The following is a 144,179-nucleotide window of genomic DNA, read 5'->3' as shown; positions in this document are numbered from 1 at the left end:
TTTCTCTACACACCACGCTGCCTTTCTCTGTGCCTGCGTTCTTGTGTTCACTGCCTGGACAGGGGTTTTCATAGCCTTGGTAAGTATGCAGCAAATCCTAAATGGAACCTCAGCACGTAAAACAAATAAAAACAGAGCCATTTTGGTTGAACTAGGCAAATGGATCTTGCATTCTATCTGTCCTCCCTCTAGCCTCCACTTTTACCTCCTGGGTGAAAAAGCCCTGGCTTGGCACTGGTTCCACAGGGAACACCAGAGTCAGCCGCTTGTCCAGAGGTGGAGACAAGCCAAATGGAAGGTATCTGCAGGACGCAGGGAGGATGGTGATTGCTACAGGGTGAGAAACACAGTCGAGTTTGAAAGGTTTCCCTGTTTGATTCTCTGCCACTCTTCCGTCCATTTCCACCTGCAGAATATCTGCCAGACTCTCGTGGAATGCTTCGAACCTATCTTCAGATGGAGTGCTAGTGGCACCTGGGAGAAGTGGGTGAGCACCAGGTGTGGCTGAAGCCTGCAGAGCTCCTGTGGGATCAGTGAGTGGAAGCACCTGTTCCCACGTATGCTGCATCCCTGCCACTTCCTCCTCCTGTCCTGTCCCACCTGGGGCATCCCTCCCCAGTCATCAGTGAGCAGGCGGATCACCTGGACATCAGTTAAAATGCAGATTCTTATTCTGTAGGTCTGAGTGGGGCCTCAGAGTCTGCATTTCTGTCAACCTCCCATGTAATACCTGCACTGCTGAACCACGCTTTAAGTAGCACTCCTGACTGGTGGATATAAAATGATAGTATCTCCATCATAAGGAGGTGATCAGGAGCAAGGAAGAAAGTCATTCTTACGTTGGTCCAGCAATTAAAGATTAGTAAGCTGAGTTCATAAGGGACAGATATAAATCAATCATTCACCTTACAACCAGATCTAATGAAACAGAAATCTCTGGTTCATCTGGATATGTACTCACATCTGGAGAAATAGCTCAGTAACAGTGTTAAAGCCATTCATATTTAAATACCACTTAGTGTGTGTCTGGTTATTTGCTAAGGAAGATAGAGCCTACATCATCTAAAGTTCAACTTTGGAAATTTGCGGGGGACAAAAGCAATACATTTAAAGGAAGTTCTTGCAGGGAAAGCTGTTATATTGGATTACATTTTGAAAAACAGCTTCAGCTAAAGCTACAAATGCTTGCTATTTTTCACACCTGCATTTCAAACATTTATAGGGAAAACTGGATAGTCTTTGGGTGGTAGTTCTTGTTCTTCTTTCAGAATAAAGACTTCATTTTAAAACGTGACCCAGATTTTTAAAAATTGAGGCAGCAGAAGTTCTGCAAGGCCCTGAGTATTTAATTAGTGCTGTTAGAAAGTCTCCAGGTGATTTTGAAGTTTTGTGGGAAGCCCTCAGGGAGCGGCGATGGATGGGATGTGGTGGCAGTAACTTGAGAGATTGCTGAACTTACCTCCTTTATCTCTTAGTTTCTCTGAAACTTAAAAATACATACATATTCCAACCAAGCTGACGCTCCATCTAGACTGGTTCCCCATATATGGAGACAGGAGGATGGAGATCCTCGGCTAGACTTTGTTTGGGGACCCTGAATTTAAACTTCCACCACAGGTGTTTACCTTCATCACTTCTTCCCTTGCTCTTTAAATAGATCCACCAAAGCAGTGACTTAGCAATCATCCTGGGCATCCTTAGCAATCATTCTGCGCAGAGAACCCACTTGGGCACTCTGCTTGTTCACTCAGTAAAATAACATTCCCAACAATAAGGAAAATTATGACATCTAGAAAGCCATTATTTTCCCATGTTTTGTTTTTGTCCAGTTGTGTATTTTTCCTTTCATCATATTCTTTTTTGCAGGTTAATGAAGCGTTTGCTCAAACATTAGTCTCTCTGCCACTGGATATTTTAGGTAAGAGGTATCTAATACTGTCCTATAATTATTCCCTTTTAGAAAGGAAAAGGAACTTTGAAAATATGTGCTCAGTTGTTTATATTTTTAATATTAAGTCTATTATTATTTATTTTATTTCTTTTTTATTGAAAGGTTTTCATTAGAAAGAGAAATGCTATATTATCAGAACAGGAAGGTAGATAATTTTGAGATGAGTCCCATAATTTCCTTCCTGCGATGCCTTAGTACACATAAACCTGCCACAGTTTTATAGGTTTGATATTAAATGATCCTGTGAATAGTGAGGACAGATAAAGATAGAGGGATTTTTGCAAAGCTTTTAGTGCTTCCCAGTATGGATTTAGTGCTTACACCTTTCAGTCTTAGTGTCTAATAGGATGCAGCACTTTGGGCTTTCTAATATTTCCTGCTCTCCAGAAATCTTGCCTTTTATCCTGCCTCTTGTGACTCTCTTCTCTTGTCTAATGGGAGATTGGTTATAAAAGCTGTGATGACCAAAACAACCCCATAAAAATAGCATGGGAAGTTGAGCAAGGTACCCCATCAGACATGAGAATTTGTCCAAACAAGCAACAGGAAGATCTCGCTGGAAGCAATAAGAAACTAACCATGCTTTTACCATATTGAGCATACATGGGCATATCTCCTAGGCTTATTGGGAGGGTTGTCTGATATCCTGGTGGCATCTATAAATACAAAGCTCACATCTGAAGGTAGGTTGGATCTTCTTGAATGGGGAGGTCATGCCCAGTATCAGTAACCCAGACGAAAGACGTGAATTTAGGAAACTAGAACTGAGGGAGCTCAGCTTCTGTTGGTCTCACAGGTCAACCATGGTAGTTACAGGCACCCCTGGCCAGTGGGTATAAATAATAGTCACCATCATGAGGAGGTAGACCAGAAACCAGGAAGAACCCATGTATTGGTTCAACAATTGAAGAGAAGTAAGTTGAGTTGTAAAGATCAATGAAATTGTCTCTTTCTCTTGTTCTTTTGTTTCCTCCTTTCATTTATCCAAGTCTTATATGAACATTCTAACTCTGATCAGTTGGTCTATGGAGAATCAACCCAAGAGTCCTGCATCTAGTATAAGAAAAAAAGAGAGAAACAGTGCCCCATTAGGCCAATGTGTCAATGGTAGTATCAGACATAGACCCCAAAGGAAGTGAGTCTTGGGTGAAAGCCAAGGCCATAAGGACCACCCAATGCCAACCCTGAGGTTCTGAACTTTATTTTTACTGAGAAAAGTGAAATTTCCTCACAGCAATAGGCAAAAATGGAAAGCTATCCTGGCACATAAGTATAGAATGCCACCAGAGACAAGCAGCTGGCAGAAAAAGCCAGGCCGCCAGCAACAGAGACAAAGAACTGTGAGCTTGAGAGGCTATGGCAGATGACGAGGGATGGACAGTGAGGGAGAAAGAGACTCAGATGCAACAGAGGCTTGGTGGCTAGTCTTGGGACCCAACCAGGGCTTATTGTAAAATAAGCACTTGGTAACTTTTTATATCTTTGCCTTGGCAACCAGGAAACTCAAAGTTAAATTTTATGCTTCATTTAGTTATGTTTTGCTGTTGCTGTTGTTGTTTGTAGAGACAGAGTCTTGCTCTGTCACCCAGGCTGGAGTGCAGTGGCATGATCTTGTCTCACTGCAACCTCTGGCTCCCAGGTTCAAACAATTCTCCTGCCTCAGCCTCCCGAGTAGCTGGGACTACAGGTGCATGCTGCCACCCCCGTCTAATTTCTTTTGTATTTTAGTAGAGACAGGGTTTCACCGTGTTGCCCAGGTTGGTCTCAAACTTCTGAGCTCAGGTAATCTGCCCGCCTCGGCCTCCCAAAATGTTAGGATTACAGGCATGAGCCACCGTACCTGGCCAGTTTTTATCATATATAAACTCCTACTCTCTTATTATTCATTTCATCTCATTTCTTGACTCTCATCTTTTACACTTATTTTAATGATTTGACTATTGTATTTGTATCTAATGTGAATGCTTTCTATAAATCGACTCATGTAAAGCTTGTTTAGGAAATAAGTGAAATTGAATTAAATACATATGTCTCACATGAATCTCTTAAGTTTCCCAGCAGATGAAAAAGATCTTCCTTATAACAACGCTTGTCATACCTGAAGAACATTATTTAGCCAGTTCTCAATCTTCTCTTCACCAGAATTGATTTTAACTCGTTTTTAGCTTTTGAAACAAGTTTACAGAAAAGTTGCATGTACACTACAAAGAATTTTATTTCCCCTGAATCGTTTGAGAGTAAATTGCTGACCTAATGCCCCATCAGCCCTGAACACTTAAGAGTTGAGTCCTACACACTATACAATATACCCATCAGAATCCAGAAATTAACACTGGTACACAACTACTATGTCATTATCAGACTCCGTTCAAGATTCGCCAAGTGTCCCAATCAAGTATTTTATAGCAAGATATTCAATACAGAATCTCACTTTTCATTGAGTTGTCCTGTCTCTGAGGTGTCCTGGAGCAGGGATCAGGTCTTCCCTCTCTCTCTTTGACATCCATGACTTTGACACTTTGGAAGATTTTGGCCACTTATCTTGTCCAATGTCTCCCATTTTGAGTTTGTCTATTGTTTTGTTGTGGTTAGATCAAGGTTATGCGTCTTTGTCAGAATATTACAAAAGTGACTCTGTGTTCCCCTCATGGCATCCTGCCAGGCAACACATGACTTTGACGTGTCACACTTGGTTAAGATGGCATCTACCAAGACTCTCCACAGTGAGGTGGTTTTTCTCCTTCTGTAGTTAATAAATATTCTGTGGGGAGATACTTTGAAACTACGTCAATATATTGTTCCTCATTAAACTTTCTGTTTATTTATTTAGTTTTATTATTATTATTATTACTTGAGACAGAGTCTTGCTCTGTTGCTCAGACTGGAGTGCAGTGGTGCAATCTCAGTTCACTGCAACTTCCACCTCCCAGATTCAAGCAATTCTCCTGCCTCAGCCTCCTGAGTAGCTGGGACTGTACAGGTGCCCGCCACCACACCCAGCTAATTTTTGTATTTTTAGCAGAGACAGGGTTTCACCATGTTGACCAGGATGGTCTCAATCTCATGACCTTGTGATCCACCCGCCTCGGTCTCCCAAAGTGCTGGGATTACAGGAGTGAGCCATCGCGCCGGCCTCTGTTTATTTTTTACAAAAGTGTGGGCTTATGGTTTCCTGTTTTATTCAATGGTTGATAATTTGTTGCTATTGTTATTTACTTAATACAATTAATTTTATGCTCCAATCCTAACAGCTGATTCCAGGACTAGGGCAGGGAAAGTAAAAACTGAACCTGAAATATTTAATTGCACCAGAACTCAAGGAAGTATTCACAGAATAATGGGGACATGTCAAAAGGCCACCGAGGTGGACGGAAGGGGCTCCCACTGGTCAAATCTGGTCATAAATTTTTGCTCTTTTTTCTAAGAACAGGGTTCCCATCATGTAATCATTTTTATGATTCTTCTTTGGACCTATTTTATTTTGCTGTATTTCTCCAAACTTAAACGTTTCTAAAAGGCCCCTAGAAAGCATCCTGAGATACCATCAGTAGGAGACTGCCTCCTGATCTTTGCTTTTTAAAGTCCTCACAGCATTCTATTTCTGGAATTCACTCTACTGTTGACCTGTGGCCCATTTTGCTTTCTCTCTGAAAGTCAACTTAGATGTGAAGCCAAAATATCACCAGAGCCCTCCCCACTTCTTCGTTCTCCTTAGTTGCAGAATCATAACAACTGTAGAGGGAACAGAATGTTCAGAGTCTACATGGTGGTCACATTCCCCTGCAGGCAGTTCTACACAGGAAACCAGACCAGAACCCGAAGTTTCCCTAACAAACATAGAATTCAAAAGGGAACATCAATAAACTGACTCCTTAGTGCAGTTATGCAAGCCAAACTCACATATCCGTCTTACTGTCAGCCGAGCTGGGAAATACCCAAATTTGGCAGGGGTTCCCAGCCCACTGCCAGCATTTACCTCTCTTTCTGTTTTTCTCCCAAGCTCACAAGACTTCACAAACTCCTCTTCTGCTTAATGTGTTAACATAGTCACTTTCTGACAGATACTTCTGAAAAATACTGTGCAATTTTTAACACGTATATGTCAAAACCAATTTCACTACAAGACAAATGGTAAAAGAGGAGTTGTCATACTCAGAAAATATTATAACCTGTATTATCCATGATAACACTAACATCATAGAATATATATACATGTGTGCATGTGTAAAATACTAACATCATAGAATATATTTACATGTGTGCATGTGTAAAATGCTAACATCATAGAATATATATACATGTGTGCATGTGTAAAATACTAACATCATAGGGTGAATGGCAGTGTGGAAAGACAAGGAGTTGAAGTATTTGTGGAATAAAGAGAAGAATGGAGAGTTTATAGGAAAAAGAAGAAAGTCTCATTCATTTAGATGACCATGTTGGAAATGGCAGTCATTTCCCCAATGCCAGCATCAGTTATTTAATATCAGCAACTTTGTCCAGACGGATCAAGTTATATAATTTTGAGGAACAAAACTTGCTGAGATTTTTGCAACTAATGAAAACTTTGACCAGGAGTAGCAAAATAAAGAAAGTTACTCAAAGGTAAGGATTAATTTCAAAATCATGTAAGAAGGTGAAAAATCACATAAAAGGGAAAATTGGGGTGACTTACTATTGTAAAAATGTGCCCCCAAATAGGACAAGAGATTAAAAAGAGAGCTGATCTTATCAAATGACAGCATCAAATGATACCTTTTCATAACATCAGTAGAGGTACCAAAAGATATCCTTGAAGAGCAGCTCAAAACAGCAGTTAACCTGATTGTTTGTACTGCAACTAATTAAAAGCACAAATTTGACAGATCTGGCCACTAACTACTATGTGATGATGATGTCTGTGAATATGTTCTAATTGGCAAAGGGCTTGAGAGTGGTAAAGAGAATGTCACATTTCATGACTTGTGAGCTTTGTGTTGAACATGGTGTTGATATATTAAATATGTGCAGTTCACATGCATGGCTGGAGCCAAGCACCAGACACAGAACTGCCTGAGCAGTGGCCTTCATTAAGACACTCCACCTCACAAATGCACCAGCTGAGGCTGCACGGTTCACCAAGAGATACCTAGCCCCAGAGAGTTTCCTTTTCCCTGTGCTAAATGACACAATGTTTCTCCATGCTGTAAAAACAATGGTTTGGATATCTGCCCATTTGTTATAAAATGGAAAAAGAACTGAGACTTTTTTGACTACATTAATGTTTGTTTGCCCAAAAAAAATGTGTTTCAGACTCAAGATTGAATTTTTAATCTTTTTTTTCACGGAGGAGGAAGTGGGGGTGGAGAGAAATGAGAGAGAGAGAGAGACAGAGAACGCAACCGTGCACATTGGCACATTGGAACAGACACACAAAGATACAAAACCCAGATAAAGTGAATGATTTCACATTTCGAAGAGTGGCTTTCAAAAGCAGGCTTATTAAAGCCAGTCGCAAAAGGATACATATAGGGTGATTCCACTTATCTGAGGCAGAATTTATAGAGACAGAAAGTAGAATAGTGGTTGATAGGAGCTAGGAGAGGGGAACGAGAAGTTAGTGTTTAATGGGGACAGCATTTCAGCTGGGGAAGATGAAAAAGTTCTGGAGATGGATGGTGGTGATGGTTGCACGACAGAGTAAATACACTTAATGGCACAAAGTGCTACACTTAAAAATGCTTAAAGTGTAATTTTATGTTACATATAAAATGCTTAAAGTAGTAATTTTATGTTATATATTATTATATATAAAATAGTAAGTTTGTGTTATATAAAGTAGTAATTTTGTTATACACGTTATAATAAAGTAGTAATTTTACATTACACATTATTATGTTATGTTGTAATTATTAATCACTGCTTTTTAAAAGAGGGCTTCTTTAGCAGGGTTTTTTCTTGCAAGGCACAGTTGTAAATGCTTTGATCTCAGATGGAAAGACTACTACAAAGGAAATGATACTTCAAAGTTGAGTGGAGAGAGTTGATCATAGGACCTCTATGTCTGTGTTATTGTTGAAATAAAGAACCACATCATGAATAAAAGTCCTTCACTGAAGGTTTTTTTTCTCCTTAGCTGAAAAATATTTTATTGGAACTTTCCAACAAAATCCTCCTGGATATATTGAAATATTACAGCTCTTCAGCAGGATCTGGACCTATCAACTCCGTGACTACCCAACATAGCTTATAAGACAATGCAGTTGTATCACAAGTATATGTGAGTCTGGGCTTTCAAAATGTCTCAGCAATAAGTCAAAGAGGAGGAATGGCCACCATCTGTGTGCTTGGTCTCATAAACAGTGTCATTTGAATTCATTTTAGCCTCACTTCCAGCAAAATACATCCTCATTGCCACAGCAACTAGCCCACCAACCAACAAGATGGTTTAAAAAAGAAAAGTATTTTGGGTTTTCTTTCTTTTCTCAACCATAGTCACTTAAAATGCTGCTCAATATTTTTGAAAACAAAGATATATTGTGGAGTAGAGTTTTTAAAATTTTTAGGCTTTTTAAAGTTAAAAGTATATCTTCCTTTGGTGAAATGAAGCAGATTATTCTCCTCATGGTGGGCTCATGTCCCCCTGCTCTAAGTACTTGGTGAAACATTGAGGAGCATAACATTCTACGTTTGTGGCATATTTTAACTCTTTGAAGCCAATTTAACTTACCTGATTTCCATATTCTTAGCTGAAGCTCCATTTCCAGTCCTACAATCTAACCACAGTCTATTCTGTCTTATCAGGGGCTCTAAAGTTCACATAGACTGAGAGAAGGGAGAAGGTGACATCTACCCTCATTGTGGTTTTAGAGCCGCCTGTTCTAAAGTTGAAATTGATGATATGACAGGCACTCACAAGGTAAGTGGCAAATACCATATCCCTGGTATGGTAAATTTTTAGTAAAAATGCTGAGGCATAGTTTTGGGGGTTTTTTTTTTGGGTTTTTTTTTTTTTTTTTTTTTTTTTTTTTGCCTATCACATAGGCAAATAATAAATAGTCATTTTGGTGTCAGCAAGCATGTAGAAAAATGAGTAGTATGTTACAGTGTTAGCCATAATTTAGTTCAGTGGTTTAACTTTTCTCGAAATATGTATTACACTTCACATTGTGCATACCATTTGAGTCAATAATGCTACTATTAGGCATTTTTCCTAATGCAACCTGAGCAGGGGGAAGAGGCAGAAAGGTGGTTGGGGAAAGCTTCTGGAGTAGAGATCTAGAAGACGAGTCATGCTCATAGAAAAAGGCAGGCGAGGTGGCAGATGGGGAGTTATTATACAGAGAAATAGCAACACCTACTCGCTGTGTCTGGGGAACATGGGGCCACCTTGTAGAAAGCACAAAGCAAGGGATTCTGGGAAATGAAGCCAGGAGTTAGTCAGGGACCACAGAGGCCATGTTCCCACCCACTGACACATTTGATATCTGTCTTTTAGGGGTGAGGATCCAATGGAGGGTTTTCAACAGAAGGAAGTCATGGTTGAGTCTGGAATTTAGATAGTTCAGTCTAGTGGCTGCATAGAGGATTGATTTGAGGAAAAGGCAGGACTAATGCAGAACTAGGAAGTGGGGAGACCCTTTGGGAGGGTGTTGCAATAATCTAAGCCAGAGAGGATGAGGACCTGAACTTAGGGAGTACTAGTAGGGATGGAAAGGAGGGGACAGATTCCAAACTTACTTCAGATGGAAAATTGATGGATTGATGGCACTTGCTGAGGGAATGGTGAGGAAGTAAAAAGGAAAGAGCAATGCTCATTTCTGCCTTGGGTAATTGGAATTGCATTTCACTCAGTTTTATTTTTCCAGAGCCTGGCCCAGTGCCTGACACATAATAGGTGCTCAGTAAACGGTTGTTGAATTAGTAAAATTTTAGCTTAATTTGTAGTGCTGTCAATATCATGCTATTGTCATAGTTGTATACCACAGATTTGCTTTTGCGTACCACTAGCATTTGTATGCCCCTTTGCAATTAGTAAAACCTTTTCCAGTATATTACCTCATTAATCTCCATAACAACTCCATGAGCTAGGTATTAATATTGATATGCCCATTTTACAGATGAGAAGACTGAGGCTCAGAGAGGTTAAATTCCCCAATCAAATTACAGTTAGTAAATGGTGTAGCAAAGACTCAAAAACAGACTCTAAATTCCATACTCTGTTCACTATGCCACAGTAGTTCCAGGTTTTTAAATAAGCCCCTTCAAATGACAAATCAGCATTTGGTTCATCCACATATACTAAGGCACAATAAAGATAAGTTACCACACTCTAGTCCATGTGTGATGAACTGTTCTTATTATTCTGTCATAGCCAGAGAGAAAGCCACACATCTTTTATTCTAATATCTTCTGGCAACAGACTTAGTTATTTGAAAAGCCCCTGGAAAACACATGACAGCTGTGCCTCAAAACAGGGGCACATAAGTCTGGACCTAAGCAAATGAAGCCTACTGGCAAGACAATGTCTTAATGGAAACTGGAACTTGACCCAAATTCCTTATAGTTCAAATCACTGCAGCATCCGTATACCGAGTACTGGTGACACCTTCTCCCAGGCTGTGAAGTCCAGCATGACATGGCCCCTGCTCCTGAGGTACTCTTGGTGAGAGCCTGCCACACCTGAGCAGTTAGAAATGTGCACTTTGCATGCATTAGACAGGCCTACATGTGTCAATCAGCCATGCCTTAGCTGGGCAACCTTAGGATAATAACATATGCCCCCTGAGCCTTCATTTCCTCAACTGTAGGGTGGGAGTTCATAGATATTGGGGACTGAAGCTTTAGGTGCACCAGACTCCAGGATGGGAAACAGGCAAAAGCAACCAAGAATTCAACTCTTCCAGGGAAACAGGGACTGAAATCCACACTCATCACAATGGAGAACAGAGCTTTATTCTCTGTGAGAAACAGGGACTGAGGCTGAGCTTTCCTGTTTGTATTAGTCCAGGCTCACACTGCTATACAGAACGACCTGAGACTGCGTAATTCATAAAGAAAAGAGGTTTAATTAGCTCACAGTTCTGCAGGCTGTACAGGAAGCATGGCTGGGGAGGCCTCAGAAAACTTACAATCATGGCTGAAGGCAGAGGAAGCAAGCATATCTTCACATGGTGGCAGAAGAGAGAAAGCAAAGAGGGAAGTGCCACACACTTTTAAACAACTAGATCTCAGGAGAACTCCCTCACTATCACAAAAACAGCAAGGAAGAAGTCTGCCCCCATGACCCAATCACCTCCCACCAGGACCATCCTTCAACACGTGGGGATTACAATTCAGCACGAGATTTGGGTGGGGACGCAGAGCCAAACCATCGCTGTTCATTCCTGACTCTGAGGAAAGCTACAATGGTTGTCAGGAAACCAGGAAATGGTCCAACCAAAAGCAATCTCCCCATGGGAAAAGAGGCCAGAGCTGCTGACAGAGGGTCTGATTCTAAACCAAGAAACCAGATGAGAGCAACCATAAAACCGATAAGGGATAGAGGAGAAAAAATAAAAGAAACTCTCCTCAGGATAAGCTTGTAGACTGAAATTTTAAAAGCATGCAAAAAAATAAAAAAGCCTAATGCTGTGAAATACAATAAATAAGATAATTTATTATCAAGGGATGAATAGAGCAAACTGAAATGATTTTAAGATAAATATGTGTAAGATCCTCAAAGAAATGTACCTATTTTTTAAAATGGGAGACTATGAAAAAGTTGGTGACTATGAATCAAGAATATGTACATGTGAAAAGAGCCAAATACCCTGATAATGAAAAACATTGTCATTAAACTTAAAATAACTTAAGACAACACCTAGCCAAAAACAGAATTTGTGAATTTAAAAATTATGTGCAAGAGTTCACTGAGAATACAGCCCAGAGAGATAAAAAGATTAAAAATATGAAATAGAAATTGGAGACATGAAGGACAAACCAAAATGCCCTGGCATGTCTAATGGGAGTTTCAGAAGCAGAAAATACAGGGAATAGCAGAAAGATACTGGCTGAGAATTTTCTAGAACTGAAAGAAATACAAAATTTAAAGTCTATAACAAGTGCTGAGGAGGATATATAAAAATAAATCAACATGTGGACACGTTAAGGTGACAGATAAAAGACAAAATATTAAAAAGCCACCAGTGTCAAAAGACAGATTACTAACAAAAGAATGACACTAGACCATTTTAACAATCCAGATGCCAGAAAACAATGGAGTAATGTATTCGAAAGGCTAAGATAAAATAACTGTCAACTTAGATTTCCATAATCTTTTGACATGGTTTGGCTGTGTCCCCACCCAAATCTCATCTTGAGTTGTAGTTCTCATAATCCCCACATGTCATGGGAGGACCCAGTGAGAGGTAATTGAATCCAGGGGTGGTTACCTCCATGCTGTTCTCATGATAATGAGTGAGTTTTCACAAGATCTGATGGTTTTGTAAGGGGCTTTTCCCACCCCCGCTTCACTCTGCACTTCTCCTTGCTGCCGCCACATGAAGAAGGACATACTTGCTCCCCTTCTGCCATAATTGTAAGTTTCCTCAGGCCTCCCCAGCCATGCTAAACTGTGAGTCAATTAAACCTTTTTCCTCTATAAATTACCAGTCTTGGATATGTCTTTATTAGCAGTGTGAGAATGGACTTTTCCAACGGGAATGAAAGAGCTTCTCAACCACAAATTTTCATGAAAAAAAAAAACAACAAATAAACTGGAAGGAAACAATGGGATATAAAAAGCAAAGCTCTAATGGGAAAAAAATTATTAAAACTTACCTTACATGGGTGTTTATGTGGATTCAATGAGATACTACATATAGTGTTAGCAATGTGTCTTACACAAAGTAAATACTCAATAAATGGTGCCTATTCATTAATCCTGAAGATAAAGACAACCTTGCCACATGTTTTCATTATAAAAGTTAGGTCTTCTAAAACTCTTCCATGTTATTACTTTAAAATGCCCATATTGAGAATTGTGGTATATTTACTCCAGTATTTTTCTACATAGCTTTACACATACATTCTCATCTATGAATATAATTTTATGACCTGCTTTTTTTCACTTGATATGCTGCTATCATACTTCATCTTCACAAGTGTTATTTTAAATGGCTGTACAATATTAAGGCTGATTAAGGTAAAAATTTGCAACTTAAACATTATGGGGAGATGAACTAGTATTCAATATTTATAAGCTTAAAAAATTCTGGTAGATTCCATATCAAGAATTCTGTAATAATTACTTAGTCAAAAACCTCTAATTTTTTATTTATTTTAAGAAACATTGTAACTGACAATATTTGGTATTTTTAAAGATTCTACAAGGAGTAGAACTTTTTAATGGTATTTTCTTTTCTTTTCTTTTCTTTTCTTTTCTTTATTTATTTATTTATTTTTGACAGAGTTTCACTCTTGTTGGCCAGGCTAGAGTGCAATGGTGTGATCTTGGTTCACTGCTACCTCTGCCTCCCGGGTTCAAGTGATTCTCCTGCCTCAGCCTCCCGAGTAGCCGGGATTATAGGCATGCATCGTCACCTCTGGCTAATTTTTGTATTTTTAGTAGAGACGGGGTTTCACCATGTTGGCCAGGCTGGTCTTGAACTCCTGACCTCAAGTGATCCACCCACCACAGCCTCCCAAAGTGCTGGGATTACAGGGATAAGCCACGGCACCTGGCCTTTAATGGTATTTTCTAATCATCATTTAAATGCCAGTAAAAGAAGATATCCTTATTGCTTATAAAATGGAGTATGCAATGTAGCTTTCAGCTTATTTTTAATTCACTACAGAACATCATCACGGATGCTTCTCTCAGTATAAATCCTGTTATGGACACAGGACAGGTATATGTACACCTTATTCTACTGTATCAGGAGTTAGAATCTGAATGTTTTATGAATCTGAGTGTCATGTAATACTTTACCTGTTCTAGATACAGGTTGGTAGAAGCAACTCTGTCTTCTGTTTTCTAAGTGATATTAAATAGTTTGTTCTATCAGCTAAAATTATTTCCTTGTCTTTCTTCTTCTTTATGCACCATAATGTGGAAGGAAAATTCTTGAATTCCATTTGTTCATCCAACAAACATTTATGGATTGCAGAGATGTAAGCTATGACAGACACAGAATCAAGTGGGGCCCAGGAATCTGTGTTTTCAATGAATTTTCCAGGTATGTGTGCCACTGACAGGTAATGGAAACCACTAACTGATGACCGAGGATCACTTAGGAACTCATTACAGATAGGCAAGAGATGTGAAAGGCATAAACTGGGACAGTGGGAAGAGGGAGGAAGAAGAAACAGATGTTCAGAAATGCTTAAGAGGTAAAATCAGCAATTGGCCAGGGTTGGTGGAGAGAGGTAGTACAAAAAAATAAAGAAAGAATAGATTCCAAATTTCCATCATGGATTTTCAAAGTTGTGGTAGTCCCAGGGACTGAAAATTCAAGTAAAGAGGTACACACTTTAAAGAGAGAAGTGTGAGTTCAGCTTGGCTCTGTTGACTTCAAGGTGCTTATGGGAGATCCAGGGGGAAGTGTCAAGAAGAAAGCTGGATATCCAAGTCCAAAGTTCCGGACCAGAGCTGAAGATGTACATTTCAGAGTGATCCACTGAGAAGTGATAGCTCAAACCATGAGAATCCAGGATGATGACACACAGAGAGGGGAGGAGAGAGATTGAGAGAGAGGGTGGGTGAGAGAGAGAGAGAGAGAGAGAATGGGCCAAGGTTGAAAACTTGGGGCCCTTAACTCCACAGTGGAGATCACACAATTGCATTTGTTAGCATTTTTAATGTAACCCAAATGTTTTAGCACATCACAAATACTAACAAAAAAAAGTTTGAAAGTTTATTTCAGCATAGCATTCACAGTTTTTATATTAAATCTTCTTGAATCTCTTTTTTGTAGGGATAAATTCTATTTAAACAGCGATTGAATTAAAAATACAATCAGATAATGTCAGAATTTAGCCTTTGGAATGAGGGAAAGAAGGGGAGTGATGTTGGGATATGAGCCCACTGCTAAAGAATTTGGCTGGGAAATCCTTCCTTGAGAGAGAACAAATCCAAGCCCTTGCTCCTTGAGAGAGAACAAACCCAATATTTTAGCCATCATCCTCAGACTTTCTAAGACACCCTGATAACTGGAAAAGGGACTGAAGAGTTGTCCTTCCATGGGTCAGATGACTTTGGGATGAATAAACCTTGTTCCAGACACTGGGCCACAGGAAAATCGGTCATCTGTTCCTAAAATCACTACCATGCAACTGATTTATTGGACCATTGAAAGTTAAACATTACTTGTTTTTATAAGCAGGTCCAGGCATTTTTTCTGAAATCTACCCAGGAATATCAGAAAGTCATCTGCAAGTAGAATATGAAAAGCTAGAGAGACCTGGACTTTAGGAGGAATCAGTCATTTAAAGAGCAACATCTTTTATACTTGGAAATTCTTGACACAGCATGGAAAAGTGAGATTCATTTCTTTCTACGTCTCCGATTGAAGGGGCATTTACACAAGGTCGTAGAAGTACTAACACTAGAGGAACTGGAATATTCCCCTGAAGGGGTCCTATACACCTGTTATCCAAAGCGGTACAAAATTCCTTAAATTACTGAGATCCCGGAGGAGTTCCATGTGTTTCTGCTGACACCATCACAAAATTCAGCAGCAATCCACTCCTCCAAGGTAAGCACTGATGGTCAGTATGTTTGTTTAATGAATGAATAAATGAATGGATAGATGAATGAATGAACCAAACTCTATATCAGGACAAAAATGTCATATTGAGTGATTCACTAAGAATAAATCCAGAGAGATATAGAGATGAAAAACATGAGAGAGAACACAGAAGGGCAAACTGTATTCAGATTGTTCCAGGACATGAAAAGGGTGACCCACAGATGCCTTCTGCTACTGTTAGTCCTCAGAGGTATTTCTAGCACCCATTTCGGCGTCCAGAAGCCCTGGGGGTTTTCTGATAAAATACAGAAGCTCTATTGATACCCTTTGCAGAATCTTGGGGGGTTTTGTTGTCTTTGTGATGCTTGCCCATACCAGAGGACTCAGCCATGCACTTCTCAAGCTTGGCTCAGAGGGCTGCATTTGAGCCAAGGCTTAAATAATACAAAAAGAGAAATCAGATTCATTTCCCAGCCCCTCACAGTTCCATCTCCTTGTTCTTCCCATGACAATAGATGACCAAGAGGAGCCAGAATCAGCAGAGGCCAGCATAGAGGCCCTTCCAAAGCAGTCTGTGTCTCATTTGCTCTCTTATGGCTAACAACAGCCCACCCATAAGACCTGAACGGTTTCCAGATGGATTCCAGCTTTACTCAACCCCTTGGTCCTAAGGATATCAGACGAGTTCTTCCTCAAGTGTTTCAGACAAATACCAAAATTACCAAATTGGTATTACCAAGCACCAAAATGAAATAAATTCATGTGTCCACTAGAACACAGTACCAAAATGAAATAAATTCATGTGTCCACTAGAACACAGTACCAAAATTAAATAAATTTATGTGTCTGCTAGAACACAGTACCAAAATTCAATAAATTCTTGTGTCCACTAGAACACAGTACCAAAATTAAATAAAATCTTGTGTTCATCAAAGCATTCCAAGACAAGGAGGTCATGCTTTATCATTAGATGTCCTTATTTAATATTAGATTGAGATATATAAAATCGCTGACATAGTCGACCTTTTTTTTTTTTTTTTTTTGAGATAGAGTTTAACTTGTTGCCCAGGCTGGAGTGCAGTGGCGCTATCTTGGCGCACTGCAACCTCTGCCTCCCAGGTTCAAGTGATTCTCCTGTCTCAGCCTCCCAAGTAGCTGGGATTACAGGCGCCCACCACCATGCCTGGCTAATTTTTACATTTTTAGTAAAGATGGGTTTTCACCATGTTGGTCAGGCTGGTCTCGAACTCCTGATCTCAAGTGATCCACCCGCCTTGGCCTCCCAAAGTGCTGGATTACAAGCATGAGCCACTGCGCCCAGCTGTATTCAATCATTTTTTACCTATAAAGATGGTAATTTTATAAGGCTCAGCTTAATAGATGAGGAAATACTAGGAGAGCAAAGGCTAACTGTGCCTAATCCTAGAAATAGGGGAAAACATTAACGAAGGCAGATGTGCCTCTGAAATGCTGCTGAGGTAGAAAGTAGCCCTAGATGCTTATCAAAGACTTCTTAACATTCCCACGCACAATCTCATAGCACAAGTCCCCTTTTCTCCTTGAATGCTATCAAAAACCTCTTATGACGCATCCCTCAAAATTGCTCAAACTCAGTTATTTCAACAGCCTCCTCTGAGCTTTAGGGAGGTCAGCTGTGTTTCACAACTGGGAAAGATTATGTAACTAGAGCAGGCAGGCAGCTGTGAAGAGCAAGGGTGCAGCATGGGCTCCAGGTCTCCCTGGCCCTGACCTGGACTCCATGCAGCCTGGGAAGACACAGGCATTCATGTCCTTTCCTGAAACGGGGTCCAGGGTCTTGACATGTCTAGAAACCAAGCAACTCCTTCACCTAATCAGTATCTGTCTAAAAAGAAAAATGTCAAAAACAAAAAATACTCCCTTTACACATTCAAAGTCAATTCCAAAAATGATACAGACACACATACACACATTTAGAACTTCCCAAAGTCTTCCCAGTGGAACAAACTACCGAGTCCTTGAATTAATAAACAATACAGACATTGGTTTTAAGTGAATATTATCCGTTTTTTTCTTTTCTTTTTTTTTTTCTGGCAGTCTCTTTACTCAAGAACAAGGTTCTTTTCTAGAAAAATTTTAACTTATACACACAGAGAGAGAACTTTTCCATTTACAATTCTCAAGAACTCTTTGTCTCACAATTAAAAGGTGGACAAATAATTCTAGATAGCCATGACATGGTATCCTAAACTCCCCTAAGCTCCCTGACTTCCTGCCCTCAAAGTGTCAGGCATTGACCTACAAATCAGCTCACTTTTCCCTTGAAGTTTCAGCACCAAGCTCTCATGTGGAAGGTTGGGAGCTATGTTGGCATCCACATGGAGACCCCTTTGCATACGCTGGGGGCAAGAAGAAGAGTTTCTCCACAAAAGCTAGAGTTTAATCCCTACCCCCGCCTTCCAGGATGAGCACAGCACCCTTGTGGGCAATGCCCCAAGCCCTCTTTCCTTAGCTAAGTGGGAAGAAAAGTCAGAGGAGGACAAAGAGGAACTAAAGAGAAAGAGAGCACCAACCTCCTCCCAAGAGAGGAGATCTGGCCCTGCCTCTCCTCTCTCCCACCTCCTGTTCAGAGCAGCCTCAGCCTTCTCAAACCTCCATCCTGTGGACAGAAAAATCACTCAAGATGAAGACAAGAGAACATCTCAATGTGAGTTTGGCTCCCTCTGCTTGTCATGATGCAAGCTCTCCTCATTGAAATGTCCTCTCAGTGAAATCAGTAACCAATCGACTATCTTTAGTCTTTGACCTATTTTGGTAACAACACTCCTTCCTTTTGAAGGGGTGTGGGGATAAAGGGGACGGTGAATTTCCCTTAGCTTGTTAAGCACCTATCCCCTCTTTCTGAACCTTTGGCCATGATTTACCACAGCTTTCTGGAGTTGGCTTAGCTCTGCCCATGGTTATATAATACCTCCACAAAAACTTCAGAGCCCAAAGGATCCTGCCCTCCTCTTGGATCACATGGTACAGTAGCTCACCTAAACTGCTAAAACTCTCAAAATGAGACTCCAAGAACTTGTCTCATAGTCAGTTATATCCTGATGCACTCTGGAGCTCGCGGAATGTGTACACAGCAAGCCAGTTGGGGCTGCTTATCCTCTCTGGAAGGACAGGTGAACTAGCAGATGATGTTCTGTGAATTCCTTTAACCTTATTCAGCCTCTGAACCTTATTCAGCAGCGAGGAGAAGGCCTCATGGCAGGAGCATCTTCTACCCCTCAAACAGAGAGAGGCTGCACCCTGTAAAACCTGCCCCCACTGTTAACAGGGAGGAACTTTCTACACCACCACCTCTCCCACTCTACCCCTCAACCAAGAAGCAGGCTAAGCTCCACTCATAACACTGTAGCTGTTCCCAAGGACCTTCCCTTGTGAAGTCAGTGAGATGGTTGCCCCAATGTGCCAAAAAGTGAAACGGACACCTGGAGGGAGCACGGCCAGGACAGCCCTGCCAGGCAAGCTCAGGATACTGAAGCGGAAAGCTGGTCCTGTCTCTTTCACTTCTTCCTCCGATTCTACCCCAACCTCCACATGGTGCACAACCTCCACATTCTGCACAAGACCCCGTTTCAGGAAAGGACATGAATGCCTGTGTCTTCCCAGGCTGCATGGAGTCCAGCTCAGGGCCAGGGAGACCTGGAGCCCATGCTGCACCCTTGCTCTTCACAGCTGCCTGCATGCTCTAGTTACATAATCTTTCCCAGCTGTGAAACACAGCTGACCTCCCTAAAGCTCAGAGGAGGCTGTTGAAATAACTGAGTTTGAGCAAGGGAACCCCCTGCCCCTTCCTCAGCCCTTCCAATGCGCAGCCCTGGATCCCCTCTCAAGCCAAACTCAGAGATGTCACTATACATACATTTTGCCTGTTCTCTAATATGATCTATCCTTTCTGTGGGGGAATGATTTGGTTTGTCACCTCATCTGACTTTCCAGGACCCCCACACCACTTCCTCTTGTCTAAGGCCAACTATATTCCCATTTCCCAGGCACTTTTGTAGTGTTTGTTTTCCCTGTCAAAGGCAGCTGAGAGTTTTATACCATCACCTAAATGTCACACAAGAAGACTGAGACTTGAGATCCATTTTAATACGAGTGGAGTTTAGAGGCTTATAGTCCCTGGAGAACTTAATCTTCCATTTGATTTTTAATCTTTTTTAAGTTTTAATGATTGGCATGGTCAGATGGACATCCTTATCTCAATCTCAATTATGGTTCCAATATGTTGGCACCAGAAGGTTGGACTTAACGATGCCCTTTCAATAACAATACCATTCAATAATAACACCCTGTTGCCCTAAAGAACTGGTCATCATTCATGATGTTGCAACACAGTGACCCACACACAGAGATGAGATGTTGAAATGGGAAATATTAATAAGGTCTAAGGGAATGGTCAATTTCAACAGTCAGTTTCAAAAATTACTGCCTCTAGATAGCATTTCACTTAAACTGGTTTATATCTCAATTCTGCTATGCTTTGTTCTCACCTCACCAATAAAATCACTCTCCCCAAAGTCCCCAGTGCCCTCTGGGCTACTGGATACAATGGACTCTCTTTGATCCTTTAAATTTTGGTATTCTCGGACTCCATTCTGGACCTCTTGGGTTTTATTCTATAGGCATTCCCTAGATACTCTTATCCACTAGTAAATAACTGTAAGCATTTTGAGGACAAGGCTTATGCCACTCACCCTGTATCCTCAGCCCTAAAACAGTGCCTAAACATAGGGTACACCTAATAAATATTGGATAGGTTGAACTGATTTTTTTTTCTGTAGTCAAATCAAATCTATGGCTGACTCCCAGACCCACTCCATCAGCCCCTATATTTCCCTACAAAAAAGTGTAACATTCACTATACTGTACATCTTAAAGAAAGACAGGGATCATTCTTCCCTGTACCTTTCTCCTGTCCCTTGGGTAAAATTTCTCAGGTTAAACTCCTGAGTAGAGTTTTTCAACCTGTGGTTCACTGCCTGTTAAGGGTCGTAAAGTTAATTTACTATGTTACAAACACCTTTCTTTTTATTGTTTTTATTATTATACTTTCGGTTCTAGGGTACATGTGCACAACGTGCAGGTTTGTTACATATGTATACATGTGCCATGTTGGTGTGCTCTACCCATTAACTCATCATTTACATTAGGTATATCTCCTAATGCTATCCCTCCCTGCTCCCCCAACCCCACGACAGGCCCCGGTGTGTGATGTTCCCCACTCTGTGTCCAAGTGTTCTCATTGTTCAATTCCCACCTATGAGTGAGAACATGTGGTGTTTGGTTTTCTGTCCTTGCAATAGTTTGCTGAGAAGGATGATTTCCAGCTCCATCCATGTCGCTACAAAGGACATGAACTCATCCTTTGTTATGGCTGCATAGTATTCCATGGTGTATATGTGCCATATATTCTTAATCCAGCCTATAATTGATGGACATTTGGGTTGGTTCCAAGTCTTTGCTATTGTGAATAGTGCCGCAATAAATATACGTGTGTGCATGTGTCTTTATAGCAACATGATTTATAATCCTTTGGGTATATACCCAGTAATGGGATGGCTGGGTCAAATGGTATTTCTAGTTGTAGATCCTTGAGAAATTGCCACACTGTCTTCCACAATGGTTGAACTAGTTTACAGTCCCACCAACAGTGTAAAAGCTTTCCTATTTCTCCACATCCTCTCCAGCACCTGTGATTTCCTGACTTTTTAATGACCACCATTTTAACTGGTGTGAGATGGTATCTCATTGTGGTTTTGATTTGCATTTCTCTGATGGCCAGTGATGATGAGCATTTTTTCATATATCTGTTGGCTGCATAAATGTCTTCTTTTGATAAGTGTCTGTTCATATCCTTTGCCCACTTTTTGATGGGGTTGTTTGATTTTTTCTTGTAAATTTGTTTAAGTTATTTGTAGATTCTAGATATTAGCCCTTTGTCAGATAGGTAGATTGCAAAAATTTTCTCCCATTCTGTAGGTTGCCTGTTCACTCTGATGGTAGCAAACACCTTTTTTTGTTTGTTTGTTTGTTTGTTTGTTTGTTTTTGAGATGGAGTTTCACTCGTGTCACCCCGGTTTGAGTACAATGGCGCAATCTCAGCTCACTGCAACCTCTACCTCCTGGGTTCAAGCGATTCTCCTGCCTCAGCCTCCCAAGTAGCTGGGATTACAGGCATGCACCACCATGCCCAGCTAATTTTTGTATTTTTAGTAGAGACAGGGTTTCACCATGTTGGCCAGGCTGGTCTTGAACTCCTGACCTCAGTCAATCCACCCTCCTCAGCTTCCCAAAGTGCTGGGATTACAGGCGTGAGCCACCGTGCCCGGCCAACAAACACCATTTTTAATTAAGTCAAATAGGATATAATGACACACAAAATACCAAAATATTTTACACATAGTAAGGGAAAGTATTTATTTCTTAAGGATCTGTCTGTCTGCATATACACATGAGTGGACTGGTAAAAATGTAATATGTACATCTCACAGGGGAATATGGTTGAAAAAAGTTGGAGAAATACTGCTCTGAAGTACCCATTCCCTATATCCAGGTCAAATGTAACCCCAGTTATTACTTCTTCCTCCAATTCTACCCCAGCCTCCACCCCAACAACATAGAGTGATATATGTCCTCCTTTTCAGTCCTAACAAAACTTGCAAACTTAAATTCACTCCAGAGCGAGTTCAAAATAAGCCTTTTCATTTAAATAGTTTCATAAAAGGACAGGCTACTCAAAAATTGGGGGCTTGTGCTGTCACTTCAGTTTTTTCTTCTTTTAAACAAATTTCATCAAAATAAAAATCAATAGAACATGGTATATTTTTCCAAAATATATTTTTATAGCATCAAAATAACTAGATAATATCTATGAAATTCTACAAACAGGTGACAAGATTGGGCCACCGCAGATACTACTTAGGCCTGTGAAGGTGACCCACAGTGCTTGCACTCTGTCTCCTCCAGAGGGTTTACAAAGGTTACAGCTAGGCACCTACTCCAGATCCTAGAAATAAGGGTATTCATTGTAGTACACTCTCCTTTCCAATCGTTGTGGCTTTTTGAAATCCTGGGATAATATATCTGGCTGATAGTAACTTGGGAGAGTGTCACCTTCTCTCTTAATGGCCTGCCTTTTTTTTTCTTTTTCTTTTTTTTTGAAACAGATTCTCACTCTGTCACCCAGGTTGGAGTACATTGGCACAATTACAACTCACTGCAATCTCTGCCTCCCAGGTTCAAGCAATCCTCCCACCTCAGCTTCCTGAGTAGCTAGGACCACAGGGGTGTGCCACCAAGCCCAGTTAATTTTTTTATTTTTCATAGGACGGATTTTCACCATGTTGGCCAGGCTGGTCTCGAACTCCCAGACTCAAGCGATCCCCCCGACCTCAGCCTCCCAAAGTGCTGGGATTACAGGCATGAGCCACCACACCTGGCCAATGGCTTGCTTTTTTAATGTGTTCATTTTTCAACCAAGACATATATAGGTTACAGGAAGCCTCTTGACCCAGCACGACATATACCACTGTCCGAGACCTCATTGGAGAGCTGGGATTGTCCATTTGTCATGCAGCCATTGCCCTTCATCCTGGGAAGCATTTGTTCTTCTTTCTGGGAGTTCTCAGCACCTCTGAACTCTTCATCCTTACGTGCAGATAGACTGGGCTTCGTTACCTGCCTTCGGTGCTTCTCCCCTAGCCCAGCACTCAAAACAAAAACATGAATTGTATCATTGGTATATGCCATCCAGGGGAAAGGAGAAAAACCTTCTAAAGATTTAATAATATGGAAGCGCTAAGTAATAGGGACAGGTAAACACCTGTAATATTGCTCAATGCAGAGTGGCAGAAAATGAGACTGGAGAAACCATCCTGTAACCTGGATACCAGGAAAAATCAGATGTATCAGCAAACACAATCATCCTGCAGGAGAAAGTGACACACAGTCACAATAGTGCAGGGCTTAAGGTTCAGGAGTGTCACTGAATGAGTTCCGATCCCAGTTCTACCACTTACTAGTTGTGGGGTTTTGGGCAGGTACCTAACCACTCTGAGTCCCAGTTTCCTCACCTAAAATGGGGACAATGGCAGTGCCTGCCTCATAGAATTGTGAAGATTGAGGGATGCAACCCATGTACCTGCACGTGACCAACTGACCGTGTTAGCTGCTAATGTCGCTTATGCTCTTGTTATCACTAATAAGCAGACTCACTCTAGACAGGTGTTTACTCATTCACTTATTCATTCATTCAATATTTACATCAAGTACCTGTTACATGAACATTCAGCCTCAAACATGACAGACACACTCCAATTTTGGCCAAGGTGGTAGCACTGTTCATCAAGCTTCTCTATGGCTAAAGTAAAATATCACTTGTATATTTCTGCCCAATTTTAAGCCCACCAAAGGGCCTTTTGGTCACAGTTTGACTTTCCTGTAGATGTGCCTGCAGGAAGAGTGCACAGCACTGGCTGCAGTCTGGTTTCTCCCTGTACATTAATGCGGTGGGTCTGGTTTCCACAGCAGTCTCTGGGGAGTTTGAGGAGTCTTCTAGGGGCCAATCCAATCTAGAGCTCTGATACAGTCAGGAATTGACTGGGTGAAGAAACTGACTTTACCTCAAGCTATAATGAATGCCACCTTGCAAAGGCCTGGTTGACCATATGTCTCTTCCCTTAGTGCCGTTTCTCCAGGCCTTGAATCCCTGCCCAGTGGGCTGGCACCTGCATGCTCTCATCTGCACGCAGCTGAGGTATAGGGACAAGAGCGACAGGATGGGCCCTGCAGACCTCTCCCTGAGCCCACTCCTACCACAGGTAGCCACCTGACTCTGGGAGGACAGTTTGGAGTGCAAGGACCTCATTCTCCAGGGTTATTGACAGGATTCAGTAGTGTGGGAAAGATATAGGTGGTACCATCTGGAAATCAGGTGAAAGACAATCACAGTCATAGGATGTCTATCACGTGCCTCCAGCACTCAAGCCTGCCAGGAAGTGGGGGAGCAGGGAATTGCAGGGGAGTAGGGTGTGAACCTGTGTAGCTCCAGCGGCAGAGAAGAGCTGGCTTCTGGTGAGGACAGGGCTGTCTCTTGGTCACTGCTGTGGGACCCAACTGAGCAGTCTAGATGGACTAGTAAGCCACCTGCTGATGTCACCTGAAGCCTCCCTGGGTCCAATAAATTCCCCAACTGCCTGCTAATCGCCAGCATTAGGTATTGCTTAAGGGATGTCTTAGGTGTCTTATGTGAGTTAAGGCAGCAGTTAGCTACTGCTAATAAGAGCATATGAGTCGGGAGAAAGTTGTATAAATCAACAATAAAAACCCTTTGATGGCTTCTTTTGAGCTGATGATAAAACATAGTTCTTAACATGGCTATAAAACATATAGTTCTTAACGTGGCTTCCAAAGCCTTGCATGACCCTGCTGACCTTTCCTGAGGCTCCTTGTGCCACAATTACTGCATTCAGGCCACATGGCCTTCTTCAGCATCTTACATGGGCCCAGCTATTCCTTACTTTAAGGCCTTTCCACATGCCCCTTGGTTCAGTCAGGGTCCTCCAGAGAAACAGAACCAATAGGATATATGCACTCATATGTCTGTATGCATATCATCCATGCATCTATAATACATATGCATATATTACACATATACATTTGCATATATATGCACATAAAGAGATTTATTTGAAGGAATTGGCTTATGCAATTGTGATGACTGACAAGTCAAAATCTGTACGGCAGGCTAGCAGGCTGAAAACTCAGGCAGGGCTCCTATGTTGCAGCCTTGAAGCAGAATAATTCCTTCTTCTTTGGGAAACCTCAGTTTGGGCTTGGGCCTTCAACTGATTGGATGAGGCTCACCCACATTACCAAGAGTAATCTTTTCTTAAAGTCAAGTGATTGTCAATGTTAGTCACATCTACAAAATACCTTTACAGCAATATCTAGACTAGTGTTGAACCAAACAACTGGGTACCATAACCCAGCCATGTTGACACACAAAGTTAACCATCATGCCCTGCCTGTCTGCCTGGGATTTCCCCCACATCCTCACCTGACTGGGACCTTCTCACGCTTGGATACCAGCATAAAGGTCACATCTTCAGGAAGCCAGCTATGACCCCTCAGCTTATGTAGGTGCCCACAGTTGTTCCCCTGGTAGCACCTGATATTTTTCCTCGATTGCCCTCTCCCACTTCTAAGCACATCTCTGTGTGTCTGTGTATTTCCTCATTGTATCTCTTCTAGTTGAACCTAAACTCCATCAGGGCAGGGTCATGTAGGTTTTAGTCACCACCGCAAGGCTGCTGTAGCCCACAGAGTGTCTCTGGACACATTAGAGAAAGGGTCCCTTCCTGCAGGTGGATGTGCCCCTCATAGTTAGGGTCTGGTGAGCAGAATGTGGCCTGGATGTCATCCCACTGCCTCCAGCTCTTGTGCAGGAGTCAGACTGCACACCCAAGTGGAACAGTGGCAGATGGTAGGTGAGATAGTGCCTTCCATAGGAGATGGGATGAACGAGCATTCCCCTGACACAGCTGTGCAGGGCCCAGGTTCTGGGATGCTTGAACTTTGCCCCAGGGACATCTAACCCAGAGACCCCTGATGGCAGGCAGCCCTACTAAGAGGATACATCAGAATTGGCTGGAAGGGGCATGTGTACCTTGTAGAAGCTTTGACTCAGTTTAGCACTCTGTTTATAATTTGAGCAAAGCTTTTTAAAGCCTGTTATTTTTTAAATTCCGAATACAGAGGATAAACCCTTGGGTAAACCCTTGGGCACGGGCCCAACTAGGAGCATCAGCCAAAAATAAAGACGTTTCTAAACTCTACTAATCCTTTCAAAGCCCAATTCGTGCTGTGGTTAATACCTGAAACTCCAGCTGGCTTCACCACCCCACCCACACAGTCCCCTTGGCCATGTGCATGCCAGGCCTCAGCCAATCTCTCACTGTTTGGCAAGTTTGCCAGCTTCTGAATTGCTGTCTGGGCCTACCCTCTTCCAGGACAGGATGAGGCAGTTCCCTACACAGATAGAAACCAAGCTCTGCAGCAGAGCTCAGAGCTGCCCTAGAACTAGTCATGAGGGACATTTGAAAAGGCCATCATCTTCAAAAAAGAATGACCCCAGGTAGACATGATTCGGAAGAGGTGAGAAGCTGTCAGCCAGGACTAACATGTTTGTTCTACCAATGGTGGATTTAGTCAACAAATATTTGCTGAGCCCCTGCATAAATCTGGTGCTGGGCAAGGCCCAAGGATTCAACAGTGAACAAGATAGAGGTCCTACTCTGGCTTTCTCCAAGGCCTACCAGCCGGATGCTCCTGGGATGAAAGGGAGGGAACAGCTTCAGATGCTTTTCTAAATCAGCTCAGGCAAGGGGTCATCGTGCCCACTACCTCCCCAACTCCCCACAGGCTGGGTGTCCTCGAGTATGCTTATTAAAAATTCTGTTTTGGAATCTTGAAGATCATGGTGGATGGGAGGCAGCACTAGATTGCAGCTCCCACTCAGATGGACAGAGCAGTGGGTGGAGGCTCACATTGTAACTTTCACTCCAGAACGACTGCAGGAATAAATCAGGAAAGCTGAGAGAACCCACAGACCCTCTGAAGAAAGCAAATTGCTCCTGCGGGACCCAGGAGACACCCCAAATACTGTGAGGGCCCAAACTGTGGAAGTGGAAAAGGGGGAGTGTCCATCCCGAAACACACACCATCACTGGGGAACCTGACGATCTAGATCATGGGAGAAGATTCTGACTTTACCTGGAGCTGAGTCAATTTAGAGAGCCAAATGAAATACAGGGGTAGAGGAAGCAGCAGGAAAAGGCCTGTGGGCTTGCTGGGTCCCCTAGCAAGCCATTTCTGCCTTGCCTCACAGGGGTCCTTGAGGAGGGCTGCCAGAGGCACTGGGGAAAGGCCAAAGGAGAAGAAAACCTCCAGCTGAACTTAGTCACAATTTGAACCAATCCAGAAGTCTCCTGGCCAGAGCTTGGGGGAGGGTGTGAACAGGGTGTGCAGGCTCCACAGGTGGTGGAGGCATGAAAGCCCTAGTTGCTTTCACAGCTGGGAGGCGGGTAGCCTGGGGCAAGTTCTCAGCCCTGCTCACCCAGTGCCAGGAAACAGACTCGGCGCCATTAATGGGGCACAGTGGGAGTGAGACTGGCCCTTCGGGTTGCGTGGGAGCTGGGTGAGGCTGTGACTACTGGCTTTCCCCTACTTCCCTAACAGCCTGCACAACACGGTAGAGGTAGCCATAATCCTCCCGGGAACAAAACTCCATTGACCTGGGAACTATACCTCCATCCCTCACAGTACCTACAGCAAGACCCACCCAAGGAGTATCCAAGCTTAGACACGCCTAGCCCTGCCCCCACCTGATGGTCCTTCCCTACCCACCCTGGTAGCAGAAGACAAAGGGCATATACTCTTAGGAGTTCTCGGGCCCCCCCCCCACCACCTGTTCCTCCCCATACTACCATAGCTGATGCTCTCTTGAAAGCGTCACCTCCCAGCAGGAGGCCAACCAGCACAAAAATAGTGCATTAAACAACCACAGCTAAGGGCCCTCACAGAGTCCATTTAACCCCCCTGCCACTTTCACCAAAGCAGGTGCTGGTATCTACGGCTGAGAGACTTACAGACGGTTCACATCACAGGACTCTGTGCAGACAACTCTCAGTACCAGCCTGGAGCCTGGTAGTCTTGCTGGGTGGCTAGATTCAGAAGAGAGATAACAGTCACTACAGCTTGGCTCTCAGGAAGCCACATCCCTAGGAAAAGGAGGAGAGTACTACATCAAGGAAATATCCCATGGGACAAAAGAATCTGAACAACAGCCTTCGGCCCTAGACCTTCCCTCTGACAGAGCCTACACAAATAAGAATGAACCAGAAAACCAAATCTGGTAATATGACAAAACAAGGTTCTTTAACACCCCCAAAAAATTAGACTAGCTCACCAGCAATGGATCCAAACCAAGAAAAAATCCCTGATTTACCTGAAAAAAGAACTCAGATGGTTAGTTACTAAGCTAATCAGGGAGGCACCAGAGAAAGGTGAAGCCCAATATAAGGAAGTCAAAAAAATGATACAAGAAATGAGGGGAGAAATTTTCAATGAAATAAATAGCATAAATTAAAAACAGTAAAAACTTCAGGAAACAATGGATGCACTTACAGAAATGCAAAATGCTCTGGAAAGTCTCAGCAATAGAATTGAACAAGCAGAAGAAAGAACCACAGAACTCGAAGACAAGGTTTTCAACTTAACCTGAGAGAGGAGAGAAGGAGACCTCCATATTGTCGTATGTTGTTTTATACTCAGTACTTGTTTTAAGAAGAAACAAGGAAACAAAACCAAAGGCAGGCAGCCTGACGCCAGGCACCAGACCCAAAAACCAGGCCTGGGCCTGCCTGACCTTAGCCCGATAGTTAAAATTCAACCCATGACCTAGCAACCAATGTTACCCATAGATTCCAGACATTGTATGGGAAGACATTGTGAAACTGCTCGTTCTGTTCTGTTCCACTCTGATTACAGGTGCTTGCAGCCCCTGTCAGAGAACCCCCTAGATTGTTCAATCAATCACGACCCTTTCATGCAAAACTTTCAGCGTTGTGAGCCCTTAAAAGGGACAGAAATTGTGCACTCGACAAGCTCAGATTTTAAGACGCTAGTCTGCTGATGCTTCCAGCTGATTAAAGCCACTTCCTTCACTATCTCGGTGTCTGTGGGGTTTTGTCTGCGGCTCATCCTGCTACAAACCCAATCCAGCAAAGACAAAGAAAAAAGAATATGAAAATATGAACAAAGTCTCCAAGAAGTCAGGGATTATGTTATACGACCAAACCTAAGAATAATTGGTGTTCCCGAAGAAGATTAGAAAGTTTGGAAAGCATATTTGGGGGCATAATCAAGGAAAACTTTGGCAGCCTTGCTAGAGACCTAGACATCCAAATACAAGAAGCTCAAAGAGCACCTGGGAAATTAATCACAGAAAGATCATCACCTAGGCACATAGTCACCAGGTTATCTAAAGTTAAGATGAAGGAAAGAATCTTAAGAGCTGTGAGGCAAAAGCACCAGGTAAGCTATAAAGGAAAAACTCTCAGATTAACAGCAGATTTCTCAGCAGAAACCCTACAAGTTAGAAGAGCTTGGGGACTTATCTTCAGCCTCCTCAAACAAAACAATTATCAGCCAATAAATTTGTACCCAGTGAAGCTAAACATCATAAATGAAGGAAAGATACAGTCTTTTTCAGACAAACAAATGCTGAGAGAATTCACCATTACCAAGCCAGCACTACAAGAACTGCTAAAAGGAGCTCTAAATCTTGAAACAAATCCTGGAAACACATCAAAACAGAATCTCTTTAAAGCATAAATCTCACAGGACCTATAAAACAAAATACAATTAAAAAAAAAAAAAAAACAAGATAACAGGCAACAAATAGCACAATGAATGGAATGGTACCTCACATCTTAATAATAACATTGAATGTAAATGGCCTAAATGCTCTACTTAAAAGATACAGAAGCGCAGAATTCACTGACCATCTGCTGCCTTCAAGAAACTCGCCTAACACATAAGGACTCACATAGACTTAAGGTAAAGGGGTGGAAAAGACATGTCATGCAAATGGACACCAGAAGTGAGCAGGGGTAGCTATTCTTATATCAGACAAAACAAACTTCAAAGCAACAGCAGTTAAAGAAAGACAAAGAGGGCCATTATATAATGGTAAAAGGCCTTGTCCAACAGGAAAATATCACAATCATAAATATATACTCACCTAACACTGGAGCTCCCAAATTATAAAACGATTACTAATAGACTTAAGAAATGAGATAGACAGCAACACAGTAACAGTGGGGGACTTCAATACTCCACTGACAGCACTAGACAGGTCATCAAGACAGAAAGTCAACAAAGAAACAATGGATTTAAACTATACCTTGGAACAAATGGATTTAACAGATATTTACAGAACATTCTACCCAATAACCATAGACTATATATTCTGTTCTTCAGCACATGGAACTTTCTCCAAGATAGACCATATGTTAGGCCACAAAATGAACCTCAATAAATTTAAGAAAATTGAAATTATATCAAGCACTCTCTCAGACCACAGTGGAACAAAACTGGAAATCAACTCCAAAAGGAATCTTCAAAACCATGCAAATACATGGAAATTAATAACCTGCTCCTGAAAGATTATTGGGTCAAAAATGAAATCAAATGGAAATTTAAAAATTCTTCCAACTGAAGGACAATAGTAACACAACCCTATCAAAACCTCTGGGATACAGCAAAGGCTCTGCTAAGAGGACAGTTCATAACCCTAAACACCTGCATCAAAAAGTCTGAAAGAGCACAGACTATCTAAGGTCACACCACAAGGAACTGGAGAAACAAGAACAAACCAAACCCAAACCCAGCAGAAGAAAGGAAATAGCCAAGATCAGAGCAGAAGTAAATAAACTGAAACAAAAAAAATACAAAAGATGAATGAAATAAAAAGCTTGTTCTTTGAATGAAAAGATATATAAAACTGATAGGCCATTAGCAAGATTAACCAAGAAATGAAGAGAAAAAATTCAAATAAGCTCAATTAGAAACAAAACAGGAGATATTAAAACTGACACCCCAGAAACATAAAAGATCATTCAAGGCTACTGTGAATAACTTTATGCGCAAAAACTAGAAAACTTAGAGGAGATGGATAAATTCATGGAAAGATACAACCCTCCTAGCTTAAACCAGGAAGAATTAGCTACACCGAATGGATCAATAACAAGCAGCAAGATTGAAATGGTAATTTTAAAAATTACCAACCAAAAAAATTCCAGGACCAGATAGATTCACAGCCGAATTCTACCAGACATTCAAAGAAGAATTGGCACCAATCCTACTGATACTATTTCACAAGATAGAGACAGAATCCTCCCTAAATCATTCTATGAAGCCCGAATCACCCTAATACCAAAACCAGGAAAGGACATAACCAAAAATGAAACCTACAGACCAATATCTCTGATAAACATAGATGCTAAAATCCTTAGTAAAACACTAGCTAACTGAATCCAAAAACATATCAAAAACACAATCCACCATGATCAAGTGGGTTTCATATCAGAGATGCAGGGACAGTTTAACATAAGCAAGTCAATAAATGTGATACACTGCATAAACAGAATTAAAAACAAAAATCACATGATTATCTCAATAGATGCAGAAAAAGAGTCGACAAAATCCAGCAACGATTTATGTTTAAAACTCTTAGCAAAATTAGCATATAAGGGACATACCTCAATGTAATAGAAGCCATCTCTGACAAACCCATGGCAAACATAATACTGAATGCGGAAAAGTTGAAAGCATTCCCTCTGAGAACTGGAACAAGACAAGGATGCCCACTCTCACCACTTCTCTTCAGTGTCGTACTGGAAGGCCTAGCCAGAGCAATCAGACAAGAGAAAGAAATAAAGGGTCCAAACTGGTAAAGAGGAAGTCAAACTGTCACTGTTTGCTGATGATATGATTGTTTACCTAGAAAACCCCAAGGACTCCTCGAGAAAGTTCCTAGAACTGATAAAATAATTTGGTAAAGTTTCTGGATACAAAATTAATGTACACAAATCAGTAGCTCCTCTAAACACCAATAGCGACCAAGCTGAAAATCAAATCAAGAACTCAAACCCTTTTACAATAGCTACAAAGAAATAAAATAATTAAAAATATACCTAAACTAAGAAGTGAAAGACCTCTACAAGGAAAATTACAAAACACTGCTGAAAGAAATCATAGATGACACAAACAAATGGAAACACATCCCACGCTCATGGATGAGTAGAATCAATACTGTGAAAATGACTATACTGTCAAAAGCAATCTACCCATTCAATGCAATTCCTATCAAAATTCCACCATCATTCTTCACAGAACTAGAAAAAGACAATCCTAAAATTCATATGGAACCAAAAAAAGAGCCCACATAGCCAAAGCAGCACTAAGAAAAAAAAAATCCAAAGACATCACCTTACCTGATTTCAAACAATACTATAAGGCTATAGTTACAAAAACAGCGTGGTACTGGCATAAAAATAGGCATGCAGATCAGCAGAATGAAATGAAGAACCCAGAAATAAACCCAAATACTTATAGCCAACTGATCTTCGACAAAGCAAACAAAAACATACAGTGGGGAAAGGACACCCTATTTGACAAATGGTGCTGGGATAATTGGCTAGCCACATGTAGGAGAATGAAACTGGATCCTCATCTCTCACCTTATACAAAAATCAACTCAATATGGATCAAGGACTTAAATCTAAGATCTGAAACTATAAAAATTCTAGAAGATAACATTTAAAAAAAAACCCTTCAAGACATTGGCTTAGGCAAGGATTTCATGACCAAAAACCCAAAAGAAAATGCAATAAAAACAAAGATAAATAGCTGAGACTTAATTAAACTGAAGAGATTTTGCGCTCAAAGGGAACAGTCAGCAGAGTGGAAGAAAATCTTCACAATCTATACATCTGACAAAGGACTAATGTCCAGAATCTACAAAGAACTCAAACAAATTAGAAAAAAAAAAAATCCCATTGAAAAGTGCGTTAAGGACATGAATAGACAGTTCTCAAAAGAAGATATACAAATGGCCAACAAACACATGAAAAAAAATGCTCAATATCACTAATGATCAGGAAAATGCAAATCAAAACCACAATGCAATGCCACCTTTCTCCTGCAAGAATGGCCATAATCAAAAAATAAAAATAAAAAACAGTGTATTTTGGCATGGGTACAGTGAAAAGGGAACACTTCTGCACTGCTGGTGGGAATGTAAACTAGTACAACCACTATGGAAAACAGCATGTGGAGATACCTTAAAGAACTAAAAGTAGAACTATCATTTGATCCAGCAATTTCACTACTGGGTATCTACCCAGAGGAAAAGAAGTAGTTATTTGAAAAAGATACTTGCCCATGCATGTTTATAGCAGCACAATTCACAATTGCAAAAACGTGGAATCAACCCAAATGCCCATCAATTAATGAGTGGATAAAGAAACTGTGGTATGGCGAGGCGTGGTAGCTCGTGCCTGTAATCCCAGCATTTTGGGAGGCCAAGGCGGGCAGATCACCTGAGGTCAGGAGTTCAAGACTAGACTGAACAACATGGCAAGACCCTGTCTCTACCAAAAGTACAAAAATTAGCCAGGCATGGTGGCGGGTGCTGTAATCCCAGCTACTCAGGATGCTGAGGCAGGGGAATCGCTTGAACCCAGGAGACGGAGGTTGCAGTGAGCTGAGATCACACCACTGCCTTCAACCTGGGTGACAAGAGCAAGACTCTGTCTAAAAAAAAAGAAAAGAAACCATAGTGTATATATATATATATATATATATATATATATATATATATATATATATGTACATGATGGAATACTACTCAGCCATAAAAAGAAATGAATTAATGGCATTTGCAACAACCTGGATGAGATCAGAGACTATCATTTTAAGTGAGGTAACTCAGGAATGGAAAACCAAACATCATATACTCTCACTTGTGAGAGCTAAGCTATGATGATGCAAAGGCATAAGAATGACACAAAGGACTCTGGGGACTTAGGGTGAAAGGGTGGGAAGGGGGTGAGGGATAAAAGACTACAAATTGAGTGCAGTGTATACTGCTTGGGTGATGGGTGCAACAAAATCTTACAAATCACCACTTAAAGAACTTACTCATTTAACCAAACACCACCTGTTCCCCAATAACTTATGGAAATAAAAAATTTAAAAAATAAAATTTTTTTTAAAAACTGTGAAAAAAATGCTCTTTTGATTTTTCTCCTCCACCCCCAGGGTCTAGGAGAGTCAGGAATGTTTCCAGGGTCTTCTGTGTTCTTCGCCATAACTGAAGTTGTGGGCGCAGTTGGCAGGGAGAGGGGCCTGGTCCCAACTTTGCCAATAAACAGCCCAATCACACAGGAGCACATGTGAATGACCTGTGTGGATTGGTTTATGGACCTGGTATGAGGTCCCTCCACCTTGACTATGAATTCTCTGCTCCCCTCCTCAGTAATTCTCAATGCATATGGGGGCAGGGGACATATGTCAATTTAAAAGTCATTTCACGATCCCAACCAGTATAAGGCTTTCATTTAGAAAATAAAATTACTTTGAATTTTCAAACAGAAAGTTATAGGATTTTTCTGCTTATCAAAGGGGAATATGGATTTTAAAGGATTAAGAAATGGTCCTTCCCATCTGGGCCCTGAAAAGGTTGCCGGTAGTCCAACTACTGATTCTTCGAGCTGCACAGCAACCTTCAGCCAATCAGACATCTCCATTTGCCCCAGGTGTGCTATACCGTACCATCACTTCCCAAGAGTGGCATGACCTGGACGAGGTTAGGAAGCCCTGCTGTGGCTCCAACCATGTGCTGACCAAGTCATAGCCAGGAGCCATGTGGGGCTCGGGAGCCCTCTAAATAAGCCTAGTCCAGATTGAGATATGCTGCAAGTGAAAAGCACACACTGCATTTTGAAGATATGGTACCAAAGAATTCAAAAACACCTCAGTAATAATTTTATATCAATAAGATGTTGAAATGATATTTTGGATATACTGGGTTAAATATAAATCACTAAAATTAATTTTACGTTTTACAATTTTTACATAGCTACTAGAAAAATTTACGTTTTATACTTGACTTCCACCTGTGGCTTGCATGGTAGTTCTGTTGGACAGCGCTGCTGTGGACAATCCCTTTTGCATTGTGACATGAGGGAAAAGGCAGAGGCACCGTCAGGTGGAAGAGATTTAGTGGCTGTGGGGAACCAGGAAAGGAAATCAATCATTTGATTAAAACACCTTCACAAGGTGCAGCATGTAAAAGTGAATACCAAGAAAGAAAGAGGGGAGTGGATAGGAAAGAAGAGAAGAGAAAGAAGGGAAGAGAAGGGAAGGAAACAAAGAGGAAGAGAAGGGAAGAACAGCAAAGGAAAAGGCTCTAAACCTCATTCATTCCTCCGTTACCCCTCATTCCTGAGCCCCCCAATGTCCCCAGCACAACAGACAATCCCACTTCTGCTCTGCTATTATATTTGGCTTCTGGAAAACTCCGCTTGTCACTTTGGTTCAGTTCAACAAGTACATTCTATGCACCTTCTACATGCAAAGCATTGTGCTCAGCAAAGGAAGAACTGCAGTAAATGGCTCAAGTCCCTGCCCAAGGAGTCCAAAGTCTAGTGGAGAGCCAGCTGTTGAAAGAGGTGATAACTGCACAAACCACCCAATGCTGGGGACCGCATGCTGAGGCAGCACAAAGAACTGAAAGCTATTTATTCATCCAAAGGGTTCCCTGACTCTGCCCCAGCTGGGTGGCAAGTTTCTCTAAAGAAGGCATCATGTTATATTTTTTCTGCATCTGTCACCGAGCTTCTGCACTCAGAAAATCCTGATCAGTTGAAAAGGCTGGAGTGATGTGGTGGCTTTGAAATGAGATGCGGGCTTCAAATCCCAGCTCTGCCTCTTAATAGTTGTACGTATGACCTTAGGCAAGATTTTCACCTACCTGTACCTCAGCTTCCACAACTGTAAAAAAGCAAAAAGATCTACCTAGTCGTGTCTTTGTATTTAATGAGCTTAGCTCTGTAAGTGTTTACCACAGTGCCAGCACATACTAACAGCTAAATGTTAACAATGATTATTATAATGACTATTGTTATTATTCCCCAGCCAGTCCTTGGTGTTCCCAGCATCATGTTTGTTTTCTGTTTTTCTTAGCCTGCAACACCATCGTGGAGAAATGAGCGAAGAAAGACTTCCGATGGGGTCTGGCAAGGATATTACAAACAGTACTCCATTATTCCAACTTAATGTCAGCTGTAACTTCCCTTAGCCACAAGACCTGTGCCGGTCTCACGTGATTAAATATTAACACATTTTTAATGCATTTGAAAAGATTTAGTGCAGTTCTGTACTAAGGTACATAAGATATATGGCAACAAATTGTTAATTGTATGATGGTAGCTTTTTTGTGGTTGAAACTCTTAGACTCACTCCTTTTCAATAACAAAGACAAAAGAGGTAACAGAGAGCAGACTGAGATGCATAATCATTTATACGTTTATTCAACACATTTTAATAGAACATCTAAAAAGTTGTGGCCAAGCACTTAAGGAATGGTAAAAATAAATTAGGGATCCTACCTCACAGAGCTTATAACTTAGTTTAATTATGTATGGCCTTATAATGAAAGCAATGCAAGTAGGAAGTATTGTACCAGGCACAGCCCAAATGCACTCACTCCCATGGATGGTGATGAGGAGATGACATCCAGCTGATGGGTAGGATCTAGACAAGTGGACATAAAGAAAAAGAAACTCCAGGTGGAGGAAAACACAGAAGCAAAGGTTTGGGGGTCAGGAAGGAATCAGGTATGTCTCAGAATATAGACAATTTGATTTGGCTGGAGGGTAGGCTGTGAAGGGGAAAATCTGGAGATACAATTAGAAAACCAGCCTGGATCAGATTATAGATGGTGTATTAGTCTGTTCTTATGCTGCTAATAAAGACATATCCAAGACTGGGTAATTTATAAAGAGGTTTAATTGCCTCACAGTTCAGCATGACTGGGGAAGCCTCAGGAAACTTACAATCATGGCCTACAGGAAGCAAACATGTCCTTCTTCACACAGCAAGAAGTGTGAAGTGAAGCAGGATGGCAGGGGTGGGTGCGGTGGGCAGGGGAAGCCCCTTATAAAACCAACAGGTCTCATGAGACCTCACTATCAAAAAAACAGCATGAGGGTAACCGCTCCCATGATTCTATTACCTCCCACTGGGTCCCTCCCAGGACAGGTGGGGATTATGGGAACTACAAGATGAGATTTGTGTGGGGACAGAGCCAAAGCGTATCAGACAGTCTCAAACATAAGTGAAAGCCTTCTTTACATAAGTGAAACATCAGTTTAACTTTACATAAGTTAAAGACAGGTTTTACCCCGTCAACTGCACAGGTGTTTAGTTGTAATTTGATCAAGGAAACAATATAATCAGAAAGATTGATCTTGAAGACTGTGTAACATGAATCAGCATGACAGAGAATAGTTGGGAAGCTACTTTAATAATCAAGAGGTGACAAAGGCTTGAGGGAGGACATACTGGTAGTAACAGAAAGATTCAAGGGACAGGATCTCCCCCCCGCCCCCAGCTGGATGGGGTGGCCAGGGAAGGGATCAAAGATCAGTCTAAGGTTGTGCTCAGGAGAGTGGGAGGATAGGGGTGCCCTTAACAGAAGCAGGCACCACACGAGGAGGAGCTGGTTCAAAGCGAATATGGTGACCTGGAGTTTAGATTGTAGCCTGGCAGCCAGCCAAGGGATGTATCCAACAGGCAGTTAGTGCAGGTTGGCAAGAGGTCTGGTGCAGACAGATTTATGAGTCATGAATGCAAATTAGTAATTAGAGTCATGAGATTGGATCAAACTCACTGGAGGGTGAAACTGCAAAGAACGAAGAAAAGCAAATGCAGAAGGTGAGGAGAAAAATGCAAAAAGGAGGAGAAAAAAACAGAAGAGGAAGGACTGGGCCAGGGTGGCCTCCACGGGGAACATCAACCTAGAAGGCAGATCTCAGAGAGAGGAGTAGGAGTCAGGAAGCACTAAACACCTTGAAACAGGATGGGGTCCTGAGGCTCCTTGCACACTCCGAACATGCGCACACCTTCAGACAGAGCCAAACCCCTGCAAGGGGAAGTGGGTTACCCTTAGACAGCCAGATTTTAAAGACCCTAAAAATTCCCCCACTTTATGCCCCACCTCTGCCTCCCTATACACACCTACTGAAAACAAACTCTCCTCCACTGGCCTGAAACCCGCACCATCCTAACTCTGACATGGAAGAAGTCACCCCGAATTCCAGGAAGCCTCTGTTAATGTGTCTCCCGAATCTAGAAGTTCTTAGGGTCTGGGTAGAGACTGGAATCCCCTCCCCTGGCTCCCGGCCCTCCCCTTCTGGTTACCACACCCGCAAGAATCATGGACTCTTGTCTGCCGCTGGGCAGTGGCATGGATGGCACCGTCCTAAACATGCAGATGGGCGGGTCACTGTGCACGTCGCCCAGGCCGGTCCTCAAACGGAGGGAGCGCAGGCAGTATGTCCGGGATGGGAGGCGGAGGCCTTTCTTTAACGGGAGGAAGGGAACGAACGGCACAAGAAAGGAATAATGGACATCTTGGTGATATTTAGGAAAAAATGCGCAGACTCAAACCGCCTGCCTGCGAGGCCACCGCTCAGGAACCTGTTGAACCGCAGCTGACCCTGAACCGGTCCAAAGCTCCTGGCCATTTTGACCCAGGTTCTCCCAGTTCCCAGCGTCCACATCCCGCCAAGAAATCCGAGGCTGCAAAAGCGTTGGACGCGAAGCGCCTCGAGACCCACGCAGGATTACGGTTTGCCCTGGACGTTAGGCTCGGCTCAACGGACACCCCCCGCTTCCACGCGGGACGCAAATGCTTCGCGTTTTCAGATCAAGTCAGAGAGCCGGGCCGCCCGCCACGCCGCCCCCACCAGACAGAGCCCGGGAGAGACCGCCGGGCCGGGCGGGGCTCCTGGGCAGGTCTGCGCAGCCCGGCACGTGGAGGCCCTGTTGCGCCAACGTGCGCCCCGGGGACACGCAGGGACGCCGCGGCGGTTGGGCGCGGCCGCCACATTGACCCCCCTCCTCGGCCCCCCTCCCCCAGCGCCGCCACTTCTCAGTCCCCGGGGACGCAGGGGACCAGGGCTACGAAGCAAGGCCCAGCAGCAGCAACTCCACTTCTCCCTGCAGGAAATCCTTGTAAAGAGCACAGCAGACGTCTTGATGACGCAAAGCATGAGTGGTGGCATGAGTGACGGGGAGCGAGAGGGCGAGGCAAAGAGGAGAATTTAAGAAGAATATGCGTAGGCCGTTCTGATTGTTTATTCCAGGTGATGCATAATTTCTTGAAAAGCATCTGAGTAGGAAACAGATGGAAAGTTTTGAGTAATCCATACTGTAAGGAGAAGTACTCTAAATGGCTTCAAATAACTTGATGTTTCTTTCACCCGCATGTCAAACTTAAAAAAAAAAAGTCACAGTAATCTCATTATCCAATTCATCTGTGTTTTAACATAACGCAAGTACAAATGGATGTATACTCTGCTTTCAGGAAAGCAATTTCCTCATCCAGTGCCTGCTCTATGCCGGTAAAAGAGTTTAACTGAAGTGGACACCTGGCTTTCCAAGTGTAGGAAAGATAGGGTGTTGCCTTCTTGGAAACTGCGCAAGAACAAATACGTGCCAGTGTTCGTTTGAGGATTATATAACCAGTGGTCTGGCCTCACTGAGAGTACTGGACAAAGTATTTCACTATTGCAGAAGGGCTGTCCTCCTTTTCAGAGCATTGGTTTGCTATGCTCTGCAGAGAACAAGGCGTGGGGCTGGAGCGAGGAAATCGGTAAGAAGAACTTGGAATGAATAGCCTGAGGTGCAGAAAGGCGACCCAGGATGGTGAGTACACTGGTATGGACTGGTGGAGTCAATTTGACACATTGGTAGAATTATTTTTCCAGCACAAGACACTGAATGAGCTATTTGGCAGATTTATATGCTTACCACCTTGAAGAAGCAATAGTCAGATTACACTAACCCTCTTTCAATTGCAGCAGAAAATTACCTTGGAAAACTGGATCAAATCCTTCCTCTTGAAATCCTTCCTATCAAGGACAAGCGGTGTTGAACTCAGCAAAATTCTGATCTTTGTATGGCTGCTATAACTTTCTACATGTATATCACTAGAAAAGAAGACTGCCAATGATTGTTACTTACAAAATGCAGAAAACTGAGGATCTCTCAAGCTGAAACTTTATAAACTTGTTATGCTGGCTCCCAACCTAAGTCACAGAGAAAGGCTCTCTAAAAGAAAAGATATTGGTTTGGAAATATAGCATTACAATGGGAATATGCACGCTGTGGTAAACTATGTGCATATTCAGGGAGGTAAAGGAAGATGAGTTCTTAAAGGAAAATGTGAGAAGGATTATATAATTGTTTTGAAGTATACTTGGCTACAAAGATCAATAACAGGTGACACCAGTCCAAGATTGGACAGGCAGTTGTTGGGCAAATGTCCTTGTAGAAGTTTTTTGGGGTTTTTTTTTGTTTGATTTTTTGTTTTTGTGCAAGGTTTCAATGGCCTTTGTGCAAGCTTGTGGTTTTGGTAAAGTCTTTTGTGATAGTTTTTGTTATTAGTCATATAAGCATGAGGACCCTCTTTTCGTGGCCCTCTTTGTCTCTATTTGTCAGGGATTTCTTAACATTAGTGACTCTCTTTGGCTCTATTTGTCAGGGATTTCCTAACATTAGTGACTCCATTTGGATTCCGACAGCTTTTACACTGCTTTAAATTTAATGACCCTCCTGTACTAAGCCAAAATGACTAATAAAGGAATGGTCTGTGAATGATTATTCTTTATTATGCCTCTTTGCATATACAAAGAAATTATTTAAAGCCAAGAAAATCTTTTTAACTAATTATGCTATAAAAACATCTTGTGGCGTGACACAGTGGTTCACGCCTGTAATCCCAGCACTTTGGGAGGCCAAGGAGGGCGGATCACTTGAGCTCAAGCGAGGTATTGCTCCTCACAAGAGGGCATTAGCTGCAGGGGTCTGCCTGCAGACCCTGACCCAAACAACAGTTGAATAAAACGTACACTGACACACAGATATTCTGCTTTGCCAGTCCAGCTGAGTGTCCAACTGCCTGCACACCATCAGAGGTTTGTCACTGCGGGCCAGCCCTGAGCAGCTTGCACTCCAGGCATTTATTTAGTATAGAATTAACAACAGAAACTTTAAGTAGACACACTTGTGGATAATTAACATGGTTAAGAGAGTAGTTCTAGGAAAGATTAAAGCTCAGTTACGGCAGTCTAAAGTAAATACTATTAGGGAGCAATTTCCCTGGTGGACCTCCCCCCAGAGGGCCATCTGACTCAAAGGTTAGTTAATGGAGGTCGGGTAAACAGACTTAATGGGGAAGCCTCTGTTGTCCCTAGTATTTACCCTATGACCTAATGCTGTAAGGTAAGAACACTGCCTTCAATTATTACAAGCTATGTAACCTTTTGGCATTCCAAAAGATTTGTAACTATTCCCTATAACTTTCCCTAATATTTTCCTTTAATATTTCCGCCACCATCCTGAGTGAATCCCAACACTCAAGAGTTGGAGAGCAGCCTGGGCAACATGGTGAAACCCTGTCTCCACAAAAAAAAAAGAACAAAATTAGCCGGGTGCGGTGGTATGTGCCTGTAGTCCCAGCTACTTTGGAGGCTGAGGTGGGAGGATTGATTGAGCCCAGGAGGTTGAGGCTGCAGTGAGCCGAGATTGTACCACTTATCATCTTGTGCTTTGGTTTATCATGAACAGACAAGTACTGAAATAATTTGGGAAATTCTGTGTATTACATCCAAATTTACTTCTTAGGTAAATTTTGACACTACTGAATATTAGTGTATTTCACTTATCAATCTTTAAATTTCCTCTAATTTACATGAAAAATTGTTAAAGGAAAAAATTGATAGTCTAAATTCTATTTTATTTGGTGTGTTTAACTTTTTTTCTGTTATTATATACTGAACTCTACTTCAGTTTCCATATCTCTCCAGTGGGTGCTTATTTTTTAAAGATTACATGCTTTTTTTATTTTTTGAAACTAAAATGACCGCTTTTTAAAATTTGAGATAACATTATGCTATTTTTACTTTATTTTAGCTTTTCTTGACAACAAAAACCCACAAAAATAAAACTGAATTTTAAGCATTCAAACAAGCTCACATGGGAAGAAAAATCACTAGATTTTATAAAAACTATGCCTTTGTTCTACGTACCATTTTTTAAACAGGCTGTACAAATTTTCAAATAATCATTAAGCATAAATGTGATGAACCTGGAGTGCTTTCTCTACCCTTCATAATGTATTTCTTTCAATTTTGATAAAACTTTACTTCTCACTCAAACTCAAGAATTTTAGCTTTTGAACTGATTGTATGCTAGGATAGGACCTTATAGAAAATAGTACCAATGTCAAAGGATTTAAAATAGAAAATTAAACATAAAAAAAACTTTAAGTGTATTTTGCATGATTTGAACCTGTTGATTCCCTATGCTTTCTGCCATATTGAAAAAAGCAAAAACAAAAACTCTGCTTGGTTTATTGGCTAAAGTAAGTATTGTGTACATTTAGTCTCCAATATTCAAAGAATTAGGAATTCTTTTTTATTTATCCAGTAAATAATGAACATCTGTTTGGAAAGAGAGAAAAGCTTATACAAGTTAAATAATTTTGGAGGAATGAATAAATTTTTTAAAAAACTACTTTGCTGCTAATTAATTATAGTGAGTTATTTGAAATGTTTTTGTTTTTAAACCATATTCCTTGTCTTTTTCTGAATTTTCCTTTTAGATTCCACTAATGGACTCTAAATGCTGTAAGCCATGGTCCATCCCTGTTGCCTACTGTACAAAGTTCATGAACAGAAGTTGATTTTCTAATGGATTTAAAGACAGTCGGTCACTAGTACAAACATTCGTAACTAAAATGTTTAGAAAATTAGGGACAATTCTTAAATGTTATTTCATATTCACAAAATATCTTATACCTTCAAGTATACATAAGCAATTATGTTTCTAGAGCTTCAACAAAAATATAGTGTTTAATTCAGTATAATCAATATAGCATTTCTCAATTGTGTGCAGTACTTCTATGCTATTTTTATCAAGAAAATGAAAGCCTAGACCATAATGTTTCTATTATGAGAAACAATGAGTGAACAGAAAGGATTTTGTGGTTGTTTACTCAAGAAATTATGAAATTTTTTATTTAAGATGCTATGCCTAAAAATTATTCTTACTGAGTTTTCATCATTTGTCTGTATTAAATACTGAGGTATAACAAGTGATAATCCACAGTTACTATGAAATGAATATTCACTTTTTTTAATGCACAGGTCTGTAGGCAATTCACTGGACTTTCTAAGGCTCTCAGCTATCAAGGAATTGTTATTCACTCGATGAAATGTTGAATAAAGTAAAGTCACCTCCTAAGATGATTTATAGAAGAAGAATTTAAGGAAATTGTGGAAATAATTCCATAAAACGACGGAAATATTTGCCACCATAACACCAACAAAGCAATGTTTAGACGAATTCTATTCATTGATTTTTTTTCTTCCCTATGTTTATACTCAAAAGTGAAGATTGTTTGTTTTTGAGACAGGGTCTCGCTGTGTCACCCAGGCTGGAGTGCAGTGGCACCATCTCGGCTCACTGCAACCTCCACCTCCTGAGTTCAAACTATTCCCCTGCCTCAGCCTCCCGAGTAGCTGGGACTACAGTCATGTGCCATAACGCTTGGCTAATTTTTATATTTTTAGTAGAGATGGGGTTTCACCATATTGGCCAGGCTGGTATTGAACTCCTGGCCTCAAGTGATCCACCCACCTCGGCCTCCCAAAGTGCTGGGATTACAGGCGTGAGCCACCACGCCCAGCCAGATTGGTTGTATTTGATTACCCAAAATAGATCTACAGATGCTCCTGAATTTACCATGGGCTTATGTCCCAATAAACCTATTTAAATTGGAAATATCGTAAGTCGAAAATGCATTTAATATATGTAAACTACCAAACATCATTGCTTAGCCTAGCCTACCTTAAACACGCTCAGAACATTTGCATTAGCCTATAGCTGGGCAAAACCATTTAACACAAAGTATCTTTTATAAAAAAGTATTGAATATTTTGTAATTTTTTGACTGCCATACTCAAAGAGAAAAACAGGATGGTTTTATGGATACTCATTGCTATTGTACACAGCTGAAGGCATCATCATAAAGTCAAAAAATCGAACCATCATAAACTGGAGACCATCTATATTGTGTTAAGATGAGAATGGCCAAATGTCTGCAGTCAGTATACCTACCGGTTATGTTCAAAAGGCATAAATGGTCAATACTTTTCGCATTCGAATTATTTTCAAAATTGTTCAGTCCAGCATATTCTTTTTTTTTGAGACGGAGTTTCGCTCTGTTGCCCAGGCTGGAGTGCAGTGGCACGATCTCTGCTCACTGCAAGCTCCGCCTGCCGGGTTCACGCCATTCTCCTGCCTCAGCCTCCCGAGTAGCTGGGACTACAGGTGCCCGACACCACACCCGGCTAATTTTTTGTATTTTTTAGTGAGGCGGGGTTTCACCATGTTAGCCAGGATGGTCTTGATCTCCTGACCTCATGATCCGCCCACCTCAGTCTCAGTCTCCCAAAGTGCTGGGATTACAGGGGTGAGCCACCGCGCCCGGCCCAGTCCAGCATATTGTAACATAAATAATCAAAAGTTGAACAACAACAGGCTTCCTTTTGTCCAATTTTTATATATGCAAACTTTTTAGTGGCCCTGATTTTCAACAAGCTGATTTTGTACATGGCATCACCATAAGGCCACTTGACTTAATACATTTTTGAATTCCCACTCATTCCCTCTCGCCTTTTTCTTTTGAGGCTTTCCTCCGTTTGCATTCACCATTTTTAGTTCAGGAGCAGCTTGTGTGGGGTTCAAATGAATGACGTGAAAGGTGGCAGGCTAAACAGGAGTAGGAAATTAGGGAAGCAATTTATATTCTAGACAGTTTCGGGAGTTTTTATTGGAACTACAGCAATGAAAATACCAACACAATAATAACCAATATTTGCATGCCAGCTTCCAGTTTACAAAACATTTTCATGTCCTCCACTTCCCTGAGTCTCGTAGCAGCCCTGAAAGTTTGCCCCTGTGTATTTAATGTTGCTTTGTAACTTTTATTGGATCATTGTATGCAGTTGTCAATTTCTTGAGGGCAGAAACTATGTCTTGTAGTTCATGAACATGCACATATATATACACCACACAGAAACAAACATTATTAAACCGAGTGCCAAGTGGTTAAGAGATTCAAGTAGCAGATTTGCTGGGTCTAATAATGAAAGAACTATTCCCGCTGTCAAGGAGACCAATGACACCATCAGAGAGGACTGTAAGAAAATCCACCGAAGATGGGCCAACAGGAGGGGCCTGAACACAGGAAGACCAGGGAGAGAACACCTAGGAATCCCCCTAAGAGTGTGTAATCCTGAGCCCTTCACATCTTGTGCATGGAAATCATTATTTTTAATGACTAAATTGCTTTCCGTGGTATCTATATCTCCAATTTTTTTCCGTTGAAGTACTTTCATCCTATTACAAATTTTTGGTAGTATAAGCAATGCAAATGTATAAGCATCAAGTAAAACATAATGGTTATATCCTAGTACCTATTCCCAATTTTGTTTATTTGAATTTTCTCATTTTAGATTTGTTAGATATTGATATTATTAAACTTTCCAAGAAAAAATGTTAGTCATATTTATCAATTCTATTCTTTTCCCATTTTCTAAATATTTTTCTACTTTTATCTTTCTTATATACCTATTCCTCATTTCTCTTGATTGAGTTTTCTTTTTCTACCTTTTTTGTAGCAATGGGGGGGGGTCTCACTATATCGCCCAGGCTAGTCTCGAACTCCTGGCCTCAAGCAGTTTTCTCACCTCTGCCTCCCAAAGTGCTGGGATTACAGGCATGAGCCACCTTGCTGGGCCTTTTTCTACCTTTTTAAATTGAAAGTTTAGTTCTTTTCAATCATTCTAATTTAATAAAAACATCTAAAGCTATAAAATTTTCCCATGTATATGGCTTTAGTTGTATTTCATAGATTTTGATGTGCAATCTTGTCATCGTTATTTTTCTATAATCTATATTTTCTGTTTTTATTCCTTCTTTGAGCCTAAGTGTTTAGAATTTTATTTTAAAACTTACCTATGCTTACATGTTTTTGTCTTTTTGTCATTATTTTCCAGTTGGATTCCACTGTGATCACAAATGATTGTTTAAAGGGGAAAACAAGGAGAAAATTTGAGAAACCTGGAACAAAGTGGGAAAAAATGTAAGCATGAGACAGAGCATTAAAGAGTTAAGAAAATAGTGAAAACAAGGCATGAATGAGAAGAAGTGAAAGGACCCAAGGGGCTGGACAGAGCAAAGGACTGGGTTGGTCAGTATGGGCTCGACAGCAGGGTCGGATTGTTGAGTAGGACACATGATATGAGGCAGTGTTAGGAGTCCAGAAAGATGTGGGGAGGGAGGGACACAAGGATATTGAAAGAAATGAAAGAGAATCCTCAGGGAAAACCAGCAGCTCCTTGGTTGCGAGGGCCAAGAAATGTCTTTCTAGATCTACTCTTGATTCTACTCTAATGGCCCAAGTGTTAGACTTAATAACATCTTTTTCCTTTTCATTTATTGGGTGAATTTAATTATTTTGCTATTTTCTATTAAATAGGAGGAATGGATTTTAACATTGAAATGTGCCAGGAGCCCAGGAACTGTTCCACTCATACTATTTTCTTCATTCAACATTCATTTCTGACTTCCTATTATGAACACTGCTATGTCATATGATAAATACAAAGAGTCAACTTCCAAACATCTCACTTATTTACAGCCCATACATGTATGCCAGTTCCCTTGTTGCTGAGCAGAAAGCAGCTACTCCCACCTGAGAAAGAGTAAATAGCCAAGGTAGCAGTTACTTCTGAACCAGAAGAAAATTCCATAAACCCACCATCTACCTGCAATACCACACTTGCCAGGAGAGTAGGGGAGGAGATGCATATCCTGAGCCACTCATTAGCCCTTTCTTTCAATGGGGCGTTTAATTAATTAAGCTGCCCAGAAATGTCATGGCATTCACAAGTCTCCAGAGTGGTCCTGGCACATAGTACTTAGCAGCCAGGTCACTAGAGCCAGGCTGCCTGAGTTTGAATCCTGACTCTATGGCTAGAGTATGATCTTGGGCAAGTTTCTTATACTCCCCATGCGTCGGTTTTGTTTTGTTTTGTTTTTTGACCTCTAAGTGGGGGTTGTAATAGTACCTGCCTTGTTAGTTTTTGTTTTGTTTTGTTTTGTTTTGTTTTGTTTTGTTTTTGGAGAGTAAATGAACCCATGGTTTAGAAGAGTGCCTGGTACAAAGTAAGCACTCAATGTAACTCTTCTTCTTGTTATTCCAGAATGGAGGCGTCCTCACCAATGCCCAGTCACAGACAGTGCTGGCCCCACAGAGAGAATGCAGCTACCCGAGAGAACACAGATAGAGGTGCTCAAGTTGGAAAGAGCTGCAGCATCACTCAGTCATTTGCATCAGAAAGTAAAGCAGCTGTTCAAAAATTTGCAAAGCAAATTGGAGAGAAGCCAAGACTTTCATAGAAATTAGTTGATGGGGATTTCCTACATGGAGACTTTTTCTTCAGCAAGTGCATAAACTGCAGCACAGACCTGTTTGCGATGAGCATTAAGAGCCCTGAAATAAAGTATGGGGCTCAACAGGGACTCTGAACAATGTGGACCACCCAGAAGAGGGAGTCCAGGAAGAATGCAGACTGTTCTCTCAGCCACAATGCTGAGGTTTAAAACGTATTAGTTCTTTAATGAGGAAGAACAAGAAATTGAGGGCAAAACACTCCAAAATCTTTAGTTATAAAGGCTCCATTACAGTATGGCTTTAGTTATTCTTTTTAAAAAATCCTCGTGTTCTTTATAAAGTCATAGTGAAATCAGTCTGGTGCTTGACATTGAAGAAACAGTGACCCAGACTTGGACGGACCCTGCCCTCATGGAGTTTACGATCCAATAGGAGAGACTGACATTATACAAGTAATCACACAAATGTCATTGCGAGATTTGATAAGTGTGTAGAAGAAAAAGAAGGGGTCAGTAAGGATAATGTCAGAGGACTTTTGGATTTAGGAGTCAGAGACAACTTCTTTGAGAGAGCAACAGTAATGCCATGCCCTGAAGGATCAGGGGGTATTCACCAGGAGAAGAGCTGCAGTAGACAATACCTGGAACAGCATGCTGAGGCTTGGGGATGGGAACTGTGGGGTGTGGTCCAGAGACTGGGAGAGGCCTATACTTGGAGCATCCTCAGTGAGATGCAGAGCTGGGGTGGTGGGGACACTATGGGATATAAGGGAAGAGCTGGACCCCCAAGGATTGTGTGGGCAATGTTAGCATCTTCATTTTTTCCCAAACACAGGCTAAGTCATGGAAGGGATTTAGGCACACAAGCGACATATTCCAATTTATATTTTTAATGGATCATCCCAATTGCAGTGTGGAAAACGAGTCTGTGGGTCTAGAAAGGAAAAGAGAAGTCTATCAGGGAGGCTTTCAGCCTGACCATCAGAGTCACGGTCATGGCGAACACAACCAAATACAGAGACCCCTTTGCTAATACTAGATCCTGAAAAGGTCATGTCTGTCTTGGTGAGGGGGACTCCCCATTCTACAAAATGGCACCAAAACCACAGACGAGATCACTGAAGTAAAGTTCCTCAAGCAATAAAACATTTTTTGGATTACATTTTGTTTAATCAAAAACTATCAAGAATGCAATTTAGCCATTATGAAGTTTGTGAAAAGAATGAGTGGGTTTGACCCACTGAAATAAGTAGCTGAGAATGTGATGCTGGAGGCTGAGGGGCCCCCTGAATTCAGGACAGTGGAGCAATAGATAGAGGAATTAGGGAGACAGCAAATCACTGCAGCAATGTTATTGAAAGTAATATTGACGACTTTGACTTCTGCTGGCAAACAATGCTTCAAATATTTCACTGCTGAGTTCAGCTTTCCCTGACTGTAGTCAGCCCTGTTGCCCTCGGAGGCAGTGCAGGATCTGGCCCAATCAAAGGACAAGACAGAGGTAGAGTTGCGACCTTCTTGGGTCCTCAGCGCTTTTGACTTTGTGGGCCCCTTCCTCTATAAACACAATATTATGGATACTAAGTAGGTCTGCTAAAACACACAAATGTTACTACTGCATTGGTTTTATATATATATATATATATATTATATGTATAACCATATATATGATATACATTATATATATATCTCACCCAGGCTAGTTTATATTCATTGTTTTCTTCTGATTTTAGGAGAAAATCTAAATTTGTGGGCCCTGAAAGTTGATATGTCAGCCCTGCAGAGGGCAGACTCCAGGAATCCCAGGCAGGTGAGTCCCCAGGGAGGAGAGGGGGATTTAAACATGCCATTACTCTTAGAAGGTCTCTACCCATGGAAACATAGCTGGTTGTCCCTCTGAGTACACTAGCATCCCAATAAATGTTCTGGCCGTAGGTGACCAGATGCATGTACCAACAGATTCGTGTTCCCACAGATCCGTGTACCAAGCTGCACTAAGAGAATCAGTCTGGTAACCTAAAATAATGTGAATGTTTTCCAACTGATAAACACTTAAGCCGAATTAAATTTAAAGGAGTTTAATTGAGCAACGAATGACTGGGGGCAAATTGGGCAGCCCACAGAATCACAGCAGATTCACAGAGACTCCACGGGTGCCTCATGGTCAGAACAAATTTATAGACAAAAAAGGTAAAGTGACATACAGGAATTGGAAGTTTGATACAGAAACAGTGGGATTGGTTACAGCTCAGCATTTGCCTTATTTGAATGCGTTTTGAACATTCAGCAGTCTGTGAGTGGTTGAAGTATGGCCACTGGGATTGGCCAGCACTCAGCCATTGTTACAGGTGCATACTGTTTAGGATTTCAATTTTGTCTGACTGGTAAGCTAGATTACAGTTCACCCACAAGGATTCAAATATAGAAGTAAGGAGTCCTTCTTAGGCCATATTTAGTGTGTTTTAACACAACCTTTGTATCTCTTGAACCTTAATTGAAATCTAATGTATAACTTGTCACAATACTTCTAGAAAAGGATGTTTCCTCCTACTTCCCTCAAGCCCACAATGGCTTTCTCCAAAACCCTCCAAATTCTGACCCCAGTATCGCTTCTCTGACTGTCTTCCCCAGAATGTCTGTCTTCCTTTTGTTTCCTCTCTACCCATTCCCCAGCTTGCTCTCAACAAGACACAGAGAGCAGTCTAGAGAGGAAAACATACTTTCTCTGAGGGAGAGGGGAAGAGGGAAGGCTGAGAACACCTCTTGTCAGTTTCTGCCCTGTCACAACTGCAAAAGCTAAAAGCCCTTTAAAAAATAAGTCATTTTGTTACAATGCCAACACAGAATGTACTTCTAGAAAGGCCCTTTGCTGAGACCAGTTTGTCAGGAAGCTGCTAGGAGAGGCAGTGAACACAGGCGAGTGGGTGCAGTGCTAGAGGGGCTGGTGCTGTTTCTCAGTCTGACACATCATGGAGAACTGCTGCAGGGAGACCCCATTCCTGAATGAAAGGAGATCAAAGGGTAATGTCATCCAGCCCTCCACATGGAAGTTTCTTTCAGTTCCTGGGGTACAGAATTCTCCAGGCACTTAGTGGCAGAACAGAGGGTTCCTTTCTTGCAGATGAACCAGAATTGAGAAACACCAGAATTAAGTACAGACTGCAAAGTATGCAATCTGTAATACAAAGGCATGGAAAAGGCATGGAAATATTTGAGGAAGGCAGTACATTTTAGACAATATGTCTCAAGGAACCTTATTCAAATCTGGAGGATGTTCTATTTGTCATGCAGGGACAAGTGGTAAGTGCGTATTTAAACAGCTGGTGCTTTTAGACTCAACAGCATGGCCTTAGGATCAGGTCTCCAGCCCTGCAAGGGCATGAATCTCCCAACATGACCTGCGTTTCCAGGGAGGATGAGGCTTCCCCACTCAGACAATGAGAAGTCTGTAGTTTTACACCTTTGGGGAAACAGATCCAAGCCTGCTGATAATGCAGGAGCTCAAGAAATATCTAACTTGAAGGTATAGTTGCTGATTCTCACAGGCTAAGAGTGACAGGTCATCACTGTATCATTACAAGCTTGAACAAAGAGCTGCAGGGCTCCAGAGCAGTTGGTGTTCCATACATGCATATTTCTGTTCACCAGGGAGACACTGTAGCTCCATCTGCTTGAAAAAGACGTCAAAATAGCCTGGACTCAGAACTGTCAACACATCTCTGGAGGGTCGTGCTGGGTCTTCCTGTGAAGCATGTCCCATCAGTGGCAAAATGAAGCCAACACAGCTAGTGATGAAGGTATCTAGGGTCAGGCTCTACAATTTTTGAAAACTTGATGGATAAATTGCCCTAACATTTAAAAGCTGCAATAATTTCACACGCAGTGGAAACTATTACTCTCTTAGGGTAGACTATTCCAGCATTCCAGGAAAACAGAATTATTCGGTATCTCACCAGGTGGTTGAGGAAACAAGCAGTGTGATATTACAAATAGGACTTTCATAGGGCACAGACTCAGGTGTGCAAAACATGTGACTAAATCACTGGGTGCCTCTGATCCCTCATTTGTAAAGTAGGGATTGTATTCCTATCTCAAAGATTGTGATGAAGATTAAATAAACTAATGCAGGGAGACGTTTTGCCTGGCATATACTTAAGTACTGAATAAAGGTTAGCTATTACCCACAGTTACACACACTCACACATGCATGTGCACACACACGTATACATTTAGATTGTATCTCAAGCCCGATCCACCTGGCAGCAGAAACTCAGTCCTCCTCAACTGAGAGGAAACTCAAAGTTCTTGTAGCAGCTTAGAAGAACAATAGCATTGGGACTGACACTCACCTTAGGCATCCCTGTCTGCTCTATTACCTATCTTTGTTCCTGGCATCTCTGCCAAGAGTTTCAAAGGACTGTTTTGAAATACTCCACCTGAACGTTACCTAGTTTGTTTGTTTTTGTTGTTTTTGTTTCTGGGGGTTTGTTGTTGTTGTTGATTTTTGTTTTTTGGGGGGTTTTTGTTTGTGTGTTTGTTTGTTTTTGCATTCCTGTGATAAGAGCTCGACTCTGAAGGCAGGGAATCCTCACTGATACATGAAGAGCAAGAAAATAAATTGCATGAGGAAAGCACATCAGCTCATAGTTCAAATTGTCCTGACACAACAGGAACATGACTCTTTTCTAGTACTTTACAATTCCCATGGAGTGTTTGCTTACATCTTCTACAAGCTGGTGACCCTCAAATTGGCATCTCCAGTGTGGACCCCTCCCCTGACCTCCTGATTCCTATGTCTGACTGACACGTGCACTTGGAAGTCAAAAAGGTCCAAGAGAGAACTTTCAATTCACCCAGACTTCTCATCCCAGCAAAAGGCACCAACTTTCACCCTGTTGTTCAATCAACAAATCTAGGATTCATCTTTGAGTCGTCTCTTTCCTTTACCCCTCCCATCTAATCTATCAACCGGTCCAGTTGGATCTACCTCCAAAATTTATGCCACGACTTTCACCTTTTCTCCATCTCTGATGCCACCATCCTATACCCTAGTCCAAGCCACCATCACCTCTAGCCCAGGGTACACAAAAATGGCTTCAGATCTAACCTGCAACTACCCTCCTACCAGCAATAGTACATTCTCTGTACAATGGAATGCTCTACTGTAAATAGCATCATGTTGCATCCTAGCTCAAAACTCTCTGATAGCTTCCCTTCCCACTAGATCCCTCCAAGACCCTTGTCCTGGCCACCAAAACGTCTCTGACTTTCTGTCAACACACCTTCCCCAACTCCCCACACTCAGCTGTGCTGACCTCCTTTCTGACACACCAAGCTCCTTTCCTCCTGGGGGCCACTGTACTTGCTGCTCTTATCCCATGCCTTCTCTTGGTGAGCTTGTCCTTTAGGACTCAGCCCGAGTGCATGCCCGTACTGACTACCTAAAATTAAACCAGTCTCTCAAGTCACCTTGCATCACCTTACCCTGTCTTCGACAACTATTTTTTTAATTTTAAAAAAGTTACTTTTATTTACTAGTCTTTGGCTTTGTAGACATTCTCCTGGGGAAACCGGTCCTAGACTCCAAAGGAAACACGTGAAGATGCTGGTTTGACTCGTTCATGAAAGAGAAAGACACGGTGCTGCCCAGAGCTGCTGAAAATGTTTGTGGGCTGGGCGGGGGGAGCCCTGGTTGGTATTCCTGGTCTGGCAGTGCAGCTATAAACCACCCACATCAGGCTGCCACTGTCAGTTTGGGCTTCCTTGGGGCCGACAGGCATCCAAGTAATTACTCTAACATATCTGCTCTTTAAAAGAACAGAAAACAAACACACTCTATGCCAGTGAAGGCTGTGTGTGTGTGTGTGTGTGTGGCATGATGCCTTCCCTTGCCCATTCTGATGAGCTGATTTTTTTCGTGAACAGAAGGAAGGTAAGTTTTTGACATGATTATTATAAATTTTCATGTATCAGGGTTGAAAGTCAAGCTTTTTTCACTGTGATGCCACTTCTTATTTCTTTAATCTTTCTCTTCTGTTATTTTCCAGTCATATATAGTGGTATGAATTTGCAAAATTATTAAAGTGTGGGGGCTTGTGTTTGCTTTTAATTTTTCTTTTGAATCCAAAAAGAACTCTTTTACTTCTTATAGTGGGAGTGATATCTGACAGCTGAGCATCAGGGCGCAGTTGTGAAAAACTGTTATCCCCTCTTCATTTGGATATTAGCTCTACCTGAGTTCACCAGCCCTGTTTTCATAGAAGGTATATATGACATTGAGAATGATAATGGCAAAGAACTCTCAGATGATTTTGTTTTGCCTTAATACATTCCCACAGGCTGATTGATTCATCTAGAGGTCAGTGCACCCCTGGCCTGGGCAATACCAAAAGTCAGTAATTTCCCCACCAATAAGAGAGGTGGCAATGTGAATGCTTAGCTTGTGCCAGATGTTCTCAACTCGGTGCTATAATGAGTAAATGAAAAGTTTGAGGTGCTTTAAAGTCAGGATGCATATCTAATTGTTTGAGACAATTAGAAGAAAACTAGAGAAATAATAAAAGTAGAAAGTTATTTTAGAAAGTAATTTGTTGTAATGGGCCGGGCGTGGTGGCTCACGCCTGTAGTTCCAGCAGTTTGGGAGGCCAAGGAAGTTGGATCACTTGAGGTCAGGAGTTTGAGACCAGCCTGGCCAATATGGTGAAACCCTGTCTCTACTAAAAATACAAAAAAAAAAATTAGCTGGCAATCCCAGCTACTCTCGAGGCTGAGGCAGGAGAATCACTTGAACCCAGGAGGCGGAGGTTGCAGTGAGCCAAGATTGTACCATTGGGAATTTTGCCTGTCAAATAGCCAAAAATAGTCGTGTTTAGGAAGCCTATGAACTAATAAACGAAAAAATGAAAGAGAAAGGATAGAACAAAGAAAGCATGAGGTTAGTGATCCTGAGTGACCTGAAGCCAACTGGAACATCAGAAAAATAATTGCTGAGTGACAATTTGCAGTAATTCCATACCTGGAACATTGTATCGGATAAACGGATGTCTTTATACACAGCATAGTGTCATCAGGCCATGCTCCCCCAGTGTGGTGGGGGCAAGATGAAGGCATAGTAGACCCGGCATGCTTATCATCAACCCCTACCCTCTGTCTTGTTCCAACCTTGAAATAATTTCCACTGCCACACAATTGTGGTGTTAGAGAAAATACAACTATAAAGCTTTGATTTGCGTCTGTGGTGCCACTGTACTTAGTCCCTTACACACACAAGATTTAGAGCAGAAGGTTGCTGAGCTCATCTCTGACTGAGTAAATCTTCTGAGGACTTGAAAGGAAACTTGGAAATAGGAGGCAATGTATGAAGAAATAATGTGGTTTGTTGCCTTTTTCTGAGATGGTAAAAATAAAAAGAATGATGTCCTCTTTCTCTGGGTTCAGTGTTGCTACCCTTCCAGGCAAGTTTCTGTAATCGCTTCCCTAAGTTCTTGTGCTTATACCCAACACGAGAACTGCCTGCATTCCTCCAGGGCCAAGGAGGGCAGATGTGCCCACTGTAATCCATTGGCCAGAGTAGCCTGGAGCAAGATGTGAGGGGCAGAGCCGCAGTTCATATCCCCTGCACTGGCACTCCCACCTCACTGGGGAAACAGGAGTGGCTCCCTGGGACATGCTCAATTAGTGGCAGAGGCAGGGAAGCAAAACCCTGTATTTTAGAAATCTCCGGCTCTCCTTTTTGATGACTTTCTGTGGCCATGAGTTATCTGAGTCCTTTTAGAAACTCAGTGTCTCTGTGCATCTGTTCCCATTTGGGTCCAGATACAAATGGACTCAAAGGCAAGGAGGAAAACCAATCTGGAATTTATAATTGTCATATATATTAGAAAATTCAGAGACATTGGAATAATATTCCACTATTTCTTCAAAATTCTACTTCCACGTGTTAACAAAAGGTTTTTTGTTGTTGTTGTTATTTTTTTCCTGTAAAGTCACCACCTATCGTAAAGTGCCACTACACTCCAGCCTGGGTGACAGAGTGGGACTCCGTCTCTAAAACAAAAACAAAACAAAAACAAACAAACAAACAAATTTCTGATGTATGGGTTATCTTTGACCTAAGTAGAGTTGCCAGAGTCAGCATATAAACATACAGTACACCTAGTTAGATTTGAATTTGAATGCAGGGGAAATGCTTATACTTAAATATTATTCATTGTTTATCTGAAATTAAAATGTCATTGAGCATACTATCAAAAACATGACTCCGAAACAATGGACCGAATTGCCCTAACTTGTTGATATTATCCTCATAAACTCTCTGATCTCATTTCACAATGTAGGTGATAGAGAGGAATGCTGATCCTGAAGTAAATCTACTGTTCTACGTGAGGAAAAGACGTATCCTTTTATTTTACTGTAGTCTGTCTGGACTGGGCAGTAAGAGGGAACATGCTGAGACTTATCTAGGAAGTTGCCTGTGTTTGGTCTAAATAAACAGCCTCGTGTTCCATTTGTACAGTCTAGCTGGAGTGCAGAGAATGCATCTAAATGTGATAGATTCATTTGTTATTTGTTGTATTTTTTACTTGAACAAAACCCCAAAAAATCATCCAGTGAACCATGAGTGTCCTCACTTTGGAAAGAGCTTTATGGCCTTTGAGCCCCGAGGTCACCCTGATGACAGCTTCCTATTCAGAGGTGTTAATATAAAAAATGTCTAGCCAAGCTTTTGTCCAGCCAAATGTTCAGGGGTGCATGTCACTGACAATAGCGTCCCACAAAGACGTTTCACTGACTGGTCCCATCTCATTTCATAAACCTCATCAGAGGAAACAAACTTTTATAAATATATTTCAAAATTCCAAAGTGTAGCTAATATACTCCCAGCTCTCCACCACTGGTCTTCACTCCCCATTCTTCCAAGACCTGCAACAGAACTTTGGTGAATGCTTCTTCCTGAAGAATTCTGGAGTTTGGGTACAACTATAAAGGAGTAGGAGGGAGTGGTTGTGGTTATACGAATCTGTCTATGAGACAACATCATGCAGAACTACACACAACACATACACACGTGAGTGCTATATGAGAGGTGAAATTTGAATAAGTTCTATAATCTAGTTATCAGGATTGTACCAGTGTCAATTTCCTGGTTTTGATGTTGTGCTGTAGCTCTGTGGGATTTTATCAGCTGGGGGAAGCCGGAGGATGGGTATATAGGACAGCTGGTACTATTTTTGCAACTCCCTGTGAGACTAAAGTTATTTCAAAATAATAAGTTAGTAATACATACTTATTGAGCACCTACAAAGTGCCATGCTCTGTGTTAGGCTCTAGGGATCCAGTGGTGAACAAGAGAGTATTATCCCCTCTCTCTATCCTTTTGTCTCCCAACATAAACATCTAAAAACACTATTTCATTGCTCTCTATTCTTTCCTTGCCAAACTTATTTAAGAAATGGTTTGTACCTGATGCTTCATTTTCTTTCCAGACTTCATCTCTCACGACTTAACTCCTTGTAGTCCCATTTCCTACCCTATCATTTTACTACTCTGTAAGGGACAGCCTCCTAATGTCCCAATCCACTCACATTCCAGACAGGCTGAATCCCCACTCCCTGCTCCTCCTGTTTCCCATATACCCAGCCTCAACAGCTCAATAGTCAGCCAGCTCTGCCACTCCCCTTTCATATCATTCCTAAATCCACTACATTCTTCACCATGCTTTCTCTAGACATTATAAAATGAAGACATTCATCTATATTGGGAGCGAGCTGAAATTTCACAGACTCCCGAGTAAACGTGGCCAGAACCAGCTTCAGGCAAAACCAACCCTCAGCCTCCCATTTCCCCATCTTTCCCGTACCCCCTGTCTACCTTTCTTTCTGGTGCCTAATATAAATAAGTAGTTCTGGGCAAACAAGACTCACCTGGCACTTCCAGCCTCCAACTTTTGATTAGAGTCAATAGTTCTGGGCTGGGGTCAGGGATATTATTTTTAACTTGTTTCTCTAGTGGGTGGTTTGGATGAATGGCTAGTATATGAGGAATGAATATTGGTGGATAAAGAACTCAGTGATGAATGACCAGATTCCATTGTAAATCCAGGTTCCGCTGCACGCGTTGGCTGCCCCGTTTAGTCTCAGGACAACTTCTACATATACTGTGGGGCTGTGAATCTTGGGGGCACTAAGAAAGTTCTCCTACATGAAGGATCAAGAAACACATTTCTGGCCAGGCACAGTGGTTCACACTTATAAACCCTGCTCTTTGGGAGGCCAAGACGGGTAGATCAGTTGAGGCCAGGAGTTCGAGACCAGCCTGACCAACATGGCCAAACCCCGTCTCTACTAAAAATACAAAAACTTAGCCAGGTGTGGTGGCGCATGGCTATAGTCCCAGCTACTAAGGACACTGAGGCTGGAGAATCTCTTGAACCCTGGAGGCAGAGGTTGCAGTGAGCCGAGATTGTGCCACTACACTCCAGCCTGGGCAACAGAGTGGGACTCCATCTCAAAAACAAAAACAAAAACAAAACAAAACAAACAAACAAATTTCTGATGTATGGGTTGTCTTTGACCTAAGTAGAGTTGCCAGAGTCAGCATGTAAACATACAGTACACCCAGTTAGATTTGAATTTGAATGCAGGGGAAATGCTTATCCTTAAATATTATTCATTGTTTATCTGAAATTAAAATGTCATTGAGCATCCTATACATTGTCTAGCAAGCTTACCTAGGATGAGTCAACAGAAGATAGAAGTAACTGAGTCATGCACTTCTATTGAGGGTGGAGGGAGGGGGCATCAAACTAGCTGTTTTGGGTCCAGGGGAGAACACAGCTTCACAAAGCTGTTTGAAGGTCTGATCAAGGGAGAAGTGACCTCCATCTTTGAGCCAGATAGCACCGGGGTTCTTTGATTGGAAATTTCGGGACACCAAAAGGAGAAATAAAGAATTTCTTTGCATTCCACACCCTATTCAGTAGGCCCTTTCACTGAGGTATGACCCACATTACTTTTAACCTCCTAACTGCAGGTAAAAAGCAGGACTTGCCAGAGCAGTCCAGAGCCCAGAAGTGACATCGCTGGCTCAAGTTGGGGACAAAAGAACAGAGGACAGGGATGTGCAGCCCTTGCAGAAAATTTCTCAACTCCTTGCCGCGACTACCAGGAGTATCCTGACCCTGTATTATCTCTTCATGGGCAGCCATTTCCAAGATGAAAATTAATCTTAACCTCTACCCAAGCCAATGATAACCTCCACCCATAAAATGCTTTTTAAACTTCACCCAGAGAAGGTTTCAAGCGAATTCCAGTATATGTTTATAGAACCTAAAGCAGGGGATTTACATATAGTATTTGTTCTCCCTTTGTATGCAAACACCTTACAGGAAAAAAGATACATAGTGATTGTTGACATAACTGGTTCAGGAGCCATGGTTATTAAATTAATAATGTCTAGTCTCATAAAAATATAATAGCATTACATTGCAGTACTAGGAAAAGTTAAGCCTCACAGGGGAAATTTTTCTAAGTTCTGCACACAAACCACATCCCACCACCTCTACAGCAATAATGTTACATGGGTTCAGAATCCATTGTCCACAACTCAGAATTCAGCAGGTTTTTTCACAACTCATTTGGATGCAAACCTCAACCTAACTGGCATGAGGCTCTATGTAGTTTTCCCGTATCCTACTTAACGTGACTGTGCACATGTTTCACTGAGGAGACATCAATATGTTTGATTACAAGGTGCTGCCTAGACCAGCTGGGAGTGCTATATTATTACCTTTCTAAAATCTGAACGATTTTAAATTCAGAAATGCATCTGGACCTGAGGTTTTCAGACAAGGCAGAGGAGGCCTGCAAGGATTTCTTCTTACCTTTCATCAGTGAGCTCATTCATAAGGAAAAACTGAACAATCTCTCTAAGCAAGAAACTGTGGCCAACTTGGTACAAGACTCAAGAAAACATGTTGCTTGTTATAAGTATGCAAGGAGGAAAATGTAGAAATCAAAGCAGTCTGGGCCCCCCCTTTTCCTTGACTCCCTTCCTTTGAGTTCGTCTTACAGGCACTAAATATTCCTGTGGAGGAGGAGGCTGCGGTGCCTGTACAGTAATGGTGTCAAGATACAACTCCACGACCAAGGCGATCCAGTATCCTTTGGGTTGGCATCGGCCCCTGCCTGCTCTGGGCATGCCTGGGAAGGGTGTGGAACTGCCACTTTTCTTGTCAATGTGCCTTGCGCCCCTCCTCTCTCCAGGTGGCTAATGCACTTATGCTGCCTCTAGGCCTGCTCTCCCTATAACTTCCCAAACTCCAGATCTTTCCACAGACGTTCTTCCCATCAGAATGTATCTACCTTGTGTGCCTGTCTATCAGGCTCTGCTCTTTATTGCTGTAAAAACATTTAATTTGCTTCTGAGTAGGGAGATTTCAGGGTAAGATTAGGCAAGAATATCTTAACACAAAGAAATCACCAGGAACATCTTGATCCTGTATTCTCTCTTCATGGTCAGCAGTTTCCAAGATGAAGATTAAATCTTAACCTCAACCCAAGCCAGTTGTAGTCCTGGTGGAAGATTCAGGTATGCAACATATACTAAGAAGAGTTGCTTGCCTGGAAAGGCTGAATGAGACCTTAAATCATGCTGCATGATTGAGTCAGCATCTCCTTGACCTAAAAATGTAGTTTTGCTCACTGATTGAATGTGGTGATGAAGGAGTTGTCTAGCATGAGTCCCAAGTTTTTGCCTTAGGTGCCTAGATGGTGCCATTCACAAATTAGGGAATTTGGAAGAGGAGGAGCAGGGAGGGGAAAGCGGTAAGTTTAGCTGTAGAGTAATTATGGGACACCTACAAGGGATTGTCCAACAGGCACCAAGATAGACAGGTCTGTTATTTAGAGAAGAGATCTCATCTGGAGCTATGACTTATTGGAAGTTATTTATAACTTCAATATGTATTGAATGCTTATGGTGTACCAGGCACTGTTCAAAGAAGCTCACATATGTTATCATATTTAGACCTCAAAACAACTTTGAGACGGGTGTTATGATCACTCACAAAAAAAAAAAAAAAAAAAAAAAAAAAAAAAAAAAAAGAGGAAACTAAGACAAAGAGAGTTAAATAACTTGCTCAAGGTTTCACAGGCCAGGTAATGGCAAAGACAGGTTTTCAGCCCAGGCCACCTGGAAGGTAACAGGAACTGTGGGAGAGCATATAAGAGTAGGATACTATAGAACAAAAAAAGAAAAATGGGCAAAGAAAGAAGGCCTCACAAAGGAGACCAACAAGAAGTAGCCAGAGTTGAAGGAGGAACATTAAGAGGAGAAAGCTCCAAAAAGACAGAGATGGTCACTAGTATGAAACACTAGGAGTGGTCCCTGGACATTGGATTGCTCCCAGAGCAATGACAACTGAATGGTGGAGCTGGAAGGGAAGGTACAGTTGGTATAGATGTGACTGGAAGGCAAGGAAGCCGTAGACAGCTCTTGAAGAAATGACCAAGAAAGGAAAGAAATTTGGGCCAATGTTGGAGGGCACACAGGTTTTGGATTTTTTTTTAGCATAGAAAACATTTGAATTTATTTCTAAAGGCGGGGAATTTGGGGAAATGAGAAGCCTAGACAGGAAGAGGGTAGGAGGACCATTGATGATGGGGCAAATCTATGTGGCGCCAAGAGTAGATGGGATCCAGAGATCGGGGGAAAGGGAAGAGGAAGGGTTCTGTACACTCTGGGCCTTGTGGAGGTGAGACTGATTGCAGATATGAGTGGCCACAGGCTAGGGGTGGAGGGAGCTCATGCCTCTATTCCCTGCATGAGGTATAAGGGCAAGACTGAGGAGAGCAATGAGCATGGGAAGAGTCATTGAGAGAAAAGGCAGAGGGAGGCGAGATCAAAAGGAAACAGATCTTAACAGGGAGGGAAGCAGAGGACATGAAAAAAAAAGATGTATCTGTTGCATGAGGTACCTGGGGCCCACCCTCGTTCTGTGCACTAAGCACTCTTCCAGGGTCCCTAGCTAGTTGGCTGGGTGGCTTCCAAACAGCTTTGTTGATTGGAAGGGCTGGGGAAACCACGATCAACACTCTATCTTTTCTTCAGAAGAGTAGCATTCATGCTCCCAGCCTGGGTAGGGAAAGAAAGGAAACATTCCCTGGAAAAGGGGCAATTTCCCATACCTGAAAAGAGGCTGGGACTTAGCCTGAGTGGGAATGAAGATGCTAAATTTAACTAATGAAGCCTGGACTCCATTCCTAAGCAGGGAGATGGGAATCTGGTACCAGCCAATCTGCCATGCCATTAACACAGGCGCCAGGATGGGAGAGATGGTCAAGGCAAGGCACAAAACAGTGACTTTCATACTTGGCCATTCCTCAGTTGGAATCATCTGAAGAGCTTTAAACAGTGATTAATTGATCCCTCACCAGAAGTTCTGTTTAATTGGACTAGGGTACAATCAGAATATCTACAGTTTTTAGAGCTTTCCATGGTTAAGAACAACAGGGCTAAGCTACCCCACTGTGGTTTACTAAGTCAGTAGATTATTTTTATGGTGAATAAAAGGCTTCCTTTCCCTGGAATGAGAAAAAAAAAATGGAGAATGAGGGTGTCTTGAAGGTCCTACACAAGGTCTTCATTATTCTTTTCTTCCATTTCTTTCTGCCATTCTGCACCAGTCACACCTAAGTTTTTTCTTGGGCACATCCACAAATTTATGGTTTTCTATCTAGCCTGCTCTTATTCTCAGGGAAATACAGTCTCCTGACTCTCCTGGACTGAAATAACTCCCGAGCTGTTACCCACTCCCCATGATTCCAATGTGTTCTCTTTACCTAATCCCATCACAGCCATTATCCAGCAACGGCGTGCCTGGTACCCATCTGTTCTCTGTATGGGGCTGCAGTCACCACCGTGGAAGGTGTGGGAAGCATCAAAACCAGGATTCACCCTGTGCAGGTAAGAGCAGAATGCAGTCTGGACCAGCTGATGGCATCCCACGTAGTCTAATGTACTCCATTTAGGTCACCACCTTTGAACTCCCTTATGCTTTTAAATTCTCATTTTGTAAGATTCAGTGCTCCATAGCTACAGATCTTTTCAGAGATCTTGTCAAGATCCTTTCATTGATTTTAATATATCTTAAACCCAAGACTTTCTCAGCCCTATCCTTGCCCTAAAGTGAAAAAAGAACAATCCAGTTTGACAAGAGAAGAAAATGAGACAACAAATCAGAAGTTTATGGAAAAAAACTAGTTGTCCACTCCATTTCAAAATTACTAAATTCTGATGGAGAAGCCAGTTATGTGTACAAATACTCCCCAAGTGCTCTCCAGATGTCTGACAAGTAAACATACAATATGTTACAATGAAACACAACTAAAATAACGAAGCGTTTACTAAAACTTCGAAAACTTTTAAAAGAAATGGTAATGCAATTGCTATATACTAGAATAGGAACTTCTGCAAAGGTTGAGTTTTAAAGGCAATGTATAGAAAAATTAATTATAAACAGCCATATTTTCCCATGAGATTCCTTCTCTTGGAAGACTGTGGTTAGAACACAAAGCTCTCCTTTCAAGAGCTTTCTACGATGACAATGTCTTACCTTTGATGGGCACTTGTTAACAGTAGAAGGTATTTTTAAAATTAGAATTCTTTTTTAAAAAATTATTATGGATACATAAAAGTTGTACATGTTTATGGGGTATATGTGATATTTTCATACAAGCATGTACAATATGTAATGATCAAATCAGAGTAAATGGTGTCCATCACCTCAAACATTTATCATGTATTTGTGTTAGGAACATTCTAATCATACTCTCTTTGTTCTTTTGAAATACACAATAAAATATTGTTAACTGTAGTCACCCTATTGTGCTACCAAACACTAGACCTTATTCCTTCTATCTAACTGTACTTTGGACTCCTTCTTTATATCCCCCTCTCCACTACCCTTCCCAGCTTCTGGTAACCATCGTTTTACTCTTTATCTCCATGAGTCCAATTTTTTTTTTAGCTCCCACATATGAGCAAAAGCATGTGATATTTATCTTTCTGTGCCTGGCTTATTTCACTTAACAAAACATCCTCCTGTTCCATCCACGTTTTTGCAAATGACAGGATCTCATTACTTTTTACAGCTGAATGATATTCCATTGTGTATATGTACAGCATTTTCTTTTTCCAGTGTTAAAAGAAAACTTCAGACAAATTAAATTTACCAGAGTTTAACTGAACAAGGAAAAAAAATGATTCGCAAATTGGGCAGCCTCCAGAGTCACAGCAGATTTAGAGAGACTCTAGGGATGCCTTGTGGTCAGAGCAAATTTATAGACAAAAAAAGGAAAGTGATGTGCAGCAATGGAAGTGAGCTACAGAAACAGCTGGATTCAGCTGGGTTGGTTACAGGTTGGCTTTTTGAACACAGTTTGAACAGTCAGCAGTGTACGAGTGGTTGAAGCGTGGCTGAGATTGGCTGGGACTCAGCTACTGTTGCAGTAGCATACTTCTAAGTTAGGTTTTCAGTCTTGTCTATTGCTAAGTTAGGTTACTGTTCCTCCACAAGAACTCAAATATGGAAGTATGGACATTTCTCAGGCCATATTTAGTTCAATTTAACACCATTTATGTGTTGGTGGACACTTATTAATAGATTGATTCCATACCTTAGCTATTGTAAATAGTGCTGCAGTGAACATAGGAGTGAAGATATCTCTTTGATATACTGATTTCCTTTTTTTTTTTTTTTTTTTTTTTTTTTTGAGACGGAGTCTTGCTCTGTGCCCCAGGCTGGAGTGCAGTGGCGCGATCTCGGCTCACTGCAAGCTCCGCCTCCCGGGTTCACGCCATTCTCCTGCCTCAGCCTCCCGAGTAGCTGGGACTACAGGCGCCCGCCACCTCGCCCGGCTAATTTTCTTGTATTTTTAGTAGAGACGGGGTTTCACCATGTTAGCCAGGATGGTCTGGATCTCCTGACTTCGTGATCCGCCCGTCTCGGCCTCCCAAAGTGCTGGGATTACAGGCTTGAGCCACCGCGCCCGGCCCTGATTTCCTTTCTTTTGGGTATATCCCTAGCAGTGGGATTGCTGGATCATATGGTAGCTCTATTTTTAGTTGTTTGAGGAACCTCCAAACAGTTCTCCGCACTGGTTGTACTGAGATTCCCACCAACAGTGTATGAGCGTTCTCCTTTCTTAACAGAAGGTATTAATTAAGTCATTTTACTCTCTAAATCCTGTTTTCTTTATCTGTGAACTAGAAAGTGTAATTTAGAGGAACAAGTAAAATATTCTGAAGCCATGTTCATGTGAGTTTTGGTCCTTACTGTAACTAATTAATTGTGTGACCTTGGGTGATTTTCTTGACTTTTCTTCATCTTCAAAATTAGGGTAATAATGGTATCTACTTTACAGGATGGTTATGAGAATAAATGAATAGTCATAATAATAGGTGTCTTTCAGCCATAAACTTAATGACTTTCTTTCTCGTTAAGATCTTATCCCACACTTGACTCATCCCCTTAACAGTCATATAAGCACTTTATGCTGTACTAGTCAGATTTCTTTCTCTCAAATCTCGATAGTATAGATGATAGATTTGTTAAGTAGTACCCTGCAGCAAGCTTGTACTGGCTCATAAAAACCAGTAATAAATTTTGCTCGTACTGGCTCGTGAAAACCAATGATAAATTTTCAGGAATTTTGCAAGCCAGTCTTGGAACACAACCATTATTAACAATTAAACTATATAAACTTACAATTAAATAATTTATAAAATAATATCAGCCATAGTGGAAATATTTGTACTACAAAAATTGACAGAAAATACAAATCAGGACTTCTTTTTCCTTCAGAAGAGCCAGCTGTTAAATATTCCCCAGCATATTTACAGCACGTTAACATGCCACATCTGAATCTTGTCAAGATTCTTGTCAAGAAACTTGCCATCTAGCAATAAGTCCAACACAGCCATACTTTCTCTAACATTTGAACAATGGCTGTCCTTTCCTTTGAGCCACAGGTGAAGTCTTTGGCTTTCATTTTAGGAGCCATGCTGTTTGGAAAATGTGTATTTGAAAACATTTGAATCACACTCAAGCCGGCCAGCTGAGCACGCTGAGAGGCATAGGACTGACACAGAGGGACCCCCAGAGCCGTGGCTCACATCTGTATCTTCGTGGCATAGGGTCTCTGTATAGAGTAGACAAAGTACATTGCCATTTCTCACTCTCCTTTTTCGTTGTTTTGTATGTTGTCATTATATTTGAGTGTATAAAGTTATGTGTGCATAAATTATGTGACTAGCATGCTGCTAAATAGCACTTCACCATTCTCAAAGCATTCATATTGATTGTGGTATTTAATTAATAACAACTTCTATCATATAGATGGAGAAAGGTATAAAAATGACTTGCCAGAGACTACATTAAATGATTTGTACACCTTCATTCATTTATTCCTATAACCATCCTGTAAAGTAGATACCATTATTATCCTAATTTTAAAAATGAAGAAAAGTCAAGTAAATCACTCAAGGTCACACAATGAATGAGTTGAAGTAAGGACTAAAACTCACATGAACATGGCTTCAGAGCGTTTTACTTCTTCCCCTAAATTATACTTCCTACTTCACAGATAAAGAAACGAGGATCCAAAGAGTAAAGTGACTTAATTAATACCTGCCACTAGGCTGTTCTTGAGGACAAAAATAATATGCATATGGTTCCAAGAAATAAAAGTATTTTTCTTCCAGGATACACCTTTCATCTTTTACCCTGAAGTTGTTTCTGGAAAGCTAAATATATAAGCTCCACTGCTTATTGTTGTTCAAGGTAGAGAAGCAAGAGGTCTAAAGCATGAATGATGTACATTGTCTCCCAGGAAAGACTTGCCAAGTGTCATGGCACGCAGTGTGGATTCTGAAGCCCAGGGATGGTGATGTCCATCTACACACTGCTGAGGAATCACCCGGAGCCAGCCCCTGAGCAGATCACCAAAGCTCTGGGAGGTGAGCGTTCTTGAACCTCTGCAGGCAGAGCCCAGGTTAGAAAGTGCCCAAGTAACTAAAGAAAGGTGTCCCAGGCCATGGAGAGAAGTTGCAGCACAGCTTTGGGGTTCCAGGCACCTGGCCAACAGGTAGGCCTCTGTAGGAACTGTCTTGACGCGAGTCTTTTCTACTTTGCCTTAGCAACAGTGATGCCAGAAATTGGGGTGATACTGGTTTCCTCACAAAACTTTTTCCTCTAGTAAAGCCCTTTGTAACTCCGCAAAGGCATTGAAATGGGCTGTTTCTAATACTTTTAACACAATATTTTCCAAATATGGAAATTTGGATAGTGTGGAAGAATAGAATGTTACTGTTTTTCTGTTTGTTTGTTTGTTTGTTTGTTTGAGACAGAGTTTTGCTCTTGTTGCCCAGGCTGAAGTGCAATGGTGCAATGCTAGAGTTATAAATGTTAGGTTCACTGATAATCTTCATGTTCATATTTTAAGAAAAACAATAATGTAAAATAAAGTTCAAAGACCTGTAATTAGTATAAGCACATAACTTCTCAAATGATTAACTGGTTCAAATCATTGTTTCATTTAATCTTGTCTTTTCAAGACTAAGGGAATAGAAGAGAATTTTTGAATTTTTTTTTCTCAGAATCAGAAGAATTCCTGTAATGTGTGTAATTAGCTTTCCTTTAGTGGGCCTTTAGTAGGGCTTATAGACTGGACACTGACTATGTGGCTAAAAACTAAAACTAAACAAAGCACCCTAGTGCTGGCTCACACCAGCCTTTAATGTTTGCTTACAGTTTATCAGCAAGAAGGTATTCACTGCCTCTTAAATACTTCTAGTTCATGTCATGAGTTATCTTCTAGGCATTGTAGCGCCATCCTTCTACTCTAATGAAGAATTCTAAGTTCACGGCCTTCTGTATTTTTTCTTCTTAGCAAAATGAAGAAACAGATTATGGTGTCTGCAGGCATTCTTGTATATGCAGTTTCTTCCTAAATTATTCTCATTATAATGAAAAGAAAGGAATATACCTGTTACTCAGGTTTCATATGACTCACTGCATCAGGTTCTACAACACTTTACTTATAGATGTTTAAACATGCCCAGTCCTCACATTGTTTCTAAAATGTTTAATCTGTAATTGAACGTAATTTTATATTTACTTTTTGGTATAAAAATAATATACTCATATTACTCAAAATGTCCAAAAAATTAAAAAACAAGGAAAAACTCACTCCTAATTCTGCCACCAAGACACAACCACTGTCAAATACGTCTGTGTTTTCAGTCTTTTTTATATATCGGTTTTGTTGCTTATTTTAAACACTTGTGACCATTATATATACATTTTTAAATTATATGTACAATTTAATAGTATAAGTATTTTCCAATGTTATTAAAACTTCTTCATTTATATCATTCTTACTGGCTGCAAAATATGAAGACTTTTTTTTTAAAGACAGTGATTTCCCTCACCCTTTCCACCATATGTTGGAATTGTTGACCGGTTAAAACAATACCAGGTACTTACTGAACACCAACTGTGCTGTTCTAGAGAGGTTCAAAGACATCCAAGTCAACTTTACCTTCTTTAGGAGCTTAAGATTCATTGAGAGAGACATACACACATAAATGACCCTACTCCTCAAGCATAGGGGATGCTAGGTCTACAGAAAGATCCAGACAGTAAATGGTACAGCTCTGGCCTGGGGTTTAAAGCAGACCCCATGGAGAAGGGGAATGGACGTCTTGAAGAATGTTTCCAGTCCCTCTTCCCCTAAGAAAGGACTTGAGCTGGGCGCAGTGGCTCACACCTATAATCCCAACACTTTGGGGTGCTGAGGCGGGTGGATCACCTGAGGTCAGGCGTTCGAGACCATCCTGGCTAACATGGTGAAACCTCGTTTCTACTAAAAATACAAAAAATTAGCCAGACGTGGTAGCACACGCCTGTAATCTCAGCTACCCGGGAGGCTGAGGCAGGAGAATCACTTGAACCCGGGAGGCAGAGGTTGCAGTGAGCCAAGATTGCGCCATTGCACTCCAGCTTGGGCAACAAGAGTGAAAAGAAAAAAGAAAGAAAGCACTTGACGGAGAAGAGACTCCATGAGAAAGGCTTGACTAAGTGCCACACATGAGATGTTACGAGGGTGGCAAGTATACGAGTTATAGGGTGGTAAGTATGTGATGTTATAGGGTGGCAGGTATGCCACTGCGCTGGAAATAAGACAAGAAGGAAAAAAAGCTTTGTGGTATTTAAGAAAGAAAATGTAATCACAAGGTCTATTTTTGAAGAATATCTCCAGGGGAAACATTTGTTCCAAAGAACCAACTGGCTGGGTTTAGGGAATAAAAAAGAATCTAATTACTAGCATAGTTATTTCTCTGAAAATATTAAGGACAGATATGCAATATATTCCTCTGTTATTCATTGAAACATGATTCCTTCTTAATCAGGTAATTTGTGCCACTGCACTGGATACCGACCAATTGTAGAAAGTGGAAAAACTTTCTGTGTGGTAAGTTTTAAAAAAATTTCATTCTATTACCTTAATATATTAATGAACCTTTGTATAAAATAATCTATTTCATTCAATAATTTCTGAAATAGCCCAACATTGAACTTTCTAATCACTGAAATTGCTTAAATGCCCATTGTTGGTATTTTCTTTAATCAACTCTTAGCATCTATCTTGTTTATAGCCCCAAATTTGGCGCTTTCCTAAGAAGTATAGTATATTGCCCATGACTTCAAGAAATGAATACTCGATTGAAGAAAATGAAACAGAAACAATAAAAGTGTAATTTCAAAGCAAGATTTTAAAAGTTCAATGTATCCTATATATTATATACATAAATTTCAAAGGAACCTGGATTAAATAGAATTAATGAATGAGAAGAAGAGAGATAGAGTCAACTTTACCTTCTTTAGGAGCCTAAGATTCATTGAGGGAGACATACACACAGGAACCTGGATTAAATAGAATTAATGAAATAGAATTAATGAATGAGAAGAAGAGAGATAGAGGGGACTTATTGGAGAATTTGAGCTAGGTCCTAAAGGAAGTAATAGAAATGAATGGCTGACGAAAGGTCCGTAGAAAATTCCAACTAATAAAATGTATGAAAGTAGGAAAAAGAAAGCTAACCAAGGTTCCGATAAGAAATTGATGCAACTGTCCGGGCACGGTGGCTCACACCTATAATTCTAGCATGTTGGGAGGCCAAGGTGGGTGGATTACCTGAGGTCAGGAGTTCAAGACCAGCCTGGCCAACATGGTAAAACCCCTTCTCTACTAAAAGCACAATTAGCTGGGTGTGGTGGCGCATGCCTGTAATCCCAGTTACTCGGGAGGCTGAGGCAGGAGAATTGCTTGAACCCTGAGGGCAGAGGTTGCAGTGAGCTGAGATCGTGCCACTTCACTCCAGCCTGGGCAAAGGAGTATAACTCTGTCAGAAAGAGAAAGAAAGAAAGAGAGAGAGAGAGAGAGGAAGGGAAAGAGAAAGAGAGAAAGAGAGAGAAAGATGCAACAGAAGCATTGGAGAGAAAGAAGATACTGCTTGAAGCTAAGAACTTTAGCCTTGGCTGGGCGTGGTGGCTCCTGCCTGTAATCTCAGCACTTTGGGAGGCTGAGGCAAGCGGATCACTTTACATCAGTTCGAGACCAGCCTGGCCAACATGGTGAAATCCCGCCTCTACCAAAAAATACAAAAATTAGCTGGGTGTGGTGGTGCCCACCTGTAGTCCCAGCTACTCAGGAGACTGAGGTGGGAGAATCTCTTGAACCTAGGAAGTGGAGGTTGCAGTGAGCCAAGATGGCACGACTGCACTCCAGCCTGGACGACAGAGTGAGACCCATCTCAAAAAAAAAAAACAGAAAGGAAAATAAATGTAGCCTTAAAGCTGATAAACAACATGTAGTCACTGTCTGTTTGCAAACCAGGAGTAACACAATGACAACAGTATTTCAGGAGGAGAATTCTTGGCACCTGCCAACAGGAAGGATAAGCCTAGGGAGATGTGCTGGGAAGTGAGGGCATGGACTAGTGCAGTACCCCACGCATGAGGAGTGACAACCCAGACCAGTGTGGCATATGTAGGGACAGAAAGATAACTTCCCAGAAAGGAATTGCCAAGAATCATAACCACCAGACAGTGAAGAGTGCAGCGAGAAAGGAATCCAAGTCACCTGCAAAGTTCAGAGATTGAGGAACAAAATAGGACAAAAGAAGGTGGGGAAAAAAAAATTCATGTAAAAGGAGACAGAGTCATACTTTCTTTCTTTTTTTTTTTTTTTTTTTTTTTTTTTTGAGACTGGGTCTCTCTCTCTGTTTCCCAGGCTGATCCTGAACTCCTGGGCTCAAGCCATCCACCCACCTCAACATTGCAAAGTGCTGAGATTACAGGCGTGAGCCACTGCACTTAACCAAGACATACTTTTGAGAAGGTTTCAGTTAGGAAAATTAATTTGATATAATTTTTGTTAAACAAAAACAATTCTAGGTGCACCAGGCCATTCCAAGTACTATGAAGTCTTTGAAAAAAAAAATGTACTTTTTATGCCAGCAAAGAAGAATTTCAAGAAATTTTACAAACTACAGGCTAGTTTATTTTAAATCCTGGGCAAGATACTATTTATTTTAAAACATATGAATAGCCAATATTTCACCATTTTGACCTACAAAAAATAGCAACTTCTTCATATGATTTGCACAGCATTGTCACAAAATCCAAATCCCTTCTTGACTTTGTAGAAAATTACCTTTCAGGCTGGGCACGGTGGCTTACGCCTGTAATCCCAGCACTTTGGGAGGCTGAGGTGGGTGAATCACTTGAGGCCAGGAATTTGAGACCAGCCTGGTCAACATGGTAAAACCCCGTCTCTACCAAAAAATGCAAAAATTAGCCAGCCATGGTGAGGCACACCTCTAGTCCCAGCTACTCAGGAGGCTGAGACAGGAGAATCACTTTAACCCAGGAGAGAGAAGTTACAGTGAGCCAAGATCGTGCCACTGCACTCCAGCCTGGCGCGACAGAACGAGACTCTATCTAAAAAAAACAAAAAGAAAGAAAAAGAAAATTATTTTTCAACTAAAGATGTCAGCTGCTGCTTTTGCAGCAGTTCTTATGTGTCACACACTGTGTCAAACTTTTCTCATATTTAAATCTAACAAACCTGATTAGGATGGGTCTTACTATCCTAATTTAACAAGCTCAACCCAGCTTGTATGTGTTAAAGCAGGAGCTAGAACCCAGGTCTCCCTGATGCCATGTAAGAAGCACGGTGTCTCCAAATCATCACAGATCATTAGACAACTTGTTTGCACATTGAACAGGGCAAACAAGAATAATTAGTCTGGCTGGGCGCGGTGGCTCACACCTGTAATCCCATCACTTTGAGAGGCCAAGGCTGGCAGATCACTGAGCCTGCGAGTTTGAGACCAGCCTGGCCAAGATGGTTTAATCCTGTCTCTACAAAAAATACAAAAATTAGCCAGGCATGGTGGTGCGCACCTGTAATCCCAGCTGCTCCGGAGGCTGAGGTGGGAGGATTGCTTGAGCCCATGAGGTCGAAGCTGCAGTGAGCTGAGATCATGCCACTGCACTCCAGCCTGGGCAACAGACTCAGACCTTGTCTCAATAAATAAATAAACAATCTGATAGTTGTAACTGGCAAATGAATTCAGGCTGAAAATACTACTATGGGTCTGCATGACTGTCTTGAAAATTAAGGTTAAATGGTTTGGGACTTGAATCATCCAAATAATTCAGAATGACTCTAATACCCAAATGAACTCAGGTTTTCAGTTATTTATAAGTGTGGATAGAAAGTCTTAAAGGCAGTTTTTCTTCCTGGGACTCTATTAAAGATACATGCTTTATCACCAGTAAGATAAAGAAGAGCAATCTCTTTGGGTTTTGGGGGTAGATTGGTTTTGGGAGGTTTTTTTTTAGAGATGGGGCCTTGCTATGTCACCCAGGGTGGAGTACAGTGGCTATTGACTGGCGTGATCATAGCTCACCAGAGCCTCAAACTCCCACGCTCAAGTAATCCTCCTGTCTCAGCCTCCTGGGTTGCTGGAATTATAGGCACACGCCACTGCACTCAGCGTTTGGGTTTTTCAGTTACCATATTACAGCTCTATTCCATATATCTCACTTCTAGTAGGAAGCCTTAGCTGGCTGACCCCACCCACCCACCTCGAACCCCTTTTGTCTTCCCCTGAGACTTGAGTGACACCATTTACAAGACTCTATCATGAGCTTGGTGGCACATTCCCTATAATTTTTTCTAATTGTTAAGTGACAGTATAGCTTGTTACTTTCTCCATCAGGTACTCAAGTAGGTGTTCAAAGAATCAACCAATGAATTTTATTTAAACTGCTTTACCTCCTAAGGAATCAACTGTTTGTGAACTGAAAGGATCAGGAAAATGTTGCATGGATCAAGAAGATGGGTCTTTGGTGAATAGATGGGAAAAAGTAAGTATCTGGTTTTTCCACCTCCCTTGGGATTGACTGAGAAATACCCACATAAATCCAAATTCATTCAAGTTTTCTATTCTTTTCAGTGAATAAAGTACAAACTAAGTGAATACAAGGCATAAATATCTTAAAGAGCTCCCGAAATTGGCCAACCCATGACTCCCGTAAGACTAGTCACCACAGAAGGCTGTTTTCCTTCAGTACAACTTTTTGTGGCTTCATCTGAGTTTGCCAGTCACTTCCCCACACACACCCCAAATCAACAAGCACTAAGGGTCTAAGCAATGGTGCACTTTCATGCTTGTGGCAGATGAAATCCACCAATATCTGAGACCCAGCACAGGAGTTTAAAACCTTTGCCAATTCCTGGCACCAGAGGAGGAAAATCAGAATCCAGTTAATCTTCAGGGGAAACCAACCCACAGTCCTCTGAGGGTGAAAAAATTTCATTCAGAAACGACCTATGGTTCTGGCTCCTCCATTTTGTGTTGGGGGTGTCAGAGGCCCTCACTCTGAAGTCTCACAGTTCCTGTACCTCTCAGTAACTCTAAAGTTCCATTTGTATTTTGTTTTGTTTTGTTGAGATGTGCACCAAACTGTACGATGAAGACGAATTCCAGCCCTTGGATCCATCCCAGGAGCCTATCTTCCCTCCTGAACTCATAGTAAGATACTTTACTTTTGTTGTCTCATAACATGGTGTTGTATATGCCTTTTTGTATTACACTATAGAATTACCCAGTTTTAGACATTGAAATTTGGAAGTGTGTCCAACGCGACAATGGAGCAATAACCTATTTTTAGAAACTTGTTCAGTTCTCCTATAAATAATTTAAAGCTGGCCGCTTAGAAGAATGGCGCTGCCAGGACCTCAGAGATGCTTTGGTTCAACCCCCTCTGCTGAAGATCCTGAGGTTAAAGGGTAGGTGACTTTCTCAAGGTCACACAGTGACACTGTAAGATATCTTACAGGCACTTTGGAAGGTTGGTGAAGTAAAAATCAAATGATACTTAGAATAATGGCATCACGCCGGGCGCGGTGGCTCAAGCCTGTAATCCCAGCACTTTGGGAGGCCGAGACGGGCGGATCACGAGGTCAGGAGATCGAGACCATCCTGGCTAACACGGTGAAACCCCGTCTCTACTAAAAAATACAAAAAACTAGCCGGGTGAAGTGGCGGCGCCTGTAGTCCCAGTTACTCGGGAGGCTGAGGCAGGAGAATGGCCTGAACCCGGGAGGCGGAGCTTGCAGTGAGCTGAGATCCGGCCACTGCACTCCAGCCTGGGCGACAGAGCGAGACTCCGTCTCAAAAAAAAAAAAAAAAAAAAAAAAAAAAAAAAGAATAATGGCATCACACTATTCATACAATTAACCTCTGTGGTTTCCACTCAGTGGAAAGAGAGGGAGAGAAAATAATGTAAGTACTGTGGTATGCCCACCATTCCATTCCATGACTATGCCTTGGAGAGAGTATGAGATGAGAGATGGGATTCTACTAGCTTCTCAGAAGGTTTCAATCCCCATATACCATGCATAGTGTGAGAACTTGGACACCCCAGGTGTAAGTCTGGTATTTTTAAATTATAGATACAGATATAGATGTATACATATGTATATATGAGGGGTCTTCAACAAGTTCATGAAAAATTCATATTATGAAAAAACTGTACATGGATTTCAACATTTTTTTCACCAAAGTAAACTCCTACTAACTTGTTATAACACAGCTGAATAGGATCTAGTCTGAGGCACTAAAAAGAATATCATATCTGTTTAAAAAGAGCCCAAGTAACATGAATTCTGCTAAAATTGAAGCAAGACCAAACATCAAATTTAGGGTGAAGCTTAGGTGGAAAATGGTGAAGTCATCAATGCTTTACAAAAAGTTTATGAGGACAATACCCTCATATAAATCAACAGATTACAAATGGGTAACTTGTTTTAAGAAAGAACGAGATGATGTTGAAGCTGTAGCAGCACACTACCCACATCAATTTTCAAAAAAAAAATTCATCTTGTCCATGCCCTAATTGAAGAGGACTGGTAATTAACAGCACAAACAATAGCCAGCACCATAGACATCTCACATGGCCAACACCATAGATAGCCCAGTTTACACAATCCAGAAAAATTAAAGTTGAGCAAACTTTCCACTCAATGGGTACCAAAACCATTAAGCCCAGATCAGCTGCAGACAAGAGCAGAACTTTCAATGGAAATTTTAAACCAGTGGGATCAAGATCCTGAAGCAGTTCCTCAAAGAATTGTAACAGGAAATGAAATGTGGCTTTACCAGTATGATCCCAAAGACAAAACCTGATCAAAGCAATGGCTATCAAGAGGTGTAAGTGGCCCAGTCAAAGCACAAGGGGACCAGTCAAGAGCAAAGGTCCTGGCAACAGTTTTTTGGGATGCACAAGGCATTTTGCTTGTTGACTTTCTGGAGGGCCAAAGAATGCTAACATCTGCTTATTAGGAGGGTGTTTTGCATCCTCCTACAAGATTTTTGTCAAGCTTTAGCAGGAAAATGCCCAGGAAAGCTTCCCCGGAGAGCCCTTCTACACCACAGCAATGCTCCTGCTCATTCCTCTCATCAGACAAGGACATTGTGGGGAGAGTTTTGAAAGAAAGTCATTAGATATCCCTCTTATAGTGTTGATTTGGCTCCTTCTGATTTCTTTATGTTTCCTAATCTTTAAAAAAAAAATCTGTAAGAGGCACCCATTTTTCTTCAATTAATAATATAAACAGATTGCATTAGCATGATTATTTCCAAGAACCTCAGTTCTTGAGAGATGGACTAAATGGTTGGTATCATCACTTACAAAAGTGTCTTGTGATGGAGATTATGTTGAGAAATAAAGTTTATTATTTTTATTTTTTAATTCCATTTCTCCACAAACTTTATGAAGTACCTTCATATCTAAATATGTATGTGTACATATGTATACACATATGTATATACTTATACATGTATATATGTATATATGTGTACATATGTATGCTTGTATATATGTGTGTATACATGTATATAGGTATACACACACACAACACACACATATATATACATTCCATTTGCACTATTCCTGGTGAAAGATTAAAGGATTTTTTAAGGTTAATTTTGCCTATAAGCAGTTTTGTCCTACAAAAAAAAAAAAAAAAAAAAAAAAAAAAAACACCTAATCCCCTTAATCCCCAAAGATGAGTCCACTCTGAGTCACTGTTAGAGTAGAACTAGAACCAGAAGCCTGTGATTTAACTCCTGACTAAGCCACTTTCACGGTACCATGCTGCTTCCTCTTTACATGCTCACTTCACAGACAGAGTTTATTCTATATCCAGTCATCAATAGACACCTGTCATGATGCTTATTCAGTGGTACCCACATAGATCTTATTAGTCTGGGTAATTTCAAACAGACCACCCTTTCCTGATCCCTAGAAGCTGGGATTCTTCAGAAAGCTAAAATGACCAGCAGCCTGCTTGGATGCCCAGAGCAGCAGATACACTCACAGCTTGTTGTTCAAGAGCCTTACTTGAAAACAAATTGGCTTTGCTTCTCTACAAAGAATGGCAGAAGATCCAAACAAGAGAAGGCTAACCTTCCAAGGGGAGAGAACCACATGGATCACCCCTGCAACCCTGAACGACCTTCTGGATCTGAAAGCCAATTTCCCCAAAGCCCCGCTTGTCATGGGAAACACAGAATTGGGTAGGTGGTTGTTACCCATGTTCTTCAGTCTAGACTAAGTAGCCCAAATATTTGTGTTTCTTTTTAAACTGTTCATAAATGCAATTCATTTTTATTAATGATATTTATGGTCCTTTATAACGCTTTGGATCTTCTTTTGCAAATGAATCATTTAAGTCACAATTTGCCCTCTGGCTTATCAGTAAACGACATCTATTGGCATCCATTGTCTTCCTTTTCAAGCATTTCTAATTACTTTAAATACTTTTCCCTTCAGGACCCAGCATTAAATTCAAAAATGAATTCCATCCAGTTTTTATATCTCCACTTGGGCTTCCAGAACTACATTTTGTGAACACCACAGATGATGGTAAGCACCTTCTTTTTCAAATAAGATGTAATCTTTGGTGTTGGTGGGCTGTTGGTAATGGATTACATGCATTGGGCAAATTTGAGCAATTCATAGAATATCTGACCTCATTTATTCAGTCAAAGCTATTTATTGAGCACCTACTCTGTGTCCTCTATGATCTTTTCCAAACTGACCCATTCAGCTGCATCACTGAGTACTATATGTCATAGGAGCCACAGTGGTGGGAAGACGCCACATAGCTCGGCCAGGTGTGGAGGGGTTGAACAAATAGAAAATTGAAGACATTTGCTAGCCAGTAGCAAAGGTTCTTGCCACACATTACTCCCTCATTCACAAATTTGTCAAAGCTATTCCCACACCTACACACACTCACTTACACACTCACACACAAAAAGTCTGGGCCACAAGATTTGAAATATAACTGTGAACAACAGCCTTATTTATTTTTACACTCTTTTCACAGCTTACCAAGTGGTTTCATATCTCTTATGTCTTGATCCTCATGATAAACCTGGGACATGGACAAAGCAAGTAGCCTTGGTATTTCCATTATCCTACCAAAGATACAGAATCAAAGGGCTTAGGTAGCTTCCGCCAGCATCACACAGCTAACATATGGCCAAGTCAGGACTAAATCCTAGGTCCCCTCACTCCTTCCACACCATGCACTGAATAAGGCTGTCTGAAAAACATATCCCACCATCTGCTACCCACACTAAACCTTTAAATGGAGAACAGGCTATAGGAGCTAAAACTCCAATAAAATAGGACTCTCTCAATAAGAAAATGGAAATCAAGTGGATAATGTCTTGCTATCCCCTCTGACCTGCCAAGCTGCAGTCAGTCCGCTTGTTCATTTTTTTACCCATTAGAAAGTCTGTATTAACAGACTCATAGGAAGAGACAGAGCAAGGGGAGGCCAGCCAGGTATGGGAGAGGGTTGGGAGGATGGCGGGGCGGGGGTGGTATTTAGTTATTTTTAGTTATTTTAAAAGTTGTTTTAAATAAATGTATTTAGTTAGTCATTTTAGGTTTCATTATTTTTAGAAGGACAGGGGAGGTGGAGCCTGTACAACTAGATCAGCGTTTCTCAACCTTTTCTTCATTGTCACCCCTGTAAGGAGCCATAGGCTTTGTTTCCCGAATCATCCCTCCCTGAAATTTTAATACCACAGGTAAACTGTGTATCTGTTTATGTACATGTCCTTAGGTTACAGGTAGCCAGGTCCATGCATATTTGTGTCTTTCCACAGAGTCAGGCTTTTGTTGGTGCTATTTCAATCATGAAAGCCACTAGCTACACGGAGTTCCCAAGGAGGCAGTTCTCCTTAGTACCTCCCGTTCACTCAGTAGTCAGAGCTGTGGGCACACAGGCTCAAGCCACTCCCCAAGACAGTCAATATTGCAAACCATACAAAATAATACTTAGTCTATATGTAGATGTTGTAAGTTAAACATTCCACAGTGAAGTAACATTTAGCATCAAGAGGAAAAAGATAGAAGAAAGGGCTAATGAACAAGTGCCGGGGAAGGGAAGAAAACAAAAGGAGTCATTCTCTGGGCTAGGCAGCCCGTTGGTCTTGCAGGAAAGAGTCTGAGGTGCCTTCAGGGCAGACGCTGAGTTTTTACAGTGAGTGACTGCAAGCTGATATCAGTTACAACTGCCATTTCAAGCTACTGAAAGCCAAATCTTTTATAGTCACAGAGTGTTCTGGCAAGAACGGATAGTGGAAGAGTGTGCTTGTTTGTGTCCTTATCTGGTTGGACGTAGTCTTTATTTTTTTATTTGTTCACTAAACAAAACATCTTATCCTTGTTGGCAAAGTGCTTTATGAAATACAAAATGGAGTCTTCTTCTAAGACGCAGTTAGTTATGTCAAGGGTGTTGAATGCAAATAGGTGCTTTATATATAAGAAGAGTGAGATTTTGGGCTGGGCACGGTGGCTTATGCCTATAATCCCAACACTTTGGGAGACTGAGATAGGTGGATTACTTGTGCGCATGAGTTTTAGACCAGACTGGGAAACATAGTGAGATCCCGTCTTTACAAAAAAATGTAAAAATTAGCCAAGCCTGGCTTGCATCTATACTCCCAGCTATGCCAGGAGGATTGCTTAAGCCTGGTAGTTGAAGGTTGCAGTGAATTGTGATCATCCCACTGCACTCCAGCCTGGCAACAGTACTGCCCCCATTGAGAATACATGGAGTAGATGACATCACTACTCAAATCATACTCTGTAAGCATACCCACAAACAAAACTCTGACCCAAGGCACAGGAAGGTATCTATTATTGTCATCTTTTTCATAAGAGAGCAATAGGAAGAGATGGCTGGGGAAGACGGGCTGATGGGCCACACACGTTGTGCAGGTCAGCTCCCACTTAGGCTTGATGACCTTTAAAACATCTTGTAGGACCATGGAAGGAATTTTCATATTGGATCAATTCACTTAGGCTTGATGACCTTTAAAACATCTTGTAGGACCATGGCAGGAATTTTCATATTGGATCAATTTATTCAGGAAAACTAAATTGGAAATAAAGAAAGTAATAAATTTCAGATAACTGTGGTTGATATGTGCTAAAATGTATGGCATACATGACTGTATACATGACTGGGGAAAAGGATTTGGTACTAAATATTTGGGAATAAAGCAAGCTGCTAGAAATATCTTTAATTATCTTTGGGTCTTGTCATTCTAAGTAAATAGGAAAAGAGGAGATATATTTAAAAGACCATTTACATGCAACCCCTTCTGGTTACAGTTCCTTTAAGCTGACATCTCACTACCGTGTTTTCAGGGGTGACAATCGGTGCGGGATACAGCCTAGCCCAGTTGAATGATGCCTTACATTTTATCGTTTCGGAGCAACCGAAGGAGAAGACTAAGACCTATCGAGCTCTGCTGAAGCATCTGAGGACACTTGCAGGAGCCCAGATTAGGAATATGGCCGTATGTTCTGTTGTTCTATGAGATAAGTCACAGTTATAGACAGTCATACAGTTCTGTTCAGTTTAACAAACATTCCTCTGAAGAGGAATGTCAAGTCAATGTTGAACAAGTCTGTACAATATGAGTATGAGCATGCATATGCCCAAGATGAAGACATCACGTTGAGTGTGTATGTGTGTGTGCAAAGTGAGTAACACATGGTACAGCAAAATTATGGTGCTAGAGCCACAAGATTCTGGAGAAGCCACTTGACCTCTGTAAGCTGCTGTTTCTTCATTTGAAAAATTAAGGCCCAGTGTAAGGGGAGATGTCAGTCAAGGGGCACAGAATTTCAGTTAGACAGGAGAAATAAGCTTTAGTGATCTGTTGCCCAACATGATGATTATAATTAGTAATAATGTATATTTCAAAATTGCTACAAGAGTAGATTTTAAATATTCTCACCACAAAGAAATGATGAATACACGAGGTGATAGATACTTTAATTAGCTTGATCTAATCGTTCCGCTATATATACATAAATCATAACGGCACATTGCACCCCATAAATATATATAATTATTGTCAATCTAAAATTTTTAAATAAAAGTAAAAACTATAGACAAAAAACATCACACCAAAATTTAGGATAAAAAAAGTCACACCAAAAATTAAGATTCAACCAAACAGACCATCTCTAAGGTCCAAACAGACAATCTCTAAGGTCTCTATTTAACCAAATAGACTATCTCTAAGATTCAACCAAATAGACTATCTCTATGTCCAGCTCTAAAATTCCATGAAACATGTCTTACCCAAGGTGTAGTAAACACAAGCCTGCATTTCCAAAATACTCTTGTATGGCTGGTTCTCCTCTTAGGCCTTTGCACCAAGGTGAATTTCTAAACATGTGTATCCCACATGTCCATTCTTGGATATCCCCCAGTTGTTTAGCTTTATGGAGCTTTCTTATTACTTAAGACTTTAAAATGATTAGTTTGAATCATTCCTCATTTCACATATGACGGGCAGTTCAGCAGGATTTAATAGGGCCAGGAGACACTTCCTGTCTCCTGATTTCCTCTGGCCCTTCGGCTGATTCTCAAAACCCACTATGTGTTTTCACCTTCTGCATCTTCTGTCCCTTTTCTGAAGCACATTGCTCCTCTCAACATCAACTTGTCCCCTTAAGTCTTTCAAAGGCCCACTTTCGAGGCTGTGTATGAAGCAGACTTTACTGAGGCTTAGGGCAGCAAAGCAGCCTGTCCTCCCCAGCAGCACCACAGGCATTTGAATGCAATGCTCCTGTTCTGGTTCTTTAGGTTTCCCCAGGCTCCAGTCTCTCTACCTACCGCATATTGGTGCACACTTTCTTCCCTTTAACTATACCCCTTCTTCTCCCTAACCTGCAGGCATTAGCCCCTAAATTCCCATAAGTAAACATACCTATCAAGGAAGGCTTCTGAACAAAGACAAATGCATACTAGAGTCAGTTCTCAAAGAAATGTTCCTCTTCATTGCACATGGAAGAGGAATATTTTCTCAAGCTGTCAGTTTGAATGGAGTCAGGAGTGGGAATCTTGCACAATATATTATCTATCTATTTAACTGCCCCCAAACTCTGCCAGCTCTTTCAATGACGCAAAAAAAAAGAGAGAGAATATAAAACTTACACAAGAACCCTGTATACATAATTCCGTATTTGTCTAATAACTAAGTATAGCTTTTAAAATGCCATCTTTTTTTTTATTTAGACTTTAGGAGGACATGTGGTGAGCCGGCCTAATTTTTCTGACCTAAACCCCATTTTAGCAGCAGGAAATGCTGCCATCAATCTGATATCTAAAGGTAAGAGACCAAGCTTTAAGCATTTTTTTTCTGTGCTCATCACTATCAGTTATATAGCTCCTGCTGTAAACCATTAATTAGGGACCCAAGTACTTCTAATTTAGATTCATAGGCTATGTTTACATTACCTCAAACCTAAGGGTGAAACTGTGACCAATTATCCTGCTCTTCGGCTGTTCTATGTGTAGACAATTTCTCTTAAATATTTGGCCACATTTATGATCAATCTAAATTGCAGTATCAAAGCAGGTGAAGAAAAATTAATGAGAAGTATCTCTGTGGCTTTAAAGGTTTATGCCATATTTTATTGCAGAGATTCATAAAGATGGCCATTTTTCCTATAGCACTTTTTGTTTTAAACAAAATCAAGTTTGTGGGGCATATTACTTATTCCTCCTCTCTTTATTCAAAGATGCCATGAGCTTTGTGGAAAGAAAATGATTTAAACTTAAAGAAATAAAAATAAATGCATATTATTCATAGGGCTATTAATGTAAGATATCTTCTTGATTAAAATTACATTTAAAAAGTATGGATCAAAAAACAGTATGGTAAGCTGTTTTAAATATATATATATACACACACATATATGTATATATATTCACACACACACACACACACAATCATGTATAAAAATTTTTTAGCCAAAAACAGACCACATACATGACGGTGGTTCCATAAGATTACATTAATAACACCATATTTTTGCAGTACTTTTTCTGTGTGTTTAGATATGTTTAAATACACAAATATTTACCATTATGTTGTGATTGCCTACAGTATTCACCACAGTAACATGCTGTGCAGGTTTGTAGCCTAGGAGCAATAGCTACACCCTGTAGCCTCGTTGTAGCTATTGCTACACAAACCTAGATGGTATGGTAGGCAGTACACTACTACATCTAAGTTTATGTAAATACATTCTATGATATTCACACAACATAATCACCTAACTACACCATTTCTCAGAATGTATCCCCATTAAATGTCTCATGACTATCGGGAATCCCATCTCTGCCACCAGTCCCACCTCTGGTACTTTGCAAAGGTCACTCAACCTCTCTGGAGCTCAGTGTTCTCATTTGTGAAATGTATACATTATACTAGGTTGTTTCCAAATAGCTTTAAAGCTCTTCGAGGCCAAATTTTATGAGTAGCATATAATGGTCTATAAGAACCAGAAATGACTTTGCAGCTTATCTGACCAACCCTGCCACTCTGAAGCTGAGAACCCCAAAGTTTCCATGACTTGCCAAAGTCTAGCTGGAGCTAGAACCAGACATGGATCCCAGCCTGCACCCTCTTTCCACCACACATCACATCTGTCACTGGCAACATATCCTCCAATTTGATAAGCACATCCTAACCAAGGGTGATTTTCTCAAACAGAAGGACAACAGCAGATTCCTTTAAATGGTCCTTTCCTTGAGAGATCACCTGAGGCGGACTTGAAATCAGAAGAGATTGTGTCATCTGTTTATATTCCCTACTCCACTCAGGTGAGGGTTCCCTGACTCACTGCCCAGCCCGAAGGAAGCCCCGCTGACCTGTGCAATGAGCCTGCAGATAGGCTTCCAGGACAATGCTCTAGGGAGATTTTCTGGGCTGCCACACAGGGAGGGGCAAATTTCCAAATGACCATTTGATTTGCTTTCATATCAGGGCCACACTATGACTTTTATGGGCCCTAGGCACTTTTGCCTTTTTTAATCTCTTCCTCCATAAAAAATAAACTGTATGACTGTATAGCTATATCTATATATAAAAATGATTGTAACAATATAAATCCAAGCTGCATTCAGTGTCTTATATTCATTTTTTTTTAATTTTAAAAGATGTTTTAAATTTCTACTTTTACTTTAGATATAGGGGCTACAGGTGCGGGTTTGTTACATGAGTATGTTGCGAGAGGCTGAGGTTTGGGATACAGACTCCATCACCCAGGTAGTGAACATATTACCCAATTGGTAGTTTTTCAACTCATGCCCCCCTCCCTCCCTACCCCATCTAGTAGTCTGCAGTAAATTAAAAGTAAAACATTTCCCTGGGCCCCAAAAGTACCCTAGGCTCTATCTCACATGAAAGATTCTCCTTTTGCAAAGCCAGTCTACCTAAAGGGCACAGTGGCAGTGGTCCTATAAGATTATATTACCTAAAGGGCACACTGGCCTTACAAAAGGAGAACCTTTCATGTGACTTGAATTTTCGGTCTCAGGTAAATATGCATCTTACCCAAGATTAAGTAAATCCAGTCAACATCATCTACAGCAAGTTTCTGGCTGAAAGTTCATTATCATAAAATTACCTCCAAGTCAATCAACATTTATTAACCAAATAGTTTAAATAAAATTATTTACTTATTAACCACCTACCAATCTATATCCCAGGCACAGTGTGGTAAACCCAGAAGACACTAAGGGTTTATGACACAGAAGGGGTCCTGTCCTTGAAGATCGGTAAATCTAACAGGAAGAGCTTGAAGTAGGAAATAACTAATACCCTCAGACAGGAAATGAGTGGACAGCAAGCCACTCAGAGTAGCTTGGTGAGGGGAAGAGCCTAAAGGGAGGAAAGGGGAGGAAGGGTGATGGGGGTGAAGCATAGAAGATGGTAGCCTTTGAATCAGTGGAGAGAAGGGAGGAGAGCCTGGGGGTTGGGGATGGCAGTTTGGGAGGCCAGGGAGTGGGGTATGGGGCTGGAGCAGCCCATGAGTGAGATTGAAAGGGAAGCTGGGCTCCATTACTAAACACATCCATTGCTCCATCAAGGAGTTTGTATGTGTTCTAACAGATGGCCGCCTCTGAAGGCTTTAAATGGAAGTGGTATTTTAAGAACATAAATGGAGTAGAAAGTTAAAGGATAAATCAGATCGGGGAGAGACTAAAGACTGAATGACCAACTAGGAGGCTGATGCAGCACTTCCAGCAATAAATTGGGAGATGGTGGTGAGGGCAGTGGCAGCAGGAATGGAGAGGAAAGTCTCCATACATCAGTAGAGCAGAGTAAATATGATCAGCATGTCTCAAACACTTCTCTGTCACCAGTGTTTTGTATGACAGAAATGTTTTATCCTTGACAAGGTCCATGGTGGTAGGATTTAATATCTCCCCCACGCCCGCCAAGATGCTGGCCACACAAAGAGGCTTTCCCACTTCATGGCTCCAATGTTCCACTCTAGTCATGAGATTCAACCAAGAAGGACAGGCTACTCCTAGAAAGAACTGGGGAGACCAGTAGTCCAGTGGTTTTCAAGCTTTTTCTTTCTTTTTTTTTTTTTTTTTTAAACAATACAACTCTTTATTCTAATGAAATTTACATAGAACAGCAAACTAAAACAGATGAAACTGAAGCTGTGGTAGTTCTATTTAAGAGCCATCCTATCTGCCCATCTTCCCCTCATTCAACTCAGCAGCCCCTAAGGTACCACCTGATCTAACCCAGCCTTCTCATTTTAAAGAAAAGTAAGAGCCAGTTTTTTCCATCACTTGCCTGAGGCCACATGTGACCATTCAGAGTTGAAAGGCATAAAGCTTAGCCAGTAAGCATAGACTCGAGTCAGGCTGCTTAGCTTGGAACCCCAGTTCTACCACTTGCTGTGTGACTTTGTGCAAGTTACTTCACATCTCAGTTTCCTCATCATAAATTGGAAATGAGCAGACTTGTTGTAAGGACTAAGTATTAATATATATGAGCCACATCGGACAGTACCCATATACGGCATATATGTCAACTATAGTCAGTCACAGTGCCTAGAGATCCACTCATCGAAAGTATTGCTGTATGGCAGACTGTAGAGTAAGCACTAAATGTTCTGAGTGTTTTCCTATATCCAGTGGCACTTTGTGTTTGGACTCCGGATGGCCCAGCGTCAGGAGAACGCATTTGCCATTGTCAATGCTGGGATGAGCGTGAAGTTTGAAGACGGCACGAACACAATCAAGAAACTTCAAATGTTCTATGGAAGCGTGGGCCCCACCACTGTCTCTGCAAGCCAAACCTGCAAGCAGCTCATTGGGAGGTATGTCATAGTACATCTGGGGCATGATACTCAGGCCTTTCTAGTTTAGATTATTTTTTTAATGAAACTAGCACTTGGAGAATTTTTTCTGATGATAAAAATACATACAATCATTTAGAAAATTTAAGCACTGAAGAAAAGTATAAAGTACAAGCCACCCAAAAGCCGCCCTTTTTAAGGTACAGTGATTCTTTTATTACAGGTTTCTGCAATGCGATTAATGCACAAATTACTTAGTTTGAGTAGATATTATCTTTAAATTTTCACTTTTAATTAGCCTGTATAGTAAGTCGCCAATACTGTGTCCTAAGACATCTGAAAATGTCCTTAAGCCACATTTGAAAAAGATGAAATGTTTAAAAGATTAAATGACCTCCTCCTGTCGCTCTCATTATCGCTAACATTTAAAAAGTAATTTTTAAAAATGTTTCCAACTAGTGCTTCTATAATACTTTCTATCTACTCATTGTTAGCAATTAGAACTTAATGTGAGTTTTTTCGCAGATACAAAAATAACTTCATGCTTCCAAAAAATTTATATAGAAACATTGATTTCTGAAATATTTTACTGCTATCTTCAATAATTTTTTATTTACCAAATATTTACCTAGTGTAGTGTGTATGCCAGGCTGGAGGATAGTTGCTGGAGATACAGCAGTGGACAAGATCAACAAAGTCCCAGATCTCAGGAAGCTTTGGCGTTAGTGCTTTTTTAACCCAGGTATTTAAGGTAAATCAACATTCCCAATCCTGGAAATGAAAAATAATAATATAGGAAGACTTAATGTAGAAAGTTTGGGAACCACTGCATCAGATACTGAAGAGAGCTAACAAACTCTCTTGAAGATATTTTGTCTAGACTTCAAAGGTGGATACAACTTGCTCTCCATCTTTCTTTGCATGTCAGTTTAGTGTCTGTCTTTGCCTACAAGAATGCTCAATTGTAGATTATTTTTAATAGTAAAAAACTAACATTAAACTAAAATCCAGCAACAGGGAAATTGCAAGACAAATTATGGTACATCCAAATATGATATTCTCTCTTTGCCTTCTTCTACGAAACATTAACATTCTTTCCTTCTAGGCAATGGGATGACCAAATGCTGAGTGATGCCTGCCGATGGGTCCTGGATGAGATCTACATCCCACCAGCAGCTGAGGGTGGCATGGTGGAGTACAGGCGAACCCTCATCATCAGCCTCCTCTTCAAATTCTACCTGAAAGTGAGGCGAGGACTGAATCAAATGGTAAATGGCTTCTCTGGGTTTCAGGGTGCCTTGACATTCTTAGCACAGATCTGCACATGAAGGACTTCCCCGCCTGCCTTTGATAACACGTGGAGGCTTCCTGGGCTAGGGCCCTCAATGTGGTGCTCCCAGTCTCCAACGTCTCCTCCTGGGCCACTTTGCTCCTCTCCTTCCCTCTCCCTTCCTCACCCCTGGGCTGAGAAAGGGACAACTTTATTATACCATTTGCCTTATTTGTGTGACAAACACTAACATGCAAGATCAGATTGACCTACAGTGGTGAAAAGCCTTCAGTAAGTAAATCCATATCTTTTCCGTTTTTAAAGAACATGTTCTTGTTAAAATAATAAGTAAAATTAAAATAATGCTTTACTATTTAGAAAATATGAATAAGTTAAAAAAGAGGAGAAACTCTTTTATAATCCCATCACCCATAGATAAACACTATTACTATTTTGGTGTGCATGCTTCGAAACCCTTCATTATGGATGTATATGTATATGTGTATGTATCTGTATAACTGTGTAGTATAGCTTGCTTATTTCATTTAGCAATGTAATCATCTTTCAGTGACATTAATTATTTTTCAGTGGCATCATGACATAATGGTTGCATGGCATGTTTAGAGATAGATGCACCATTCATTATTTGATCCATTCCTTATTTTTGACATTTAGATTGTTTTTACTTTTCTGTTAACTATTTTTTTAGCCTAACCTAGTTTAAAATAACCCCCACAGTGTTTCTCCAAATATGATCCATGATCATGAGCGCCCCCTTGATGAGCCACGAAGTGATCCCAAAATGGCAGACAGATGACTACACCTACAACCCTTTTATGACTGAGAACTTGGCTCTCTTAGTTCAGCCAGTCCTTGTTATTATTTTATTAACCTTATTTATTATCAGTATTATTTTAGTATATTCTGTTATACATTGTATACTCTATTATGTGTTATATAACATATTCAATAGAAAAATATATAATCAGTATATAATTTTATACATATTCAATCTAAAAATATGTACGTATGTATTTAATAGATTATATCACATATAAAATCCATATTAATGGTATTAATAATTAACCATTATCATATATAACGCATAATAAATATAAAAGAAAAACATATTCAATTATCATATATTTAATAAATAAGCATATTTAAAAGGTTATCAAATATTATCTTACATATTACCTTCTATTTATTATATATTCTATCATTATAAAAGAATTCAAAATACGGAGAAGCAAAATTTTTTAAATGAACTGTAATCTAATAATCCTACCGTAACCACTATTAACATTTTGGAATACATACTTTTATATTTTTATATTTTTTTTACAAAACATGGGATTATACTGTACATAAATTTTTGTAACTTTTTTTATTTAACTATATTTCATGAATTTTTCAATGCCATTAAAGACATTTCTGCAAAGTTATTTTTTATAACTGCGGAATATTGTACTTGGATGTACCATCATTTCCCTATTATTGGATATTTGGCTTAATTCTAGTTTCCTTACTATCACAAATAATCTGCAATTGAACATCCTTGTAGATTAATCTTTCCCTACTCCCTCAATTGTTTATTTGAGATACATGCCCACAAGAGTGGCCCAGGTTTGGAAACACAGCCTCCATTTAGAAGTATCCATATTTCCATTCATTCAAAAAAAGACTTTGTCATGAAAGGAAATCTTTACTTCCTGGAAATAACATTTATTTTTCTGTGCACATAAATAGATGTAGTTATTATTCAAGCAACTGCTACTAGCTTACAGAACTTGAAGCTCAGAGCATTCTCCCAGAAGAACTGGCATCTAAGATCTAAAAGAATAGATTGGATAACTTTATCTCCATGTGTTTTTCCAAGCTGTTCACTCAGATTGTAAAATTAACTGTGAAGTAATCTTCTGTTCAGGATCCCCAGAAGTTTCCCGACATTCCAGAAAAGTTCATGAGTGCTCTAGAAGACTTTCCCATAGAAACACCCCAAGGAATTCAGATGTTTCAGGTTGGTGGACAGAGTTTTTTGTTTTTTAATGTTTATGCATTCAGATGTATGCATTAGGCATACTTCTCCTTCTTTTCAATAACTGTATTTAAGATAACGTCTATTGAAGCCAGCTGATGTTACCTATTGCTATACACACACAATTTGCTTGGTTTAGCTTCTATGCTTTTACTCAAGGCTACACAAGAATTAGATTCTGAATCATTGTTCTCCACTATTTTCAGTTTAGTTACCTCCTTTGCTCGCCCAATACCTGTTCTTCCTTTAAAACCCAAGTCAACATTTACTGCCTCTAGAAAGCCTTCTCTGCCTTATTACAACCACCCTGAATCTAGGATGTCTTCTTTTTGGGGGTAAGAGGAGAATTGTAACAAGAATATAATCCCTTACCATAGTACTTAATACTTAATGGATATTTATTAACCTGAACTCATGGATATGGATACCCAATTGCCTATAATTTTTTGTTTTTTGGGGTTTTGTTTTGTTTTGTTTTTTGTTTTTCCCTAACACGTGAGTAAGCCAGATATATCAGACCTAATTTTCAGGGCATGAGAATTCCTCGTGGCAAAATAATTTACTTTATCCGTTAACAGTGTGTGGATCCCCACCAACCCCCACAAGATCCAGTTGGACACCCAGTCATGCACCAGTCGGCCATTAAACACACCACAGGGGAAGCTGTGTATATTGACGACATGCCCTGCATCGACCAAGAACTCTTCCTGGCTCCAATCACCAGCACCAGAGCTCATGCAAAGATCATGTAAGGAAGTAAAAGAGATTCTTAATGTTACTGAAACACATTCACAGTTTCACATTCAAATCAAGGGCTTATTAAATATTTAATTCAAATAAGAATATTAATTTCCAGCGTGGTGGCTCACACTTGTAATCCCAGGCCGGGGCAGGCAGATCGCTGGAGCTCAGTAGTTCGAGACCAGCATAGGCAACATAGCGAAACTCCATCTCTACAAAAAATTAGCCAGGCATGGTGGCATGCGCCTGTAGTCCCAACTACTGAGGAGGCTACCTGAGTCCAGGAGACCAAGGCTGCAGTGAGTTTTGATCACGTCACTGCACTCCAACCTGGGCAACAGAGTGAGACCCTGTCTCACAAAAAAAAGAAAGAATACACATTTATTTTTCTGGTTGAGAATCAGTCATTTTTTAAGCATAGTTATGTAAGAATCCAAGGATATGAAAGAGTTAGAACATCTGCTAAATACTGGCATTTTTCAACATAGAATATTGCTCCACGATTTAGTTATGACGTCCATTATAGTTTCTCCCTGTGTTTGAGGAATGACTGGGAACTGGCTCCCGAAACTTTAATATCTACCTTCAAATTTTCTCTCCTAGATCAATTGATATTTCAGAAGCCCTGGCACTTCCAGGTGTTGTTGACGTGATAACAGCAGAGGATGTTCCAGGAGATAATAACTATCAAGGAGAGATTTTCTATGCACAGAATGAGGTGGGTGATTTATGTGTGGTTTATTATTCAAATACCTTGCTGGAGATGCCAAAATGATTATTGGTTATGACTATAGCCATCCATGGATCCATGTTCACATCACAAAGACTTGTTGGAAACCAATGACTCTGCCTCAGTGATTCTCAACTTCTCTCTTGAATTGTGGACCCTTTTGAGATTCTGATAAAAGCCAGAAGTCCTCAAAGAATACTTCTCAAAAGTCATGAAAGTCATAGAAGCAACACAGATCATAAGACATTGAAAGAACCAGCAGAATGTTAGGTTAATTGGATCACTGTGTATGCTGAGGGAATGGTGAGTAATGTGGCCAAGAACAACCAGAAGGGAGATCATTAAAGCCAGATAATTAGTTTCTACATTCAACTTTGGGCCCCCTAAGTCCCACTCAAACCACTGTTGTAAATTTATTCTCATAGGTAGAAAATAATCTTGCTTTTGGTCACAAAAACCCAATAGGTAAATGTAAGAATGTGGGAACAGTAATTCCTTTTTAATGAGTCTGTGTTTTCGCTAATTACAACATGTGGCTTTCTGCAGGTAATTTGCGTGGGTCAGATCGTCGGCACTGTGGCCGCTGATACCTATGCTCATGCAAGAGAGGCAGCCAAAAAAGTGAAGATCGCTTATGAAGACATAGAGCCAAGGATTATCACAATAGAGGTAGTCAGACCGCTTTGTGTCTTCTAGAATGACTTCAGTGGTGGACTTGGGGCACAGTTCAACCCATGGAGTCATAAAATAGCATAAGTTGGGTTCCATCTATACTTTGTTCAGTGTTACCTGTAGTTTTAGAGTGAAGGCTCCCGCAATTTGCCCCTCAAGACAGAAACTGAGTCCTTTCCTGCTTAGACTCCTCCTTCCCACCACTGCTTCTACAGGGACCCGTGGAAATGAAGCATTCTGTGCCCACTTCTCCTGTGACCTCTTGCCAAGGCATGGGCTAAGAATGCAGATAAGCAACACCTGAGAAATGTCCTTATAATCTCATATACAAAAGCAGTCAGCTGGAAAATCTAGAGCACTGTGGAAATCAGAAAAAAATGTAACACTTACTTATGACAACTATTGGGTCCTCTGTCTCCCTGCCCACTTACTGCTCAAGCACAGACAGGCTCTGGAGACAGACTACTTTGATTCATCATCTGACTCTGCCACTAGCAGCCTCTTAATAGCAGCAAAAGCTGTAAACCCCTCATACCTCAGCTTTTCCTTCTGTAAAATGGTAATTCTAAAAGTACCTACACCAAAAGGTCATGGTAAGCTTAAATGAGAGAATCCCAGTAAAATCCTTAGCATAGCACCTGGGACAGGGAATGCATTCAATAAATGTTACCTATCATTTTTGTTTTAGTTGTCATGAATGAGGGCAAGGACATGTTGCGTGCTCTTGTACTTTATATCCCCAGTGCCTAGCAAAGCTCTAAACCCACAGTAGATGCTCAATAAACATATGTTGGATGACGGAGGGATGGAGGGATGGAGGAATCGATGGATAGGTGGATGCATAAGCAATATGGACACCCTCCACCCCCCCACCCACAAAGTAGATTCAGTCTTGAGCATCCACTTCATTTCTCCCCTCTTCTTCCCAACAGCTGCCAAGTTCAAGTTTTTTCCAGTTATCTTTTAAACGTCCCTTAAGGCTGCCCCTTTCTTTTCATTCTCGCTTTCACTCCACCCTCCAGCCTAGTCCTCACTATCTTCTTTTCAGATTTACTACAAAAACCACTAAAAGAGGCTCTTTTCTTCCATTTCAGCCCATCTACCTAACATAGTAACTTTCCTAAGTCACTAAGGTCATTAGGTCACTTTTCCTATTTAACACTATGCCCTTAGATAAGGTCCAAACTCTTTAGTATCAAATCAAGGTCTTTAATAGTCCAGCCACATTCCACCTTTCAAACCCATCTTCCACTGTTTCTTGATAGAAAACCTGCACCCTGGCCATTCTGGCCTTTTGCTCTTTTTGGCCCCTCAGCTTGGTTTCAGCCTCAAACTATTGTTTTATGATGTGCCTTTGACTTCAAATGATTCAGGATCCAACTCAGGTCACCCATTCAAGGCCATTCCTGGGCCCCATCAGCCTCCTCCTTCTTGACCTCTCTTTACTATTGAGTAACCCTCTAGCCCCAGAGTCAGCACCTAACTGCCAAACTGACTCAGATCATCACTCAGCAATGGAGAGGTGGGAAGCGGGTTTATATACCCTTGTGTCCCCCTCAGCCCTTCCCCAGAGCACTGTACAAAAATGAGTCACCAATGCCTGTAATCCATTTGAGTCCGCCTTCTTCTGACTCTTCACGCAGCCCTGGCTCTGATTTTCTCAGTGTAATGAAGACCTGATACAGTAGAAACATGGAAGCGTGGAATTTTCATGGGAAACAAATTGTTTACTAGAATGCAAAATTAAATCTTTTGCTGTTGTTTTGGTTTGTTTTTCCACTGCAGCAAGCCCTAAAGCACAATTCATTTCTTTTTGATGAGAAAAAAATCGAGCAAGGAAATGTAGAGCAAGCCTTTAAATATGTTGACCAAATCATTGAAGGTAAGTAATCTTAGCGAGAAAAGGGAAGCTTCTGAAGCTGAAGACTCTAATTTCAATCATCTGGACTGAAAACTACTGAAACTCTAAGGCAATATTTCCCATTCAAGTGTGATTTTTAAACAGTAATTTAAAGTGCAGAGGAAATTTACAGGTTGGTGAATTTTTGTGTATGTATAAACATGTGTAAATACTACCCACATCAAGACATAGAACGTGACTGGGCACAGTGTAATCCCAGCACTTTGGGAGGCCAAGGCAGGCAGATCACTTGAGTTCAGGAGTTCAAGACCAGCCTGGCCAACATGGTGAAACCTCATCTCTACTAAAAATACAAAAATTAGCCAGGGGTGGTGACATACACCTGTAGTCCCAGCTACTAGGGAGGCTGAGGCATGGGAATCGCTTGCACCTGGGAGGTGGAGGTTACAGCGAGCCAAGATTACACCACTGCACTCCAGCCTGGATGACAAAATGAGACTCTGTCTCAAAAAATAAAAATAAAAAATTTTAAAAAGACATAGAAAATTTCTGCACCCCCAGCATGCTTCCATGTGTCCTCTCTTAGTAACCCCTCAAGGTATTATTCTAATATTTATCACTGTAAATTAGCTTTACCTCATTTGCACTTTATATAAATGGAACCTTATAACCTCTGTTACGCCTTCTGCTTTTATTTAACATTATGTATGAACGATTCATTCATGTTGTTGCATAGATTCTTTTTTCTCATTGGTAGTATTCTGTTATGCAAATATTTCACAATTTATTTATTCATTCTACCATTCAGGACATTAGAGTTGTTTTTAATTTGGCGGCATTATGAATAAAATTTCTATAAACACTATTATGCTTATATTTTGGTGAACATAGCACTTGTTTCTAATGGAATATACCCAGGAATGAAATTGCTGAATAATAGCTTTTTTTTTTTTTTTTTTTTTTTTTTTTGAGATGGAATCTGGCTCTGTTGCCCAGGCTGGAGTGCAGTGGTGTGATCTCGGCTCACTGCAAGTTCCGCCTCCCGGGTTCACACCATTCTCCTGGCTCAGCCTCCCGAGTAGCTGGACTACAGGTGCCCGCCACCACGCCTGGCTAATTTTTTGTATTATAATAAAGACAGGGTTTTGCTGTGTTAGCCAGGATGGTCTCGATCTCCTGACCTCATGATCTGCCCACCTTGGCCTCCCAAAGTGCTGGAATTACTGGTGTGAGCCACCACGCCTGGCCACAGTCCTCCCACCTCAGCCTCCTAAGTAGCTGGGACTACAGGCATGCACCACCATGCCCAGCTAATCTTCGTATTTTTTGTAGAGATGGGGTTTTGCCACGTTGCCTAGGCTGGTCTCAAACTCCTGGGCTCAAACAATCCCCCTTCTTTAGCCTCCCAAAGTGCTGGGATTACAGTGTGAGCCACCACACCCAGACAATTTCTTCCATTTATTTATTTATTTATTTTTGAGATGAAGTTTCGCTCTTGTTGCCCAGGCTGGAGTGCAATGGAGTGGTCTCGACTCACTACAACCTCCACTTCATGGGTTCAAACGATTCTTCTGCCTCAGCCTCCCTAGTAGCTGGGATTACGGGCTTACACCACCACACCCGGCTAATTTTTGTAATTTTAGTAAAGATGGAGTTTCACCATGTTGGCCAAGCTGGGCTCGAACTCCTGACCTCAGGTGATCTGCCCACCTCAGCCTCCCAAAGTGCTGGGATTACAGGCTGAAGCCACCGCGCCGAGTCTAATTTCTTCATTTTAATGAATATCAATTTTTCAGTCTTTTATTTATAGCTAATGATTTTGTGCTCATTGAAGAAATTTTGCCTGTCCAACGGTCATGAAGATATTCTCTTATGTTTTCTCCTAGAAACTTGATTGTTTTAGCTTTTGCACTTAGGTCTATGATTCACCTCAAATTAAATTTTCTGTATGATGTGAGATATGAGTCAATATTCCATCTTTTTCATGTGGATATTCAATTGACCCAGCACCATTTATTGAAGACTATCCTTTCCCTTACTGAATTGCAGTGCAGCTTTTGTTGTTTTCCAGATGTCTACATATGTGTTGTTCTACTTCTGAGTTCTCTATCATATTCTATTTGTCTATTTACCTATCTTGCTAATACCAGTGTCTTACTTGCTGTAACTTTATAGTGAGTCTTAAAATCCGATAATTTAAGGTACTTTTGCTGCTGTTTCTTCAATACGACCTTAGCTATTATAGGTCCTTTGCATTTTTGGATAAATTTATCATTAATTCATAAATCCCGCCAAAAATAATTTGTTGGGATTTTGATTGGGATTGCATTGAAACAATATATCAAATTTGAGAGAATTGAAATCTTAACAATATTATGTCTTCTAATCCATAAGCATGGAACACTTTGCCTTTTATCTAGGTTTTCTTTAACTTTTCTCAGTAATTTTTAGTTTTCACTATAGAGATCTTGCAACTCCTTTTTAATATTTATTCCTAGTATTTTATGCTTTGTGATACTATGGTTATTTTTATTTAACTTTATTTAACTTGTTGTGTCTAGTATATAAGAACGCAGTTAATTTTTGTATATTGATCTTATATCTAGCAATTTTGCTTAATTCCTTTACTATTTTAATAGACTTAGAGATTCTCTTGAATTTTCTTTTTTTTTTTTTTTTTTTTTTTTGAGACGGATCCCATTGATCGTGATCTCGGCTCACTAGCTCCGCCTCCCTACGCATTTCTCCGCCTCAGCCTCCCGAGTTGAGACTACAGGCGCCCGCCACCACGCCCGGCTTAGAACGGGGTTTCACCGTGTTTAGTCTATCTCCTGACCTTAACCCGCCTCGGCCTCCCAAAGTGCTGGGATTACAGGCTTGAGCCACCGCGCCCGGCTGAGATTCTCTTGAATTTTCTATGTACACAGTTGTATGACAGTTTTATTTATCTTTTCCAATCTTGACACTGTTATTTGTTAATTGATTTGTTTAGACTTAACGTTCTGGCTAAGATTTTTTTTTTTAAGTTCTAGGTTTGTGTGTGTGTATGTGTGTGCATGTGTCTGTATTTTAATTTTATTTAAGTTCTGGGGTACACATACAGGATGTGCAGTTCTGTTATACAGGTAAACATGTTCCATGGTAGTTTGTTTCCCTATTAACCCATCACCTCAATATTAAGCCCAACATGCATTAACTATTTTTCCTGAAGCTCTCCCTCCCTCCACCCTCCAAGAGGCCCCAGTGTATGTTGGTCACCTCCCTGTGTCCATGTGTTCCCATTGTTCGGCTCCCATTTATGAGTGAGAACATGCGGTGTTTGGCTTTCTGTTCCTGCGTTAGTGTGCAGAGGATAATGGCTTCCAGCTCCATCCATGACCATGCAAAGAACATTCCTCATTAAAAAGTGGGCAAAGGACATAAACAGACACTTCTCAAAAGAAGACATTTATGCAGCCCACAACCAGAAGAAAAAAAGCTCAACATCACTGGTCATTAGAGAAATGCAAATCAAAACCACAGTGAGATACCATCTCATGCCAGCCAGAATGGCTTTTATTAAAAATTCAAAACAACAGATGGTGGCAAGGCTGCAGAGAAGTAGGAATGCTTTTACACTGTTGGTGGCAATGTAAATTAGTTCTACCATTGTAGGAGAGAGTGTGGCGATTCCTCAAAGATCTAAAACCAGAAATGCCATTTGACCCAGCAATCCCATTACTGGGTATATACCCAAAGGAATACAAATCATTATCGTATAAAGATACATGCATATGCATGTTCATTGCAGCACTATTGACAATAGCAAAGGCATGGTATCAACCCAAATGCCCAGCAGTGATACACTGGATAAAGAAAATGTGGCACATATACACCATGGAATATTATACAGCCATAAAAAAAGATTTTTTATATTTTAAAAAATAGCAGGCCAGGCGCAGTGGCTCAAGCCTGTAATCCCAGCACTTTGGGAGGCCAAGACGGGTGGATCACAAGGTCAGGAGGTCGAGACCATCCTGGCTAACACAGTGAAACCCAGTCTCTACTAAAAAATACAAAAAAAAACTAGCCGGGCGACGTGGCCGGCTCCTGTAGTCCCAGCTACTCGGGAGGCTGCGGCAGGAGAATGGCGTAAACCCGGGAGGCGGAGCTTGCAGTAAGCTGAGATCCGGCCACTGCACTCCAGCCTGGGTGACAGAGGGCGACTCCGTCTCAAAAAAAAAAACAGCAATATTGACTGGCCATGGTGGCTCACACCTGTAATTCCAGCACTTTGGGAGGCCTAGGCAGATGAATCACCTGAGGTCAGGAGTTCGAGACCAGTCTGGTCAACATGGTGAAACTCAGTCCCTACTAAAAATACAAAAATTAGCCAGGCCTGCTGGCAATTGCCTGTCATCCCAGCTACTTGGGAGGCTGAGGCAGGAGAATCACTTGAACCCAGGAGGCAGAGGTTGCAATGAGCCAAGATCACACCACTGCACTCCTGCCTGGGAAGCAAGAGCAAAATCCCATCTCAAAACACACACACACACACACACACACACAATACCTAGGTCCCATCTCATACCAGTCAAATTAGAATATTGGAATATGGGAAAAGGGCATTAATATTTTTTTAAAAGCTCCCCCAAGTGATGCTAATGTGTGGCCAGATAACCACGGCTGTCTTTACTAAGACAATCACTGCTGGTCTTTGGTAAGAATTCTAAAAGAATCTTCACAGGATCTATTACATTATTCTAAGTAACTAGAATGGCAAGTGGTGTAAGCTTTTATCTTTTATTAAAACCTGAGAGAGACCTTTAGGATGTATATTTCCTAACATCATTCTGTTTAAGTAGAAAATGTAGACTGCCTCCCAATTATAAAAACAATGCACTACTTTGTAAGAATAGTTGGACACAACCAGTAAACTCATGAGAGATGTTCAGATGTCTGAGAGTAACTACTACTTATACCAAACATTCATTACTCCACAGGATTTTATTTTTAAAATTAAATGAGGTTTTATAAAAACTATAAATTTGGGTCAAAGATTATTTAATAATAATAACATCAGCTAACACTTATCAAGTACTTACTGTGCCAGGTGCCATGTCTAAGCATTTTACATGTATTATATTATTTAATCCTAATAACAATCCTAAGAGATTAATATTATTATTAAACTTATTTTAAGCTACTATTTACTGCTTACTATTTAACATGCAAGCAGGACAACTCTGAGAAGGAACATATCAGTAGCTTCATTTCTCAAAATGAGGAAACTGAGGCTTATAAAAGTTAGATAATTGGCTGAGGTCTCATGTTCAGTTATCAGTAGAACCGGGACTGGCTGATCCCAAGGCCCTAGCTCTTAAGCACCATGCTATATTTTTTTTAATTATTATTCTCACCCAGAGGGCAGCAGATTGACAGAGTACCATTTGGAACCTTTGCCAATTGGGATTTCGGAAATTGTGAGAGTTCAGAATTTTGGCACAAGTAGGAAATTTGAAACGTGAAAGGAATTTTGGCAGGAATGACTAAGAGTCACACAGCATGTCAATATGGAGCAGTGTGGTGTCGTGGTTCACAGCATGAGTCAGTCAGGCTGCCTAGGTTTGAATCCCAGCTCCGCCACTTACTATCTGTGTCACCTTGGGCAGCTTACTTCACCTTTCCATGTCTCAGCTTCCCCACCTGGCAAGATCGGGGTAATGATACATGCCTCATCAGATTGATAGAAGGATTAAGTGAATTAATTGTCTATAAAGTGCTCAGCCTTAGAAAAATACCTAGTATATTGTCAACACCATCTGATTGTTAAGTAAATAAATTTGGGTTTAAAATATGCCACTTTCACATAAGGATTATTTTGAGCTAAAGGCAACTGAGAAGCAGCAGACACAGAAAAAAGTTATCTACCCGCCTCCTATTGACCTAAAAGTAGGGCATCAATGTCCCTTTATGAAGATGTTTCCTGACCCCTGTCTTGTACCAGGATGAGCAGAACAAGAGACAACTCCAGACTCTTATCAGCCCAGAGACGGCCCTGAAATAAATCTGCATAACAAACCTTACTAAAATAACCCTTATCCTCCATTAATTTCCCCTGTATATTTATCTCTCCACAATTTGCCACCCCCAGAAGCTCAAAACCCATTTCCTTTGTCTTCTCACTTCTCCACAAATGTATTGTCCTTTGTTAAAATAGTATATAAGCTTCTGGGTCTAACCACCTAATCACCTCATTGGGATTTTCCATTCATTTCTGTGACACCCTCCCATATGCATATGAAAAAAAACTTTTTTCTGCTGTTTAAAAAAAAAAAAAAAAAGTCCAGCTCTCCATAAGCTAAAGCAGTTCACTCTTCATAAGCAAAACACCACCAAGAACTCCCACGTTGGAACTTATGATTAAACATCGCCTTGTGTTTTGTGCTTTACAGGTGAAGTCCATGTGGAAGGACAGGAACATTTTTATATGGAAACATCGTCTATCCTGGCTCTCCCAAAAGAAGAAGATAAAGAAATGGTGTTACACCTTGGAACACAGTATCCAACCCGCGTGCAGGTAACTGGAGGAGATATAGGCTTCACCCCTAAGCAGTTGTGTGATCTCCTGGAAGTCACTGGGCATCTACATCCTTTTCTGTAAATTGCAAAAGGTGATAAAGATCACTCCTGAGGTCCCTTTTGGCGGGGGGTATGTGACTCTGGGTTCCAATGAACAACATGTATGTCCCAAAGTCACCATTGCCACTTATTACTAACATTTCCTGAGTCACAATCAGTCAGCTACACAACAGCAGACATTTCCTTGAGAGTTACTAGGGCACTAGGTACCCACAGCCTGCCGTAGCCCAGAAACTAAGGCAGTATCAAAAGCAGTCCCAGTAAAGGATTTGAGTAGACATTTCTCCAAAGAAGATATGTGAATGAACAATAAGCACATGAAAAAATGCTCAGCATCATTAGTCATTAGGGAAATGCAAATCAAAACCACAATGAAATACCATTTCCCACCCACTAGAATGTCTATAATCAAAAAGACAGACGATAACAAGTGTTGGCAAGGATGTAGAGAAACTGGAACCTTCATACATTGTCGATGGGCATGAAAAATGGCACAGCCACTTTGAAAAATAGTTTGGTGGTTTCTTAGGATGTTAAACATAGACTGAACATATAATTCAGCAATTCTGCAAGTAAATATCCACCCCAGATAAATGCAAAAACACTTATGAACAAATGTTCACAGCAGCATTACTCATAATAAACAAAAGTATAAACAACCCAGTGTCCAGCTGATGAATGGAGAAACAAAATGTGGTATATCCATGCAGTGGAATATTACTTAGCCATAAAATGAATGGAGATTTTGTCTTGTTGGCTCCTATGTAAAGGAGGCTTTTCAACCTGAGAACAGACTGAGGAGGTTGGTGATAGTGTCGCCAGCACTTTTGTCGCTGGGTGCCTGGGCTGGGAGAAACCGCCCAAAGGAAGCACTATGATTTTGGCCACACAATTGTTGGATGAGTTAATGGGCTGGGACCAAAACCTCACCCCGGACAAGAAGCGCAGCAACATGTGGTGGGACCACAGAACATTTATAAATACTATCTCTGTGGTTTTTGCTCTGCAGAATTGTTCACATATACACATTCTGATCTTGGTCCATGTGAAGAAATTCATACTGCAAAGCTACAAAAACAGTCTGAGAAGAGCTCTCATTTTATGAAAGTTGGCTATGAGAGAGGTGTTTTTTGTTTGTTTGTTTGTTTGTTTTGCCATACTTACAGAGCTTACTTGCAAAAGTAGAACGTAGAACCAGAAGGAGGCCATACTCATTTGGCATTGTCTCAAATCCAGCAGTCTTCTGGGGTGGCTGGCTCAACAGGCAAAAATGAAGAAAAAATTCAGGTTCTAACAGACAACATTGATGTACTTCTGCAGAAGATTGAAGAATTCGGGTCTGAAGGAAAAGTAGAAGCCCAGGGGATGATGAAATTAGTTGAACAATTAAAACAAGAGAGAGAATTGCCTAGATCCACAGCCTTGAAAATTGAAACTTTTGCTGCACACACACACACACACACACACACACACACACACAATGGAAGTTTGTGAAGTGTGTGTAGCCTTTTTGATAGTAGGAGATGACCAGTCCTGGGTAGATGACCGTTTGTTGGGAAAAAAACACATGGGACATGCCAAAATTAAAACTACTGCAGAAGAATCGAAAGAAAAGTTAAGAAAAAGGACTCAATCTGATCATGACGAGCGTCTAAAAAAGGAGAACAAGAAAAGGAAGAGAAAAAGAACATGAGAGAGGAAGTGAAGGAGAAAGGAAAAGATGAAGGGACGAAGAAAGAGAAAAAGAAAGGGCTTATGACACAGAAAGAAGAAAGAGAAGGTGTTCATGAAATAGGCACTTGATATGGTTTGGCTGTGTCCCCACCCAAATCTCACATTGAATTGTAATAATCTCCACGTGTCAAGGGTGGGGCCAGGTGGAGATAATTGAATCATGGGGACAGTTTACCCATACTGTTCCCATAGTAGTGAATAAGTATCACAAGAGCTGATGGTTTTATAAATGGGAGTTCTCCTGTACAAACTCTCTTGCCTGCCGCCATGTAAGACATGACTTTGTTTTGCCTTTGCCTTCTGCCATGATTGTGAGGCCTCCCTAGCCATGTAGAACTGTGAGTCAATTAAACCTTTTCCCTTTATAAATTACCCAGTCTCAGGTATGTCTTTATTAGCAATGTGAGAACAGACTAATACAGCACTCAAGCCAAACTTCAGACTGAAGATGCAGCAGGTCTTGGGACCACAAAAGATCATGAAGCAGAGAAAGAAGGTGAAGCAGAAGTAGAAATCAATGAAGAAGCAGAAGCCATGAGCAGTCAGAAAGAAAACATAGATTTCGAAGTTGGGATCAAAGAAAATCAAAAAGCCAGAATTGAAAGTCATATAAGCACAGGACAAAAGTTGGGACAAAGAACAAGATAGAAAATCCAAGGAGAAAGAGAGGATTTGATGATTAATAAAAAGTAGTGTGAAGTCTGGTAGTCAAGAAAAACAGAGTGAAGACACAAACATTGAATCAAAGTAAAGCGATACTAAGAATGAGGTCAATGGGACCAGTGAAGACACTAAATCTGAATGTGACACTCGGTTCAATTAAAACCAATCTGATAAGACCTTAGATCAGACAGAGTACTACTGTTCAAAGATTTTTGGAAGAATGCTGAAAATGGCATAAAATGAAGATTGACATTTAACAAATGAGGTGAAAGAAAACTATAGTAGCATAGAAAAAGTATAAAGCTCAGTCAGTTTTTAAAATTGTTATTATTAAAAATTAATTCAGGACTGATATAACCTACCAGTTTTCAGAACATATGTTAATAGTATATATGCCACTGAAAACTTAGGTCCTGTATCATATTTTTTTAAGACTTTTTAAGAAATTTTACTTAAACATGTGGCTTGCTTAGTGTTTAATTGCAAGTTTTCGTTCTTGGACTTTGAAAACAGGATTAAACGTTAGTACTTGTGTGAATCAGACTAAGTGGAATTTCATTTTTACAACTCTGCTATACTTAGCCTTTGGATTTAGAAGCAAAAATAAAGTTTCCCTGACTTTCTGTTACAAAGTTGATTGTCTCTGTCATTGACAAGTTTTAGTATTATTCTCCTTCTAATAAAGTTATTGACTAAAAAAAAAAAAAAGAAAAGGAATGGAGTACTGACACATGCTACAACACGGATGAAACCTGAAAATATTATGCTAAGAGAAAGAAGTCAGTCATAAAAGACTACGTAGTGTATGATTCCACTGACATGAAATGTCCATAATGGGCAAATCTATATAGACAGAAAGTAGATTAATGGTTGCCCAGTGCTGGGGGTTTGGGGAAGATGAGGAGCAAGTGCTTAATGGATACAAAATTTCTTTGCAGATGCTGAAAATGTTCTAAAATTAGATTATGGTGATGATTACACAATTCTGTAAATATAAGTATTTGTTGAATTACTAGATTTCTTTTACTGGGCAGAGGGGAAATACAAGGATGAGAAAGTAAACTATTAAATTGCATTTACATAACTTTGGGAACTTACATCTTGCAGGAATATGTGGCTGCAGCACTGAACGTCCCAAGGAATAGAATCGCCTGCCGCATGAAAAGAACTGGAGGAGCGTTTGGAGGGAAAGTGGCCAAACCTGCTGTGCTAGGAGCTGTCAGTGCTGTGGCCGCCAACAAGTAAGAGTCACAGTGGCATCATTAGCAGTCCAAATAGCATTGATGCCATCTGCATTCTTTCAGCCCAGCACCCCAGCTTTCGTCTCAGCTTTCAACTCAGCTGAGGTTGGCCACATGGAAGGAATGTCAAACCCCAGCCCCAAAAGAGACACAGTTTGTCATCAAATAAAGCAGGGGCTCTGCAGCCACCTGGGAATGTTCACTTAGCCTCTGTGTCATCCAGCTGGAATACCCAAACACTGGACTAGCCATGACTTTTGTGAACCTTGTAACTACCAAAGTTCAGTTATTCAAACTAACTTATCCCAGGCTACTTCTACAAAAAGAAAAACCATGAACATCTTAGCTCATTGGCACTTTCCAACAATAGGAAAAACTGTCCTATAAATTGCAGGTTTGCAGGCACTGGGAACATTCCATCAGAAACCAGAGGAGTCCTCGATGGACATTTTATGAAAGGGGAGTCTGAATGCAAGGAAGGTTACGCTCGATGGAGTATTGGAGCTCAACCCTTTTAGCCTCAACATCCCCTTTAAGGCAAATATTTAAAATCGCAATTACTTTTGCACCAACCTAATATTTTAATGCTCTCTTAACTATCTCAAAGTGAAATTCACAACAATAAAACCTACTAGGGGGCAGAGCAAGATGGCCGAATAGGAACAGCTCCAGTCTCCAACTCCCAGCACGAGCGACACAGAAGACCGGTGATTTCTGCATTTTCAACTGAGGTACTGGGTTCATCTCACTGGGGAGTGCCGGACGATCGGTGCTGGTCAGCTGCTGCAGCCCGACCAGCGAGAGCTGAAGCAGGGCGAGGCATTGCCTCACCTGGGAAGCGCAAGGGGGAAGGGAATCCCTTTTCCTAGCCAGGGGAACTGAGACACACAACACCTGGAAAATCGGGTAACTCCCACCCCAATACTGCGCTTTAAGCAAATAGGCACACCAGGAGATCATATCCCACACCTGGCCGGGAGGGTCCCACACCCACGGAGCCTCCCTCATTGCTAGCACAGCAGTCTGTGATCTACCGGCAAGGCAGCAGCGAGGCTGGGGGAGGGGCGCCCGCCATTGCTGAGGCTTAAGTAGGTAAACAAAGCTGCTGGGAAGCTCGAACTGGGTGGAGCTCACAGCATCTCAAGGAAACCTGCCTGTCTCTGTAGACTCCACCTCTGGGGACAGGGCAATAACAAACGCAGCCGAAACATCTGCAGACGCAAACGACTCTGTCTGACAGCTTTGAAGAGAGCAGTGGATCTCCCAACACGGAGGTTGAGATCTGAGAAGGGACAGACTCCTTGCTCAAGTGGGTCTCTGACCCCTGAGTAGCCTAACTGGGAGACATCCCCCACTAGGGGCAGTCTGACACCCCACACCTCACAGGGTGGAGTACACCCCTGAGAGGAAGTTTCCAAAGCAAGAATCAGACAGGTACACTCGCTGTTCAGAAATATTCTATCTTCTGCAGCGTCTACTGCTGATACCCAGGCAAACAGGGTCTGGAGTGGACCTCAAGCAATCTCCAACAGACCTACAGCTGAGGGTCCTGACTGTTAGAAGGAAAACTATCAAACAGGAAGGACACCTACACCAAAACCCCAGCAGTACATCACCATCATCAAAGACCAGAGGCAGATAAAACCACAAAGATGGGGAAAAAGCAGGGCAGAAAAGCTGGAAATTCAAAAAATAAGAGCGCATCTCCCCCGGCAAAGGAGCGCAGCTCATCGCCAGCAACGGATCAAAGCTGGATGGAGAATGACTTTGACGAGATGAGAGAAGAAGGCTTCAGTCCATCAAATTTCTCAGAGCTAAAGGAGGAATTACGTACCCAGTGCAAAGAAACTAAAAATCTTGAAAAAAAAGTGGAAGAATTGATGGCTAGAGTAATTAATGCAGAGAAGGTCATAAACGAAATGAAAGAGATGAAAACCATGACACGAGAAATACGTGACAAATGCACAAGCTTCAGTAACCGACTCGATCAACTGGAAGAAAGAGTATCTGCGATTGAGGATCAAATGAATGAAATGAAGCGAGAAGAGAAACCAAAAGAAAAAAAGAAGAAAAAGAAATGAACAAAGCCTGCAAGAAGTATGGGATTATGTAAAAAGACCAAATCTACGTCTGATTGGGGTGCCTGAAAGTGAAGAGGAAAATGGAACCAAGTTGGAAAACACTCTTCAGGATATCATCCAGGAGAACCTCCCCAACCTAGTAGGGCAGGCCAACATTCAAATCCAGGAAATACAGAGAACGCCACAAAGATACTCCTCGAGAAGAGCAACTCCAAGACACATAATTGCCAGATTCACCAAAGTTGAAATGAAGGAAAAAATCTTAAGGGCAGCCAGAGAGAAAGGTCGAGTTACCCACAAAGGGAAGCCCATCAGACTAACAGCAGATCTCTCAGCAGAAACTCTACAAGCCAGAAGAGAGTGGGGGCCAATATTCAAGATTCTTAAAGGAAAGAATTTTAAACCCAGAATTTCATATCCAGCCAAACTAAGTTTCATAAGTGAAGGAGAAATAAAATCCTTTACAGATAAGCAAATGCTTAGAGATTTTGTCACCACTAGGACTGCCTTACAAGAGACCCTGAAGGAAGCACTAAACATGGAAAGGAACAACCGGTACCAGCCATTGCAAAAACATGCCAAAATGTAAAGACCATCGAGGCTAGGAAGAAACTGCATCAACTAACGAGCAAAATAACCAGTTAATATCATAATGGCAGGATCAAGTTCACACATAACAATCTTAACCTTAAATGTAAATGGACTAAATGCTCCAATTAAAAGACACAGACTGGCAAACTGGATAAAGAGTCAAGACCTATCAGTCTGCTGTATTCAGGAGACCCATCTCACACGCAGAGACATACATAGGCTCAAAATAAAGGGATGGAGGAAGATTTACCAAGCAAATGGAAAACAAAAAAAAGCGAGGGTTGCAATACTAGTCTCTGATAAAACAGACTTTAAACCATCAAAGATCAAAAGAGACAAAGAAGGCCATTACATAATGGTAAAGGGATCAATTCAACAGGAAGAGCTAACTATCCTAAATATATATGCACCCAATACAGGAGCACCCAGATTCATCAAGCAAGTCCTTAGAGACTTACAAAGAGACTTAGACTCCCATACAATAATAATGGGAGACTTCAACACTCCACTGTCAACATTAGACAGATCAACGAGACAGAAAGTTAACAAGGATATCCAGGAATTGAACTCATCTCTGAAGCAAGCAGACCTAATAGACATCTATAGAACTCTCCACCCCAAATCAACAGAATATACATTCTTCTCAGCACCACATCGTACTTACTCCAAGATCGACCACGTAATTGGAAGTAAAGCACTCCTCAGCAAATGTACAAGAACAGAAATTATAACAAACTGTCTCTCAGACCACAGTGCAATCAAACTAGAACTCAGGACTAAGAAACTCAATCAAAACCGCTCAACTACATGGAAACTGAACAACCTGCTCCTGAATGACTACTGGGTACATAACGAAATGAAGGCAGAAATAAAGATGTTCTTTGAAACCAATGAGAACAAAGATACAACATACCAGAATCTCTGGGACACATTTAAAGCAGTGTGTAGAGGGAAATTTATAGCACTAAATGCCCACAAGAGAAAGCAGGAAAGATCTAAAATTGACACAATAACATCGCAATTAAAAGAACTAGAGAAGCAAGAGCAAACACATTCCAAAGCTAGCAGAAGGCAAGAAATAACTAAGATCAGAGCAGAACTGAAGGAGATAGAGACACAAAAAAACTCTCCAAAAAATCAATGAATCCAGGAGTTGGTTTTTTGAAAAGATCAACAAAATTGACAGACCACTAGCAAGACTAATAAAGAAGAAAAGAGAGAAGAATCAAATCGACGCAATTAAAAATGATAAAGGGGATATCACCACCAACCCCACAGAAATACAAACTACCATCAGAGAATACTATAAACACCTCTACGCAAATAAACTGGAAAATCTAGAAGAAATGGATAATTTCCTGGACACTTACACTCTTCCAAGACTAAACCAGGAAGAAGTTGAATCCCTGAATAGACCAATAGCAGGCTCTGAAATTGAGGCAATAATTAATAGCCTACCAACCAAAAAAAGTCCAGGACCAGATGGATTCACAGCTGAATTCTACCAGAGGTACAAGGAGGAGTTGGTGCCATTCCTTCTGAAACTATTCCAATCAATAGAAAAAGAGGGAATCCTCCCTAACTCATTTTATGAGGCCAACATCATCCTGATACCAAAGCCTGGCAGAGACACAACAAAAAAAGAGAATTTTAGACCAATATCCCCGATGAACATCGATGCAAAAATCCTCAATAAAATACTGGCAAACCGGATTCAGCAACACATCAAAAAGCTTATCCACCATGATCAAGTGGGCTTCATCCCTGGGATGCAAGGCTGGTTCAACATTCGCAAATCAATAAACATAATCCAGCATATAAACAGAACCAAAGACAAGAACCACATGATTATCTCAATAGATGCAGAAAAGGCTTTTGACAAAATTCAACAGCCCTTCATGCTAAAAACGCTCAATAAATTCGGTATTGATGGAACGTACCTCAAAATAATAAGAGCTATTTATGACAAACCCACAGCCAATATCATACTGAATGGGCAAAAACTGGAAAAATTCCCTTTGAAAACTGGCACAAGACAAGGATGCCCTCTCTCACCACTCCTATTCAACATAGTGTTGGAAGTTCTGGCTAGGGCAATTAGGCAAGAGAAAGAAATCAAGGGTATTCAGTTAGGAAAAGAAGAAGTCAAACTGTCCCTGTTTGCAGATGACATGATTGTATATTTAGAAAACCCCATTGTCTCAGCCCAAAATCTCCTTAAGCTGATAAGCAACTTCAGCAAAGTCTCAGGATACAAAATTAATGTGCAAAAATCACAAGCATTCTTATACACCAGTAACAAACAGAGAGCCAAATCAGGAATGAATTTCCATTCACAATTGCTTCAAAGAGAATAAAATACCTAGGAATCCAACTTACAAGGGATGTAAAGGACCTCTTCAAGGAGAACTACAAACCACTGCTCAGTGAAATAAAAGAGGACACAAACAAATGGAAGAACATACCATGCTCATGGATAGGAAGAATCAATATCGTGAAAATGGCCATACTGCCCAAGGTAATTTATAGATTCAATGCCATCCCCATCAAGCTACCAATGAGTTTCTTCACAGAATTGGAAAAACTGCTTTAAAGTTCATATGGAACCAAAAAAGAGCCCGCATCTCCAAGACAATCCTAAGTCAAAAGAACAAAGCTGGAGGCATCACACTACCTGACTTCAAAACTATACTACAAGGCTACAGTAACCAAAACAGCATGGTACTGGTACCAAAACAGAGATATAGACCAATGGAACAGAACAGAGTCCTCAGAAATAATACCACACATCTACAGCCATCTGATCTTTGACAAACCTGAGAGAAACAAGAAATGGGGAAAGGATTCCCTATTTAATAAATGGTGCTGGGAAAATTGGCTAGCCATAAGTAGAAAGCTGAAACTGGATCCTTTCCTTACTCCTTATACGAAAATTAATTCAAGATGGATTAGAGACTTAAATGTTAGACCTAATACCATAAAAATCCTAGAGGAAAACCTAGGTAGTACCATTCAGGACATAGGCATGGGCAAAGACTTCATGTCTAAAACACCAAAAGCAACGGCAGCAAAAGCCAAAATTGACAAATGGGATCTCATTAAACTAAAGAGCTTCTGCACAGCAAAAGAAACTACCATCAGAGTGAACAGGCAACCTACAGAATGGGAGAAAATGTTTGCTATCTACTCATCTGACAAAGGGCTAATATCCAGAACCTACAAAGAACTCAAACAAATTTACAAGAAAAAAAACAAACAACCCCATCAAAAAGTGGGCAAAGGATATGAACAGACATTTCTCAAAAGAAGACATTCAGACAGCCAACAGACACATGAAAAAATGCTCATCATCACTGGCCATCAGAGAAATGCAAATCAAAACCACAATGAGATAACATCTCACACCAGTTAGAATGGCGATCATTAAAAAGTCAGGAAACAACAGGTGCTGGAGAGGATGTGGAGAAATAGGAACACTTTTACACTGTTGGTGGGATTGTAAACTAGTTCAACCATTATGGAAAACAGTATGGCGATTCCTCAAGGATCTAGAACTAGATGTACCATATGACCCAGCCATCCCATTACTGGGTATATACCCAAAGGATTATAAATTATGCTGCTATAAAGACACATGCACTCATATGTTTATTGCAGCACTATTCACAATAGCAAAGACTTGGAATCAACCCAAATGTCCATCAGTGACAGATTGGATTAAGAAAATGTGGCACATATACACCATGGAATACTATGCAGCCATCAAAAAGGATGAGTTTGTGTCCTTTGTAGGGACATGGATGCAGCTAGAAACCATCATTCTCAGCAAACTATCACAAGAACAGAAAACCAAACACCGCATGTTCTCACTCATAGGTGGGAACTGAACAATGAGATCACTTGGACTCAGGAAGGGGAACATCACACACCGGGGCCTATCATGGGGGGGGGGGGGGGGAGGGATTGCACTGGGAGTTATACCTGATGTAAATGACGAGTTGATGGGTGCAGCACACCAACATGGCACAAGTATGCATATGTAACAAACCTGCACGTTATGCACATGTACCCTACAACTTAAAGTATAATAATAATAAATAAATAAAAAATAAAAAATAAAAAATAAATAAAACCTACTATACATAATTGCAAAACAATAATACAATTCCTTAGTATATAAAAAAGAAAGTAACTTGTAACCAAATAATGTATCATTGCAATATGTAAGTTCTCAGACATGACTCAACCAGAATAATTATGATCTTTTTGAAGAATACTAATGCCCCACACACTTCCAAGGAGCTTGTCTAAAGAATGTTACTGCCTCACTGACAACCAATAAGTTAGATTATCTCAAGTCCCCCTCCCCCATCACTACGTTTCTACAACTTTATGAAGCATCCAGTGTATTAACAGAGTAATTTCCTATAGGACTGGCCGTCCAATCCGGTTTATCCTAGAACGTGGTGATGACATGCTGATAACTGCTGGCCGCCACCCGCTCCTCGGAAAATACAAAGTAGGTAAAAGCAAAAGTTAATCAAACTGCCTAAGACATTGTTCAGTGTTAACCAACCAATAGTAAAGACAATTACTACATCCCACACCACTTGAAAGAGATATTTAGATGTTGCCTAAAACCACCCAAAACTTTCTATTGGTATCATGTTCAACTTGGGCACCATCCTTGATATTCCTCTGGTTCCTATCACATCCAATCACGTATATAAGCTAAGCGTGCATTGACAATTGTGACAAGATGTGTTTGTGTACAGCATGATTTCATTGCACAGAAGGACTATTGAGAAAATTGCCTTACTTGCTATCACTTTGCAGATTGGATTCATGAACAATGGTGTGATAAAAGCTGCTGATGTCGAATACTACGTCAATGGCGGGTGCACTCCTGATGAGTCTGAGATGGTGAGAAACATGCCTTTCCCATAGGTTACCAGTTGAGCTGTATGTGTTATATTTTATTTGCATAAAGATTTGTCTTACAAATCAGATAACTTCTGCCTGTGACAGGTTCAAATTAGATAAAATTCAGATAAGTGGTTTTGAATATCTGTCAGATGTGAGATTTCACTTTGTTTTGCTTCAACTCAGGTGGTGGAGTTCATTGTGCTGAAATCTGAAAATGCATACTATATTCCTAATTTCCGGTGCCGGGGTAGGGCTTGCAAAACAAATTTGCCATCCAACATAGCCTTTCGAGGATTTGGCTTTCCTCAGGGTACGGTGGTAGTCGAAGCTTACATAACTGCCGTGGCATCTCAATGCAACTTACCCCCTGAAGAGGTAATAAGTCATAACCCCCTAATAAAATGCTGAGATCATTGCTTCCAATATATCTTAAATGCCTATATATGCATTATATCAACCCCTATGTGGATTCAAAAACAATAAAGCACATCATCTATGTATCAGTTAGATTTTGCTATGTGGTAAGTCAACCACAAAACTTAAACAACAACAGTATTTTTGATGATTCTGTGGGTCAGCTGGGTAGCTCTTCTGGTCTGGGTGAGAGCAACTGGAGCTTCATGGTCTAAGGTAGCTTCACTGACGTGTCTGGTGGTCATCACGCTGGTTCGTCTAGGATGCCTCAGTCGGGAAGGCACATCTCCACGTCACAGAGTCTCTTACCCTCCAGTATGCCAGCCCAGATTCATTCTTGTGGTGGTGGTCACAGAGCTGCCATGAACAGCAAGAACGTGGTAAGCCCTGGTGTACAAGTGCTTTTCAAATCTCTGTCCACCTCACATACTTACTGTCCCATTGGCTAGAGCAAGCCACGCTTTAGAATCAGTATGAAGCCACCCAGGGGACAGAGAGCACAGAATGGTTACAGCCATTTGTGCAGATATTTTGCCACAATTCAAGGCTTTGGGGAGCTAATTTGAGAACAGTTAAGAAAGAGGCAACATTGTGTGGGTGTAAAAGGATTTTGAATCAGGAGAATTTTGTCTCACCACTGACAAACTTGTGACAGAGTTCACAATGGTTGGAACCTACTATTTCTCAGGGTGATTGTGATGTTAACTAGATAATACACTTAGTCTAGAGCCTGGTGCATATGGAATGCTCAAGAGTAGTTTATACTGTTTTTATTATTACTCTGATGTTTATACATGTACACTTGCACTTGCATATTTATAGCCATTAAAATAGTTTTCTTTCTTTAGAAAGACTTTCTGCATATCAGGCATATAACAAAAACACATACTGCACATGTGAAACAAGCTTCTATCCCTAAAATCCATTTTATTTTATCATCTTTCAGGTTAAAGAAATAAACATGTATAAGAGAATTAGCAAAACAGCCTTTAAGCAGACATTTAATCCAGAGCCATTGCGAAGATGCTGGAAAGAATGTCTGGAGAAATCTTCATTCTATACTAGGAAAGTGGCCGCAGAGGAATTTAACAAAAAGAATTACTGGAAGAAGAGGGGACTTGCCATAGTCCCCATGAAATTTTGCACTGGGATCCCCACAGCTTACTACAATCAGGTGAGACTGGGAGAGATGTCTTCTCAGCAAAAGCTTTTTTCCAAATGACCTGCTGCCTGAGAAGATCAATCATGTGCAACAAGGGATGATCCCCTCTGGGGACAGACAAAAGAAGTGGGGCAGTTTCCTTAGCAGGTAACAGAGTGGGTTTAGGCAAGCATTGGGGATCACAAGTGCCAGGGCAGACCTGGTGGTCACACTGGAAGCAATCAACAGTAAAGTCCAGCCCAGGGGTTCTGGGCTGGTATAGAAGGGCCCCAAACATGGGTATTGGGATATGGGGCCAAATTTCAAATCCATGAGAAAAGTGGGAGTAACAAGAGGGTCGCTTTCCCTTTCTTAGTTCCTTAGTGAGAGCAGCAGGGTAATCTGAAGACAGTTTTCAAAACCACATGAGAACAGACAGAGCTACACGACTCAAAAACTTGGAAACTTGGAGCTACTATAATGAGGCTCAGTGACTACCCAGCCTCCTTTTTAGTTTCACCATAACTAGTTTGTTTCTGTGTGTGTGTGTGTTTGTGTGTGTGTGGTGTTCAGTGTCTGATTCTTTTATTCTTTTTCTACTCCTATTAATCTCTGAAATGTTCCCATAATCAAACCCATGCAAAGGAAAGAACGCACAACCCCTTCACGGTGTGAATGAGGTATGCCCAAGCTGTCTCTTACCAAATTACTTCCTGTGCACACCCTTCCCCAGAGTCCACTAACAAGGTAGGAAGCCAAACAAGGAGTGGGGGAAAGGCCATGAGCACTGCACTTCCTGGAGCAGGTGTCCATCTTTCCCCCAGGTAGTACTTCTCAAGCCAGAGTAACACTGAGACCCCCTTTAAGAAGAACCTTTTTGTGGACTCTCAAAAGTTGCTTAAATTATTTATGTTAATGTTCGTCAGCTATATATAACCAAAAACCAAAGAATAAGCTTCTTTTGCTCCTGCCTTTATAAAACACAAGCAAATTTGCAAAATAAGTAAAAATAATCTATTAATGCCAGTAGCATTCAAAATAACATTAATGTAACATGGTGAATGATGCTGCTTTTCTAAAACCAAATCCTCACTCACAAAAAGATAATGGCTCTGGGCGGGGTGCGGTGACTCCGTCTCCAAAAAAAAAAAGAAAAAGATAATGGCTCTGGCTGCTGCTTCACAAGTCATTGTGAAGTTTTTAATTCTAAAAGTCTGTGGGTCACTGTCTCACCTCTTGGCTCTAATATGCTCCATCAATTAAAGTAGTCGTACTTGGTGCTTATATAATTATCAACATAAAATCTAGCATGGTATCTGAAAGCACGTGGCAATACCCATTTATACAGGATCATCCACTACTCTTGTTAGATTGTCTTGGAGGTGAAAACACAAAGTTTAAAAGTTCTTGTAGAGGACTTAATGATTCTGCAAATACAGTGTCATATTCTGGAGACTGGAAGAGATGAGTTCGTTGATATTTGAATGCGTGGTGGCAGGGGTACAGGCATCAACAAGGAAGTAGGATCCTGGCCACGTGCATGAGCATATGATGGGGATTGCTCTAAAGAAAGATTCCAGCCACTTGCAGAACCACCCTACGTAGCCAGCCTCCTTCTTCCTGCCGTCTGATCCCTGGAGCCACATGCACATTCTATAGATTCTTCAATCAGAACCCCCAGCCCCAGAGATGGACAACAGCAATTAGTTTGAAAGGCAGCATGGCATGGTCGCCAAGATCACTGGGCTCAAGTTAGGAGCCGTGGGCTCCAGTCCTGATTTTACCACAAATCAGACAGCTGAGTTTTACCAAGTCTCCCCCTCTCTAGGCTTCTCTTCCCCATGTGCAAAGTAAAGAATTTGGACGAATCAGTGGATCCCAAATCTGGCCAATCATTAAGATCACCTGGGAGCTTTAAAAAAAAAAATGGGTATTTGGAATTCACCTCCAACCTGTCATTCCTGCCACCAAATTGGAATCTCCAGAATGGGACCCCAGCCATGTGATTCTAAAAGATCAGTGTTTGGAAACCATTAAAACACCTCAAGGTTCTTCCAGTTCCTCTAGTAGCAAGAAGAGGCTGTGCCTGTAAATGTACTCATGTGAGTTATATTTGCTTTAAAATTAATTTTCATACCCAAGGAGGGAAGAATTATAAAATGTCTGTGGGTCGGGGCTTTGGAGAGGCAGCTCCCAAGGCAACCACACAAGACCTCCAGTAGGCAGAAGATGGGAGTGATGGGCGATAAACACATTCATCTATCTACATTGATGGTTTTGAAGCCTTGCAAGAGGTTGTCTGTAGCCACTAATAATAGCTTTCTTCTCCAGAATAATATAATATTCTCTGGAATATTTTTAATGAAATAAAGATATTTAAATTGTAAAAGAAAAAATAAAAGATTGGCTTAATGAAACAAGATTGTTCATCCAGCAGCCTAGGCTACACTCACGACAACATTTGGCTGTATCAATTTCCAAACTGGTATAATTATTTCCCTCCAGGCGGCAGCTCTCGTTCACATCTATCTAGATGGCTCTGTCTTGGTGACTCATGGTGGCTGTGAACTGGGACAAGGCCTATATACCAAAATGATTCAGGTGAGATCAGTGTCTGTCTTCTCCAATATAGAAGAATATGCTTGTTACATTCAACTTAACAACTTTTTCTTGAGAAATGCCATCACACTAAATGCACAAGTCAATTGTAAGACTTGTGACTTTAGGAAGGCAAAAATGCAGGGGAGTGAGGGAAATAAGTGTTAGGATGAGGAAATTATTATTTTTTTAAGACAGGGTCTCACTCTGTTGCCCAGGCTGGAATGAGTGCATTGGCACAATCACAGCTCACTGCAGCCTCAACCTCCTGGGCTCAAACAGTTCTCCCATCTCAGCCTCCTGAGTAGCTGGGACTATAGCTGTGCACCACCTATAGTGCACCCAGATAATTTTTGTATTTGTTGTAGAGACAGGGTCTCACCATGTTACCTAGGCTGGTTTTGAACTCCTGAGCTCAAGCAATCCACCCCCCTCTGCCTCCCAAAGTGCAGGGAATACAGACATGAGCCACCATGCTCGGCCTAGAATTAAGGAAATATTTTCTATTGTTCTTCCTGCATACAACAGAATCAAGTCCACAGGTCTTCTGAAAAATGTGATTCCAGATTTCAAAGATAAGATACTTGTAAGCTTTCTGGCAACTGCTCAGAGCAATACTGTGTTCATCCAAATCCTCAATTAGAAGTGAATGCATTTAGTAGGATAAAAAATTATGCTCTTAGAATTAACAATCTACTTAGGAACATTACATGACTGGCCCTTATGTGTGCCAATTTAAGACAATGTTTCAAATATGGTTGAAAGAGCGAGAGATTACTGCATTCAGAAATTTGCCCTTTTTTAAAATGTGAAATAAGAAATTTCCCCTTTTTTTAAATGTGAAATAAGACATTTGATTAACAAACGTGCATGGGAAACAAAGCTTCACTCCCAAAGAGAGATAGAGAGAAGACATTTTCTTTAAGGAAAGCATATTATTTAATAGTATACTTGGAATTAGGAAATCACATAAACCCACAGGGCCTTCTTTGAATATATCTTGCTTCTTCACAACAAAACCCTTATGCCTCCAAAATGTCCCATGAAGGAAACATAATCTGTTAAATTATCTGTAAACAACAAGGAGAAGACGAAGGTGAAACATTAAGACAAGGGCCTCAAGCTTGCCTGCACCTGTCTAACTACACCAGATGTCCCAGAGTGAACATCCTGACACATGGCTTCCATGAGAGTGGCATTAAAAGAAGGCATTGGTTGGCCACATGTCTCTGAAAAGGAGTGTATCTTTAACAGTGCCATTTAAAGTCTTCTAGTGCACTAATCTACATATAAACTCAAGATACCAGCTAAAATGTTTGTCTCCATAGAAGAATAGCCAGGTTTATACTCAGTTCTCAAAAGACTGTAACTTTTAATTTGGGGGAGAGGCTTAAAGTCCATGCAATAAATGTTTTTCTTCTGATTCTGGCAGGTGGCTAGTCACGAACTCAATATCCCCCAGTCATACATACACCTGTCTGAAACAAGCACAGTCACAGTGCCCAATGGCGTCTTCACGTCGGGATCAATGGGGACAGACATCAATGGAAAGGCTGTGCAGGTGGCTTTTCTTTCATTTCCCAGTAACTCAAAGACAGTGCTGGAAAGAACATTGTCCCATCCTTTCTTTTGTGGAAGATGAAACCGAGGCCAAGAAAGGTCAAGTTCTAGGACATTTGGCTAATGACTGACAGAGCCAAAGCTCTGCATCAGGTTTTCTGAGGCTCCCATTTAGTGCTCCTCCTGCCATGCTGAGCTGTTTTTATAGCTAATGTTCTGTTGCATGTGAAACCCTGCACCTTCAGCAACCTCCCTTCGTCTTATCTGAGACTCTCTATCTTCTCTCACCGCAGCATACCAGAGCAATGCAGGGTTATCCCATCCTGGTTCCACAAAGGGCTCAGGCCAGTCATTAACCTCTCTAGGTATCTGTTTCCTCTTTTGCAAAACTGGAGATATGAACACCACCCACCTCATAGAATTGCTGGGCAGATTACAGGGGTTATAGAGTAAAGCCACCACCACTACCTTCCTCTCCACTAGAAAACTATTGATTGGCCATTAGTCACCCATAGAGATCATCTCCACAAAATGGCAAGCACCTGGATGAAAAGAGAAGCTTTGAGCCTATGAAATATATTCATATATCATATGAACAATGGCTTCCCAAAGTATGCTCCTTGGGATAGTGGTCCCATGAAATGCTTGGTGGAAAAAACAAAGAATTCTACAGTCAACAGATTTGGAAACTGTTGCAAGCTTACTACATCCCACTCATAGAGGCTTCTAAGGCATATTGCACTTTTTTTTTTTTTTTTTTTTTTTTTTTGAGATGGAGTCTCGTTCTGTTGCCCAGGCTGGAGTGCAGTGGTGCAATTTCAACTCACTGCAGACTTCACCTCCCAGGTTCAAGCGATTCTCCTGCCCCAGCCTCCCAAGTAGCTGGGATTACAGGCACTTGCCACCAGGCCTGGCTAATTTTTGTATTTTCAGTAGAGATGGGGGTTTCACCATGTTGGCCAGGCTGGTCTCAAACTCATGACCTCAGGTGATCCACCCGCCTCAGCCTTCCAAAGTGCTGGGATTCCAGGCGTGAGCCACCACCAAGGCATATTGCATATTAAAGGCTCTGAGAAGTTTTGCAGTAGAGAAACCTGCTCAAGGAAAATGCTCTGGAAAACTCAAAGTTTGATAAAACCATGTAAATGACTGAGTCCATTTTGTCACCTTTCATCCAGATGTTAATTGGCTTGCAAGCACACGATGCAAAGAGACACCCAATAAACAACTAGCTATGATCTCAGGCATGGGAAGACAGGGACACCCAAAAAAATGAGGAAACAAAAATATGTTTTGAAAATTTTCCGTATTTTATGATGCTTTTTGATGAGTCATCATATGAAAGTCATATATTTGTATGACTTCACAATTATTTTATTAATTCAACATGGGTTTAACAAACATTTACTGAGGCTTACCAGGTGTCAGATCCTGTTCTAAGCACTAGGGGTATAGCAATAAATGAAACAGGACAAAATCCAAAGAGCCCAAGCTCACATTCTGCCACAAACTGTTACTGTGAAGAGTGCCATGTGACACTGCAAGGCACGCTGCAGGAAACAGCTTCACGCCTTCTCCTGCCAAGGTTGGTTCAAGTTCCCTCTGTGGGCTTTCTCTTTCTTTCCCCTGAATAATATCTGCCTAGAGCTTTCTATTTACTCTAAGATCATTAAAACTCCATGGATCACTTTTATTCACAGAAATAACCTCATTTCAATAATTAAAATGTCTAGTCCAAAATTCCAAAATGTACTTCAAATTGCAGTGTCTCTGCTACCTCCCATCAGGGTCTGCAGGTAGAAAGGGGGTGGGGGTGGCTTCTCCCCAACTCCCTCCCTGTACTTTTTGCGCTCCCCTCCAGCTTCTTAACCTACTTTTCAGACCCCTGTAAAGTCAGAGGAGAGAAGGGCATAGAGGTAAAAAGCAGAAAAGACCTTACCTGGCTGGCATCAGTGTAATCTGGCCATGTTACATCTGATGCCTTCTGAGAGTCCCTCCCGGGCATCTTGGGCATGGGCAGGGCCTCTCCTCTGGCTTTAGCCTCTTGTGCCCTGCCCCAGCTCCACCCTGAGCGCCAAGTCCCCCCCAGTCTCTTTCTATTGAGGCACTTCACCCTTTGCAGGAAGGCCTTATAGATGAGTTCCTTTTCAAACCTGGAGATTAGAGGTCAGAGGAGCTGGAGGGAGGGACCAGGTTGTAGGGTCCAGGAGGGAATTATTGCTTAATGGTTTTAGAGTTTCTTTTGGGGTTGATAAGAAAGTATTAGAAACAGATAGTGGTGATGGTTGCACCAAAAAAAAACAAAAAAAATGCATGTAAGAATAAGATTGTTTTTACAATGGATAGAGTTCAAATTACGACATGAAAAATTCTTTTAGGACTATGTGAACATTGCCAAGCCACCTCTGAAACAAAGTAAAATTCTTCATCTGGAGTCCAAAAATGTAGATGTGGGAAAACTCTAAAGGGAACAGAAGGCTTTCTGTACACTGGCTTCCGTCTGGCTTGGGCAGAAATGCACCCTGCAGATTGAGAGAGCGCTCCTTGGAATGCAAAGGGTGAAGACTAGTCCTCTGCGTGTCTTCAGACAGCCTGCAGGTCCTCGATGGGCTGGCATGGTGGGTTGATTATGAAGAGCTTTCAAGGCTCACCAAGATTCACAGCAACCCAAGTTTCTAGATTTTTTTTCAGCCAACAATCACATCAGATTTTCAAAAGAAACATACAGCAGAAGCTGAGGGGTTTTTTGGTATGTTGTTGTTATTTTTGGTTTTTTTTGAGATGGGGTCTCATTCTGAGGCTGAGATGAATGAGTAAAAGCAGAGATCTGAATGGATTTATACTGGAATTACAAGTGGAAGCCATGCTGGGGTTCACAGACACTCAGGAGTCAGCAGGTGTAATCTCAGGAATCCAAGGTTTTACTTCAATAATTTTTATGTTCATTTTAATGATAAACCTTTAAAACTTAAAGTAAGTACAGGTATATTTCGTATCATCCAAATGACTGCTTTATAACTGAATATTGCTGTGAGATCTCTGTCCACATTTGGGACCAAGAGTATGCTTTGTGCCAAAGCAACAAGAGCAGAGATGGACTTCGTATGTAAATGATGTTTTCTTGCCCCGTGGAGAGCGGACAATGGCAAGAAATAAAATGCAAATGAATATAGGGGTGATTTCAGTAAGAAGAAGAGTGGGGAGAAAATTGATCCATCCACTAGCACATAATAGGCATGTCAAACTCCAAAGTACCTGTGCCACAGCAGTCAATACTTTTTCCACATTCCAAGCAGCAAATTAGCTCCAGAAAACAACATCATCGATCAACTAAATTAATGTTGTTATTTTGAGTTTTATTGGCATGTAGATGGGTGCATACACTCTGTGATTATGTTTTTGTTTTCTAGTTATAAAAGAGCTACAACTCTAAGGAGACTCTACCCAGCTTCATGTTAGCATATATTACAACATTATAATAAAAATAATTTTAAATCAACACTGCAGTATTCACGGAATATGTTTACCTTTGAAGAGATTCCATGTGTTACTTAAGTTTAGGAAACCCTGCCTAGATGACTAGGAAGCAGGTTCACCAAACTGATGGTCTGCATTTGAATCAGTTTAAAGAGTTAACATTTTGCTATTCCTTGTGCCTTTTATTTCTGACATTATTTCAAATGTTTATTTTTACAATGCCTGCCAAACTCTTATGGCCCGTCTTCATCCCATCATCAGGAAAAACCCTAAAGGAAAATGGGAGGATTGGGTGAGTTCTCTACATTATCCCTTTCCAGAAAGGCAACTACATCCAGATAGGAAACAGTCCTAGACGCATGGGCTGATGGGCGGTGCCCCTTCAAGAAACAAAGCATGTACTGGCATTTAGTTCTATTTTTTCAAAAGGGTAAAAGAGATGACTGTATACATTGAAACCCGGCTTTATTTCAGAGCCTTGTTTCTCACTAAGCATAAGAGCAGGATGGGCTCTAAAGTAAGGCACACCTAGGGCTGCTGTCCCTGTTTTGTCACCACTGGGGCAAGTCACTTACCCCATCTGAGTCTGTCTGGCTGTTGTTAAAAAAAAAAAAAAAAAGGGCTGTAGGCTGGGTGGCTTATAAACAACAGAAATTCATTTCTCACAGTTCTGGAGGCTGGGAAGTCCAAGATAAGGCCTCTGCAGATTTGGTGTCTGGTGAGGGCTCGTTCCCTGGTCCACAGATGGGGCTTTCTCGCTGTGTTTTCACAGGATGGAAGGGGCAAGGTAGCTCTCCAGGGCGTCTTTTACGAAGTCACTAACTAAACTCATTCATTAGGGCTCTGCCCTCCTGACCTAATCACGTCCCAAAGACCCCACCTCTTAATACCATCACCCTGGGGGATTGAGATTTCAACATAAGAATTTTGAGCAAACACAAACATTCAGACCATAGCCTCAGGATCATGGAGTTTTCTTACCTGTACAATGGAGATAATAGTCATCCTAAGATCAAAGGATTATTGAATTTCTAATAATAATAGTTATTATTACCATCTTGATTATTATTCCCCACTCCTGCACAGTTTACTCCAGCAGGAAAACAGACATAATCATATATTGAGACAGCCAAATTATTTGGGAACAAAGCAGGGTAAAAATGCCTATGTACATACCTATATAGAAGTACCTAAATATAGCCTAGCCCTCTCCTAATTTAAAAAGCGAAAAAGTGGCCGGTCACAGTGGCTCACACCTATAATTCCAGCACTTTGGGAGGCTGAGGCGGGTGGATCATTTGAGGTCAGGAATTCAAGACCAGCCTGGCCAACATGGTGAAACCCCATCTCTACTAAAAATACAAAAATTAGCCAGGTAGTAGTGGCACGTGCCTGTAGTCCCAGCTACTCGGGAGACTGAGGGAGGAGAATCCCTTGAGCCTGGGAGGTGGAGGCTGTGGTGAGCCGAGATCCAGCCATTTCGCTCCAGTCTGGGAGAGAGTGAGACCCTGTCTCAAAAAATTTAAAAAAATTTAAAAATTAAAAAAAGTCGAAAAGTGTGAAAAGTAATAAACTTTACACTGTGCAGCAGCCCTACAAAACACAGAGTCCCAGAGTACAGCTAGCAGCTGCCCTTAAGAACCTCCCTTGAAAAGCATGACCTGTAGCTTGTACCCAGGCCTAAGTCTCGCTGCAGGGAAGTGTGGGTGCAGAACTTGGGACAAACAAGAGAGGGCAAGCCCAGCATGGAAGGCATTTCCATTACTTGCCCCAAATTTATATTTTTTTGTAACTCATCATCTCTTTCAGATTGCAAAAGCCTTTGAAAAATCCATCAGTCTCTCAGCTACTGGATATTTCAAGTAAAGGGCATTTTTACTTTGGTTTAAACTACACTTGGGCAGGGGTGATGCACACTCATCAGTCTGGACAGATGTCCAGATAGTGCCGGAGCTCTACTGTGCCCGGTGTTAACCCCTTAGTCATGGGATCATGGAGGGTAGGGAAGGAGATCTAGGGGAGGGCCAGGGGCTGGGGACTATCCAGAGGCAGCAGCTGTTCGGCAGCCCAGAGGGACACCATAGCTGTCTCTACATGCCCTGGCCCATCCCAGGAACTGTGCACTGGAGGGCAGGGGTCCAATACCGGCTGGTCTTCTCCCCGTGTCTTTGGTGGAGCCTTGCGGCCCTGACCTCATGATCCTTGCAGGAGAAGGTGGGGAGGCCTGCAGCCACTGGGTGCAGACGCTGCCTGTAGCCCCTGTGGGTCAGCCCTTCTGCTTTGCTCATTTCCAAGATTCCGCACCTTGGGGTGATCCAACCACGAGTGGGGAAAGTGCCTCTTCTCCTCACTCCTGATTTCTCTTCTCAGAGGCTACCAGACAAATATGGACTGGGAGAAGGGGGAGGGTAATGCTTACCCGTATTATGTTTATGGAGCAGCCTGTTCTGAGGTTGAAGTCGACTGTCTCACGAGGGCTCATAAGGTAAAGACTGATGTTTCTATTCCACCATCTTCAGTGTAAACACTAACACTGTAAAGAATAATCAATGTTGTAAATAACAATAAACTTGATCCTCCCAAGGAAAAAGTAGGGACGGGTATATAATTTTAGTAAACATCTATTTTAAACAAGTAATATTTTCCATTATCTATTTTCTCTGGCACAGCTTCTTAGGACCGACATCTTCATGGATGCCGCTTTCAGCATAAACCCAGCCCTGGATATTGGACAGGTGTGTGATTCCAGAACCACCCCACAGGGACTTTTGCTCAATCCCATTTAGCAGCTATTCATTCAGAATACTATTTTCCAACATGCTCTAAACCTTTTTGGGGGGATGGAGTCTCACTCTGTCACCCAGGCTGGAGTGCAGTGGCGTAATCTCAGCTCACTGCAACCTCAGCCTCCCGGGTTCAAGTGATTCTCCTGCCTCAGCTTCCTGAGTAGCTGGGATTGCAGGTGCCCACCACCACACCTGGCTAATTTTTGCGTATTTAGTAGAAATGGGGGTCTCACCATGTTGGCCAGGCTGGTCTTGAACTCCTAGCCTCAAGCAGTCCTTCCGCCTCGGCCTCCCAAAGTGCTGGGATTACAGGCATGAGCCACCACGCCCCGCCATGCTCCAAACCTTGTTCATATCAAGTGCAAGTATTCTGTAATACATATTGTATGTTATGCACATACATACACACACATAGATAAAATACTGAAAGTAAATTCAAGAAAAAGTTAATGGTTTACCTACATGGCAGGAATATATATGATTTATTCTGCTTTATGATTCTCTGTGTTTTCCAAATTTTCTTCAATTAGCATTGATATGTTCATAATTAGAACATTACATCGATAAAATAGTTACATTAGTGTTCATATTAGTATTGAGTTTAAACAGACTATACAACTTACAGAAATTTAAGAAAAAAAATGTTTAAACACAATTTCCCCCGCTTGCTGAATTTAATTCTGATTTTTATCTTGCAAATAAATAAAATTAACTCACTGAAAGTCTTTTTAAACTTGGCGTTGAAATCTTCCCAGCTGTTGGCATAGCCTTGCTTTTTTCTAGCCCTGTTACTCAAAGTGGGGCCAACAGACCAGCCGCATTGGCTCATCCTAGACCTGCTAACCAGCTCCCAGGTGAGGCCAAGACAGCTGGTCCACAGTCTGCACCTGAGTAGCAATTGGGAGCAGTTGAATAACCTGGCATCAAACTCTGACATACGGTGCTTTCATCTGCCAGCAGCTTCTCACCATCCTAGGTCCTAAGAGATTGGTTTACCTCGCTAGCTGGGCTGATGGGCTTTACAAGGAACAATTTGATTGGTCCCCCAGTGTTTCTCAAAATATGGCCCTTAGACACTGCAACAGAAGCACCTGTAATGCTTATTGGAAACACGAATTCCTGGGCCCACCCCAGGCCCAGACGTACTCCATCATAACTGTGCCAGGCTGTTATGGCCTAGCACAATTTTGTTAGGTGAAAATTGCTCTTAAGCCTGTAAGTTTGAGAACTACTGCTAGCCCCAGGCCCTACCTCCTCTCCCCATTTCTCTTCCCCTCCTCCCAGCTAATTCCTGCCTTGTTATTGCTTAAGCAAAGGCAAAAAGGAAGATGATCAGGAAACCACACATTTGCCCCATCAGAAAAGGAAAGAAAACCAGAAGTGTGTTAGGCTGAATCTCTTGGGCTTTGATCTATTCCTTTAGAGACACGCATTGCTATTTCCAAATTTAGCATTTAAATTTACTTACCTTATTCCTACATTTTGTGTTTTAATAAAATGGAAACTTTAACTTTCCAATTTGTGAACGCTCCAATTTTTTTTAAAGGTTGCTTTAAAAGCAACCTTTTTCCTGGAGCATAAATGTATGTAAATAGAGCTCATCATGGCTTTTAATAAATATAGTTATTTCTTCCAATCTACCCTGTTTAGCATGATCTACTCTTCTTAGTAACATAAAGAAAAGTCAGCTGGGCACAGTGGCTCACACCTATAATCCCAGCACTTTGGGAGGCTAATGTGAGTGGATCACCTGAGGTCAGGAGTTTGAGAACAGCCCGGTCAACACATAGTGAAACCCCATCTCTACTGAAAAAAATAAAAGAATTAGCTGGACGTGGTGGCACACACCTGTAGTCTCAGCTACTTGGGAAGCTGAGCAGGAGAATCACTTGAACCTGGGAGGCGGCGGTTGCAATAAGCCAAGATCAAACCACTGCACTCCAGCCTGAGTGACAGAACAAGACTCCATCTCAAGAAAGGAAGGAAGGGAAGGGGAGGGGAGGGGAGGGGAGAGGAGGGGAAAAAAGTCAAGAAATCCAGATATTATAGTGAATTACAGTGTCCTAATTCTATTTATTCTATGTCGTATTCCCTCAATGTTAACTTCTTTTTCACCTACTTCTATAGACATTTATGGAGAACCTATGTGCCAGGCACCATGCTAAGAACAGAATATAAGAAAGCCAAGCCTGAGATGCTCATAAGCTAGTGGGAGAGAGGAGGAGAGTGAGAGTGAGAGGTGAACAATGAAAAGCCCTCCAAGCTCCGCCACAGGCAGGAGTGTGTTCCGGGTGCAGTGAGCCTGGAGGAAGCAGTTCCTAAATCCAGCCAGGGAGTGCTGGGAGGATCTTAAGATACCAGAGGGGCCCTAATCCTTTAGCTGAAACGTGGAAGAGGAATAGGAGTGTGCCAGGTGGACAAGTTGAGGTGGGAAGGGGTGAAGACAGTCAGGAGAAACTGCATTTACCAAGACTCAGAGATGAGAAAGAAGCTGGTAGGTTTGGAGAATTAGCAGGAACGTAGCCAATGTCAGGCACCCGGAGTGTGGGGTACCCAAGGATGAGGCCAAGCAAGGTTGCGGGCACCAGTTCAAAAATGGCTTTCAAAAATGGCTTACTGGCTGGGTGCAGTGGCTCACGTCTGTAATCCCAGCTCTTTGGGAGGCTGAGGAGGGCGGATCACACGGTCAGGAGTTCGAGACCAGCCTGACCAACATGGTGAAACCCCATCTCTACTAAGAATACAAAAATTAGCAGGGTGTGGTGGTGGGCGCCTGTAATCTCAGCTACTTAGGAGGCTGAGGCAAAAGAATTGCTTGAACCTGGAAGGCGGAGGTTGCAGTGAGCCAAGATCTCGCCACTGCACTCCAGCCTGGGCGACAGAGCAAGACTCCATCTCAAAAAAAAAAAAAAAAAAGAATGGCTTCTTATGATCCAGAGCTCCACATTTATTCACACTGTAATATTTATTCAACCAATATCAAGTTATATCCTATAACCTGTGAATTTTTTGGCTGTAGGTTGAGGGAGCATTTATTCAAGGCATGGGATTCTATACCATAGAAGAACTGAAATACTCCCCAGAAGGTGTGCTTTATTCTCGGAGTCCAGATGACTACAAAATCCCCACTGTCACTGAGATACCAGAAGAATTCTATGTCACTTTGGTGCGTTCCCAAAATCCCATAGCCATCTACTCATCCAAGGTAAGAACTTAAACCTCTGTGTTAGTTGGCTGTGGCTGCCATAACAAAATACCACAGACCAGGTGGTTTAAATAACAACGATTTATTTTCTCACAGTTCTGGAGGCTGGAAGTCCGCCACCAAGGTGTTGGCAGGTTGGTTTTCTCCACGGCCTTTTTTCTTGGCTTGTAGTCAGCCATCTTCTTCCCATTTCTTCACATGATCCTCCCTCTGTGTGTGTCTGTGTACAAATTTCCTCTTCCTATAAGGACACCAGTCATGTTGGATTGGGGCCTGCCTGAATGACCTCATTTTAACTTAATCATCTCTGTAAAGCCCTCATCTCCAAATACAGTCCCATTCTGCGTGCTGGGGATTGGGACTTCACCAGATGAATTTGAGGAGGACACAGTTCACCCCATAACAATCTCCTTTTTCAAGAAATTATAAAACCATCCCCTGAATTTACTATGTCCTTTGAACTGCAAATCCCAAAAGGAGAAAGAGAAAAGACAAGCATGCTTGTGGCAGAGTGACACTGACTCCAGAAGCCCAAGCCGGGTCTTCATGTTTTGCTAGAGATCAAGAAACAAATCTAAATCAAACAAGGGTCAAGAAGGCAATGAACAACTTGGCTCACGAGGCTAAGTGCCATTGTGAGATAAACTAACATTGTAGGCAAATTCCATCCACCCAGAGCTTTTCTGCACCCTTCCCACCTGTCCTCTAGACACAGTTCTTGCTGACACTGCCTCTTCCACACCCTCTCCAAGTCAAAACGGGCTTTTAACCAACTTTCTTCCTGACTTTTTCCTCTGAGGTGTTCATAGCCATTGATACCTGAGGTGTTGGTGCCATGCTCCCTGGAGCAGAAGGCCTTCAACTGGCCCATAAAGACCTTGGCAAGAAACGGTTCTCAAATACAAGTGTGAGAAAAAACACAGCTTCCCCAACTTATGTTCTGGTCTGAGCCCACATCTGGACAGACAGGTGGTAACTTTAACCTCAGATTTCCAGAGTATTCCCTCTTTCCTGGGGGTAGGTCACGATTGCTAGGAAGGCGAGACTTCCTGTCTGAGTGGTCTCTGTCTCCACTTCTACACCAGACTTTGGCCAAGGGCATTTCTAAGCTGGCCCAACACAGCACACAATCCTGCCACTTGGGGTCTAGCTGCCTCCCTGCCAGTTCTGCTCCAACTAGGGAGCCAGACCCCTCAACTCTCACCCCTTCTTCCGGCCTCAGAGGAACCCCTCTGCCTACCGGTCCCCTTTCTCCCTCCATATTTGCCTCAGAGGAACCTGGAATTTTGACAACAACCAAAGCCTGGGGAAGCCTTTATCTGCTTCCGGCCTTTGTCTCATCCCTCCACCAGGGCCCTGAACACAGATCACAGACCAGACTACCTGGAATAAAGCAAAAAGAAAAATCAGTGCAAAAAAGCACTGGTGAATCATTTGAAATATAATGTCACCATAGTGGTAACTCGAAAGCATCCAATCTATGCCGGCGAAGTTAACACACATGAAAAGAGGCAACCACCTCTCACTGTCTTTCAAGTTCAACTGCAAAGATTGTGGTTGTTTCATTTTGGCCTTGAGTTAGACACAAATGTTCTGGAGACGGAGTTGGAGCATCATACAGGGCACCAAAGGCAATGGGCATTTGTAGCCCCTCCCCTCACATCATGTGGTATTTTAATTAACTCAGTAACCAAATTGCATTTTCACCAGCTACTCTGAGGGGGACACCCAAATCACCATGCAGGGGAATTTGATTCTGGCAATTTGGAAGCACTCCACTCTGAGGATTATAAAGCCAGAGAAGAATGTGTGTGTGTGTGTGTCTGTGTGTGTGTGTCTGTGTGTGTGTATACACAAATTAGTCCTAAAAGAACCATGCATTCCTGACAGCCTTTTGTTTTTCTCTCAGGGGTTGGGTGAGGCTGGAATGTTCTTGGGGTCCTCCGTGTTGTTTGCCATATATGACGCAGTGGCTGCTGCCCGCAGAGAGAGGGGCCTAGCCAAGACCTTCGTCCTGAGTAGCCCGGCAACCCCTGAGATGATTCGGATGACTTGTGTGGATCAGTTCACCGACATGGTAAGGGAGGTCCCTGTTGTAGTCATGGACTTTCAGGTTGTTGGTATGGATCTGATAACCATGACAATATTACAGGGCGGGTTCATCTTTTTCATTGAAAATTCTCATTTTGCCTTCACCTGCCACTTCATATGCTCTTTTTCTTTTTTTTTTTTTTTTTTTTTCCAAGACAGAGTCTTGCTCTGTCACCCAGGCTGGAGTGCAGTGGCATGATCTTGGTTCACTGCAACCTCTGCCTCCCAGGTTCAAGCAATTCTCCTGGCTCAGCCTCCCAAGTAGCTGGGATTACAGGCATGTAGCACCACGCCTAGCTAATTTTTGTAGTTTTAGTAGAGACGGGGTTTCACCAGGCTGGTCTCGAACTCCTGACCTCGTGATCCGCCCACCTCCGCCTCCCAAAGTGCTGGGGTTACAGGCATGAGCCACTACACCCAGCCTCCGTGTGCACTTCTTAACAACTGCAAAGTGAGCAAGCCGCTTCAAATTATGATTTGATTCTTTCAGACCCCAAAGAAAAACACACTCAGTTGAGCCAGTGTTAATAGCAAATGGACATGGTAGGTTGCTTCTTTAAACATTTTATCAGAATGTAGCTGATGTGGTATTTTGATTACCTCAGTAACCAAATTGCATTAGCTAAGATATCTGATCTGGTCAATCATGCAGAAAGTATTTGTTAAGCAAACTAATAAAAATAAATGAAAATATCAAGTCACTGGGCACACCTTGATATGCCTGTAATCACAGAATACACTTCCACTTTCCAGTGGCTAAAAATATACCCAGAACTAGCATCTGAGCCTAGTCCTCTATTGAACTGCTTACTGTAGCCCTAAGTGAGACTTTGGTATAAAATTAGATTGCACTTTATGACTTGAAAATTACAGGGCTTCTGAGTAAGTGGCATCTTATCCCAAAAAGAAGTTTATGAGGATAAGAAGGTTTATGACTCAAGGACTGAAACAAATATGAGAATTATATACTTTTGATATTAATAAAATGGACATTGACTTGTTCATTTAAAAAAAAAAAAAAAAACATGATTGTCTTCTGGCCAGGCATCATGGCTCACACCTGTAACTCCAGCACTTTGGGAGGCTGAGGCGGGCAGATCACTTGAGGCCAGGAGTTTGACGCCAGCCCGGCCAACATGGTGAAACTCCGCCTCTACTAAAAATACAAAAACTAGCCAGGCATGGTAGTGCATGCCTGTAATCCCAGGTACTCAGGTTGCTGAGGCACAAGAATCGCTTAAACACAGAAGGTGGAGGTTGCAGTCAGCCAGGATTGTGCCACTGCACTCCAGCCTGGGCAACAGAGCGATTCTGTATCAAAATAATAATAATAATTTGACTTCTTAATTACAGCATTTTTAGTATAATAACATTTTATTGACAACTATCTTTCTTCTTTTGATCTTTTTTAGATTCCCAGAGATGACCCTTCAACATTTACACCTTGGTCCATCCGTGTGTCTTAAGCCTATGTTTCCTAGAAAATGAAAGAATACATGATGGACCTTAAAAGTCTCAAATCAGAACAAAATATAGGTTGGCTCCCAACTGTCAATGATAATTTTAGCATCTTTCAGGTTTTCTCTGTGGTTTAGATCACTACATGATTATATTTCAGGATGCAAATTTTCACCAAACGGTATAATGAAGCTTAGAACCAAAAACTCAAAAATTCTCATTTTAGTTTGCATTATCCTGAAAATCTACATCAGCATGATTTGAAAGCATGATAGAGTTTTTATTAATCTGGGACAACTTAAGAGAGACTATTCATGCTTTGTTCTTTAGAAATCTAACCAAAGTTCAGTCAAATTGTCCACCTGCAAAACTCTGAGGATTGGATTCCCTCAAAGCCAATGGTGTGCTAGTAATGGACAAATCCCTGGTTTATGGTGTTTGACCATTTCCATGGTGTAAATTCCCCTACCTTGGCCAATTCTAAGCCACTGACGTGAGGTCTCAGAATGTGAAGTTGAAAGCTTGCCGTCAGCTCTTGGGAGTGGGGAAGAGCTATCTCCAGCACTGTGAACTCACCACAGTCCTTGGGTTCCTGCCACTCCCACATGGTCCATTTAGAAGAGGCTTTGGGAAGTAACCATCCAAAACCTCCAACTGGTCCTCATCTGCCATGAGCCACATCCATGGTACAACTTCTTCCTCACCTGGAAGGCCAGGGAATCATTGTTTACGCTGAGTACATCAAAACAATGATCTCAAATCACTTTTGAGTCCCTTGTTTTGGCTTAGTGTCCGAAAGGTGAAATCAGCACTATCTTCCTTTTGCCATCAAAGGGGCACAAAATCCTCAGGGTTATTTTTTGGTTATTTCTTAGCTATTTTACATGGTGTTTTCCTGCAGAAATGCAGTCTTATACCAGAGATGATGTTTAGTCCCATGTGAGGTTTGGAAACACAGTAAAAAAAGAAACTTTTGTGTCAAAAACACAAATAAATAAATAAACACTTGTCAGGGACCTGTGTGCTAGATATGAAAGCTCTGCATCTATTAACAGTAGTTTTGTGACAGAAGGATAAGTGTAAATGTGTGTCAGACCAGGTGAGAAGAGAAGTCGAGTGGTAGAAAGGAAAGACTTCTTGGCCGGGCGTGGTGGCTCACGCCTGTAATCCCAGCACTTTGGGAGGCCAAGGCAGGCGGATCACAAGGTCAGGAGATCCAGACCATCCTGGCTAACACCGTCTCTACTAAAAATACAAAAAAATTAGCTGGACGCGGTGGCGGGCGCCTGTGGTCCCAGCTACTCAGGAGGCTGAGGCAGGAGAATGGCGTGAACCCAGGAGGTGGAGCTTGCAGTGAGCCGAGATCGCGCCACTGCACTCCAGCCTGGGCGACAGAGCGAGACTCCGTCTCAAAAAAAAAAAAAAAAGAAAGGAAAGACTTTTTTCCAAAGAAAAAGGCTCACCAGGCCATGTCTCTTATTCTATTTTTTTCTGTGTCTCTTATTCTGAAAGGAGACAGAGAGAGACAGAGTCAGTCTTTAAGTGTTTGGATTCATTCAATAATCTAGATTGCCCAGAACCTAACCCATAAAAATTCATTGTGCCAGACAGAACAGCAAAAATAGGGTCACTGGTATATTTTTCTAACAGTAAAATAGGAAGGCACATTTACCACAAACATAAATTAATTACAAAAGTGTTATACTTCATAGACTGTAAGGGCAAGACCTCTGATGTCACAGAATTGCATTTTTACAAAATAAGTGTGATCATTTCAGCAGCATTTTATTAACTTGAAGAATTAGGATGGGGAAGTATTCACAAAAATAGTACGTGTTAAAGAATAGCAGTTTTCAAACATAGGGTTAATATCCTAATGCCTTTAAAAATTAGATTGACAATTTAGAGTGTCTGTTCTATTACACACTTAATTCATATCACAAATTTAGACAAATATCTATCATTGTGTGTCCAATTCTAAAATGTTATTACAGTGAGAGTTGGGCTAAAAGTATAAGATGCCATCTTTTTAACCAATAGATTCCATAAATGATCAAGCACTCTTTTAATGATAAAAGCCCTCGATCATTAACTCTGGGCAAAACTGCTAGTGCCTGTTACTAGTTATCATTACTGATGCGTCATTGTGGATTTAATAAAAGTTTATCAGAAGAGAAATGATGTGTAGCAGTTACCACACTTGCTGTGCTTCTGCTTTCAGGTTAAAGTGCCTGTGGGGTCAAAGATATCCTAATTCTTCTGAGCCAAAAGTTTATGACGGAGCTGTTTCACATCACCTTACAGAAACTGGGAAAACGAAGCTGGGTGAATAGTAGTAGGGATGGAGTTGATTTCCTTTCAGTATCTTGAAACTGCCGACACTCACATGCGCTCAGGTTTTGGAAAAGTTCAAGAACATCTGGGACAGGGTCTTAGAGGTCTATGTTGCTTCTCCTTTTTCTTTTTTTTTTTTTTAATATTTAAGTTCTGGGTACATGTGCAGGTTGGTTATACAGGTAAACTTGTATCATGGAGGTTTGTTGTACCAGGTACCAAGCCTAGTAGCCAAGAGTTATTTTTTCTGATCCTCTCCCTCCTCCCACACTCCACCCTCTAGTAGCCCCAGTGTGTGTTGTTCCCCTCTATGTGTCCGTGTGTTCTCATCGTTTAGCTCCCATGTATAAGTGAGAACATGCTGTATTGGTTTTCTGTTCCTCTCAGGGCCACACTGCAGTTCAATTTCTGCCTTTAACCAGCTCTGCTTCTTCCACCTTCCTCTCCCAGGTGTTGATCCCTAAGAAACATCCTACTTCCCAAACTCTTATCTCAGCCTTTCTGAAATATGCCCCAGTGAGACTGCCCTGGGAAAGGTGTGAACTTGAGGAAGAGGCTGTCTGCCCTGAGGCAGCCCCTGAAGGAACTGGCAGCTGAGGATATGTGCTGACCCCACTCCCGGGCAGCGTACAAGTCCTTCCTCATGGAGGACCTGAGTGGAAGTGGATCACACAGATCAGTGGATCACTTCCTGGCCCACCACACAGATCTATCAGTTATTCTTCCTGGTAGTTATTCTTCCTTAGTTTGCTGAGGATAATGGCCTCCAACTCCCTCAACGTTCCTGCAAAGAACATGACCTAGTTCTTTTTTATGGCTGTACAGAATTCCATTGTGTATATGTACCACATTTGTATGTACACATATGTTCATTGCAGCACTCTGTGCAATAGCAAAGACATAGAATCAACCTAAATGTCCATCAATGGTAGACCAAATATGTTGTTTCTTTTAAAGAAAAATAATTTCTCTGCACTTGATACCTTCAGTGTTATAAACTGGCCATATTTTTCACACTCTCAGAACACAGAGTACCATAGGTGGAGTTCTCCAGAGGCTGAGACAGAATTTGCAGAGTAGGATGTTTCTTAGGGATCAACACCTGGGAGAGGAAGGTTAAAGAAGCAGAGCTGGGCAAAGGCAAAAACTGAACTGCAGTGCAGCCTGAGAGGCATCAATAACCCGGCAAGGACTTCTGGGAGCAAACACTGCCCCACAGAGTTACCCTACCTAGGCTGAAATGTGCCATCAGGGGATGGCACTGCCCTGGGAAGGGTGTGACGTTCAGAAAGCAGCTGTCTGCCCTGAGGCAGCCCCTGAAGGATCTGGCAGCTGAGGTCATGTGCTGACTCCTCTCGCAAGTGGGCACGAGTCCTCCCTCATCGGGGATCTGGATGGCTCACTTCCTGGCCTACCACACAGATCTATCAGAGTTATTCTTTCTGATTTGTGAGTTTATTAATATGCAGATCTTACAGAAGTATAAGTAACAGTCACACTTAGCTATACATTGGATGGATTACCTTTATAGAAAAGAACAATGTTACATTCAAAAAATACACAATTTACATATATGTAACATTTCTATATTTTAAGTCAGCACTTGCCTCAGAAATTCCATGTTATATTTTCAGGTTTGTTTTTTTTTTTACTTACTGAAACGCATATGATTAAACTCATTTATCAGCATACTGTGTGCAGATGCTGCTATTAATTACAAACGAAACCTCCAAAAAAAATCTCTTACCCAAGTTTCATTATCTGGAATTGACACTAGGCAAAAAAATTGACTTGCTGCACATAAATAAACGATCATGTAGATATATTCAAGAAGATGACTTTCTGCAGAGTTCTAAAGCCCTGAGCCCTGAGTTGACAGAAGCTGAACCTATCTGTAAGCAACAGTATGAGAAAACATGAGTTTATCCCAAAACGTCATAGGAATGCCTAGGTGTTAATTGTAGTGTTAATAGTGTTAATAGCTATTTAATATCTAGTATTTCCCAAAACTTATCGTCAAAGAACTCTGGTCACCAAGTCAGTCATTTAATTCACCTGCTAGGGAATATACTATGAGACACTTCCTCTTTGTCATTTACTAAATTTCTACAGGGATTCATTTGTAGAGTCTTTCATTAGTTCCAATTATCTAGTTGTCTATCCTTATACTAATACCGTATTAATATGTACTGCATGGCATATTCTTTTTTTTTTTTTTTTTTTTTTTGAGACAGAATCTCACCCTGTCGCCCAGGCTGGAGTGCAGTGGCGCGATCTCAGCTCACTGCAACCTCCACCTGCCAGGTTCAAGCAATTTCCCTGCCTCAGCCTCTCAATTAGCTGGGACTACAGGTGTGTGCCGCCATGCCCGGCTAATTTTTCGTATTTTTAGTAGAGACAGGGTTTCACCCTGTTATCCAGGATGGTCTCAATCTCCTGACCTCCTGATCCACCCTCCTCGGCCTCCCAAAGTGCTGGGATAATAAAAAATAAGGGCGGTGGCTGGGTGAGCCACCGCGCCCAGCCACTGCCCTTATTTTTTCACATTCTTGTTAGCTATTTGGTTTCATACCAAAAAATAGTCATTTTGTCCAATTTCCCCTAAAAACTTAGGTGGAATTCTAATTCAAATTATAAATATATTTATATATACTTTTATAAAATGTAATATATAAATTAAATGTATATATTAATTTTAATTGAACTTACTTTTTTATTAACTTTGCATCTAAGAACACTATATGTCTTTCCATTTGTGTAGATTTTGTTTCATAAGTAGATCCTATACTTTTGGAGGGAGGAGGTTAATTTTATTCTTATGTATCCTACGTTTGGGAGCTACTGTGAATGGATTCTACGTTTGGGACCTACTGTGAATGGAATTTTTTTTTTTTTTTTTTTTTTTTTTTTTTTTTTTTTTTTTGAGACGGAGTCTCGCTCCGTCACCCAGGCTGGAGTGCAGTGGCCGGATCTCAGCTCACTGCAAGCTCCGCCTCCCGGGTTCACGCCATTCTCCTGCCTCAGCCTCCCGAGTAGCTGGGACTACAGGCGCCCGCACCACACCCGGCTAGTTTTTTGTATTTTTTAGTAAAGATGGGGTTTCACCGTGTTAGCCAGGATGGTCTCGATCTCCTGACCTCGTGATCCACCCGTCTCGGCCTCCCAAAGTGCTGGGATTACAGGCTTGAGCCACCGCGCCCGGCCGTGAATGGAATTTTTTTCTACTTCCATTTTTAAGTGCTTATTTATACAGTAGCAAAAGCTATTAATTTTTTAATATTTATATTATATGCAATCACCAGTTCAAGTTTTCTTCTCTGCCAGTGTTTATATCAATGTTTACCAGTTATTTCACTTTTTCATTATTTTACTACATCTATTATGTTACAACCTCCAAGGCAATGTTATACAACAATGGCAAGAAAGAGAATCCATATCTAATTTCTGATTTTAATTGAATTTTTTTAACTTTACCTTTAACAATAATACTGGTTATTGGTTTTTGTAAACAGCCTTGTTACATTAGTTTCTTTCTGTTTTCTTTTCTTTAGAGTTTTTCTTAGGAATGGCTGCTGAATTTATCAAGTAACTTAATAGCATCTATTGATTTAATTTAACAGTTTTCCACCTTTTTTTGATGTAATGGACTAAGTTAGTTGATAGATTTCTGATGAACCACCCTTATGTCCCAGAAATAATCCTTACTTGGTATATTAACCCTTGATACACTGATGGATTTTATTCACTAATATTTTACTTAGAATTTTTCTATCTATATTCATAAACAAGGTTCTTCTGCAACTTTTTTGCTATCTGTGTTGGGTTATGGTATTTAAATTTTACTAGGTGTATAAAACAAATTAGGGAGAATTTCCATTTATGTATGCTAGGGAGCGTTTAAATAATATTGCCATTATCTTAATGATTACATGAAATTCATCTATAAGTTCATTTGTTTCTGGTTCGTTGTTCAATGACATTTTTAATCTTTTCCATTTTCTTCCATGACAAGTTGTCTGATTACTTACATTAGCGCGTTACCTCTTTGACCAGTCTATATTTTTATCCTCCCTTTTATCACTTTAAATGATTTTCTTATAAATAGTATACAGGATACCTAGATTTGAGGATTTCTTATCATTAAATCTGCTAGTCATTATTTTTAAGTGGTAGGATTCATTTCATTTAGATTTCTCATGATGGTTAAAAATTTTAATTATTTACTTCACACCCATTATATTTATTTTATACCTATTGTATATCGTTTAAGTTGCATATAAGGTATATTATATGTTTTACACTGTGGTTTCCATTTTTTCCTTTTTGTTTCTTTGCTGGTGTACTCAAACTATGAGCAATTCCATTTCTTCTCTTGTTACTTTGGAAGTTCAACTGAACAATAAGTTGTTCACTTCCATTTACCTGCTCTGACAGACACGTATTTCTCCACCTCTATTTGAAAAGAAGATATCAAATATTTCCCCTGCAAAAAGTTACTCTTTCCTGGCCTCCTGCTCCATCTGTCCCGTATTTCTGCCCCTTCCCGCAGTAAGCTAATACTTTGGTAACTTTTACTTTTCCTCCTCCCCACAGCTTTCCCCAAGCCTTAAGTTGCTGCAGTTGTGTGTGTGTTCGTTCTAGACTATTAATTGAATTTCCCTCGCCATATGACTCTTTTTAGCATTTATATGACACATTTCCAAGTAGCCTACCCTTATCCACTTAGGTTTTCTCTCCCCTTCACCTTCTTATCTGAGCCGGGTTTTTTCCTGAAATGGGGAGGTCTTCCCCTGGGTGAGAAGTTTGCTCCACTTACTGGGTCTCCAATGCCCTTGTTGCCTCTCCGCAACCAGCAGGTGCTAGTCTACTGCCCTCTAGTGTCCACTGTGGCAGATGAGAGCTCCATGCCAACTGATTCTCCTTCACAGAAAACCTGATCTTTCAGCCTAGTACCTTGTAAGAGTCTATTATCCTTGGAGTTTAAATGTGGTATCAGGTGATACCAGGTGGGTGTCCTTTCTCTTCAGTCCAGCCATGAACTTGAGAAGCATTCTAGTCTGTAGATTCAGATTGCTCTTCAGCTCAGAGCAAATGGTTCATGTTTAATAATTATTTCTCCTTTATCAATCCCTCTTTCTACTTCAGCTAGCCTCTTTACGCATGAGGTCTTCTGCATTTAGAGACCTCTTATCCTGCTCTTCGTGGTTCTACTGCTGTACGTCTTTGCTCTGTGCTGAGATATATTCACTGCACTTTGTCTTCCAGGTCACTAATTTGGGTTTCAACCATGAGCATCGCCATCTGCCGATTTATGTTTATTAGCTGGTTTATGTTTTCTTCAGAAAGTCTTTTTGGGGGATGCAGTCTAATGTTCTTGTTAATATTCAAATTGACAGTTGTCCCCTCCAACAGCTCTCTTTTGCTAGGGGTGAAGATTATTCTATTTTGAATAATCTTCTCTGAGGCTCTTGGTCCTCAGGCCTGCCCTCGCAACATACCACACACTGGCTGGCTTAAAGCAACAGAAAGTTGTTCTGTCACAGTTCTGGGGACCAAATGGCCAAAATAAAGCATCAGTGGGGTCATGCTGTTCTGGACTCTCCAGGAAGGATACTTCCTCACCTTCTCCTAGAGCACAGTAGTTACCAGCCATCATTAGTGTCCATTGCCTTATGGACGCATCACTCCAACCCCTGCCTGCGTCTTCACAGGCTTGTCTCCTCCACATGTGTCTCCAAACCTCCCTCTGCTTGTAAGGACACCAGTCATCAGATTTAAGGTCTACCCCAATCCAGTATCACCTCATCTTAACTTGATTTCATTTACAAAGACCCAGTTTCCAAGTAAGATCACACTGGAAACAAAGTTCAACCCACAACAGGCAGGCTGCCTTAAATTTTTTTATTTGTCAGCTCAATGGGCTCCAGCTTAGTTAATAGGGGTACCCTAAGAGGCACTGGCCACAGGTTATAGAAATAACCCTCATTCACTATCCTGGAAGGGTAGAAGCAGGAAGGCTGCCAGGGCCCTGTTGAGGCAAGTGGTTGAATCTCCTCAGCCTCACAGCCCTCCTGCTCCTCATATGAATCCTTGCTGAGACTCTGGGACAGGAAGGGTTCGGCCCGCCCATCTGGCAGTCTTGACCTCCTATTCACACCAACGGCTTTCTCTCCATGTGCCCCGCCCCCACCCCCACGACAAAGCTCTTCTCCAGATTTACCGCTTTGGCGGTGATGGTCTCTAAGCACCACCACTTCCAGCCTGAGGAGGAAAGTACCCCTCTCCTCCAGAGCCCAAGGCCTTGCTGGCACTCAGCTTTCCCTAGGTCCAGCTGTCCCTGGCTCAGCAGAGGCAGGAAGATGGAAGCAGGGGGGCAAAGGGAAGGAGACTTAAAGTCAAAACAGCTGAAAACAAAAGATCTGGAACACAGGTAGTTAATGATCAGCCCAAGCTCTCACGGTCCTGTAAAGCCCCCACTGTCTGTCTATTACCTGTGTGTTCATCTTTGGGTTTTGAGAGCTCACGACAGAAGGGAGTGGCCCAGAGACTCCACAGCAGCGGCTGGTACTTTTCCATTTACATCAGCAAGAGGATGTGTTACAGGATTTTTTGTTTTGTTTTGTTTTTCCAGAAATAAAGTTTGTTTGACTTTTGGGAGAGGGCAGTGTCATTTCCAATATTAATTCTTTCACTGGGTGCCAGGGATTCTTTGATGTAAATCATAAGACCTTTTTTATAACAAACATACAAGCACCTGGGTCAATATATGTGGAATTTCTCTCACCTACCGGAAAAAAAAATCCATTTAAAAGTGAATAAATTTAGTCTTCCCTTTTCATTAAAGAAGAAAAGGCCAGGTGTGGTGGCTCACGCCTGTAATCCCAGCACTTTGGGAGGTCAAGGCCGGCCAATCGCTTGAGGCCAGGAGTTTGAGACCAGCCTGGCCAACATGGTGAAATCCCATCTCTACCAAAAATACTAAAATTAACCGGGTGTGGTGGTGCATGCTTGTAGTCCCAGCTACTCAGAAGGCTGAGGCATGAGAATCGCTTGAACCCAGGAGGTGGATGTTGCAGTGAGTCAAGATCAGGCCACTGCACTCCAGCCTGGATGACAGAGTGAGACTCTGTCTCAAAAAAAAAAAAAAGAAGAAGAAGAAAAAGAAAAGAAGAAACAAACAAACAAACAAAATATAATGGTTGCTTTCTTCCATTGTCCTGAATAAGAACTAAGGGTCAGAAAAACTTGGCAGAGACTGCGTCCACGCCCCCTCGCTGTGGGCAACCTTTCATTCACTCTGAAGTAGGTGGTTTTCAAACTGCGCTCCTGAGAGTTCTGGGAGTTTCTTGAAGGAAAGAAAGCCAGAAGACTTCAAGCCTTTACCCCAGGCCTCTCAGCTAGGGCAGCAAACTTTTTGTTTAATTTGTTTACACTTCACAAAATGTCATTCAAACAAAGATTTTTCCAGGCTCTAAGGAGTTTAAAAAACCCTTCTCTAAAGCCATTCACGGTCAGTTTTCAGTTTCTCAGCAACTGAAGTATTATGTTCCCTAATCCAAACTACTTTTATATCTTCCAAATCTAATGCCATAATCCAGTTTTAGTGCTCTAAAACTGTTCTACTTGGCATGCTTGCATTTTATGTGGACATTGACTGATTTATTCTGATAAATATTTTGAGGCACCGTAATTCATGGTCCCAGAGTAGTTACCAGCACGTGCTCCTGTCAATGGGAACTGTGTGCTTTTTGGGTTTAGCAGTTGCCCTCTTTTAAAGGGAAGAGTCAGAGGGGGAACAGATTGTGGACCCTTACAACCCAGTCCCTGTGTTGTTCTCCTTTAAATGGAGGCAACCATAAGAAGCCTGTGTCTCTGCACACTCTCTTCTCCCCTAGCCTGCCTCCCCTTCATCCCCAATCCTCACAGAACCAACCCTACTCATCTTTCAGGCCTAAATTTCCCTTCCTTAGGGAAGCCTTTTCTCATTCTTGTCCCTGAAAAAATAGCTGATTTATCTATGTGTGTCACAAGCATAAATCTTTAATTGCATGTTACTGTCTTACTAAAACTTAAGGGCCGGCCAGGCACGGTGGCTAATGCCTGTAATCCCAGCACTTTGGGAGGCTGAGGTAGGTGGATCACCTGAGGTTGGGTGTTCGAGACCAGCCTGACCAACATGGAGAAACCCCGTCTCTTCTAAAAATACAAAAATTAGCCAGGCATGGTGGCGCATGCCTGTAATCCCAGCTAGGGAGGCTGAGGCAGGAGAATCACTTGAACCCGGGAGGCGGAGGTTGCTGTGAGTCGAGATCGTGCCATTGCACTCCAGCCTGGGCAACAAAAGCAAAACTCTGTCTCAAAAAAAAAAAAAAAAAAATCTTACGGGTCTCAGAGGACAGAAACGTGTAGCTCTTGTTTTCCACCATATGCTACCACTTAGCATAGTGCCTGGTGCAAAGCAGAGGTTCAATTACTACTGGTTGAATGAATGAAGAATGAACAAAACGTTAATGCCTCCTTCATTTAAAATACTTTGGGTAATCAGTCAAGCCCCTCCCATGAATGAGTTGCCATTTATGCTGCACATGGCAGGGGATACAACCAGCTATTGGAAACTCCAGGAGCTAATTGCCTAGTTGGGAACATGACACACAAACACTGCAAAGATAATCAACTAATCAGTGGCACATTCGAGACAGGTTTCTTGGTTCCTAGTTTAATAAATGAAAAGTAAAGAAGCAATGGGTTGAATCTGCAGGTACTTTTGGATTCCAGAGAAAGGGAAGGAGGGAGGTTTGGAGCTGCTTTCTGATGGTAGCTAAAAAAGAAGGGAGCGAAATCACCATGGGGCAGGGACAGGGTCCTCATCATTGCAGACATGGGAGAAGTTTCTCCAGTCATTCAACAAACAGTACTCTCTGGTAGGCATCCTTCTAGGCCCTGGGATATAGGGGCAAACTGAAACTAACATCTGTGCCCTCATGGATCTCATGTTTTAGTGGAGAAAGTGAATAAAAAGATATCAAGTGTCCATGTCAGGTAGTAATGATTGCTATGGAGAAAATGAAACAGGGTGGTAGAAAATAGAGGGATGGCCCCATCTCTACAAAAAATAAAAGATTAACCAGGTGTGGTGGTGCATGCCTGTTGTCCCAGCAACTTGGGAGGCTGAGTTGGGAGGATCACTTGGGGGCAGAAGGATCACTTGAGCCTGGGAGATTGAGGTAGCAATGAGCCATGACTGTACCACTGCACTCCAGCCAGAGCAACAGAGCAAGATCTTGTTTCAAAAAAGAAAGAAAAAGAAAATAGTGATGGGAGTGCTACTTCAGACTACATGATCAGGGAAGAGCTCGACCCAAATAACAAGAAGACACCAGCCAACATGGCCCAAGGCCTGAGACGTGAAAGAAGTTAGCATATTGGAGAAGCAGGGAAAAGGCCAGTGTGGCTGAAGGTACACTCACAGAGAGGAGTGGCGCTTGCTCCCATGAGGCCTTTGTTGCCACAAAGGTGTGTGGGTTTACTCGGTGCACTGGGAGGCCCTTCGAGGGTCATAAGTTCAGAAATGCCAGGTTTAAGTAGAAGAAGGACATGAGAAGAATAATTTGACTGGAGCAGGAGATTTTTTTTTTTTTTTTTTTTTTTTTGAGACAGAGATTCCACTATTTTTGCCCAGGCTGGAGTGCAGTGCTGCGATCTCAGTTCACCACAACCTCCGCCTCCTGGGTTCAAGCGATTCTCCTGGCTCAGCCTCCCGAGTAGCTGGGATTACAGGCATGTGCCACCACACCCGACTAATTTTTGTATTTTTAGTAGAGACAGAGTTTCTCCACGTTGGTCAGGCTGGTCTTAAACTCCCAACCTCAGGCGATCCGCCCATCTCAGCCTCCCAAAGTGCTGGAATTACAAGCATGAGTCACTGTGCCTAGCTGAGATTTTTTTTTTTTTTTTAAGAGCAAGGGAGTCAGAGGCCAGAGACAGGGACAGGTTGTGGAAGGCTTGGCACACTGGGCTAAAGAGTTTAAACCTATGTTCCAAGCAGAGAGCTATTTGGGGGTTTTGAACAGAAGTAACATGATCAAAAAGGTCCTGATAGCACCAGGAGCGACATGATCAAAGTGTGACCTGAAGGTCCTTCCTAATTCACAGCACGATCTCTAACTTCTCTCACAGGACTGCTGCAGATGTATTTGACAACTGTTTAATACATGTAAAACACCCATATACATACTCAAACCAACACACAGGCATGTGTGTAAACACTCGTCTCCACGGGTGCATGAAAACTGGAATGCCTGAGAACCTGGGCATTAGAATTGTCAAGAAATTTGGAAGCTGCCAACTCCATTCGTTGAGGAGTAGCTCTAGGAAGGATTCTGAAGCCACATAGGGACCAGGGGAATGACAGGACCTTCCTCAATTAGCCAGATCAAGAGGATGCCAGGTGTTGGCCATTCTGGCCTGACAGATACACTGCCACACAGTGAATGCTCATCTGAAGACCAAGGATTGACTCTAATGATAGTGCCAGGGCTCCAAGAACTGGTCAAGGAAGTGTTGGGGAACAGAGTGGTCTTGCCAGCTCTCCTGAAGCCAGGCACATAAGCAGCTACTTGCTTCACCCATACATGAGGCCAAGTGCTAGGCATTACTTCAGCTGAAAGAATAAGAACAGCTTGATTTTATCTACAGATAGCTAATTGGAGATGTTCATAAAGAACAAACATGATTTTTTTTTTTTGAGACAGGGTCTCGCTCTTTCACCCAGGCTGAAGTACAGTGGCGTGTTGACAGCTCACTGCAGCCTCAACCTCCCAAGCTCGAGTCATCCTCCTGCCTCAGCCTCCCAAGTGGTTGGGACTACAGGTATGTGCCACCAAACCTGGCTAATTTTTGTATATTTTAGTAGAGACAGGTTTTTGCCATGTTGCCTAGGGTGGTCTCAAGCCCATTGGATCAAGTAATCCTCCCAAAGTGCTGGGATTACAGGTGTGAGCCACACCATGCCTGGCTGGGTTTTCTTTTTTTTAAATCAAGGATTCTGTCTATACATCTTACAGGTGTTACAAGTCCAATATCTCAGTTTTAGTTCCTGCTTTGCCACTTACTCTGAGTGACTCCAAGCTACCAATCTCACTTCTCTGGGCCTCAGTTTACTTATCTGTACAGTGGTTGCCTTAACTACATCGCTATGTTGCAGTGGAACAATTCTGTGGGTGGGGAGGAAGTAGGAAGGCACCCCACAACTCCACTTCAGCTATGGCACAGACTGGATTTGATCATACGATCTCCTATGAGGAGACATCTCTGCACCTAAAATTAGAAGGAAAAAAAAAGTTGGGGAAAGTGGGAGGTCTCAGAAAGCCCACCTCTGTCCTAGAAAAAAGTGAAATCCATCCAGGGTCTGTTCCCAGGGCTGAGGCAGTGTGCAGAGCAGGTTTAAGCTTAGATTGTTGTTTATGGTTTTCATGCTGATGCCCTCAAACTTCAGAAAAAGCAAGAAGAGGTGTGGGCTGTGTACTGAGTC

The 144,179-nt window shown here is 41.4% G+C and overlaps 1 protein-coding gene, 1 long non-coding RNA gene and 1 pseudogene across 2 annotated transcripts in view; all 3 read left to right on the top strand.

Moving 5' to 3' along the window:
- LOC126932128 (uncharacterized) overlaps positions 1–3,481 on the top strand; it is a 5,184-nt gene extending 1,703 nt beyond the window's left edge. Inside the window, exons 2-4 of the long non-coding RNA XR_007718119.1 lie at positions 413–557; positions 1,867–1,918; positions 2,970–3,481. This is a non-coding gene — a long non-coding RNA (uncharacterized LOC126932128). The remainder of the gene's footprint in view (positions 1–412; positions 558–1,866; positions 1,919–2,969) is intronic.
- A 46,265-nt stretch (positions 3,482–49,746) lies between these two features.
- On the top strand, positions 49,747–130,378 carry LOC126932103 (aldehyde oxidase 4-like). Its single transcript, XM_050750618.1, is given in 36 exon segments — positions 49,747–54,004; positions 56,409–56,466; positions 60,132–60,228; positions 62,928–63,036; positions 66,963–67,089; positions 69,544–69,605; positions 73,487–73,570; positions 74,158–74,238; positions 75,915–75,916; positions 77,144–77,286; positions 77,543–77,635; positions 80,441–80,592; positions 82,326–82,419; positions 83,809–83,918; positions 86,253–86,437; positions 87,522–87,684; positions 89,614–89,706; positions 90,303–90,472; positions 91,069–91,183; positions 91,742–91,864; positions 93,653–93,749; positions 100,163–100,287; positions 103,854–103,987; positions 111,091–111,178; positions 111,496–111,582; positions 111,769–111,960; positions 112,946–113,173; positions 115,646–115,741; positions 117,171–117,299; positions 120,993–121,067; positions 122,585–122,637; positions 123,146–123,260; positions 123,445–123,510; positions 126,581–126,766; positions 128,676–128,843; positions 130,270–130,378. Coding segments are annotated over 36 exon segments (4,011 nt in total). The 5' UTR covers positions 49,747–53,947; the 3' UTR covers positions 130,324–130,378.
- On the top strand, positions 100,748–102,906 carry LOC126932114 (luc7-like protein 3; annotated as a pseudogene).
- Positions 130,379–144,179: the final 13,801 nt, after the last annotated feature.

Source organism: Macaca thibetana, chromosome 12 (genome assembly GCF_024542745.1).
Source record: "Macaca thibetana thibetana isolate TM-01 chromosome 12, ASM2454274v1, whole genome shotgun sequence".
Classification (NCBI taxonomy): Eukaryota; Metazoa; Chordata; class Mammalia; order Primates; family Cercopithecidae; genus Macaca; species Macaca thibetana.
This window is presented reverse-complemented; position numbering and strand designations above follow the sequence as displayed.